The 144179-nt window shown below is 34.6% G+C and overlaps 10 protein-coding genes and 1 non-coding gene across 12 annotated transcripts; 4 read left to right on the forward strand and 7 right to left on the reverse strand.

The window, feature by feature from the left end:
* Positions 1 to 13797: 13797 nt before the first annotated feature.
* LOC127901528 (putative disease resistance protein At4g11170) lies at positions 13798 to 14469 on the reverse strand. The gene has a single exon (XM_052439065.1). It carries the CDS (start codon positions 14317 to 14319, stop codon positions 13825 to 13827), a length of 495 nt encoding a protein of 164 aa, XP_052295025.1. The 5' UTR covers positions 14320 to 14469; the 3' UTR covers positions 13798 to 13824.
* Positions 14470 to 17669: 3200 nt separating this feature from the next.
* Positions 17670 to 19718, reverse strand: LOC127900660 (disease resistance protein RLM3-like). Its single transcript, XM_052435846.1, has 3 exons — positions 19641 to 19718; positions 18838 to 18893; positions 17670 to 18018 (listed from the first exon to the last, which is right to left on the reverse strand). Exons 1-3 carry the CDS (start codon positions 19716 to 19718, stop codon positions 17670 to 17672), a joined length of 483 nt encoding a protein of 160 aa, XP_052291806.1.
* Positions 19719 to 29027: 9309 nt separating this feature from the next.
* LOC127900661 (disease resistance-like protein DSC1) lies at positions 29028 to 33393 on the reverse strand. The gene is made up of 5 exons (XM_052435847.1): positions 33100 to 33393; positions 32113 to 32985; positions 30945 to 31256; positions 29843 to 30832; positions 29028 to 29762 (listed from the first exon to the last, which is right to left on the reverse strand). The coding sequence occupies exons 1-5, from the start codon at positions 33391 to 33393 to the stop codon at positions 29136 to 29138; spliced, it is 3096 nt and encodes a 1031-aa protein (XP_052291807.1). The 3' UTR covers positions 29028 to 29135.
* On the reverse strand, positions 31122 to 39967 carry LOC102606688 (disease resistance protein RPV1-like). 2 transcript variants are annotated; one of them, XM_052439063.1, is made up of 3 exons: positions 39328 to 39967; positions 38118 to 39182; positions 31122 to 31256 (listed from the first exon to the last, which is right to left on the reverse strand). In XM_052439063.1, the coding sequence occupies exons 1-2, from the start codon at positions 39804 to 39806 to the stop codon at positions 38129 to 38131; spliced, it is 1533 nt and encodes a 510-aa protein (XP_052295023.1). In that variant the 5' UTR covers positions 39807 to 39967; the 3' UTR covers positions 31122 to 31256; positions 38118 to 38128. The 2 variants fall into 2 exon arrangements, with proteins under 2 accessions (XP_052295023.1, XP_052295022.1); XM_052439062.1 differs by lacking the exon at positions 31122 to 31256 and having other exon boundaries at positions 38085 to 39182.
* On the reverse strand, positions 36380 to 37921 carry LOC127900662 (uncharacterized). The gene has a single exon (XM_052435848.1). The coding sequence runs from the start codon at positions 37919 to 37921 to the stop codon at positions 36380 to 36382; it is 1542 nt and encodes a 513-aa protein (XP_052291808.1).
* Positions 39968 to 43854: 3887 nt separating the features above from the next.
* Positions 43855 to 47166, forward strand: LOC127900663 (uncharacterized). The gene is made up of 7 exons (XM_052435849.1): positions 43855 to 44548; positions 44959 to 45720; positions 45806 to 45958; positions 46047 to 46151; positions 46235 to 46432; positions 46521 to 46691; positions 46777 to 47166. The coding sequence occupies exons 3-7, from the start codon at positions 45896 to 45898 to the stop codon at positions 47164 to 47166; spliced, it is 927 nt and encodes a 308-aa protein (XP_052291809.1). The 5' UTR covers positions 43855 to 44548; positions 44959 to 45720; positions 45806 to 45895.
* On the forward strand, positions 46978 to 48157 carry LOC127901527 (uncharacterized). The gene is made up of 4 exons (XM_052439064.1): positions 46978 to 47208; positions 47294 to 47389; positions 47488 to 47616; positions 47734 to 48157. Exons 1-4 carry the CDS (start codon positions 47188 to 47190, stop codon positions 48130 to 48132), a joined length of 645 nt encoding a protein of 214 aa, XP_052295024.1. The 5' UTR covers positions 46978 to 47187; the 3' UTR covers positions 48133 to 48157.
* A 165-nt stretch (positions 48158 to 48322) lies between these two features.
* LOC127900664 (uncharacterized) lies at positions 48323 to 49717 on the reverse strand. The gene has a single exon (XM_052435850.1). It carries the CDS (start codon positions 49715 to 49717, stop codon positions 48323 to 48325), a length of 1395 nt encoding a protein of 464 aa, XP_052291810.1.
* Positions 49718 to 52414: 2697 nt separating this feature from the next.
* LOC102606987 (disease resistance-like protein DSC1) lies at positions 52415 to 58037 on the reverse strand. Its single transcript, XM_052439061.1, has 5 exons — positions 57474 to 58037; positions 55207 to 56302; positions 54735 to 55046; positions 53429 to 54661; positions 52415 to 53351 (listed from the first exon to the last, which is right to left on the reverse strand). The coding sequence occupies exons 1-5, from the start codon at positions 57932 to 57934 to the stop codon at positions 52746 to 52748; spliced, it is 3708 nt and encodes a 1235-aa protein (XP_052295021.1). The 5' UTR covers positions 57935 to 58037; the 3' UTR covers positions 52415 to 52745.
* A 39297-nt stretch (positions 58038 to 97334) lies between these two features.
* Positions 97335 to 99634, forward strand: LOC102607582 (nascent polypeptide-associated complex subunit beta). Its single transcript, XM_006466064.4, has 6 exons — positions 97335 to 97494; positions 97986 to 98053; positions 98517 to 98665; positions 98774 to 98830; positions 99022 to 99060; positions 99154 to 99634. The coding sequence occupies exons 2-6, from the start codon at positions 97986 to 97988 to the stop codon at positions 99336 to 99338; spliced, it is 498 nt and encodes a 165-aa protein (XP_006466127.1). The 5' UTR covers positions 97335 to 97494; the 3' UTR covers positions 99339 to 99634.
* Positions 99635 to 118405: 18771 nt separating this feature from the next.
* Positions 118406 to 118512, forward strand: LOC112496533 (small nucleolar RNA R71). The gene has a single exon (XR_003063093.2). It is a non-coding gene; the product is annotated as a small nucleolar RNA R71 (small nucleolar RNA).
* The last annotated feature ends 25667 nt before the right edge of the window (positions 118513 to 144179 follow it).

The following is a 144179-nucleotide window of genomic DNA, read 5'->3' on the forward strand; positions in this document are numbered from 1 at the left end:
TACAAACAAGGAATGGTTCCCACTTGCAGTGTGCTTAGGGGAAGGTTTGGGACCATGTTTTGAAGGGAACTCGGTGGGCCCTTGGTGATGGAAAAAGATTGAAATTCTGGTGGGATTTATGGATCAATGAGGTTGATAATTTACAATCATATGCCTTGAACCCGATCTCTGATCAGCTAATAAGTTTGTGTGTGCATGGCTGATTTTTTTAAATGACAATGGCAATTGGAATTGGCACTTTTTTTCTCATTTTCTCCCAATCACATAATTCTAAAGATTGCTGCAGTTAAAGCCCTTTGTGCTAATAGTGGCGAGGATCAATGTTACTGGGCTCACTTTAATGTAGGGCATTTCATAGCAGAATCGGCATATCTCTCCTTCCACCAGTCTAATACTATGGCCAATAACTCTTTGTGGAATTTGGCGTGGAAATGGAATGGACCCCAAAGTATCAGAACCTTGATTCGGCTCACTGTAAGCAATAGGATAAAAACCAAATTTGAGCTCTACTGAAGATACATTACCGCAAATGCTGCTTGCTGTAGATGTGGCCACAACCTTGAAGATACCATTCATGTGTTGAGGGATTGTGATACTGCTCGGCAGCTGTGGCTTAAATTGTTCCCTAATAATTTATGGAATAATTTTTTTTCATTTGGACTCGAAGAATTAGATCTACTATCATCTTAAGAACATGGGGTTGATTAAGAGCGATGAAAAACAACCCTGTATCTTTGGTGTTGCTTGGAGAAATCAATTCATTCACAATTCTGCTAACATTAGTGCTGCAAATATTGTGCTCATGCACCGTGCGACTGCAATTAAATCTTTTGTGGAGAATATTATTAGACCAGGACAAAATATTATAAATTATTTTGAAAATTAAAAAATTATTTTAATATTATTAATCTATCATATATGTTTTAATATTAATAAAATTTGTTTCACAAATTAATAATATTCAAATAATTTTTTATTTAACATTCATAATAAGATACAAAATTATGTTATATGTTTTATTTATATAAGTTTTAATATTTATATTAGCATAAATCTATTAATCTATCAAATCTGTTAGGACATATTGATATTAGCTTAATACTCAAAAATATTTGCATGACATATATGAAATTAAAAGAGCATCTGTAAATGTCTTTTTCCTTAATTACAATAGTAATATTATTGAGACAAGCATTGTGGACTGCTCAAATTTCAAGCCAAATAGGCTAACTAGACAAGTCTAAGTTGAGCTAGCTTGGCTTGACTCTAGAAAGTTTCATCTCTAGTACATTCTTTACTAGTACATAGTTGTGAAATCGCTAGATATTGCTAAAGCATTGTAGCATGCGGCTTGAATGTAGAATACTCTAAATTAGTCTAGGATGTTGTAAATAGGAGCTCTCTTTAAGGTATGAGAACTCTCTGGACAAAGAAGATTTTAGAACTAGACAAACCTCTCTATAAAAAGGTTTGTCACTTAACATTTTCGTCCAAGCAAGAAAACTTGTGAGCAACTCAAAGCAAGCTCTCAAGCTTTCTTGTACATACACTCTTATGAATACAAGTTCTCTTTAGCTCAATTACTCTCTCTTCTCTCTAACTTTTCCAGAAATATCTTTTGCTTAGATAGTCGATAAGCTCAAGGCTTACTTAACAACTTTCAAGTAGAAGTTATCTAATTAAGTACTGCGCGAGTGTGCTACACAGAATAATCATCGTGTGACACAAGGCCATCAAAACACACATCAATGGAAAATGTTGTCGATGAAAAGCCCCCAATCCTAAAGAATTAAGCCTTCTATCATTTTTATTATAAAATGTAAATGTCAAGAAATTTAAACCTATCATTATGTCACTGTTCTTCAATTAGCATAATATCTTCATGTAGCAAAATCTATTTCCTGTCAAAATTCTACCCCAAGATTTCTGTACGCCGTACTCCTTCACAACATGAACTCTAGGGCTTGGCTAGTTAGCTTCCAAATTTTCTATGCAAGAGAAGACAGCCTTCATGAACTAGAAGTAAACTTATAAACAACGTTTGTGAACTGTGATAATATCCTGGAAGTGGCAAGGTCTCTAATAAAAATCATGTTTTATTTTCTTTGCCAAGAATTCACTACTAGAGAAATAGTTTTTATTGACATTAGAATAGTGTCAGTAATTACTTTTAATGACATGTGTTAATTGTGTTAGTAATCTAGCGGTCAGAACACAATGACACTTATTTGTGGTGTCATGAATATGGTGTCAGTGATTACTATTACTACAATATCACCAAAATTATGACACTGCCGTATCAAAATGTTACGATGCTATATTAGTGTTTATGATTAATAATACATAAAAAATAAGTGCAATAAAAAAATGTGAGTACTAATTACACGCTAATGAGAAAATAAGTTTCAAATACTTGTTACATCAAATAAAACTAAATCAAATTAGTTTCAGGTTTCTAAAAGTTAAACCTCAAATTTGATGCTTGAGGTTGCAAAGTTATGATTAATTCAAATTGCAAATGGCCTCTGCATATAAAGGAAAAAAAGGGTGTATATTAGAGAATATCTTATGGTAGACACGTAATATGTGTTAAGTTCACAAGTCACAACATAATAATTATTTAGTCTAGTTACTTCTATCCAAATAAAAACATAAAATCTCAATGTATATATGACCTTAATAAAATATGATCTTAATAAACATATACATTTACTTCCGAAATAAATATAGTTATATATATTTACGTTACAAGAAATCAGCTCAACATAAAACTAATTTGCAAATCAGTTGGTTCCACAACTAAGAAACTTTCTTTGAGAATAAGAATGGTTATCTATTCATTATTTCTAGCCATGGATATTGGCCACCACTTCTGCACCATTTTTTATATTCTCCCTATAATTTGAAAAAAAAAATCTCAAAAACTAATTTGACATTAACCAATAGAGAAAAGAAAAAAAATACAAGAGTTATGATCAATAAAAATTAATTCAACTAAGCTAGGATTAGTAAAACTACTTAAATGGCATTTAGACATAGCAAGCAACTAACTTGGAACATAGATCAATTAGAAGCAAATCCATAAAAAAAGGCCAAAATTCAAAGAAAATGTGATGCAAATAATTAAATTAAAAAATTATTCAAAATCACATTTATCTAAAAGCACCAGCTTCGGTTAAAGATACAAGTCTGGTCACTAGGAAGGACCCATATTCCATAGTTGTTGGCCAATCATATATATGTAAATTGTATGTTTTGCATATGCAGATACCAAGACTTGTGACATGTTTTGATTGAAACTTTTTTTTGTTTTACTTTGTAAGAATTAGAGCACAAGGAATATTAGAGTCGAGGAGATTCGTAGAAAGAAAAACAAATTAATTGAATTATTGCATACTCAATTAAATTTATAATAAAAGCCTCTCAAAAGAATTTGCAATATCATAATCAAGATTACAATATTAGTTAACAAAGGAAGCTCAAATAATGAACCTGCAACCAAGTACCAGCAATAGCCAAAGAAGAGAGAAAGCCAGCAAAATGCCCTCCTAAAATACATGAGCAATAAGAATTCCCTTCTGCACTATACTTGTAAGATGGGTTCCCATCAATAATGCTCCCGTAAAATCCAGCCCAACTGTAGTCAAAATGGCTATTTTTGATATAGGAATAAGACATTGGCCAAAGCATAGTAAACCTCATCCATTTACCTTCAAATATAAAAGGCAAAATTTTATAGTAAACTAACAAAGGTCAAGAAAATATGCGAGTGCATATCTATAGATGAATAAAGCTACAAGTGTCATAGGAAAAAAGTACCTAGAAATTTGTTAAAACATGTACTAATGATTGACTAGAGCCAATATGTGAAAAAAAAGTTCACTCAACCAAAATAGAGGTTTTAAATAGCATTAAAGTTTTGAAATACAGTAACTCATTAAGCTATAAGATCACTAATCAAAAGCCACAGAATGCGAATTACCATAACAAAATTTAGCAAGAAATGGACCGGTCAGATAGTCCTACTTGTATTCTTTATTACTTTGAGAAAGAGTTGTCAAAATCCCTTGCACATAAAGTAAATGAAATGTGATTTATATGATATTCAATAGATTTTATAAAATCAATCAAAATCAACTTCTATTAGAGGATAATCAATATTCTATCATTGCACCACTTAAACAATACTGTATTGACTGTACAAGAAAGGGCATATACAATAAGAGAACATGTGCAAATTCATTAACGTAAAACTGAAATAAATAATACCAAAATAAATTTGAATAAGATAAGCTAGGGTTTATCAATCCAATTTGAATGAAATTATTTAAACATGAAGAACCTTTAGCCAGTGTTAGTACCTTTAGGAAACTTAAGAATCAATTACATTGATCAATTACATGTGCTGTGTGTCCTAGCCATTGTAACTCTGTTTGCCTGCATCCAAGTACAATAGACTACCACTCAAAAATTAAAAAATAAAACCACAAATTGAACTAGGAAATGGAGATCTGACCTTTAGTTTAGTTGAGTATGCAATAATTCAGTTAAGCAAATCCATAAAAATTAAACAATACAATTCAAAGCATTAATTTTCCAATTAGATAAACAAAATTAAAATCTCAATTGAGGTTAAAATAGTGATCTCAATTAGATAAAGAAAATTAATTGTCCTCAAAATTTAATGATTTTAATAATTCTAGTATTATTAAATTCGAGAACACCAAAATTTTTATCATTAATCAAAATTAAATTTGATTCTCAATGATTCAATGTGAAGAAGCTCTAATACCACTTGTTGGGGTAAAAAACCTTTTGGTGAAAATCATCACCTATAAATCCAAGAACATTCATGTTGTATCACCAAGAATCAATAACAAAATTATGCGGAAGCGTACCTGAATCCATAATACTTAATTCTTCTCTGGAGTAGTGTGGTTGGTCTTTCATATCTACACGTTCTCTTAAAGAGTCTTTTAGTTCTCTCTGTGCTCTCTCTCTAATGATGGGATGTCAGTAGAGAATGGAAAGATACGTGTGACCTGGGGACCATAACAACTTATATAGACAACCTTTTCCTGTTGTCATTGGGTGTTCCTAATTCTGCCCATCATATAATTAGAATACTATTGAGTCTCTACACATTAAAGACCCATACCCTATTAGATATATTAAAGCTCATAATACCGAAAACCTATATATATAACTTTTAATTGGGCTTAACCTTATATGACAGTCCTCAATACATATTTATTCACATATAAGGATCCAATAATATTAGATTAAAAATTCTAACAGTCTCCCACTTGGGCTATATGTGTAATCTTATAATTATGTTTTGCAAAAATAACTGTATGAGCTCAACCTTACTGTCATTACCAAAATGTATCTGTAATCAATCTGGTCTATCAACTATACCAACATAGGATTAAAGCAGCCTTCGTTACAACTATCGTAACTTGACCCATCTATAGTCACTATGCCAATACAATTGAATGACATGGATCATGATGTAGATGTGTAGCATGGAAATTTTATGCAATGTGGTCTTAACATGCCTATTTCCAACTGGTCCACCTAAAACCTTAGTGAGATCTAACCATACCAAAATCAGAGTGTGAATAAATCAAAACATTATTTTTGCAGAAAATAACCTGAAATATCTATAAACTAAAATAACTGAAAATGTCTATATTATAAGAGCATCTAAAATCACAAACTTCCACTAAAAATGAATATCCTTTAATGACACGACACCCATATGAGCAATGTGCTCATGAAACGTCTTGAGTGGCAATCCCTTAGTTAGCAGATCCGTAATCATGGAGTCTGTGCCGATGTACTCTATATACAACTGTCCACTCTGAACTCTTTCTTTAACAACCAGGAACTTGATGTCTATATACTTCGACTTCGTCGAGCTCCTGTTGTTATTGGAATATAGCATTACTGATTTATTGTCACAAAATAACTTGAGTGGTCTATCAATACCATCTACTAACACCATCTACTATGCGTAGCCGCGTGACAAAATTCTGCAGCCATATTCCGTGATTGGATGCCTCATAACATACTATGAACTCTACTGCTATCGTAGAAGAGGCTATAAGAGACTGTTTAGCACTCTTCCAAGAGACAATATCCATAGCTAGTAGATAGATGTAACCCGAAGTAGATTTCATACTATCTTGACATCCAGCACAATCGGAGTCAGTATACCTAACGATCTCAAGCTTATCCGACCTTTGATATGTGAGCATGTAGGTTTTTTGTTTCTGTAAATACCGCAAGACCTGTTTGGCTATTTTCTAATGGTCTACTCCTGGATTACTTAAATATCTGCCTAACATCCTAGTGACGTACTTAATATCTGGTCACGTACAAACCTGAGCATACATAAGACTTCCTACTGCTGACGCATAAGGTATCTTTTGCATTTCTTTTTCCTTAAAATCATTCTTAGGGCACTAATTGAGACTAAACTTGTCTCTTTTAACCACAAGGGTATCACCTGGTTTGCAATCTTTCATGTCATATCTCTTGAGAACCGTTTCGATATACCTCTTTTGTGATAATCTAACAATACCTTAGGAGCGATCCCGACGTATCTGTATGCCTAATACAAAAGAGGCGTCACCAAGATCTTTCATCTCAAATTGTTTTGCTAGAAATCTCTTGGTGTTGTGCAATAAGCCTATATCATTGCCGACAAGCAAAAGATCATCGACATATAAAACCAGAAAAATATATTTTGCTTTCACAAAATTGATGGTATATGCAATTATCAACCAAATTCATCTTGAAATCGAATGAGATGATTACTTGATGAACCTTAAAATGCCATTGTCGAAATGCCTTTTTGAGCCCACAGATGGATTTCTTAAGTTTGCATACCAGATTCTTTGGGTCTTCGGACATAAAGTTTTTTGGTTGCACCATATAGATTGTCTTATCAATGTCACCATTGAGAAACACCGTTTTTACATCTATATGATGTAACTCAAGATTGAAATGCGCCATCAATACCATTATAATCCTACAAGAGTCTTTCGAAGAAACTAGAGAGAAAGTCTCTTTATAGTCCATGTCGTCTTTCTATATAAAGCCCTTTGTGACAACATGCACTTTGTACCTTTCCACATTGCCTTTGGATTCCCTTTTGGTCTTAAACATCCATTTATAACCAATACGTTTCGCACCTTCTGGCAATGGGACAAGACCCCATACGTCATTTTCTTTCATGTACTTCATCTCCCAATTCAAGGCATTAATCCACTTCTGAGAGTTGGAACTTTCCATGGCTTGACGAAAATTGATTTGATCATCTTCCATCATTCCAATGTTTACTTCATGTTCTTAGAGAAATACAATGCAATCATCTAGCAATGCACTTCTCCTTTCTCTAATGAATCTCCTTAATGGCAAAGGTTTTGGGGTGGTAGAGTTTGTTCTTCTGGAACAACTTCTTGTATGGGGGGTTTTCCAACATTATCTTGATCTGTTGTGTCTTGAACAAAGTCAGGAATAAGACCCTGATCAATGCCAATAACACCTATGCAAATATTAACATATTCCTATTTAAAGACAAAGTCTCTAGTCGTATCTCCCCTCGCAAACTCGACAACTTCAAAGAACCGAGCATTTCCTGACTCCAAAATCGACTTAGTCGTGGGATCATAAAATTTGTATCCCTTGGATCGTTATGAGTATCCAATAAAATAGCAACTCACCGTCCTTGAGTCCAGTTTCTTTTCATTATGCCTATAAGGCCTTGCCTCAACTGGACATCCCCAAATGTACAAGTGCTTTAGACTAGACTTCTTACCTGTCCAAAGCTCGTAAGAGGTTTTGGCAGTTACTTTAGTTGTAACTCTATTAAGGATATATGTTGCAGTCTTAACTGCTTTCCCCCAAAGTGATTCTGGTAAGGTAGAATGACAAATCATTATCCTCACCATGTCCTTAAGTGTCCTGTTTAATCTTTCAGCAACACCATTCATAGTGGGCGAACCCAGCATAATGTACGTAGGACGATACCGCATTCATCTAGGAATTGAGCAAATGGTCTTGGACGTTGTTCACTTGAACTATCATATCTGCCATAGTATTCGCCACCACAGTCAGATTTAATGCTTTTGATTCTTTTGCTGAGTTGGTTTTCAACTTCAGCCTTAAAGATTTTGAACATATCCAAGGACTGTGACTTTTTATGGAGAAGATATATGTAGCCATATATAGAAAATTCGTCTATGAACATCATAAAATATTATTGATAATTTCAAGCTGCCGTAGGAAATGGCCCATAATTGTCTGTATGTGTGAGTTCTAAGACATCTGAAGTCGTGTTGGCTTCAAATATCCTTTTATTGGTTTGCTTCCCCTTGATACAATTAACAAATATATCAAACTCTGTAAAATCTAAGGGATCCAGAATTTTATCTGACACAAGTCTTTCTATTATCTGTCTGGAGATATGACCCAATCTCTTGTGCCATAATACAGCTAAATTCTCATTGGTTAATGTTCTCTTTAATCCTCGTGTACTTAATTGCAGGGATTCATTAAATGAAACAATTGTATCAAGCATATAAAGATTAGCATTACTTGACAAAGAACCGGAACCAACTAGTTTTGAATCATGAAATAAACTGAATTTTCTGTTTCCAAATGAAAAAGAATAACCATATTTGTCCAAAGCGAAAACAGAAATCAAATTCCGTCTAAAAGACGAAACAATAAATGTTTTATCAAGATCTAAATAAAATCCAGTCTTTAATAATAATCTAAAATTTCCAATTGCTTCAACTTCAACCTTCTTGCCATTACCCACATAGATGTATCTTTCACCATCATTGGGCTTTCGGTAATTCAAGCAACCTTGCATAGACACACTGATGTGAGTGGTTGCACCAGAATCTATCCATCACGTGTATCTAGGTATTGAAGTTAAATTAACATCAGAACAAACCAAACCATGCTCTTCAATTTCGTAAAAGAAACAACTAGTAGCTTCTCGATCATCCGATTTCTTTTATTGTTTCTTTTGAGGTATTGTATCTGCAACTTCCTTATCCTTGTTTTTTTTTTCTTGCCCTTATACTTTGCTAAAATTAAATTTGTCAAGAACGTACTCGTTCCTTCCCTTTCGTTCTTGACAAATCCCTTTTCAATTTCTGCAAGAAACTGTTTAGCCGTAGTTATCCTTGCAGACATAAAGCCCCCTGAATGGTTCCGGAATGACCTTCTTCATGATCATGATACATATGCGATTTGATCACTCCCACCTTTCCATACCCCTCTTGTCGTTAAGGGTACTTTCTTCTGTAAGAGGTGGGGGAGAATCAACCCTTAACGCAATGTCAAAATCCATGACTGCGAGAACTATTAAGAGGTTCTCTTGCCATGATTTGAAGTTAGATCAATTTAACATAGGAATAGATTGATGTTAGCAGTAATATTAGTAGGAGATATAACTGAATCAAAGAGCAACAAGTAAACAAAACAAGCTCCTGTAAGCCTTAAAAGAAATTAAATTCAAATAAAGGTAAATCTCATCTCAAGATACCGGACACTCCATTAATATTTCATATTTGGACAAAATATTAACTTTTAAGTGATATCTCGGTGTAGTAATCAGACACTGATAATAAGAACATGTCAAACAATTAATCTTCCTTTGGGCCGATTTATTGCTTACATGTAAAACTGAATAATCATCACATGTTTATTACCACAGGTGCACATATAATTCTATTAAATATGGATCTTCCTTTGGGCCGATCGATATTTACAAAAATTACATATAAAAAATCATTTATATTGCAAAATAAATTAATTTCCACAAGAGAGTTCACTTTAGCAACATGTTTCTTCAATTAATTTATCTCAAAATACATATAAACCTACCAATATTTGAATTTAAAATTGCAACAAAAATGTCACAAAAATAAAATTAAAAAAAATTAAGTCAAAGTTTGGTCTACGGTCAACGTTGACATTGAATGATCAACCGTTGACCGGGTCAGGGCTGGACCGATTCGGCTTGAGCACATGCAAGCCGTGCATGAGAAATGCAGTACGTGGAAGAGTTGCGTTTTAGTGAGGATACTGGAGCTGACTTCATCAAAGGCTTAAACGGTTGGTTTACCACGTCAAACTAGTCGTTACAGATTTGTTGGGGATTCTTTGTTTAGTTGTTGCGTTTAAGTTGTTATTTGGTTTCGATATTATAGCTGGGTAGCTTACTTGATATCAGCTGCTTTATTTTATTAGCTTTGTTTAAGCCTTCATTCACAGCTACAAAACGAAGTTGTTTGTTATGTTTGGAAATATAAATAAGCTCCAGTAATGAAGACAAATAATCGGGAAATTATTCAAAAAAAAAAACACTTGTGTCTGTGGTAGTTCTCACCCGAAGAAGACCAACTTAAACTCATTTTGTTATTTGCAGCTAGTTCTGACTGGGACCTAACAGATTTGGGATTTCTTTGTACTCTTTGGTGTAAGGATTCATGACAAAAAGGAATCATACTTTATTTTCCACAACTCTGATCATTACCCAAGCACACACTAGGCCATTACAAGATCCATAAATCTTAATTGGGTCTTTTCACAATTTTAATGAGAAAGAAATCTTCAGCAAGAAATGGTAACGAAAATTTGTTTTTGAAAAGAAATACGAGATACCCATAGTCTTATTGCTTTTATCAAAAGGTACAAACAGGGCAGGGACCTTATATATGATAGGAAGCAGATCATGAGTCATATCCCCTGGTCTTGGAAGAATGTCTTTGTCCACGGTTCATAATCAAAACAACAAACATTTTTCAAAAATTGAGAAAACCTGGAAGTTTGTCGTTGAGGCCCGTTGAATTGCTCTCGGCGAATTGATTCCAGTTCATACTCGTGAGATCCGCCAACAATTTGTCTTTGAGCATTATCCATATAATCAAAGTCTTCACTTCTGTCACCAAATTCGAGTGTAAAGGTGTTGGGATTTGCATAAACTGGACTTACGCCACAGCATTTGACCTTTTGAGGACCTTTTACGATTACCAACTGATAGCGGATGAAGAAGTCAAATGAGACTGCGGCCCCATCCGATAACCCAATATTCTAACAAGGATAAAATCCAAGTATGACATGATTTGAGTTTACGCACAAGTTGTTGACCAATTGGCAAAAGTGATCGGACCCGAACTTACATCCCACTCCGAAGAAAATGGCAGGAGAATAAGAATCTTCCTCAAACTCAAATTCAATAGCAACACATAGAGAAAACCCAATGAAGAATTTGTTACCACAACGATGTGGCAGTTGAATAGTTATTGAAGATCCTATAGATTGACTGCTGTACCAGTCTGGTACTTCACTTCCAGGTAAACAAAAGCTGATTCCATCAAATTCCTGTAAAATTAAAGCCATGATTTGATTTTGGATGTAATTCACGGGAGAGATAAAGAGAAATAGATCGAACTGCATACCTTTTCACAGAATAGTCTTCGCGATGCAATTATCATATGCCGAATTCTTTGTTGCAAATCTGCCCAAATACTTTCATTTAGTTTCAGGCAATTAGCAAATATCAGTTGCACTGGAGACGTGCTTGAATAGTCTTTCACCCGTGTGATTGGATAGTGCTTGCAATATGGATGCATCCAGTTCTTCTAGACATGATGTGAGTTCTGGCAAAAATTGGAGCCGCTTGCTATCACTTGCACCTAACATTACCAAAAGCAGTGGAAGCTCTGGTAACGACTGAAGCTTGACTCAATTGACCAAGTAAAGCCATCTAAGCCGTGAAAGTTGGCTGATACTCGTAGGGAAACTCTCAAAGTTATTTCCACTCAGATTTAAACTTTCCAATGATGATAGACAGCCAATATCTGGAGGGATTTCCACTATCTCACAGTCTCTTAGTTCTAGCTTTTTCAAAGAAGATAAACCCGATAACAGAGGAGACAATACCAAACCCCTGCATTCAAACAACGAAAGTGTTTCAACTTTGTTTAAATCAACAATGGAGATAGACAGCCAATATCTGGAGGGATTTCCACTATCTCACAGTCTCTGGCAAACTACCAAGTTTAGTGCAACCAGTCAACTTTAACTGCTTGAGCCCTTCTAGATTTTCTATTGAAGATGGCAGCTCTTTGATATTACTTGCCTCCTCTAAATTAATTTCTTCTAGTAGTTCCATTTTCTCCAAGATTTCTGGGAAACTCTCAAGGTTTATACAATAACTAAGATCAAGGCTGCTAAGATATTTCAATTTACAAATGCTAGTTGAAAGCCTTTTAAGACTATAGCAAAAACTCATTTCTAAGATTTCAAGATTAGGTAGGCACTCGATTGATAAGGGAACTTCTTCTATTGGGGTACACATTAGGTTTAGTTCTACTACATTGCCTGAAATCCTTGGAAACTCTTTGAGATTAACACACTTGTAGCAATCAATCTTAATGGAAGATATGAAATGAATGTTCTGCGGAAAGCACCTAAGACTTTCACAGCCAGCCATAATCATGTTACCAAGTTTGTTAAAATTCTGGACGTACGAGGGAATGTGAGCCAAGCCTGTGCAATTCCGAAGATTCATTCTCTCGAGATTTGGAGTTTCTGATGGCTCTGGGATTCTAGTGAGATTGGTTGAGTGATTGAGGTCAACATATTTTAACTTTGGAGCTTTCTACAGAAGGAAATGAAGAATATTACTAAGCATCAAAAGAAATATATTTAAGGAAGTATAAACAAATGTTTACCTTTTGTCCTTCCCAGATTTGCTCAACTTTCTTAAAGGAAAGTTGAGTTCGATAAGATTCTGAGGGACAAAATCCGATGGCAATGTTTTCAAAGGATATCCATGCCAGTAAAGATACCTTAATTCCTCATGAAGATATTCTAGACCTTGTTGAAGGTGCACTTTAGAGCTCATTTTAGAAACGTCAAAATGTCCCGAGATATAGAATTTAAGCAATCTAACATTAGACATATTTGTAAATGCTCTAGGGTCTAGATTTATTTCTTCAATTTTCGACAAATCCAAGAATATGCTTTTAATTGCATCAGTCCCCTGTTAAACAAATGAAAGAATGAGTTAGCATGAAATGCACAACAATGGTCATTAAGATTGTTTTCAACGGAAACAAAAATTTACATGGGTCGATTTTTCTTTGTCCAACATATATTTGTAACAATTAAAAGAAAAGCAAATTTATCAAGCTTTCAAGTACCTTGTTTTTCTCCAATACATGACAAACATCCTTGTAATCCCACAACCTGCTACGTTTTTCTGGCTTTTCTCTAAATTCTTGGCAAACTATTTCTCGACCCATTTCTTGCAATAGGTCATGCATTTGCAGCTTATTGTATGATATTTTTATGAGTGACTTATTAACGAGGACATTCATTGCATACTGAACTGAACAATAATCGTCACTGAGAATCCACATCACATGTTCTCTATCATCTCCATTGAAGAAACAAGCAATATCCAAGAACAAATTTTTCTCTTATCAGCTCAGTTCATCATAACCAATTTTCAGCACACCATAAATATCAGAGCCAGAAATTCGTTTTAAGTTGTTCAATGCATTTACCCAATCTGGTTTGCTCTTCCCGTAAAAAGAAGACCCTAATACTTGCAGAGCTAATGGATTGCCTTTGGCATAATGCACTGCTGTCTCTGAGTGCTTCAAAAGATCTTCAGGGCAATGATTTTCTTTGAAGGCACAACTGGAAAAGAGCCGAAGTACTTCATTGCAATTTAATCCCTCGACCTCATATATTCGTTGCGTTCCATATCTTTCAAGTATCGTTTTATCTCTAGTAGTTACAATGATTCTGACCATACTTGTTAACATCATCAAGAACTATAAAGACCTTCATTCTTTGAAGCCTGTCCCTGATATACTGCGGTATTTTCTGTGTTCCAATATCAAAATTTTCTCCTAATACCTTTGAAAGAACTTGGTTCCGTAGATGTACCAACACGCCACATTTTTCTGATTCTTCCCTGACATTTGCCATGAAATACTTCCCTTCAAACTTCTGAGAAAATTGGTTAAAAACTACTCCAATGGTTGTTTTACCAATACCGCCCATACCCCAAATTCCTACAAGTCGAACGTCTAGCAACCCAATGGCTAACAGTGATTTAACTTGCTCAACACGTGACTCTAATCCAACTAGGCGATCGGAATCACTTATTGCTGGTAACAATTTTTCTAATTTTTCCAAAATATCTGCAGTAATTTCCTTTACAAGTTTGGCGTCTGGCCTGGTAAGGTGACCAACAATGAGTAAAATAGGCAGACACATACACACAAAAACTTAAAAAAAAAAAAAGAGAGAAACATTTATTTCCTTTCTCAAGAGAGAAATAGAACGTTAAATGGTGATTAAGTGCTCTCTTCCTTTATAAAATCCACTTATACACACACATGCGCACACATATGTTAATTAAGACCATGTTCGATTTCCGGGTACTTTTAAACTATAATTACTACACTGTTAAGTGTTTGGTAAATCTAATAACTGTGCAATAAGTATATTAATATTTAATAAATTTAAATTTTAAAATTTGATTAGTTAATTATAATTATTTCAAAAACAATATAAAACAGCAAATAATTTCAGGAGTGACGATTGCTGTAACACCCCAAAATTATTACGTGCGGAACACGTGGTAATAGGAGGTTACTAACAAATTAAAAATCCTTACACAAATTCACGAACTGAAATACTTCAAATTTTATTAAATAGATTAACAATTACACAAATCAGATACTTGACATTTTCAAATTCATAATAATTTAGAATTTCAAAAGCATAATCACTTTCGAAAGCAAATCATATAACACACTCACAGGAAACAAAAAGTTAGCTCATGTCACATAATGTCACCTATAATCCCAGTGACGCGGTCAGAATCAGAATATCGTGTGCATACTCAAAACAGAAACTCAATACTGGTACAGAACATAAATATATCTATATCGTATAATACGATCATAATCAGAATCGGAATGACTACGGACAAAGAGCCAAAATATTTTTCAATTTGTAGTAAATTTCACGTGGCACTTTGCACTGTACGTGGAACTTCGCGGCACTTTAGCCCTAGAGATGTGGCCCCCATACAGTCTCAAGAAGTGGCCCCCGCATAATAATTCATAGATAATCATAATCAAATACGTGAATAAAACATTCATATTAGATTCATAAAAGATCATAACAAAGATTTAGGCTTGCCGAACGATTTCCATTCCAACATTTTATAGACAATTTCAAAGATATAATTATTTAGCAAGAATAAATTACACATTTAAAAGCAATTATAATATTTGTTAAAACCATAAAAATAATATAATTTTTCAGATTTGAAAACATTTACATAAAATAATTTGGTTACAAAGAACTAAGAAAAATATGTACTTGTAATAATATTAAAATATCAAAATTATTATACATATCTAGTACACTAGGAATAGAGTTACTTACACACCTCTAAGCTTTTAACAATCTTAAATATCTCCAACACCTTAAAAAGATACAAGACATAATTAATAACAACTTATTCCGAGCATTGATTTTCTAATTCATGCCGGTACAAGTCTGATTCTCTAGATTTGAACTCTTAATCTAATAATCAAAACAATATGATATCATGCATATCTGTTCTAGACATCCATAGGTATCTCCTATAAAATTTTCAGGAGGATCCGATACCAAAAACATTTTCAAAATTATTTGTTTTTTGATAGTCTCAACACTGTCTCACATTGCCTTAACAGAGCAGTATTGATTCCGAGATTTTTATGAAATTATGTACTAATCAGAAAATTATGAAATTAAAACTGGAAATATTAGACAAATATAATAACTTGTTTTAAAAAATGCAGAATTTTTAGAGTTCATTTTATGGTATAAATAATTTTGTGAATTTGGTCATTCAGCTGGAATAGCAGTTTTCCAGTGCAACAGTGTCAGATTCAAAAATCTATATAAAATCGAAAATAAAATCAAATCTTATGAAACAAAATTTTTTCAATAAGCCCTAGATGTCTAGTTTATAAAAGGGTAAGGTTGTTCTCAAAAATCATTTTCGATGGTCATGATTTAATACAAAATATACATGCTGTCCAAAGAATTCTATAACATGTTTCATACAACTAGATTTTTAAGTTAAACATGTATTCAAAACAATAAAAACATAAGCAAATAAAGACTCACCAAATCAAGAAGCTTCCAAATTATTTAAGATCTCTAACTCTATTGAAGATTTGGAGAAGGTTGCTATGAGAGATCTAGAATTTAGATTTTTGGAATTGAGAGAGAATGAAGATGAACAATTGAAAGAAGTTGAATAATTATGCTTCCTTCTCCAAGTCCACGTTTTCAAGATTCAACAAACTTAAAGTAAGCAATAATAAATGCAAGTATACATATAAAGTAAACTTTAACAAAACAATTTTATTAAAGAAAGAATAATAAATATAAAGCAAATTTTTAATAAGTATAATCAAAGCAAACTTTAATAAGTGTAATAATAAATTAAAATAAACTTTATTAAAGAAACTTTAATAAAATAATATTAAATATAAAATAAATCTTTAATAAGTGTAATCATATATATAAAGCAAACTTTAATAAATTTAAAGTAAACTTGAATAAAGAAACTTTAGGCAAGCAACAATAAATATATAAAAAGCTTAAATAAATGTAATTATGAATGTTTGCATCTTTAAATAAATATAGGCTTTTATGAAAAATATAAATAATAAATGCATAACAAATGCAAATAATAATATAGGTACACATGTCTTGTGTAATTAATAAATGTAATACTAGAAAATTCTAAATTATTCTAATTACTTAGAAAAGCCTAGAATCATTCTCTAAAATTTTTTAATAAACCAATCAAAAGAAACAACAAATTCTTATTATCTATCTAAGAACTATCATAATAATTAATAAAGAGAAAAAAAATATTAAAGGCGTTACAGTTGCTGCCAGAAGAAATGACTACAGCTTCTCTGCTGCTTCTTTGCCACCACTGGATGGATCGCAAGAAATGGAATTCAACGATGTCGCATGTATTATCAACAGACACTCCGACGAGCACCAGCCATTGATTTTCTACTTTTATAAATATTAAAATTAAAATTATATTTATTAAATATAAAAAAATACAAACAATTATAATTTATAAGGGCATAATTGTATTTCTTGTAAAGTAATAAAGGTAATACGGCCATTTCACTCTTTATAGTGGATTTGAAAATATTGGTTAGGCTGCCCAATCCCAGCTGTCATGGTGCCAGAAACCTTAGCAAGTACCTGGGCAACGGGGAATTGACAGCCAAGCTGCTACACATCAGGTCCTAATTGCGACCTCAATTAGGCAAATTTTGAAAAGAAGTTTCGCTTTTGTTGGCTAGTAAGTCCAATCAACTACATAAATTGTATGTATTGCATGCATGATGTTAGTTAAATTATCTTATTAGATGATTGTTGTGGAAATAATTAAAAATTGAAAAAAGGCAGTGGCTAAATGGAACATGAAGATATAAGAGTTAAGTATAATACTTGGTTGTGCTGGAATCCTATCCAGATAGAATGGATGCCTTTGTCAATACTGCCCTCCATTTCTGAACTTTTTCTGGCATCTACTTATTGAACTGCTTGTCATGCTTAACGAAGGCATCCTTAAAACTTCGCTTTTGATTTCGCACATCTGATGGATCTACATTGTAGAAAACCGGTATGACAACTTGGCCATTCTTTTTATGGCATTTAAGAATCTTGACAAGTTCATCCAAGCACCATTTCGAAGAAGCGTAGTTCTTTGAGAAAATTTTTACTGAAATCTTTGATTCTTCAATTGCTTTCAAAAAGGCAGGTGAAATCTCATCTCCTCTGGTAAGTTCTTCATCAACGAAGGTTTCAATATTTTTTCGATGAAGAGCCACAACTAGATGGCTTAGAAAGTTATCACAGATATCCTCCCCTCTGAAACTGAGGAAGACATCATATTTGCAAGAATCGGTGAAGGAAATGTTAGAGACAAATTTACTGGTAGAAGGAGATTTCTTGAGAGTGTGTATACATATATATATATATATATACACACACACACATATGGCTGAAAATATTTGAAGTGGCTATATCAAGCAAAATAATTTTTCTGTAATTCACTTGCTTTCGTTTGTTAAAATCTTATCAAGCACTTAGTAGTGGCTTGCAAAGATGACGCAAAAAGCAGTGGCTTGCAAATATGACGCAAAAAGCAGTAGCTTGCAAAGATAAATCATTGGGTAATGGCTTGCACAGGTTAACGAATTTCTAAAATAGTTAAAATCCTTGAGTTTTTAGTGGTTAGTTGTAATTTCCAGAGAGATTGAAAGTCAAGTCAAGAAACATAATGGTTAATAATGAGGACCAAATAAAAGAAAATGCTGCAAATCGGTTTCAATAAAAGACCAATTAACACCCTTCCATTTCTGAACCGTCTGTGCTTGGCATCTCCTTGAAGTGTTTTTCATCCCCAAAACTTCCAAGTTTGCTTCCCCACCACTGCTGGATCTATATTAGATATCTTATACATGTTTTTCCAGCCAATGTCAAGCTGTCGATCACGTTAAATCAACGTACCGAAACAACTATAAGAAAAAATTTGCAGCACTGACAAGCCAGACCCCAATAATTGACTAAACCATAAACTTCCGTTTTAATCAACCAGGTTTAGCATCCGCCTGGGTGGAAAAGTAATGCTGAGGGGAAGCGCCTCAAAGCAGCCGTGATTTACTCAACCTTGAGTCATGTTAAAACAATCACCTGTAATTAGCCCCAGCATCATCTTTAGTTTTCACAAAAATAACAGATATGTTTAACTATTGAAAAACTAACCGCAAGGCTAATGTTTTATTCTCAATATCATGGCTAGATTTATGATGCTCTTTTTTCAAGAGAGCTCTTGCTGATTGTTATCAAAATGCCTTTTTTTCTTTTCTCCTTTTTTTAATAACAATCATGAATATTATTTTAAGAAAAATAACAAAACATGATAAAAAAAACAATGTAAAATTTCAAGTCATCAAATGAAATAATAAAAATATAGCCTAGAATATTATGAACAAAAACAAAAAAGCTTTTTATTGGTAACACTCATGCTTCTTATGGAGACACAGCCCAGATTATCAAACACAGCTCGATATTTTATTTTTTATTTTTATTTTGTCCGCATAGAAATAGAAGACAGAAAACCTTAATCCCACAATTCTCTCTAAATCCCGAATCCAACCAAAAGCTTGTCCTCAAGTCAAGGTAAGAGCAAAGTTCAAAAGATAAACAAAAATTTCATTATATCGATGAGACATACAAATTTAAAAACTAATAATCATTCTTCTTCAAATGTTGTGCCCTTCTTAGTGACATATCCTATCAAGTAACTTTCTAATGTCCTTGTTCTTCAGATGGCATTTCTGATCGATTGAAGCAGTTGACCGAGACACAAGTTTAATGTGCAAGTATAAGAGTTGTTAGCTCTTTAAGTTCTCCAAGCTCTTCTGAATCTTCATTTCTTCCCCTGCTTTTTGATGAGTTATTTTAAGTTTTTGAATGCTTCTCTGAATACGTACTGAGGAAGACGCACTATCTTCAACATCATCCCTCACATCCTCAACATTCATATCCTGTCCTTTAGCTTCCTTGTTCATTTCTATCCTCTTAATTTCCATATTAAACAGAGAACCAAGACTTTTTTTTTTCTTTTAATTCAAACCAAAAAAACCATAACAAATAATTGTACACAACCTTCAAACGAGAGGAGCTTAATTAACAAAGCACTGAAAAGTTTTGAAACACAGGTTCACAGAATTTACAACCAAACAAGTAACAAACATAACGAAAAGTCAACTTATTCAAATAATGTTCACGATGCATGCTATACGAATAGCTACAAAAACTTCAAATATGGAATAGGATAACACACAAGTGGTGTAATATATTATGGAGCAAACACAACTCCGTTCCTAAAACTCCATATTCATTTCAAATCATACAAGAAACTGTAATTTAGCGTAATGTCACGGGATGAGTGTTTTGCGCAGCTAACCCGTGCGGCACTTAGACAACTTTGCCGAATGTTGCTAAGTAAGCCTAGAGATTCTCGAACAAGAGAAGAGAGCAATTGAGCCAAAGAAACTTGTATTGCACAAAGAGAGATTACAATGCTTGTTGGCTCTCTAGCCCGAAATTGTGGGCAATTGGGCTAGCGAATTGGGCGGTCCGCAACATCCTCCCCCACCTAAGCTCGCGGCGTCCTCGTCGCGCTCTCGTGCTTGAAGTGCTGGATGTGCTCAGCGAATTGCCACAAATCATCTTCCCGTTCCCAAGTGGCTTCGCTCTCGGGGAGGTTTTTCCACTTCACCAAGTACTCGCTATGTGCTGGCACACCCCTCCTCGAAACCGTTCGGTCCGCAATGATGTAGTCCACATCTTTGTCGAACGCGGTGACAACGGCAGTTGGCACGCGCCTCGATTCTCCGCGACTTGGTTCTCCCATGTCTTCATGATATGGCTTGAGAAGGCTCACATGGAAGACCGGATGGATCTTGAGTCTTGGCGGAAGTTGGAGTTGATACGAGACGTTGCCTACACGTCGAACAACTCGGAAGGGTCCCTCGTAGCGCCTCACTAACCCCTTGTGAACTTTCCGCAAAGTCTTGAATTGTTGGGGTAGGAGCTTGATCATGACTTGATCTCCTTCCTTGTACTCAACATGCCGTCTCCTTGTATCAGCCCATTTCTTCATTTTCCTCGCGGCTTTGTCGAGATAGGCTCGCGTGATGTCCGCTTCCTCATGCCATTCGCGGGCGAGCTTGTGTGCCGCGGGGCTTTTCCCTCCGTAAGTCGAGGCTATGGCATTGGGGGTCATGGGCTGGAATCCCATGATGATCTCGAACGGACTCTTGCCTGTAGCCTCGCTTCGCTGCAAGTTATAAGAAAATTGGGCGATGTCGAGTAGCTTCGCCCAATCCCGCTGGTGAGCGCTCACATAATGCCTCAGGTACATCTCGAGGAGGCCATTAATGCGCTCGGTCTGCCCATCCGTTTGTGGGTGGAAACTTGTCGAGAACTTGAGATCGGTCCCCAACATCTTAAAGAGCTCCGTCCAAAACCGCCCAGTAAACCGAGGGTCTCGGTCCCTCACAATGCTCTTCGGAACTCCCCAAAGCTTCACAATGTGCTTGACGAATAGGCGGGCTGCCTCGTCCGCTTTGCAATCGACGGGTGCGGCAATGAATGTAGCATACTTGCTGTATCGGTCGACAACGACCATGATGCTACCGCAACCTTCGGACTTGGGCAGCGATGTGATGAAGTCCATGGAGACACTCTCCCATGGCCTTGTTGCTAGTGGTAGCGGCTCTAACAGTCCCGCTGGAAGTTGATGATCCACCTTGTCTTGTTGGCACACAAGACAAGTTCGCACATATGCCTCGATGTCGTCCCTCATGTGCGGCCAAAAATACAAGGCTTGAACTAGTGCGGTGGTGCGCTCGATTCCTGGGTGACCAGCCCACTTAGAGTCGTGGCACTCCTTGATTACTTCCTTCCGCAAGTTTCCCCACCTTGGCACGAACAGCCGATCTCCCTTGGTGAGGAGGATGCCTTCCTCTTGCCAAAACCGCCTTGTCTTTCCTTCGAGCACCTTCTCCAGCAAATCCTTTGCTAGCGGATCTTGTTGGAGGCCTTCCTTGATGCGTGAGACAAGGTCGGACTTCGGTTGGCTCATGCTAAGTGTTGCCAATTCCGCCTTGCGGCTTAGAGCGTCCGCAACAACATTGGCTTTCCCCGGTTTGTACTCTAGCCGATAGTCGAATTCCGCAAGGAAATCTTGCCACCGTGCTTGCTTCGGACTCAACTTCTTTTGAGTTTGAAAGTAGCTTGTCGCCACGTTGTCCGTCATGATCGTGAAGTGTGAGCCAAGCAAGTAATGTCGCCACACTCTTAGACAATGGATGATGGCTGTCATCTCCTTTTCTTGCACCGTGTAGCGGCGTTCCGTGTCATTTAGCTTTCGACTCTCGAACGCTATTGGGTGGCCTTCTTGCATAAGGACTCCACCTATGGCGAAATCTGAGGCATCCGTTTGAACTTCGAAGGGCTTGGTGTGGTCCGGAAGAGCGAGGACTGGTTCCTCCGAAATTGCCTTCTTCAACTCCTCGAATGCACGTTGGCACTCTTCAGACCAATGCCACGTTCTGTTTTTCTTGAGCATATCTGTCAAGGGTGCCGCCTTGGCTGAATAGCCCTTAATGAAGCGGCGGTAGTAATTCACCAGCCCAAGGAATGAGCGAAGCTCGGGTACTTTCGAGGGAGGCTCCCAATCGAGGATGGCCTTTACTTTGTCATTCTCCATCATGATCTTCCCGCCCGCAATCTTGTGGCCAAGGAACTCCACCTCTTGTTGGGCAAATGAGCACTTCTCTAGTTTGAGGAAGAGCTCATTGTCTCGAAGTACTTGGAGGACTTGTTGCAAGTGTTGGGCATGATCCTCGAGTGTGGTGCTATACACCACAATGTCGTCCAAGTACACGACCACGAAGCGGTCGAGGAATGGTTGGAGTACCTTGTTCATGAGTGTGCAAAATGTGGCGGGTGCATTAGTAAGGCCAAAAGGCATCACAAGGAATTCGAAAGACCCGTACCTTGTTGTGCACGCTGTCTTCAGTTCGTCTCCCTTGGCGATGCGCACTTGATAATACCCGGAGCGCAAGTCAAGTTTGGTGAAGTACCGTGCTTTGCCAAGCTGGTCGAACAAGTCCGCAATCAAGGGAATCGGATACTTGTTCTTGATAGTGATCTTGTTGAGCGCTCTATAGTCGATGCACATCCGCAGCGATCCATCCTTTTTCTTTTGGAAGAGGACCGGTGCACCGAATGGGGCCTTTGAGGGGCGAATGTAGCCTGCATCCAGCAAGTCTTTGAGTTGTCTCCGCAACTCCTCTAATTCAGGTGGCGCCATGCGGTAGGGTGCCAAGGCTGGTGGCTTTGCGCCTTGTTCCAGTTCAATCGCATGATCTACCTCTCGCGGAGGTGGGAGCTTCTTCGGAAGTTCTGGAGGCATCACATCCTTGTAATATTCGAGGACGGCTTGAATTCGTGGAGGGACTTGGTTTGGCGACGTTCCGCTATTTCCTTCCTCATTTAGTTCCCGAATGGAGACCAAGAAGCTTGGGTCCTTCTTGAAAGCCCTTTTGAATTGCATGGCGGAGAGTGTCTTCTCCTCGGACTTGCCTCGCTCCGTGGGTACCATGCATGCTTTACTCCCGTCGAGGATGCTTAGGGAGTTTGTAGCGGGCAGTGGGAAGGCATGGACTTGGTCGAAGAATTCCATGCCGAGGACCATCTTGAAGTCGTCCATGGGCACGATGGAGAAGTCAAGCTTTCCGCTCCACGTACCAAGTGTGATGTGCACGCCTTGTGCGATTCCCGCAATTGGCTTGGCGGGTGAGTTCACAGCCTTCATTGTGCCTCCTTCCTTAGTGGCCTTGAGGCCTAAGCGCTTGGCCTCATCTACGAACACGAAATTGTGTGTTGCTCCCGTGTCTAGCAGCGCGCGAACGGACTGACCGTTTACCTTTGCGCTTACGTACATGAGCCATTTCTTGACGAGTGCGGGCTGTTGGCGATTGAGTGCGCCGAGGCGTTGGAGAGAACCCATGCTGAGTTGGGGTTCCTCCGTGGACATTGCGGGGTTGCTCTTGAGTTGGGCAGCAAGAGCATTAAGCGACCTCTTCTCCGGACAGTCACGTACCCAATGAGGACCATTGCATATGAAGCATGGGCTTCGCGGCTTTGGCGCCTCCTTCTTGCCCTCCGTTTTTCCTTGCCAACTCTTGTTGCTAGGCGGCTTTTTCTGCCCCCAATCTTTGCGGTTGTTGCCCTTGTCCTTGCGACTCTCTCCCCCACCTTTGCCTTGGTTGGCCTTTTTGTCCTTGGATTGGGTAGAGTATTCGGTGAGCGACTCCGCAACGGCAATGGCGTCGTCAAGTGTTTGAACACCACGCCTATCAAGCTCGGTCTTGGCCCAATCCTTGAGGCCATCTTGGAAGTAGAAGAGTGAATCCTTGTTGGACATGTTGCTTATCTCCAACATGAGGGTAGTGAACTCGTTGATGTAGTTCCGAATGCTACCCGATTGCTTGAGGCGACGTAAGCGCACTCGCGCTTCCTTCTCCGCATTGCTTGGGGCGAACTGCTTTCGGAGTTCTTGCTTGAAGTCTGCCCAAGTGTCGATGGCGCAAATGCCCTTGCCCATCTCGCCATGCTTGCGACGCCACCATAGTTGTGCAGCGCCTCTAAGATAGGTGGGTGCAGTGCCCACTTTCGATGCCTCATCTCGGACACCCATGGCATCGAAGTATTGATCCAGCCCAAAGAGGAAATTGTCCACGATGGTGGCATTGCGTGTGCCATCGTAGGTGTCAGGCTTTGGCACGTCAATGCGGCGTGCATCACTCGAGTTTGCGGAAGCTGGACTTGTGGAGAGTGTGCGCTTGTGCCATGCCCAATCCGAGCGGACTTCATCCACTTCCGCACGGACAGTACGTAGTTCGTCCTGAACAAAACTACGAAGTTTGAACAACTCATCATGGAAAGAACGAAACTCACCTCGGAGAATGTTCGCTTGCTCATGGATGAGAGCTTTTGTGGCCACCGTGAACTCGGCGTATTCTCCCTCGAGACCATCCACTCTTTCCTCCAATCCCACGAGGCTATCTTGAGCGGCGGACAATGCTATTTCGAGAGTGCCTATACGAGGCTCCAACGCATCCACGGATAGGGCCTTGGACTTGCCGCGAGTCTTGCCTTGGGCGCGTTCTCCCTCTCGGCCACAGCTTGGTTCCGGTGGAACATCCACACCAACAACACCCTCTTGTGCTAAGTTCGAAGGGTTGGCCATTGCTTTGTGAGCTAATTTGCGTGCGTGCAAACCTTAGCTCTGATACCACTTGTCACGGGATGAGTGTTTTGCGCAGCTAACCCGTGCGGCACTTAGACAACTTTGCCGAATGTTGCTAAGTAAGCCTAGAGATTCTCGAACAAGAGAAGAGAGCAATTGAGCCAAAGAAACTTGTATTGCACAAAGAGAGATTACAATGCTTGTTGGCTCTCTAGCCCGAAATTGTGGGCAATTGGGCTAGCGAATTGGGCGGTCCGCAACAGTAAGCACTAGAAGGTTCAAAAGTAGGGGACATTTTACCTCTTGCTTCTTGTAAATAGGATCAGAGATGCATGCTCTGTCATCCCAGTCTTCAGGCTGCCATCATACCATAGAAGTCAGGATCTCAACTTAAGAAAACAAAATAAAACGTGAGGTATGTAAGGAGGGAAATTGCTTTCTTGCATCAGGATCCTTGATTGTCTTTGGAGGGAGAAGATAATTGCATGATTTGAGGGGAAAAGTGAAATAAATGCATTTTAAATGTATAAATCCACCTAACGCGTGGGTGATCTTTGTGTACCCCATTATCTATACACCAAGGCCCTGTAAGTTGCATCCTCATTTGATGCTTAAAAAATGCATCTATAGAATTCATTTTCTCATTGATATTGCTTCGCCTTAGTACATTTTCGAGGTCATCTAACAAGCAACTACTAGAAAACAAGCAAAAAACATGAACAGAAAAATCATCATAATGCCATCCTTCCTGGACCAATATTTGACTAACGTATAATGCAAATTTAGAACAGTGATTTCTGCTAGACTCTGTAGAGACCAAATCACTACTAAAAAGCATAGCAAGCCAAATTTGTAAGTGATGAATCAGAGTTCATATATCAGTTTAGAATCATCATTTAACAATAGGCAATTATGAAAAGAGTTTCATGATTTATGAGATGTAAATAAAACTAAGCAAATTTTCAAGATTGCTAACATCTATGGGACTTTAATTATTCACGAGCACCTGTCGTACATATTGCCAACTTTGAAAGCTCTCAAACCCACCCACAAGATAAACAAGTAAAAGAAAATGCTCTAACTGATAAAGAACAAAAAGATGCAATGCAATAAAAGAATAGAACGTTAAAAAATAGTTTCATCATTACGATTGTCATTCCATTTAAGTTATCGATAGGCATGACATACAATTATAATCAAGATTACATAGTATCTTAGTGGAAGCAATGATGAGAAGTGGAATTATATATTAACAATATAGAATTTTTACAACCGCCACTTGATAAGTTTTCGGTACTTGATCATAGAATTCTCTGGCCAGAGTTTGTTAATAAAATTAGTATGTTGAAAATAATCAATGGAGAAAACCAATGGGTTAAGGAAAAAGATGTAATTAAATTGATTAGATAGTCTAGATATCGGTTTAATTAATGATGTGGTACAAATGATTATTTAGTAAAGTAATCAATATGGCATAGGTCAAATGATTATTTTAGAACATTATCCGCAATATCATACAATTATGGAGGTCAATTCCAATCTTTTAGTGGAGTAAATTTGGAATTAAATAACTGAGCTAGTTTAACTATAGGCCTAACTATCGTAGCCACTATTGTATGTATCCAAATAATCCCTGAGACAGTGTTGGGAAATATGTCTAATTTTGCAATATAGATTCCTAGGATATTTTTCCTTTTTGTAGGATTTCTATTTAAAGAATAAGTAATTTCCTTTTTGAGACTTGACTTATTCAAGGAGGAATATTACTAGTATAAGAAAATGATTACTTCTCCTATAAGAAATAATCATTATATATAAGGAGGTTGAGTTCACTTATTTATATAATATAACAATCAGTTCTCTGCAAGTAGACATTGTCTAGTGCAAGAGAAACAGTCTACTGAGAGATTGGGTGTTATTGGAGTTCACTTATTTGTATAATATAACAATCAATTCTTGTATTGTGTGATTGGTTTTATTCTTCATCTATTTTTCTATTTGTTATTTATTTGATATATTTTTTATTGCAAGATCTTAGTGAGATTGAAACCCCTTACTAAGTGGTATCAAAGCTAAAGCTTGTTCTGCTAAGCAATTATGTATACAAACAAATTTTCAAATCTTGTGAGAATTGACGTTGAAAACTTTGATGGGAGAATTAATTTTGGCTTGTGGCAAATTCAAGTCAATGTATTGATTTAATCTAGGCTACACAAAGGTTTGAAGGGTGCTACTTCTGGCAGTGACTCTAGGGAATCTATTATGAGCGATGAAGATTGTGAAGAATTAGACGAAAGAGCTGCAAGTACGATACGATTATGTCTAGCAAAGAATGTTCTTGCGAATGTAGGAAAATTTCCTTCGGCAAAACAACTTTGGAAGAGGCTAGAAAATTTGTATCAGACAAAGAGCATCTCCAATCATTTGTACCTTCAGGAGCGATTTCATACATTAAGAATGATTGAAGGTACAAAACTTTCTGATCATTTTAGTGTTCTCAATGGCATTGTGACAGAACTAAAAGCAATTAGAGTTAAAATTGAAGATAAGGACAAGGCGCTTAGGCTATTGTGGTCTCTTCCAACTTCCTACAAGCATTTGTTGCCTACTTTAATATATGGGAAGGAGACTGTGGATTTTGAAGAAGTTACTAGTACTCTACTGTCAGAAGAAAGAAGGCTAAGTGGTGGAAGTAATGAAGCTGTTGATGATTGGGCATTGATAGTAGGTAATTGGAAGAAAAATAACTCCAAGAAGAAAATAGTCTACTGGGTGTGTGGACAATCAGGCCACCTTAAAAAGGACTGTCAGAAAGCAAATTGAGCAAGTTTGACAAGTGGCTCTAAGTTAAATATGAAGATACTGATAGTATCGCTAGTAAAAAGTCTCTCATCATTATGGGAGACGATGATCCCCTATAATAGATGACAAAGACATCCTAATGGCATGCTGCTAGTGCCATAGAAAAGGATGTATCACTACAAACGGGTCCACAAGATTTTCACACAAGGCATGGGTTGGCATTTATGTAAGATGTGTGGTGGAAATTTTATGTTGATGGTTGGACACTCTCAAGGAAGCCAAATATGATAGTAGCTATTTTCAGCAAGGTAATCGACGTGTGCCGAATATGTATACTCTAGATAAGGTGGAGTATAATGATTCTTGGTGTAGAGAATTATGGTTGCTGCATAGAGACAAGAATTTACCCATGGTGGTGTGATTCTCATAAGCCCTATGTGAGTATAGTTTTTGTGGAGTAAAGAAGGTAGAGACGACATGGTTGTGTGGATACACGGGGGATCATATTTTGTCGCCTGATTGAAAAACTCATCAAGGTGGAGATTGTTAGGAAATATGTCTTATTTTTCAATAAGGATTTCCTTATTATTTTCCTTTTTTTTGTAGGATTCCTATTTAAAGAATAAATAATTTCCCTTTTGAGACTTCACTTATTCAAGGAGGAATATTACTAGTATAAGAAATGGATTACTTCTCCTACAAGAAATTATCACTCTAAATAAGCAGGTTGAGTTTACTTATTTGTATAACACAACAATCAGTTTTCTGCAAGTAGACAGTTTCTGGTGTAAGAGAAACAGTAGGTCTATTGAGAGATTGTGTATTATTGGGGTTTTAGGTGTGAGGAAAAATACTAGAGTGATTCTAATAATTTTTCACATAGTGAATTTTTCTCTCATGGTCTTTGGCGCTATAGTTTTTCTCCATTATAGGAGTTTTTCATGTAAATTCTTATGTTGTGTGATTGGTTTTATTCTTCATCTATTTTTCTATTTTACAAAAATTCTGTATATTGTATAAGAATTGCGATCCAATATTTTTTCCATTGTGCAAAACGTAATTAAGTTCAACATAAGCAAGAAATGGTAAGGTAAAAAGAAAATTTAATACAAGTTGGAATTGACACACATTAAATGATCAGGGAGGTCCATTAAAGCAGGGGCGTGAAATTCTCTAAACAGTATCAAAAATTCATTTTTATTACGAAATTTGAGTGAACAAAGAGAAGAAATACAAATGTGCGTAACACAGTTTTCAGCAATTGCAATATTTTCTTTGTTTTTTTCCCCTTTAAAAAATTAGAAAGATATCAATAGATATTATTAAGAATAAACGCAATATAAAGATAAAGAAACACAAATTAATTGGGGCATTGGACATACCTAGGGAAATGAAGCATGCTGCAAATCCTCGGTTCTAGTTCCTCCTCGTCAGAAGTTCCACTTGGGCTCGCTGCCTTATCATCCAATTTCCCAATTCTTGTAGCAAATTTGAGAGTAAAAGTGTTTGGTTTGGTCTCGCTGGGATTTGCATATACTGGACACACCCCACAACTTTTCACCTTGTAACTGTCGCAGATGAACTCAAAAGAGATAGCTGTGTGGTGTTTATGGATATCGAAGAACTTAAGAAATATTCTATGATCGTCACCATCCCCAACATTCCAGCAGGGATTAAATCCAAGCACGACATGATCTGAATCAATCAACTCGTGAGTCGATGCTAATATCAGGCAATTTTCATAAACATGTTCGATTCCAGAGAGAGCATTCACTTCAAATCTGTATTCACAGAATACGGACGAAAAACCAGAAGGAATTCGTTCATTATAATCAAGAACAGCACAAAGAGCAAAGCCGATTAAGTTTCTACAACAATTCTGCGGCGGTTTTACAGTTATTGAAGATCCTGAACTTTGATTGCTGAACCACTCCGGAATTTCACTCCCAGGTAAAATTATGCTGGGACCCTTGATGTGACTGTATTTCTGTAAAATGAAAATCATGATTTCAGATATAATGAAGAGGAAGAGAGGAAAGAGAGAGCGAAAAAGGGAGAACTGAGTACATTTTCATCAAATAATCTGAATGTTGCAATTGCCATATGCTGAATCCATCGTTGTGAATCTGCCAAAATCTCGTTGTTTGCTTTTTCATTCAGTTTCAAGCAATTACTAAACACGAACTTAACGCAAGCAGAATTTAATGTGAATGCCGAATTCAGAAACGTTGCCTTTTCGAGTACGGATGCATCTACTTCTTCTAGACCTGACAGAATCTCTGGGATAAATTGGAGCTGCTTGCAATTCTCTGCATCTAACAACTCCAAACTTTGCGGAAGCTCTGGTAATGACGAAAGCATACTGCAGTCCTTCAAGTGAAGACTTCTCAACTGTGAAAGTTGCGTGATACTTGCAGGTAAACTCTCGGAGTCATTTCTACTTAGATTTAACTGTCTCAATGAGGAACCGCCTATGTATAAATCTTTAAGCCCTTCTAGATTTGCAAATGAAGATGGTAGCTCTGTAATTGCCGTCCTTTCTAAAGAGATGCATTTTACGGATTCCATTTTCTCCAAGATTTCTGGGAACCTCTCAAGTTTTGAGCAGTCGTCAAGAACAAGCACATGAAGAGATTTCAATTTACAAATGCTAGTTGATAACCTCTTCAGCCTCATACACCTATTAATATACAACTTTTCAAGATTAGTTAGGCACTCTATTGATGAAGGAACTTCTTGTATTGCAGTCTCACTCAAGATCAGGTCTGTTATATTCCCAGAAATCTGTGGAAACTCTGTGAGATTAAAACAAGAGGAGAAATCTATCTTAATGGGAGACATAAAATGTAGGTTGGACGGAAAGGACCGAAGACTTTTGCATCCCTCGAAACACAACATACTGAGATGGTTGAAATTCTGGACCGACGATGGAACACAAGTCAAATTTATGCAATTCTTAAGATTTGTTCTCTCAAGATTTGGGGTTTCTGATAGGTCCGGCATCCTAATGAGATATTGGGAATTGTGGATGTCAACATATTTTAACTTGAAAGCTCTCTGTAACAAAAGATAAACAAAGACTATATTAAATTAGTACCATTCAATTTAACTATAAATTATATAGAATTTAAAGAAAGAAAAATTAATGTTTGGTATAAGTACACCATACCTTTTTTCCTTCCCAAATTTGCACGACTTTACTGTAAGGCAAATTGAGCTTGACGAGATTCTCTGGTTCAAAATCAAATGGCAGTGCTTTCGAAGGATATTCGTGCCAGTGGAGATATCTCAATTCGTTAGGAAGATATTCTAAACCTTGGTCAAGATGCACTTTAGAGATCATAATTGGAACTCCATTATGCTCGGGCATATAGAATTTAAGGAATCTTAGATTGGGCATATTGGCAAAGGCTTGAGGACTTAGATGTATGCTGGTTATTTTGGACAAATCAAGGAACATGCCTTCAACTTTGTCGGTCCCCTTAAAAACAAAAGCAAAGAATAAGTGCATAAAATCTATTAAAAAAATTTGAAACATTGGTTACGGCTTCCTAATTGAAGCTAATTAACAAGCTTTTAGATTATGTCAATAGTTAGGCTAATTTTCGATGATCTCTCATTTGAAAGTGTATGCAGGAGCCAAAATGTTGAATTGCCTAAAAAACTAGCTAGCCTAGGCTTCATAGCTTGAAAGGTATTTTTTTTAATATTTCTAAATAATTTGAGAAGCTCTTATGCTTTCAATGAAACGATGTCATGCTGGATATGTATAAAAAATAATTGAGAAAATGCATAAGTTGTTTTGTGATAAGAAGCCACGTAAGTTAAAGAGGACACCTAAGCCTAACAACAAATATGAAAGAGTATGCTTGAGCATGAAAGCCATGCATGAAACATGCATCACGTGGAAATAGCATGAGAGCAAGTTCTGGAGCAAGTTTCGGTTGGTTTACTACGTCAACTAATCGTGGCAGAGTTGGTAGGGACTCGGGATCATATCTTTAGTTGTTGCATTTGAGTTGTATACTGTTTCGAGTTTATAGCTAGGTTGTTTAATAAATATTTGCTACTTCTTATCGTTAGCTTTGTTTATGCCGTCATTCACGGTTGCAAAACAAAGTTGTTTGTTACACTTAGAACTATTAATAAGCTCCAGTGAGGAATAAAGAATTAGGCAGAAAATTATTCAAACTCTTTATCTTGTGGTTGTTGTTCTCAACCGAAGAAGAACATTTTTTTTTTTGATTAGATGGGGCTCAAACTAGCGAGCTAAACAGGAATAAGACGGGGTTGAGTAACCCATACAAGTCTTGTACAATAATTGAATAAATACCCACAGGCGGGCTAGAAAATAAGTGCAATCCATGGGGGTATGAGTGAGCCATGTTTGCCATAAAATCCGCCGCCGAATTGGCTTCCCGATAAATATGGGTGATGGAAACTTGCCAGTTTCTACTAATAATCTCCTGGATAGCAACGACCAAAGCATAGAACTCATTAGGCACAACCACTTGCTTCGAGACCAATTGAGTAACACAAAGGCTATCCACTTCAACCAAAAGACGTTTTATTCCAGCCTCCCAAGCTAGATGTAATCCTTGGTACAGACCCCAAAGTTCCGCCATTAACACCGAACTCTCTCCAATATTCATACAAAATCCAGCTAGCCAGTGTCCGACCGAGTCTCGAATAATACCACCAGCACCTGCACCCTCATCTTTTCTACAAGATCCATCCGTATTCAATTGGCACCAAGGCCATGGAGGTGGCAGCCATCTAATAAAGATCTCCTTCCTCTGCGGCTGTTGACTTATATGAGAGTTGTTTAATCTATAGATTTCGTTAGCTCTGGCCATAACATCTACACAGACTGTTGAGCTATCCGCCAGCTTCCCCTCCACCATAAAAAGATTCCTCCAATACCATAATCTCCACACCGCTACGCCGAAAATACACTCCCAAGCTAATGGAGAGGGAATGTTCCACTTGTTTTGTAGATTCGCAATTATCCAATCTCGTAAAGACGACTGAAAGAAAGAGGATTGATGCCTAGCTGGAACAAGCCGAAACCAAACCCGCTTGATGCAATGACAATCTCTCAAGATGTGAATAATATCCTCAAGAGGAGCCCCACAACGATCACAACTTGGAGAGACCGGAATATGCCGCCTAGATAGTTCACTCTTGGTTTTTAATTTCGCATGTAAAGCCTGCCAAAGGAAAATACGAGTTGTTTGCGGCCCCTTCTAGGACCATGCATGCTTCCATGCATTATCAGTAGCAGTGAGTTCCAGCTGACCGAGGGACTCATATGCCGAGCGAACCGTAAAGTTGCCACTTGGCTCATAACGCCAATAAATTTTGTCAACACCAAAAAGAGAGCTAGGAGGCATTATCGAGGCAATTTGCATCAGGATAGAATTGGGTAGCAAATGTTCAAAAGCTGACCAGTTCCAGCCCCCATGCACGTTCAGAAAGTCACTCACCGTAGCATTAACCAATTCATGAGGCACTGGATGAACAGTGAGATTGATCAAAGGGCCTTGTTTTGTTGCCCAGCAGTCCAGCCAAAAGCGAGTTCGAGAACCATCACAAACAGCCCAGCGAGCTCCCTGCATGGTGGCTGACCACGTGTGCTTTATGGCTTTCTAGATTCCAGAACCTTGTTTCTCAGGGAGGGACAACGGCAAGTGTCTAGGATCCAATCCGTACTTTGAGCAGATAACCTTAACCCACAGTTTGTCTGAATTCGAAACTATTTGCCAACTCAGCTTCATCAATAACGCTTGATTCATCACACCCAACTTCTTAAACCCCAGGCCACCTTTAGTTTTCAGCATGCAAATTTTATTCCAGCCCACCATACTCATCTTATGGCTCTTCGACTTCCCATCCCAAATAAAACGACGGCAAGACTGCTCAAGCTTCCCACGCACCGGAGCTGGTAATAAAGTTGTCTGCATTGCGTAAATTGGCATTGCTTGGAGCACCGAATGAGCTAAAGTAATTCGGCCAGCAAATGATAAGTGAGCTGCATTCCAACCCGTGAGCTGCTTTTCCACCTTATCAAGGATCGATTGGTAGGTAGCTCTATTTATTCTCGAATGGATGAGAGGCATTCCAAGATAGCACCCCAAGTCATTTGTAGCCGAATACCCCAACACATTACTGAGGAGCTGAGCATCTCTTGAACCAACATTCTTAGAGAAATAAATTTTAGTTTTCGACTTGTTGACCTTCGCTTCAGAGCTCCGGCAGTAATTGTCTAAAACTCCATCAATGGTGTACGCCTGATCAATTGACGCCTTTGCAAAAAGGAGCAAATCATCTGCAAAAAATAAATGCGTTAGAGGAGTTCCATGCTTGGCCAACCGAATAGGCTTCTAGCTGCCCTCCCTCACAGCATGTGATATTCCATGGCTCAACCGTTCAATACACAAGACAAAAATATAAGGAGACAGCGGATCCCCTTGACGGATTCCTCTCCCCGGGACAAATTCTGCTGTAGCCTCACCATTCCATAAAATACTCATCCAAGCCGAAGTTACACATTCCATGACTAATAGAGATAACTGAATCGGGATACCAGTTTGCTGTAGAGTATCGAAAATAAATGACCAATTAATTCAATCGTACGCTTTTTCTAAATCCACCTTGATGGCCATAAACCCTTTTTTCCCCGTTTTCATTCGCATGGAGTGAACTACTTCTTGAGCAACAACAATATTATCAATAATATGGCGTCCGGGCACAAAGCTAGTCTGGTGGGGGCCTATGAGATCTGGCAACAAGGCTTGCAAGCGGTTAGCAATTATTTTAGTCACTGTTTTATAAGCGACCGTGCACAAACTAATAGGCCTAAACATACTTAGGCTAGTGGGGTGCTCCACTTTGGGAATCAAAACCAACAGAGTAGTATTGATTTCTTTGGGGATCTTGCCCGAACTAAAAATGTCACTTATAAGCTTGCAGAAGGAAAGCCCCATAACCGGCCATTGAGACTGGTAAAAGATTGCATGCAGACCGTCAGTACCTAGAGCTTTGAGGGGTTTTATACTAAAAATCACCCTTTTAATTTCGTCATCTAAAACTGTGACGACAGTACTCTCCAAATCATAAGCATTTAAGACTGGGAATAAATTCGGTACCTGATAACTTTGAGGGGTTGCAACTTCACTTTTGTATAAGGACGAAAAATAATCAATAGCATAATTTCGAATCTCTCCCTCACTATAAAGCCAGTTCCCCGAAGTATCTTGAATAGCTTCAATTCTATTTCTCCGTTGTCTTGCAATGGTCTTTTGATGAAAAAACTTCGTGTTCCTATCCCCGTGCAGAAGCTCGTCTTTCCTTGACTTCTGCCACCACAAGATTTCCTCTTGCCCCATCACCGTCTCCAACTCATTCCGAAGCCTAGCCTCTAACCGCACAAGCCCTCGGGAGTTATACCTTTCTAAGGCTACTTGAATCCCATTTATATGAGCCATTAACCGTCTTTTCCGCTGAAAAATATTTCCAAACACCTCTCTATTCCACTTTTGAACCGCCTGGACAAAATGGGACGCCGCATCTCTATAATGGGCTTGAGGATCCCAAACTTTCTTAACAAAAGAATTGAAGTGTTCATGAGTCAGCCAGGGTGCCAAAAACCGGAAAGGCCTAGTCCCCCGGTGTCTGTACTCAGCTCCCGCAAAACGAACCAGAACCGGCCTATGATCTGAAGCAACCTTCGGAAGGTGAAGAACAGAACTGTCCGCAAATTTTATTAACCAATCATTATTACAGAGAGCTCTGTCAAGTCGTTTAAACAGAAGTCCACGAGACCAAGTAAACCGAGGGCCTTTAAATTTTAGATCAAAAATTCGGTGCCCATCAAACCACTGCCGGAAATTACTGCAAACTCCTGAATTCCGTGTAACACCCCCCTGCTTCTCAGAAGCATACAATATAGAATTAAAGTCCCCACCAATTAGCCAAGGCCCTTGAATTGACATAGCAATGCTATCCATATGCTTCCACAGCTGTCTCCGCAACATCGGGTTTGGGCTAGCATAAACCGCCGTTACCCAAGACATAAAAGTATTATTCCTACATATTTTAAAGTGGATAAACTGCCTATGGTTCAGCATCACCTCCACCTCAATGTAACTCTGCCAAAGAATCCAAATTCCACCCGCAAAGCCCACTGCTTCCACTCGATGGGACTGGTCGAAACCACTCTTCTTAATGAAATCATCCGCTTTGACCCCACTAATGCGAGGTTCCATCAAAACCACCAAGGAAGGGTTGTAGTTTTTAACAATTGTCCTGAATGAGCGCCGAAAAACAGCCGAGGCTGCCACTTGGACATTCCAATACATAATGCTAATCATCATGAGATAAATAAAAGCAAAAAAAGGAAACATAGACACCTTATTAATGTTGTCCATTCCCGTCATGCATCAACGCCAAAGGCGTTTCCTCGATCATCGAGTCTTCCTCATCGGACATCTCCTCCCTTTCATTCTCCCCTATAGACACAGCCGGATGCACATGAGCATTTACGTTGTTTCTACAATCAGCATGTTGATCGTCTGGAGGGTCAGACACGTGCTCATACTCCCGTTACAGCCGACTGCTCTGATCACTGCCCACCTCCCTTACCTCTCCAAGAGATCGGTTTTGGTTATTACAGAATATCACCGTATGCTTTTTTGGGTCCAAGGTTGTAACTAGAGGGGACATTTGTTGTTGGCTGGGGTTGAGTTGAGGGTTAAGACATGATTCGGTCCTAGGGTTTGCATGGGGCAAATAGTTTGTATTTTCTGTTCTTAAAGTGAAAGTGGTCTGCTGAAAAGGGTTACGGATTGGGTTCAAGGAGGAAGCTGGTGTCTTCTTTTGGGGTTTGGCAGTAACGGCTGTGGTGTGCTGCTTACGTCTAGCCGGAGTTTTAGTTCTATCCTCGTGATTGGCAGTAAATATCTGGTAAGGGTTGGTCGTGTTTGGTTGGTGAGAAGTGGATGGATTGTCTATCACAGCGGCATGTGTGGGGTGTTCACGGTCATTCGTGACCTGCTCAAGAATTTGGAATCTGGAAACACCAGCCCCTATATTTTCTCGGTTCTTAGTCAAGCCATTGTTAATGTCCTTGCCACTATTAAATTTTCTGCCCTTTCTCGTGGCTATCATCCAAGATCCAAAGGACTCGGCATTACTATCAATATTACCGTGATCATCTGGTTGGACAGTGTTCCCCTGGGGCTGCATATTAGGTTGGGGTTGAACCCCTTCTCTAGAATTGGTTGCTGAATTCAATCCCTTGCAACTGCTACTACTATGGCCGTATCTTCCACATGTGAAGCAAATCACTGGTAATCCCTCATACTCTACCTTTTGAACCTTCCCATCCAACACAAACTGAGAAACCAGAGGCTTGGCCAGGGAAAGACGAACTGCAATTCGTGCAAATCTTCCAGGCGCTGAGGATGTTGTGTTCGAATCAATTCTCATCACTGTACCCACCAATTCTCCAAGTTTCTGGAGTACTTTCCGGTTGTATAGGTGAACAGCGAGTCGGGGAAGACAGATCCATACATTAACTTGCTCTATATCCGTTGTATTGGCATCAAAAGACGGCGTCCATGGCTGCACCGTGAGATAGTGCCCCATAATAATCCACGGACCTTTTGTTAGGGCATCGACCGCATCAGTCGCCGAACGAAAGCGAACCAGGAAATAATTGTTTTCTAGGTCAATCACTGAGTAAGTCATTGTTGTCTTCCACATGGCATTCAGTCTCGTACAGAGAGTTCTATAACCGATCGTGCGACCCAGCAGCTTCACTATAACCGAGTTCTGCCATGGTTCACATAACTTCTCGTGAACCCTATCCGAGAAGGTTATGGAGGGCATAGGTCCATCTTTATTTTTCGTCACGTCCCCTTCCTCAAACTCCCAGTCCCCTGCGCCGCCATCGTAACCCGTCTCCATTGCTCGCGACGAGTTTACAAGGGTTTCCTTATACGAAACATGTACAGGGGTATCATCTGCAACCTCCTCATCACGAAACCTTGCCTTCTTAGTTGTTCTACTTTCCCTGAACGGTGGAGGGAAAATTCCTCCAGCGCTAGGGTTTTTTCCACGTCCGGATTTTTCGGAGCTCTCCATTGATTTTGTTTTTCTGAAGAAGAACATTTTAATTTTATTGATCCATTGTAGCTAGCTACTGGGACCGCATCATTTTGTTCGAAAAAGAACCATTCACTTTTGGTAATAACAAAAATATACTGAAAACATGTGCGTGAGGAGGAAAAATAGTGGTGCATATCGCGTTACATATAAAACAAAATAAATAGATTCTTACCTTATTATTCTTTAATACATTATAGACGTCCCCATGATTCCACAACCTGCTACGTTTGTTGATAGATTTTTGGCGAACAATCGTTTGACCCATTTCCTGCAGTAAATCATGCATTGCACCTCATCATATGATTTTGTAATGAGTGACTTATCAATGAGAGTGTCCACTAATGTAGGATCATCTTGTATCTTTCTCACAAAGTTTATATCTTCTCCTTTGAAGAAACATGCAATGTCAAGAAATGTTTTCTTCTCTTCCAAATTTAGCTCATCATAGCTGATTTTCAACACATTATAAATATTAGGTTCAGAAATCAGTTTCAAGTTTTGCAATTTAACATTCCATTGTTGTTTGCTCTTTTGATAAAGGGAAGAACCCAAAACTTCAAGAGCTAATGGATTGCCATGGGCGTAACGTACTACTTCCTCTGAGAGCTCCATAAGATCATAAGAGCGATTGTTTTCTCTAAAGGCTTTTCTACGAAGGAGCTCAAGAGCTTCATCATGTTTCAATCCCTTAGCCTCATATATATTATTCACTCCACATTTCTCAAGAACACCTTTATCTCTGGAGGTTATAATGATTCTGCTTCCATGGCTAAATTGTAGCCCTCTAGCTAAGCTTTCAAGTTCTGTGAATTCGTTATGAACATCATCAAGAACGATCAACACTTTCATCAGTTGGAGCCTTTTCTGGATTCTTGGGGGTATAATAGAAGTTCCTATTTTGAGATTTTCTTCTAACACCTCACAAATAACCTCATCTCGAACATGTACTACTCCCTTTTGGTTTGATTCGTCTCTAACGTTTCTCATGAAGCACTTGCCTTGAAAGTCTCCAGAAATCTGGTGGAAGACAACACTAGCAATTGTTGTTTTACCGATACCGCCCATGCCCCAAATTCCTATAACTCGACCGTCATGCAATTCGAAACGTAACAATGATTTAAGATCCTCAATTCGTGAGTTTAATCCAACAAAGCCATCTAAATCAGTTAAGTCTGACGCATCTTCCAATTTCTTAGAAATATCTGCAGCAATCTTTTCCACAAGTTCCGCCTCATTCCTAGCAAGTGTTATTAAGACGTAAAACAATGATGAATCAAGACGAACCAAGCTAGCTTATAAAGCCCTAATGTTCTTTCATTGATAAAAACAGAGGAACAATTAATAATAGCGGAAACGAGGAAGCTGGAGTTAAGAAGAATCACCTGGATTCCGTGGAATCATAACCAGATAAATTTGACGCTTCAGTCACTGCATCCCTCCATTTTTTAACTTTACCTGGAAAGTTGTTTTCGAGGTGAATAAAAGCTTCTCCAAAACTCCCCTTCTGTTTCCGCACATCAGATGGATCTACTTGGTAGAATACCGGTATCACTATTTGGCCGTTCATTTTCTTGCTATCAAGAATCTTGACAAGTTCATTGAGGCACCATTTGGAAGAAGCATAGTCTTTTGAGAAGATAACTATCGAAATATCTGAATTTTGGATTGCATTCGAAAAGGCAGGCGAAATCTCATCTCCTTTCCTAAGTTCTTCATCATCAATGAAGAATTGTATTTGTTTCCGATGTAAAGCCGCAGCCAGATGGCTGGTAAAGCCGTTACGAGTATCCTTCCCTCGAAAATTGAGGAAGACCTCGTATTTGCTATGAGCAATAAGGCTAGTAGAAGAAAATGAAGCCATGGATGAAGGAAATTTTGTGACTGAAACAAAGTGTTTAGAGTTGAGAAATGTAAATGAGAGATGTGAAGTTAAATATATGATGACTTTCCTGCTTTGAGCTTTCTTCCCTGTTTGCTTTCGTGGGAATTAATTGGAGCTTTCCTTTAGCATATTTGCAAATCTTAAAAAGAAAAGAAAAGTTGTAGTTTCATGATGCATGATGTGTCCATATGTTTGTCTTTATAAGAAAATAAAGACCCAAAATTTTGGTGCAATCAATAAAGGACAAGCAAAAGTAAGAAAAATCTTATTGATTGTATTAATTAGTTACTTTACTGAGAATTATCAATTAAAAATTTGTTGACGGTACTTAGTCGAGATGGTAAAATTTTGTGATAGAAATAAGAGGTTTGGATTTGAACCTCCGCTGTGGATGGAGAATTAAATTACTATTCGACGATACAATAAAAAAAATTATCAAGTTAAAATTTTTGTAGGCAAAATAACAGAGTTATTTTCAGCGTTTTTCCAAAAATGTCTAAAGTAAGCTCAAGCCTAGTCACGCACAAGCATAAGGCTAGAGGATAAGATAGAACAATGATGTGAGGAAAAAGCGCTTGATAAAAGTGGACAACCGAACATGCTCGTGGCGGGTCCTTTCCTTGAAAGAAAAAGCAAATGCGCAAAGACTGATATACGTTTATACCCTTACTAAAGCGAAGAATAGAGATGGTTAATCGACCGGGCCGGTAAAGCAAGACCCATCCCGCGCCATGCGCACTATGTGTTTCATGACATGTCATGTCATGCCTAATTTTTTTGTTTAAGCCCGGTCTGACATACGTGCCGTGCCCACTCGTGCCATGTCGTGTGTTGTGCCGTGCGGCCGTGCCGTACCGTGTTTAAGAAAAAAAGTTCAATAAGATTTTTTTTTTAATTTTTTAAAAGCGCGTGTTAATTTATTGACATAATTTTTTTAAGTCTATATGTCTTTATTCAAATTTAATAAAATCAAAAATTTAAATTTTAAGTTCATGTTCAATAATAATAAACTAATAATAGTAAGAGAATGCAATATTAATTATTAAGTTTGACCTTATAGTATTAGATTTTTTTTTAATACTTAACAACAATAATAATAAATTTTTTTAGGGGTTAACTTAATTGTTATTGGATTTACTTAGAGTCATAGATCATAGTTCACAATTTACATATTTATAAAATCATGGTATTTATAATTTTAATCATTAAAATCATGATATCAATTGTTTATTTAATAATTATAAATATAAATCAATTATAGTATTTTTTTAAACCAAGAATTAAATGAATTTACAAGATTCAATTTCAAGTTTTGAAATTGTTTTGAAATTTCGTTTCTCTTCTAATAAAGTTTCTGCCTTTTCGATAAAATAAAATATCTGCACTTAATTATAACAAAAAGAAGAAAGGACTGGACATGTTAGGACAATCATAAATAAATGGAGCTGGAACCACAAGTGCTCTGTTATTCTCTGTTTTAGCATCTGTTTTATGTCTTAACCTATATTTTGCTTCATTTTTAACATAAAATAACAAAAAAATAATAAAATGCCCGCCTGGCCTAGACCCAAACAATGCGAGCTCAAATGAGGCTGAACCGAACTTAATCGAGCTTCGCTTGATAAGGTCGAGATCCAGCTCAAAACCCAAATGCATGTGTAAAGACTTAGCATCTTTTTTAGCTAATAAAAAGTTTACATGTTATTTTTTCCTTTTGTAAACAGAAGCAAAATTTTAGTTTTAAGTCTCACATGTTGTGACTTAAGCAACAGACAACCAGTTTACCTGGTAGGCTAATTACCTTTGGGAATTATATGGTCAAAAGAAAATTCATATATAAAACAAATGTGATTAGGAACAGTCAGTACATGATGAACTTACATGATGGAATTCTCCTACAATTTCAGGATTAACAAATATGAATCATATGAAAAATTATAATAATGGAGGAAAATAAGATATGGAATTATGGGAATATGATTTTGTCAGTATAGCAAAGGCCACCGATAACTTCTCAAGTTACAATAAACTAGGAGAAATTAGATTTGGGCCAGTGTCCAAGGTAATATTGTGGCATTCTGCTGAAATTAGATCATATTTGCTTTTTATACTAACTAATAGGCAGATCTATGGCAACATAAATTGCAGTTAAAAGGCTGTCAAAAAGTTCCAAACAAGGAATGGAAGAGTTCAAAAATGAAGTTACATTGATTTTTGTTAGTAATTATAGGTTTTTGTTACACGTGTGAAATTCTTCATTATTCTTGATTATTGAACTGTGTGATGGCACCTTATGAATTTGATTAACTATAAGTGGCCGATAAGTTAATTTGCATTTTTTTGGTACTCATCTTAATGTAATTTGCTTTTCAGGTGATGTTGGTGGCTTTTGGGAATTTACCATCAATGTTTTTTTTTATGGATTAATTATTTTTCTAGGATGGGTTAGTAATTGGATATTTTAGGTGATTAAATATTGTAAACGATTTATGAGATATTATTGTGGATTTGATTCACCATGTATTTTGATGATGCTATTTGTTGGAAGTTTCCAGTGATTGAATATATGATGCCCAAAAAGCTAAGTGGTAGTGAATTTTGTATGTTGGTATTATTCCAGATGATAGTGAATCTTGATAAAGTCTAAGTGGTAGTGAAATTTGTATGCTGATATTGTTTGATAAAGTCTTAAGTAGTAGTGAATCTTGATCAACCTGTTAGTGTTTCAGATGATATATAGTGTTGTGATGTTTTTGTATGCTGGTAATGATCCAGATGGTAGTGTTGGGATGTAGATTTGTGATAATTGAATAGATGATGTTTTGACAATGTTATGGTTATTTCAAGTGATGATTTAGTGATGTTTTGATAATATTGTTGAAATAATTTGGATGTATTGATTTAATACATATTTTGATTTTTAAATTTCAATGGAATTTATAAAATTATAAAATAATAATATTATTTAATAATATTATTATTTAAAATATTAAAAATTATTTTCTAATTTAAAAATATTAAAAATGATTTAAAATATTATTATTATTTAAAATATTAAAAAGTTTTGATTTTAAAAAAATTAAAAATTCTTTTAATAATATTATTATTTAAAAAAAATTCTCATCACGACACCATATTAGCATCATAAAGCTGCGACACATAATTACACGCCATAATTTAAAATTAAATTCATAATACCCGCCAAATGTTTTTTCACAATAAAACAAATTTACCACTAAAATATTAAAACAATGTTGCTTTTGTTGTGACACATTTGTGATAGTTATAAGCTGTCACATACACCTGTGATAGATAAATTACTGTCACGGATTTATGAGAGGGGTTACAATGACAGATAGAAACTCTGTCATAAACAAGGTCGGATGACAGATATTCTCTATCATGGTAGCCCATTTTTCTAGTAGTGCTAGGACTTGGCTAGCTGGCTTCAAGATTTTATATGTAAGAGAAGCCTTCATGAACTACAAGTAAACTTATAAACAACGCCTGTGAACTGTGATAACATCCTGAAAGTGCCAAAGTCTCTAATTAAAATGTTATGAAAATGAATATTTCAGTGAACAATTTTCAGTCAAATGACAAACAATAAAATTTGAAAGTCGAACCATTCCAACTTTACCTATATCATAAACAATATCTCTTCCATTCATGAAATTCAATTATGAATACAAGAATTTGCAGTATCAAATTGTCAAGTGACAATCAATCAAATTTGAAGCCAATATATACATAACACTCAAACAATGAATTTGTTACATTTTGATAAAAAGAAAAATGTACAATGAAAACCATTTGAATGAAAAATGATAGACGAAGAGAAATTTGAACTTCTTTGCCAAAAAAAAATTCTCTTGAACTCATGTCCGCTGTACAAGTAAAAACCAAATTGTTATATTAATGAATGATAATAAGATTAAACTAAACATCTAAATTGTATGTGTGCGCTACCCAATAATTTCAATATCAAAGTAAGTAAACTGAACGCATTCCTTTGACTCAGATAATCAAACAGTTGGTATACTACCATATGCCATATAACCAAAACATGTTAATGCCACCGTATTCCCAAAACACAATCCCATAACAATAAAAGCCGCCATCAATCAAATAAACTTTAATATATACCTCAAAGGAAAATTTAAATTCTAAACTAATAGAAAATCAATGGGTTCAGAGAATTTGTACTATAGAAAAGAATAAAAAAAATAATTAGATAACTGAGCCAGAAGAATAGTCCAAAATATAGTTAAGAAAAAAAAATAAAAAATCAGAAACTCACAACATTGATTGATTCGAGAAAAGGACCAGAATAACCAATCAATGTTGAACACGTGGCTAAAAGTTGAACATGTGGCTGGTCAATATGTTTCCAGCATATGGTCCAACATTTTCAAGACTGCCATGTTTTGCCAGCTGACAGTAGTTGTGGCAATTTCTCAAGGGAAATTTACACTAATAACCAAAAAAATTTTGCTTTTTTTCATCTTAATCCCCTAAAAATATTTCTATCAACATTAGCCATTAAACAACATTTGAGTCCAAAATACCCCTCCCTCATCTCTTCCCCAACACTCCCTTTCTCTCATCTCTCCCAAACCGATCCAACTCCCATCATCGGCGGCGACATCAACCCTCGTCGGCGGCGGCTCCATCTCTCACCGGCATCCGATCTACGATCCACAACCTTCAACAAAACCTAGGTTAGTCATTTTTCTTATTTTCATTAATTTAAAATGAGATTTTAGAATAATAATAGTTATAGCTTGAGATTGATAATGGTGGTGATGATGTTTGTGGTGGTTGGTGGTGTTTGGGAGTACTGTTTTTGATTTTGGAGTGATTGCGCTTAATTTTGGGGGTGGTAAGGGAGGGGGGCAGGGCGCGCGCCGGCGCCCATCGCTGGGCAGCAGCGCGCGCCCATGCGCGGCCTGCGGTCGCACCAAATCTGGTGCGACAGGCCCTGTCGCACCAATTTTTTGGTGCAAGAGGGCCTGTCGCACCAGATTTAGTGCGACAGGCGCCTGTCGCACCAGAAAATTAGAGTTTTTTTTTTAACGAGTTAATTTTTCATTTCTGTAAATATAATGTAATAATTTTATAAATATTACAGATACATGGCGAAATCAGAATCACCGGATATTGAAGTAGGCAAGATGTATTTTCGTTATGCTGATCACTTTCCTGGTCGAATTTCGAGCATGTGTATGTTATCTTCGGTCGTAAAAGCTATCGAGGAAAAATTAACAAAGCGGCAGTTGAGTATGTTCAAAAAGGATATATTTGGACATTTCTTGGAGTGTCGAAGTTTTCCATTTAGTGGGGTAATTTTGCATAATCTTTTACTGCGTCAAGTGGCCCATGAAGAAGATAGCCGTGAGGATCAGTTATGGTTTCAAATTGGTAAGCATTTGATTCGCTTGTCAATTGTCGAATGGTGCTTGGTTACTGGACTTTCATTTGGTGTTGATACCAATGAAAAAAATGATGAAATGGAGTAGAGGCTACGGAATACGTATTTTGGTGGTGTGCATCGTAAGATTAATGTGAAGCAATTTGATGCCGTATTTAAGGAGTTGAATTTCGAGGAAATAGACGATATGGACGCATTAAAGATTGCGTTGTTTTATTTTGCGGACAGAGTACTAAATGCAAGAAAAAATCACTGTCAAATTAATTTCGATTGGCTTGACCAAGTTGATGATATTCAGTACTTCCGAAAGCGTCCATGGGGTCTATTGTCGTGGGAAATGATTTACGAGAGTCTTGACAATGCACTGTTCGAAAAGACGAGAAATTTAAGAAGACTCGGTTGAAAAATCCAGATCATAATATTGAAAAATACAATCTTTACGGATTTACGTCTGGGGTGCAGGTGCTTTTTTTTGTTTATTAATAAGTTTTATAGTATTAAATATTTGATAGTTGTTTTATTTGATTTTTCACTTTGGTTGTTGTAGGCTTGGATTTATGAAGCAATCGGAGGGTTACCATCAACATGGGTCGTCAAAACGAAGAGTAAGATTCCCCGCATTCTGCAATGGAAGCCTATGGCGTCTTCGAGAATCAACTTTGCGGAGGTTTATTCGTTCTTCAACGACGAATCTCGTCTTGTAAGTAATATGTATTACTTATTTTTTTAACTTTACTAAATTTAAGTTGGGTATACTTACTTAAATTTTTCAATTAAATTTATGGCAGACGGACGTTTTACAAACTCTTGAGCCAAATTCAAAGGAGAGTAGCAGAAAATATTGGCTCTCTGTGAAGGATTACTTGCCAAGCATTCCAGACTGGGTTCATAAGGTCGGTATACTGTAAGTACAAAATTTTTTTTTATCGAAATTTTTGACTTTTCATTTAGTAATTTTAAATGATACTTTATATAGCACCAACCCTCAATCAACGCGATGCCATCGGTTACAAGACAATCGGACGAGCATGACGATCATGACGACATACCAAACCCAATACCAGAGCAGCGTCATGACACTTTTGAGCAGCGTCATGACACTTTTGAGGATGAGGTGGCTGTTGATGACCACCCGCAGCAAACAGACAACTCTGATGACGCACGGGATTCTGAGGTTATAAATAATATACGATATTTTTCACTTTGGTTGTTATTATTTTTTTATTGTTATTCTAAAGTTTTATTTTTTTCTTTTGTATTAGTCGAGGACAAAGCAGTTTAATGATTACGTACGACGACGGCTGGATAAGATTGATCGTAACGTGTATGAAATAAAGTCAGAATTAAATGATTTTAAAGAAACCGTTGTTGGCTTCATCGACACATTTTCTAAACGTCCAAATAAGGATTCTCCCACTGCACGCTCGTATGCGGTAAGCTAATTTAAATTAAATAATTATGTTCGTTTAACTTTTAATTTGATAATTATTTAATATGTTCTTTTTGGCGATTGTACAGGCCCCGGATGACTATGGAGTGTATACTGACGTGGGCAATGAAAATTTGTCTACGCCCACGTCATTGGTTAGTTTCTACGGGGATGTTAGTGGGGAGAGCGTGCAGTTGTTCACAGAGGTGCCTCCGGGCGTTAGTAAGTTCGGCCGCGGGTACATACCGTCGTATGTTTATAACAGTCCTTACATGATTCCTCCGGTCAGGCGAGGACAAAACGTCCGGAGGTTACCTCGACCCCAAATCATGGAGCATGCGATTGACATGAGTACGAGTGTGGATGTAAATCCACTGAGAGGATTGGAGGACTCTAGTTTGTTTGCTGAGTTTGATCGATGGTTCACTGGTGATATCAGAGTCCGCCGGAACGTCCAGCACCCGCGGTCATTCTTTTAAATAATTTTGGGGACAGCTTCGATGGGATGGCTAGGCGATGAGGTATTTATATTTTCCTCGTGGTGTATACTGTTGTGGATTTGTGTATAATTTTTTTTAAAATCGTAATATTTCTGTTTCTCTACAGCATATTCACGAGTATCTCCGCTTGATTAGCGAGAAACAACGGCAGTATCCAAATGCCTTACTCCAACGTGTCACACATACGGACACATTTTTTTGGGTAACGTGCCGACAAAACTTATAAATACTATTTAATTTCTTTAATTATTGCCTTTAAGTTTTATTAATTTATGCATTTCTTGGTTATCTATGTACTAGGTGTTCTTGAATCAGTTATGGAATAACGGGAATTGTGCAGTCGATTCAATGGTATTCGACGACCGCTTGAATAGTTATCTTTGTGGGCGACAGCACACAATGTCAAAATCAATGACGGATGTCGATATGGTATGTATTTTATTACATTTCACATGTTCTATACTGAAAATATTCGAGGAGTTGTTTTTTCTTTGTTGTATTTCAATTTCATATATAACGAATATGTTTTTTAATTTTTATATGCAGTTACTCATCCCTGTTAACTTGGACGGCGCGCATTGGGTACTAGCACGAGTTGACTTTCGGAAAAATAAAGTCTGGATTTATGACTCATTACTCACATTTCGCGACGACAAAAGGTACAAGTTGAAATTCAAGCCACTTGAAGTTATATTCCCTCGATGGTTGGAATATGTTGGCTTCTACAATATACGACCTGAGTTGCGGAGTGAAGACCCGTGGAAAGTTATCGCAGTTAAGAGCGCGCCGCAACAAGAAAGAGGCACTGGCGATTGCGGTGTTTTTGTATTGATGGTTACGATGTATTTAATGTTCGGGCTTAGGTTGGAGTTTAACGCTAGTCATGTCGAGTACTTTAGAAAGAAGATTGCGGTTGATATATTTAATGACGATATTATATTGTAGACCTATGTAGTAATTTCAATGTTGAAATTTATATAATTTTAATGCCTCACATTTTGAACTTTAAAATAAAATAAAGTTTTATGAATAATAACAATTTTAACCAACGAAATACAAAAAACAATAACAGTTTTAACCAACGTAACACAAAAACAATAATAGTTTTAACCAACGAATAACACACAAAATACAACTAACTTCGAGTCGACGCAATAGGATTCTTACATCGCTTACGATTATGGCCAAGTTCATGACACCGGCCGCATCTTACAGTTCGCCGGTCAACGTCCTCGCCAGCCGAGGGTATTCTGCGCTCTTTACGACGTCCAGGTGGCGGTGCCTCAACTGGTGGGTATTCCTGCAGCTCCTGAATTTCATCTGGAACTTCCCAATCAGCCACATCACCAACTGGCTCCACTGGTTGTGCATAAGCCATCGCCAACGATTCTGTAGTGTAAAAGTCCGAGCAAAGGTTAATAAAATCCACCCGGTGTGTTAGACACGCCGCAATTGCATGAGCACACACAAGCTGATCAAGATGAAACACTCTGCAGGAGCAAGTTCTCTTTTGCAAGTCAACCAACCCTTCCTTAAGCCCACCGCCTATAACTTGAAAGCGATGCGGAGACACCGGCCGAACTATCATTCTATCAGCTATAGTTCTCCTCTCAGTGACTATTTCATCCGCCCATGTTGTTAGCCGAGTAGTCATTGATTCAGCCACAATTTTTCTATCATAAAACCATTGCTGTAATATTTTCCTGAAGTGATCAACAAGATGAGTAACAGGAAATTTTCGAGGTTCCCTCATGAAAGCATTAACACTCTCCGCGATGTTGGTGGTAAGAATGTTGTACCTCCTACCTTGAAACTGAGACCTTGCCCAATTACACATACCGACATTATTTTCTAGGTAATCAGCCGCACCCGAGTGGATCATCCACAACCCTTCAAGTTGTCTCTTAAATTCCTCGTGGCCATATGCTTTTGCTGCATTAATAAAGGTAGGTTCAAATTCATCCCAAAGAGCTTTGGACATTCTAAATTGTGACTTAATGTTACCTTTGACATGGTAAAAACAAACGCCATGAGTTGCATTGTGAAATACTTTAAGAACGGCTCTCCTTATGGCAGTGCATCGATCAGAGATAATTACCAACTCAGGTCTATCACCAATCACTCCATGTAACTTCATCATAAACCATTCCCAAGCATCATTATTTTCTGAATCCATGATCCCAATGGCTAACGGATACAATTGATTGTTACCATCAAGACATGTTGCCACGAACATGCTTCCACGATATAATCCCTTCAGATGAGTACCATCTACAGCAATGACAGGCCGAATGTACTGCATAAACCCCTTGATGGAAGATCCGAGTGCTACAAAATAGTACAAGAAATTACCATCTCCATCCTGCTCGAGGTGAGTGACTGTACCCTCATTCGCTGTAGTTAGTACGTGAGAGTATTTAGGGAGCAAGTTGTATGACTCTGCAGGGTTGCCGCGTACTATTTCAAGACCAACTTCTCTCGCCCTATATGCCTGCTGGTATGTTAACTGAACACCGTATTCCTGTTGCATATCTGCTCTTATGTCATTGGGAGTATAAATCCTCTTATCTTGAATATATTTTTCTGCGATAATATGACCGACAACCCGGCTCCTTACTTGATAACGTCCATCAACCAATACCTCATTATGACAAGTGTGTACATTATCAATTCTCTTCACTACCCAAGGAACATGTTGCTCGTTCGATCTTCTAGTTGCTCGTTCGAACTTCTAGTTGCTCGAATACGCCATTTACATGATTCTAAACAACAGTGAGCCTCGAAACGTGTCGTAGTAGACCGTGCAATCTTGAAATCAAACTTATCTCTAAAGGCCACCTTGCGTAGTTGTAATATAAGCTCATTCTTCTCAGCAAATAGCTTACCCACGCTGATATCATCTGAGTCACAACTGCTAACAAAGCTTGGAGCAACCATGTTCGAAGGTAAAGTTGGAGCAAGACTTGTAAGGGGGTCAATTCTCCTTCTCGATCGAACCATAGAAGGAATAGGTCTATTGCCTCTGTTATTCACAGGAGTATTGTCTTCACACTCATCCTCATCCTGAAACGACGGAACATTCGAAGGACCGGCTCCTCCATCATCACCATCATTATTGAAACGAGTGCCCCGCCTTGTATTATTAGAAGGTTCTGCATAAATATTATCCCCCTCTGTCTCATTATGAAAATCATCATTGTCCCGAAAATCATTGTTGTGATACGGAGAATATTGTTGCTCCAACGACGTTGTTATTGGAAATACCGTTGCTCCAACATCCTGTAACGTAACGCCATTATCATCAATGTTGTCATAATTGTCGTGGATTGGAGAGTAATATTGCTGCAGCGATATTGTCCTTGGCAACACCTCTTCATCATTATCAGGGCCAGACATATTTGCTCTAAACGAAGTTTCTGTATCGACATGTGGCTCAATACCTTCACTCGGAACTCGAGGTGATGTGGTCACGAATATAGGAATGCATCCAAAATTAGCTACGTTAGATGCCATATGCAACACAACCCTCACCATTTCATCATCACATATATCCATGGGCATTGCACATATACGATATAATGTGTTACTAGACCTCAAAGTTGTCTTCATTGTGATACTATAGTCATTAGGATTTATTTTTAACACCTCGTATACTCTTGCCAATAACTGATCAAACAGGTAATTTTTTCCAACCAAAAAAGCTCGATTTTTACCATTCACGTACTCCATACAGCCATTCTCTAATGTCTCCCACCAACCATCGTAACACAATTCAAGTACAACTGAATCCATTAAGCCTGAAATTAAAAAAAAAAATTATTTCAGTCATAATTAAAATAATACAATTTTAATAAATCTCCAAGAGTGGGTGCGACAGGCTGCCTGTCGCAGCAAAACTTGGTGCGACAGGCTGCCTGTCGCACCAAGTTTGGTGCGACAGGTGCCTGTCGCACCAAGTTTTGCTGCGACAGGCTGCCTGTCGCCATATTCAGATTCAGATTCACCCGACTGAGTTCAGTAAGTTCAAAAAATAATTCATACCAGTAAGTGATGTCGATTTGTGTTGAATCTGGATAGATTATGATCGGATATCACTTTTACAGTTGTCTTTTGCGGTCGCCGTTGGCTGATGATTCAAAAATGAAAAGCTGCTTTTAGTTTGGCGAGATGGGAGAAACAATGTTGGTTTTGTTCTGTAAAGAAGGGTAATTTGGGAAGAAAGGCTTGTGTTTGGCTAATGTTGATAGAAAAAAATTGAGAGGGTTAATTACGAAAATAATAAAATATTAATGGTTATTTTTGTAAATTTCCCATTTCTCAACCCTTCATCTTCGATGGAAAGATGAAATAAAAGAAAAATGTTGAAATGATTTTGGTCCGTGGGGCTGTAATAAAAAAGAAAAACTTATACTACACTATCACTACTGAGTATAGAGGCTTCAGAAATATCAAAATCAATAACAAAACACTTTAATGACGTGAAGTTTAATTCTAAATTTCCGCTCTTAATTTTTATGAGCATGTGATGTTATACCTGCGTTCGGAAATCATACTTAAATTTTCTAACAATCAAAGCACCAATAGACCCAAGAACCCAGTAAATTTGATTTAACAGTTTATATTAAACGAAAAGGAAATTGAGTTTGGCCGTTTGTTTATTTTTCATATCCAGGGAGGGTTTGTGAATAAAGAAGACAGTTTTGTGCGGTTTGTAAAATTACGGATTTATTTGAATTTAAAGTCATCTTAAGTTTATCATCCATGGCAATTATATGATGCTGTATAAATACCTTGTTTTACAACAATTAAAAATATGACGCCGTTGAAAATAAATTATATACTTTGTTAACAGCATGTAATAAACACTTGCTGTTGTATCACATGTTATGGAAATAAATAACGGCAAATATATCTCACATGCCATCATTTCCAATTTTTAACGGCAATTATTAAAATCTGCCACAAAATTTCTGTATACTACTCCTTCACAATCCAAAACTCTAGGGCTTGGCTAGTTGGCTTCCAAATTTTCTATGTAAGAAAGGACAGCCTTCATGAACTAGAAGTATACTTATAAACAACGTCTGTGAACTGTGATGATATCCTGGAAGTGGCAAGGTCTCTAATAAAAATCATGCTAGTATTTTTTTTTTTTCTCCAAGAATTGCTTTTCATAGAGAAAACATGTCATCAATAGACTCAGCATAACTAAAGCCAGACAGTATGTTACAGGAAAATTTGGTATTTCTTTGTACTCTTTGGCGTAAGGATTCATGACCAAAAAGGAGTCATACTTTATTTTTCAAAACTCTGATCATTACCCAAGCACACACGCTAGGCCATTACAAGATCCATAAATCTTAACTGGGTCTTTTCAAGTTTAATGTGAAAGAAATCTTAAGCAAGAAAAGGTAAAGGAAATTTGTTTTTGAAAAGAAATACGAGATACCCATAGTCTCATTGCTTTTCTCAAAAGGCACAAAACAGGGCTGGGACCTTATATCTGATAGGAAGCAGATCATAAGTCATATCCCCTGGTCTTAGAAGAATTTCTTTGTTCACGGTTCATAATCAAAACAACAAACATTTTTCAAAAATTGAGAAAACATGGAAGTTTGTCGTTGAGGACCGTTGAATTGCTCTCGGCGAATTAATTGCACTTCATACTCGTGAGATCCGCCAACACTTTGAGCATTATCTATATCATGAAAGTCTTCACTGCTGCCACCAAATTCGAGTGTAAAGGTGTTGAGATTTGCATAAACTGGACTTACGCCACAGCATTTGACCTTTTGAGGACCTTTGCCGATAACCAACTGATAGCGGATGAAGAAGTCAAATGAGACTGCTGCCCCATCCGATAACCCAATATTCCAACAAGGATAAAATCCAAGTATGACATGATTTGAGTTTACGCACACGTTGTTGACCAATTGGCAAAAGTGATCGGACCCGAACTTACATCCCACTCCGAAGAAAATGGCAGGAGAATAAGAATCTTCCTCAAACTCAAATTCAATAGCAACACATAGAGCAAACCCAATGAAGATTTTGCTACCACAACGATGTGGCAGTTGAATAGTTATTAAAGATCCTATAGATTGACTGCTGTACCAGTCTGGTACTTCACTTCCAGGTAAACAAAAGCTGATTCCATCAAATTCCTGTAAAATTAAAATCATGATTTGATTTTGGATGTAATTCAGGGGAGAGATAAAGGGAAATAGATCGAATTGCATACCTTCTCATAGAATAGTCTTAGCGATGCAATTATCATATGCCGAATTCTTTTTTGCAAATCTGCCCAAGTACTTTCATTTAGTTTCAGGCAATTAGCAAATATCAGTTGCACTGGAGACATGTGCTTGGATAGTCTTTCACCGGTGCGATTGGATAGTGCTTGCAATATGGATACATCCAGTTCTTCTAGACATGCTGTGAGTTCTGGCAAAAATTGGAGCCGCTTGCAATCACTTGCACCTAACATTACCAAAAGCAGTGGAAGCTCTGGTAACGACTGAAGCTTGACGCAATTGACCAAGCAAAGCCATCTAAGCCGTGAAAGTTGGCTGATACTCGTAGGTAAACTCTCAATGTTATTTCCACTCAGATTTAAACTTTCCAATGATGATAGACAGCCAATATCGGGAGGGATTTCCATTATCTCACAGTCTCCTAGTTCTAGCTTTTTCAAAGAAGATAAACCCGATAATAGTGGAGGCAATACCAAACCCCTGCATTCAAACAACGAAAGGGTTTCAAGTTTGTTTAAATCAACAATGGAGGATGGTGCCTGAGGAATTGCCAATAACCCTGCATGAAGACGTTCCAAAGATTTTAAATTGCCCAAGCTCTCTGGCAAACTGCCAAGTTTAGTGCAACCAGTCAACTTTAACTGCTTAAGCCCTTCTAGATTTTCGATTGAAGATGGCAGCTCTTTGATATTACTTGCCTCCTCTAAATTAATTTCTTCTAGTAGTTCCATTTTCTCCAAGATTTCTGGGAAACTCTCAAGGTTTATACAATAACTAAGATCAAGGCTGCGAAGAGATTTCAATTTACAAATGCTAGTTGAAAGCCTTTTAAGACTATTGCAAAAACTCATTTCTAAGGTTTCAAGATTAGGTAGGCACTCGATTGACAAGGGAACTTCTTCTATTGGAGTACACATTAGGTTTAGTTCTACTACATTGCCTGAAATCCTTGGAAACTCTCTGAGATTAACACACTTGTAGCAATCAATCTTAATGGAAGATATGAAATGAATGTTCTGCGGAAAGCACCTAAGACTTTCACAGCCAGCCATAATCATGTTACCAAGTTTGTTAAAATTCTGGACGTACGAGGGAATGTGAGCCAAGCCTGTGCAATTCCAAAAATTTATTCTCTCGAGATTTGGAGTTTCTGATGGCTCTGGGATTCTAGTGAGATTGGTTGAGTGATTGAGGTCAACATATTTTAACTTTGGAGCTTTCTACAAAAGGAAATGAAGAATATTACCAAGCATCAAAAGAAATATATTTAAGGAAGTATAAACAAATGTTCACCTTTTTTCCTTCCCAGATTTGCTCAACTTTACTATAAGGAAAGTTGAGTTCGATAAGATTCTGAGGGACAAAATCCAATGGCAAAGTTTTCAAAGGATATCCATGCCAGTAAAGATATCTTAATTCCTCAGGAAGATTTTCTAAACCTTGTTGAAGGTGCACTTTAGAACTCATTTTCGAAATGTCAAAGTGTCCCGAGATATAGAATTTAAGCAATCTAAGATTAGACATATTTGAAAATACTCTAGGGTCTAGATTTATTTCTTCGATTTTCGACAAATCCAAGAATATGCTTTTAATTGCATCAGTCCCCTGGTAAACAAAAGAAAGAATGAGTTAGCATGAAATGCACAAAAACGGTCATTAAGATTGTTTTCAACGGAAACAAAAATTTGAATGGGTCGATTTTTCTTTATCCAACATATATTTGTAACAATTAAAAGAAAAGCAAATTTATCAAGCTTTCAAGTACCTTGTTTTTCTCCAATACATGACAAACATCCTTGTAATCCCACAACCTGCTACGTTTTTCTGGCTTTTCTCTAAATTCTTGGCAAACTATTTCTCGACCCATTTCTTGCAATAGGTCATGCATTTGCAGCTTATTGTATGATATTTTTATGAGTGACTTATTAATGAGGACATTCATTCCATACTGAACTGAATAGTAGTCGTCACTGAGAATCCACATCACATGTTCTCTATCATCTCCATTGAAGAAACATGCAATATCCAAGAACAAATTTTTCTCTTCCCAGCTCAGTTCATCATAACTAATTTTCAGCACACCATAAATATCAGAGCCAGAAATTCGTTTTAAGTTGTTCAATGTATTTACCCAATCTGGTTTGCTCTTCCCGTGAAAAGAAGACCCTAATACTTTTAGAGCTAATGGATTGCCTTTAGCATAATGCACTGCTGTCTCTGAGTGCTTCAAAAGATCTTCAGGGCAATGATTTTCTTTAAAGGCACAACTGCAAAAGAGCTGAAATGCTTCATTGCAATTTAATCCCTCAACCTCATATATTCGGTGCGTTCCATATCTTTCAAGTATCGTTTTATCTCTAGTAGTTACAATGATTCTGCTTCCTGGACCGAATCTATCGAGTCCCCCAGCAAAATATTCTAACTGACCATACTTGCTAACATCATCAAGAACGATAAAGACCTTCATTCTTTGAAGCCTGTCCCTGATATACTGGGGTATTTTGGGTGTTCCAATATCAAAATTTTCTCCTAATACCTTTGAAAGAACTTGGTTCCGTAGATGTACCAACCCACCACATTTTTCTGATTCTTCCCTGACATTTGCCATGAAATACTTCCCTTCAAACTTCTGAGAAAATTGGTTAAAAACTACTCCTGCAATGGTTGTTTTACCAATACCGCCCATACCCCAAATTCCTACAAGTCGAACGTCTGGCAACCCAATGGCTAATAGTGATTTAACTTGCTCAACACGTGACTCTAGTCCAATTAGGCCATCGGAATCACTTATTGCTGCTGACAATTTTTCTAATTTCTCCAAAATATCAGCAGTAATTTCCTTTACAAGTTTGGCATCTGGCCTGGTAAGGTGACCAACAATGAGTAAAAATAGGCAGACACAAACACAGATAAAAAAGAAAAAAAGAGAAACATTTGTTTCCTTTCTCAAGAGAGAACTAGAACGTTAAATGATGATTAACTGCTCTCTTCCTTTATAAAATCCACTTATACACACACATGCGCACACACATATGCTAATTAAGACCGTATTTAGTTTTGAGGTACTTTTAAACTATAATTACTATCCTGTTAAGTGTTTGGTTTGGTAAATATAATAGCTGTGGAATACCTATATTTATATTTAATATATTTAAATTTCAAAATTTAATTAATTAATTGCAAGGATTTGAAAAACAATATAAAAAACAAATAATTTCAGGAGCGACGGTTGCTGCCAGAAGAAATAAAAAATATCATTTGCCAACACATCCAACGTCATTAGATTCCATTTCTCACAATCTTTTCAATCATAGCATCATCAATGGGAAAAGCAGCAGCAGAGAAGTCACAATCATTGGCTAAACTTGCTGATCGTCATCGCATTGGAAGCCACATAAATTGCTGCCGTCTAATGGCAATGTTATGAAGCAACTGTGTGTTTGACTAAACCATTTCTGCCGTCTAATGACTACAGCTTCTCTGCTGCTTCTTTGCCACCACTGGATAGATCGCAAGAAATGGAATTCAACGATGTCGGATGTATTATCAACAGACACTCCGACGAGCGCCTGCCATTGATTTTCTACTTTTATAAAAATTAAAATTAAAATTATATTTATTAAATTTAAAAAAATACAAACAATTACAATTTATAAGGACATAATTATATTTCTTGTAAAGTAATAAAGATAATGCGGCCATTTCACTCTTTATAGTGGATCTGAAATATTGGTTAGACTGCCAAATCTCAGCTGTCGAGATGCCCGACACCTTGGCAAGTACCTGGCCAACGGGGAATTGGCAGCCAAGCTGCTACACATCAGTCCTAATTGCGACCTAAATTAGGCAAATTTTGAAAAGAAGTTTCGCTTTTGTTGGCTAGTAAGTCCAATCAACTACATAAATTGTATGTATTGCATGCATGATGTAAGTTAAATTCTCTTATTAGATGATTGTTGTGGAAATAATTAAAAATTGAAAAAAGGCAGTGGCTAAATGGAACATGAAGATATAAAAGTTGAAGTATAATACTTGGTTGTGCCGGAATCCCATCCAGATAGATTGGATGCCTCTGTCAATACTGCCCTCCATTTCTGAACTTTTTCTGGCATCTTCTTATTGAACTGCTTGTCATGCTTAACAAAGGCATCCTTGAAACTTCCCGTTTGATTTCGCACATCTGATGGATCGACATTGTAGAAAACCGGTATGACAAGTTGGCCATTCTTTTTATGGCATTGAAGAATCTTGACAAGTTCATCCAAGCACCATTTCGAAGAAGCGTAATTCTTTGAGAAAATTATTACTGAAATCTTTGATTCTTCAATTGCTTTCAAAAGGGCTGGTGAAATCTCATCTCCTCTGGTAAGTTCTTCATCAACGAAGGTTTTAATTTTTTTTTGTTGAAAAACCACAACTAGATGGCTTAGAAAGTTATCACGGGTATCCTCCCCTTTGAAACTGAGGAAGACATCATATTTGCAAGAAGCCATGAAGGAAATTTGAGAGACAAATATACTGATAGAAGGAGATTTTTTGAGAGTCGATATATAATGACTGAAAACGTGTGAACCGGCTATATCCAGCAAAATAATTTTTCTGTGATTCTCACAGAAAAATTATGATTAGGGAAGGGCCCAGCCCATTATGATTAGGGAAGGCTCCTTTTTTGTTTGCACACTTGGTCTCATTTGTTAAATTCTTATCAACCACTGAGCGGTGGCTTGCATCGGCGCACCCAACTTTAGCTGGGTCATTAATTAAATGTACTCTAATTTTTTTTAAAGAGTTAAATAAAAAAAATTTTGACACATTTTTTATATAACAAAAGACTCGTGGTTCAATAATAAGAGTATTATTCAATGATTTTAAAGTCTTGATTTAAATTGCAATGGCCACATTATTTTATTTTCTTAAATATTTAAAAACACCCTAAATTAAATAAAAATTTTTTGAACAAAACCTCTCCTAATTTAAGTTTCTGGGACTGCCACTGGTGTCTTGCAAAGATAAAGCATAGACAAAGCACTGAATAGTGACTTGCACAGATGAACTAATTTCTAAAATAGTTAAAATACTTAAGTTTTTAGCACTTAGTTGTAATTTCTATGGAGAGTGAAAGTCAAGGCAAGAAACATAATGGTTAATAATGAGGAGGACGAAATTAAAGAAAATGCTGCAAATCGATTTCAATAAAAGACAATTAACACAGCCCTCCATTTCTGAACCTTTTAATTGTGGCATCTCCTTGAATTCTTTTTCATCCCAAAAACTTCAAGTCCGCTTTCCCACCACCGATGGAGCTATTAGATATTTTATACATTTTGTTCAAGCCAATGTTATGTCTTCGAGCAGGTTAAATCAACGTTTACCAAACCAAATGTTGGAGAAAAATCAGTTTTTTTTTTAAATTTTTTATAAAACCTTTTAAGATTGCTCTCATATAATATATAAGAATTTGTAATCTAGAAATCGTACCTTGAAAATTCGATTTGGCTTTTTCTACTTAAGTAATTTATGCTCCCAGATCACGATTTGTCATCCCACGCCTGTTAGATCACGATCCGTCACCAGCACGCTTGTTAAATCACGATCCATCACCACCACACTTGTTAGATCACGAACTGTCACCACCACGCTTGTTAGATCATGAACTGTCACCAATGATCTTCCAAGTTATGACTCAGGTTTGATCTGCACTTAATGTGTGAGCGCATTTATCACTACCAAAGCAACTAGCACGAGAAAATTTTTCTCTCAACAATAGAGAGAAAAATCTTTTTCTCATATGTATAAAATGACTGCTCTCTATCTTTTGGGAGAAAATAAGTCATTTTATATTTCTCTCTAGTGAAAACCCTCGGCTCCATTTTTTATATTATTTTATTCTATTAAATCAAGTTTGATTTAAATTAAAAATAATAAACCAAAAGTAACGTTACTTCTTTCTTGTCATAGGGGTCCACCTTATAAAATAACACAAGGCCTCTTAGACACAAGTACATTACATGGAGCCTCCCACTAAATAATATATTTAGGGTTTTAACCCAAATTGCTAGTTATCTTGTTTATTAATCCAGTAGTGGCGCAGTCAATTAAATGAGCTAACCCGGGGATCATTTGGAAACAAACAATAGTGGCTACAATAATTAGCCATGTAATTAAACTAACCAAATTATTTAATTCCAAATCTACTCCACTAAAAGATTGGAACTGGCCTCCATAATAGTATGCTCAAATAATAATTCGTCCCAAGCCACATTAATTTCTTTACTGCACAATCCTTTGTACCACATCATTAATTAAATCGATATCTCAATTGTCCAATCAATTTAATTACATCTTGTTCCTTGATTCTTACTGGTTTTCTCTAATGATCATTTTCAACATTCTAAATATGTTGCCACACTCTGGCCAGAGAATTATATAATCAAGTGCTGAAAACCCATAAAGAGATGTGTTGTACAAATTCTATATTGTCAATCTATAACTTCAATATTCATAATTGCTCCCACCAAGATACCAGGTAATCTTGACTGCAAGTATGTGTCGTGCTCATTGGTAACTCAAATGGAATAACAATTACAATCATGAAATCATAATTAACTCAAGATTAAGATTACAGTAAAATCAATGCCTATGAGATTTAATAAGTCTGACAGTCATTTCAAGGTTAATTAAATCTCATATGTGATCCAGCTCAATGTAGTCAAACTACATCAGTAAATTCATACATGATTAAGACAAATCATTCAATGAATTTACTACAGTCTAAACATAAATAGAGCGTCTAACTCTATTTATCAACTGCGAACTTAATTTATTTAATCATAAGATAACTTATATTTATGTCTTCTTTGAATCCATATGATGATCACATAAATACATATAATATGATTAAACGGACCTTATTCAAAATATTTATGCAATTAAAAATATCTCAAATATTTTATAAATCAAAAAATAAATTAATATGCTTTAAAAGAGCATATAATCCCAACAACAAATATAAAAAAAAAAAAAATTTGCAGCCCTGAGACACAGGCCCCCCATAATTGACTAAATTTATTTGTAATCGACTAGTTTTACCATTGAGTCATATTAAAACAATCACTTGTAATCAGCCACGTACCAGTATCATCTTTAGTTTTCACAAAAATCAGAATGACGACTTGGCTTACACATCAACTTCATATCAAGCGGTCTTGGAACAATGTCTCTCTTAATTGGCGGTCATGCACAAATGTCGCCAATTCCAACAACTCCAACAACCAGTTTCGCTATTAGAAAAGAGGCCAGTATTTACATACATATGTACCGTTTTCTTGTTCAACATATAACATATAAAAGTATCACAAATTATATATGATGGTGTATATGGACCATTTCATATTTAACATACAAGGATCACAAAATAAGATGGCGCTTGTAAGTTAGATATCAAATATTCTCATGGACCATTTGCCTTATTTAAGTATAACAAATATTCCTGACATTAAGGTATCAGTAAGTAATTCTAATATTGTTCCAAATTGAACTCGAATACCGGACCTCCAGTAGTCAACTTTTAAATTTAAAGAAAAGAGTAAGTAAAAGATCATTGGAATTTAATTTTTTTTTTAGTAACACTAACGTATCAGTAAAAAAAATAATTCTAATCTTGTTCGACATAGAATCCAAACTCAAGACCACCAAAACCCAAGCTTTTGAGTTAAAAAAAAAAACTATTTTCATTCTTTGTTAGTTACACTAATATATTAGTTAAAAAAAAGTTTTTGATCTAATTTTTAAAATATATTTAATGGGGTTGAGTGAAAATTTTAATGGGTATTGATTGAATTTTTTTCAAGTTAATTTATTAGTTTCCATTAGAAACATTGTTATTTCACTCTAAAAAAAAAAGATAAATTAGATGCACCATTTTATCGTATCCCTAAGACAAATATTGAAGCCAATTTTTTTCAATTTTTTTCTAAGTCATTTAGTCATTCTTCACTTCTCGATTCTTCTTCTTTGTCAAAGCTAAATAAGCAAACCCTAAAATCCTATCCCCAATCCCCTAGAATCCTATCCTCTATTGTTGATATTGCACATTCTAATCAAACCCGGCCGTCAATCACAACCAAACCCGAAGCAAAATAATTCCTTTCTATCATAATCTGATTCTCTCTCCACCCTCCCATCAATTCCTTTCTAAAGGTACTATATTTTTCTTTTTAATTATTAATTTTCTACTTTATAGTTTATATATTGCTCATGCATGTTGTTTGGTTGCGCTTTGACTATATATTAGGTGTTAAAATTCTTATTTTTTCTGTAAACTTGGTAGTTTGACATTTGGAGCTTCAGAAAAGCTATACATAAAATGATAAATAATCTGATCATCTTTTCCATTATTGGCTCCATTTTTGTTTTTATTTACGTGCCTCTTTTTTTTTTTTTTCCTGCCGCAGCTGCTGCTGTGGTTCAGTACTGGTTCTAATGGTACAAATTTTTCTCTTATAAAAGCACCCAATTAAATAATATTATTAGCTCTTTGCAATTGCCACCATCCATAAATTGGCTAAATGTGAATAAAGAGTGTGATTATATATCTTATTGTGGAAAATTGGGTCAGAATTTGAGAAAATGAAATTGAATGGAGGCGGCTCAATTCAACAACATAAAGCCAATAATAGCGCTTTAGCATAGTGAACGAACAGCCTGATTATACTTCTATATTATAATTATAATTTGTAGCTAGCTCTGAGCCAGTTGTTTTAATTTAATTTATTTGCTTATTTGTTTGCATTCATTTCGCTATTAACGGTCTTCACAATTAATGTAACTTGCACGATTTTATCAAATTTGAACGTTTTGACAAAACTATAATGTTAATTATGTAACATTATAATATTTAGCTCATGCATGCTAATGTTGATGTTGCTATCCATTTGATAAAATATTGGACGAAAGACATTCAATATTAGTCAACCTTTATTATTAAAAAATCTGATTTTTCTAACTGAAAGAAAGATGATGTTAATTTGTTAATGCAATTAGCTCAATTTTGTTTTATATCATTTATGGATTATTGATTTGTTTCGTTCTATCATTTTCTTGCAAGGCAAAGATAGGAGTACTTTGAAGCGGCCTGCGAGAGCAAATGTGTTGGAATATTATTTGATTGATTAAATAGCTGAAGTTTTTGAAAGGTTCGTCAGTTATGTTGCTTACCTTATTTTGTTTGCGCTTTTTGTCATTTTGTCAATTTGAATCAATTTCTTAATACTCAATATATAAATTAAGAGGCGCTGTAAATTTGTTATATATGAATTGCATTATTTTGGGAAGTTGCAACTTTTTGCATAGCACTTTTACAGTCATGATTTCAAGATCCTTTTGCCATGAAAGGAGAGGTTTCATTTTATATTTTGTCTTCACTATTACCAGTACTTGTCTGTTCAATACAATTAATGTACATGCCAAAATTGTTAAAGAAGAAAAGTATTTATTCTCAAAAACTTAAATATTTCCTCAGAATATATGTAAATGTTTTATAAGTGGTGCTTTCTCCAAATTTTAAAGTATTCTGTTTGATCCATTTCTTGAACCACTCTGCACGCTTTACTGAATTTAAAAGTCGTGGAGACTATTGACAATTTTTTTTAGTTGATTTGTGAAATTAATTTAGAATTATCTTAAACTTATTGGACTTTTTTATTGACTATGACAGACAGCTTATTTGTTTTCTCATATGTTATTCTTTTACGTGATCTTTATATTAATAACTTTTGGAAACAAAACTTTTGTTTATTGTATAGGAAACTTTAGTATACTTTTTAATTTTGCATTCTTGATTTTCAACAAGAATATTTAAGGTTCATTTGGGATTGAGGTGCTGTAACTTTTAAGCTACAGCTGCTATAGAAAAAAAAAACTATAACTATCAAATAAAAGTTAATAATATGTAGTAAATATAAATTTAAAATAATAATTTTGATAAAATTATTAAAGATATAATAGATTTTTCATTATATAAGTGAAAAATTATATTAATATAGCTTACAAAGTACAGCAGATAATGTTTACCAAACACTTTAGTACTGTAACTTTTAAACTACAGCCACCCAATCTCAATCCCAAACGCACAATTAGTTTGTTATTACTTTTTGTAATAACTTGCATGTTTATTTCAATTGAGTAGTTCTAATCACTTGAATCAATGTGTTTAGTTTTGTCTCTGGCTGCTAAAGAATCACAAAAGTATTGGCAGTAACAATTGTCTTCATTTGGTAAGTCTTACAAATCACTCACTTTTTTATAAGTTTCTAATATTATTGTGTTCTAAGTTTTATTTGTATTAACATTTTTTTATTATTTACAAGCATGATTTTAGTTTCATTTTTGTTGCTTAGATTATTATCCATTGTTTATTTATTTGACATGCATATACATTTGTTTATTTTAATATGAAAGTGAAGCTCTGAAAAATGTGCATGCCATATTTTGTTGGCTTGCTAAATATGTGCATGTATTTAAGTGACTGTAAACAAATGGAACTTGGCTTTGTTTTGCAATTTGTACTTTTAATTTAAACCTGAAAAGTGTGAAGTTATTTGTGCAATTTAATCAAACTTTTTAGGCTAACAACATCTAATAAATCAACAGGTAAAAATACATGATATGAACAAAACTTGGATATTTTATGATAGATTGTCTGATAAGTATTATGATAAAGTTGATGATTTCTTAGAGGTTGACATTCTTGGTTCTGAAAATAGAATGTCGATTAGATGTCCTTATATCCCTTGTTGTAATATGGAGCTTTTGACGCCTAAAAAGTGAGCTACATCTTTTTTTTAAAAAAAAAAATTATAAGATTTTTTAGTTTGGAATTGGCAAGGTGAAGTGGACCCTAGACCTACCTGTACAAAGTTCCAAGACCAACCACAAAATCAATGGTTTAAATATTAGCATTACAGTAATTTATGTGACATGGTTCATGATGCCTTTGAGCATTGTGACAAAGATCCTGTTTTTTTAAAGATATACTTGCAAATGCTCAAAAGCCCTTATATCTAGGTTCAAAGCATTTGAAACTATCAGGTTTAATGAAATTGTACAATTAAAGGACATGGCTAGTCTGATAGTGGGTTATCAACTTTACTAGAAGTCCTCAATGAGATATTGCCAAATGATAATAATATGCCTAAGTCAATATATAAGGCCAAAAATACAATGAAGGTATTAGGCTTAAATTATGAGAAAATACATGCATGTCCAAATGATTGCATTCTTTATAGAAATGAGTTCAAAAATCTTTATGATTGCCCAAGTTGTAGAGCATCTATGTGGAAAATAAGAGAAATAGAACTAAAAAACTTAGAAAAACGGTGCCTAAAAAGGTGTGATAGTATTTTCTAATAATTATAAAAGAATGTTTCAATCACCAGAAACTACTGAGAACTCAAAACGTGAAAAATAAAAGAATTAGAGATGGCAAGTTGGCCACCCAAAAAATTCACTAGCTTGGCAACTAATTTACAATAAATGGCCTAATTTTACCTAAGAGCCGAGAAATCTTTGTTTGGTTTTATCATCTGATGAGATTAACCCACATAACACACTTAGTATGACTTATAGTTGCTAGCCTATTACATTGATAACATATAATCTTCCTCCATGGTTGTGTATCAAGAGGAAGTTTATGATGTTGTCTCTACTAATATCTATCTCTAAACAACCTGGAAATTATATAAATATATACCTAGCACCTTTGATCGAACACTTGAAAACCTTATGGGATGTAAGTGCTTATATGTTTAATGCATATAGGAAACAAACTTTTAATCTACGAGCTGTGCTGATGTGGACAATTAATGACTTCACATTATACAGAAAATTATCTAGGTGTACTATTAAGGGATACTATGGTTATCCAGTTTGTAGGATAAACACTTGTGCATGTTGGCTGCGACATAGTGGGAAAACGTTGTATATGGGCTATAATCAGTTTCCTGAAACCCTCTTAAACCTTTATCTAGTGTGGAGATCTTAATCTTGATGACTTACATTGACACCAAGTTTGGGTAAAAAGATTAAAAAAAGCGAAAATGTGGTAAGTGTAAGGGTGAGACTAACGGGGATGTAGTTTAGATTTTGTACAAAAAGAAATCAATCTTCTTTAGCTTAGAATATTGGAAACCTTTGTTAGTTTGCTATCAACTAGATGTGATACACATTGAAAAGATATGTGTAAGATCAACTATGGCACATTACTTAATCAATCAGGGAAGATGAAGGATAAAATTAATGCTAGAAAAGATCTCACACATCACAGCTTAGAGAGAAACTAAACAAAGTATTTATTTCATTAGCTCTTGATGAACCAAAAAAAAAAAAAAAAATCCTACCCCTTATCATATACACTTTAACTAAGAAAGAAAAAAATATTATGTGAAACCTAGCAAAGTGGCAAAGTTTTGGATGGTTATTGTTCTAACTTTATAAATCTTGTTTCAATGGATGATTGTTGTCATCATAGGCTTAAGCCTCACGATTCTCATACCTTGGTACGACAACTACTACCATTGACAATTCAAAATTGTTTGCCACAAAATGTTAGATATGTTATAATTAGATTGTGTTTCTTTTTTAATTCTTTGTGTTCTAAAGTAGTAGAACATAATTCTCTTGATTAATTACAAAAAGATCTTAAAATCATTTTTTAAAATTTATAATAATACTTCCTACTTGCCTTCTTTGATATAATGATTTATTTTACAACCAATCTAGTGGAAGAAGTTAGGTTATGTGGCCCGGTTTACCTTCTATATACGCATACATTTGAAAAAGAAATAAAACCTGTAAAGGGCTATGTTCGCAACTGAAACCATTTTGAAGATTGCATTGCAGACTGCTATATTGCTGAGTAAGCACTTGAATCTTGTGTTAGGTACCTTTTAAATTGTGAATAAATTAGACTACATACTGGCCAATTGATTTTACAGTCAAAAGGCCACTAAGAGGTGCAAATATTAAGGTGGTCAATGCCTTTACATTGGTGTCAGCACACCAATGTTTTCTGCAGAACACTCCTGAGATTCAATCATAAATAGAGTATGTGACTTAAAATTTTCTTAATTTCTGTTTACTTTTGTTAAATTTTGCTAATTCTGTTGGCCTTATTGCAATCAAAGTACCTCCATCAATTAAAAAATCCTTTATGGTTGCCAATCGAGCACTCTTGTATGTTTGTTGATTGGCTGAAAGAAAAGGTTAGATTAGCTTCAATGTGTCTAATAAAAGTATTTAAGTAAATGTAAACAAACTTTTCTTATTTAACTAACTACTATGGTTTTATGATTTGAAATAATAGACAACAACTGGTAAAGCAAATAATATAGCAGTTAACAAAATAGTATGGTAGCTGGCAAAAAAACGATGTTCAAGTGTGGTGACGCATGAGGGCTATTGTATTAATGGTTTTAATTTTCCTACGAGAGATCAAGACAGGAACCGAAAAAAACATAAAAAAGTGGTGTTCATGTTGCTAAGGCTTTACAGATTTCAAGCTCAAAAGACAAAAAATATCATCATGGGTTATGCATTTTTATGAGGTTGTCGGTGAAATTTGGCATCTTGATTATCTAGGGGTTAAGAAAATCCTTTTCACGTGTGATTGGGTGGATGATGGGGGTTTAACATTAATGCATTAGGGTTCATCATAATTAATTTAGATTGGATAGGTTATAAATCTAATTGCTTTATTCTAGCTAGTCATGGAAAGCAAGTGTTTTATGTTAAAGACTAGGTAAATAATAAGAAATCAATTGTTTGTTCAATGAGTGAAGAGGGTAATTATTCAAATAGGGTTGGATGTGATAACGTGGATGTTTGTGCACCATATCCAACAATCTTCCAGAATGTAAGTTAACTGTAGGTGATGAGGAATTTATCTAAAATCAGATGGTATTGCTATTCATATAAATATTGAGGCAGAAAATGAATAACGCAATTATCTTAACTTGTTAGTACTACTTCCCATAAGTTTGCAATTGGTCTATTTTTTAATTTTATTATTTTATTGGGATATTACATTGATAACTGATGCACTTATCTATTTTATGCATTTGCAAGCTTGTTAGAGACATGGTAAAAATAAATGAGCTGGCATATAATCCAAATCTCGAAGAAAGACCAAGACAAAACCTTACAAAGAAAAAAGACTTACAGAAAAGAGTTAGTGATGAGAATAAGATCACGTACAATTCCTATGGAGTTCTAGTTAGAAAGAAAAGAAATGAGCTAAGGAGTTACATAAGCAGGATTGTAAGAGAAAGAGTTCCAATCATATATGATGAATAGAGGAAAGTGCCACTAGACATTAAAGAGAAGTTGTGGACTCATTTTCAAGAAAAGTACAAGTTGAGTCTCAAGCCAAAACCCAAGTGTTCAAATGGATGGGAGTTGCATTAAGGGCCTTTAGATGTAAGCAAATGAGTATATTTTGCCTAACACAAACAACTTGAATTCACTGAAAAAGACTCTTATTGATTATAAGGGCATTAGAAAGGCAAACTAGAAGAGCTTTGTTGATAAATTTTATCCGAAAACGTTTAGGTATATTTAAAATTTTATTAATTTAATATTATTATTATGTACTTATAATCATTTTAGTCAATATCCACTTTGTTGAGAAAAAAGTAAGATAGCAAAGGATAAAAAAGAAAGAATGTTTATAATAATCTTTTTGAACAGCATAGGATATGTTGGGCTATTGCATAAAAGAGTAAGTACAATAACCACTATAATACAAACTTAGAATATTTTTAATACAAATAATAAGGTGCTTCGAATTGAGAGATTTCTAAGTGAGAGATTTACCACAAGAAGCTTAGTTATTGGCTCACAAGAAAAAAAGATGGAAGTTATGCCCCTGAAGTGTAGTAGGTGGCTGAAAAAATGGTAAATTCTTATCCATGTTAGTTCTTTATTTCTCTTTCTCAATATTTGGTTAACTTTACAATTTCATATTTTGGCTAAGTTTTTTTTTTTGGTTGTCGATTAATGTCAATGAATTATAATTCAAGTGCATCTAAATTAACAAATTATGAAATTAAGTTACTTTATTTCTTTTGATAGATGTTTGTAATGAGATGTATGTTTGAGTTATGGATTTTATCAAGTTATATGAAATTATTAGTTGGTGCATGTTTAACCTGCAATATATAAATCTTTGAGATTTATGTAAAGAAAAATGAATATTTTTTAAATAAAAATTTGAATATAATGACATGAAAATTGTCGTATACTTGTGTCTAGGTTATGTGATTGAGTTTGAGTAAAAACTAAAGAATGTTATGGGAAAAATAACTGTAAGGTGCTAAATAGTTCACTTTTTGTAGGCATGATGTTATCTGTTGTGTCATTATTGCTATATATTAAACCATGCCAGATTGTAGAAATTCTATAGGCCTGAGATTCTCTTGTAATCGGACAAACACATATATATACACACACAAAGACACATATTTTTAGTTTACTGTAATAGATTGATATTTTGAAATTTTCCCCACTCTTTGTCGAACATTTCTTCATGTGTGCGATGTAGCTAATTTTCCTAGTTATTGAAGTTATCTATATCTAAAATTAGATTAGCTCAGATGGAAAAAAAAAGTATTCTAAAGCCTATAAAATAATCTTAGGTGCTCTTAACTACACCAAACATGTCATCATGCAACCTTTTTCCCCTGATTTTAATCAAATCTTTTTTTATTTATTTTGTAGAGTGAGATAAAAAGCTAGATTGAGTTGGGAACATTCCAATCCCAGGAACTAAATGATATCTTAGACAAAGCCCTTCAGAAAAAACCTAATGGAAAGAAGGTGTAAGGATTGGTTTAATTCATCACCCTATCAATGTATTTTAATATTCCTAATCCCACTAAGTTGGCGCGAAAAAAGAAGAATGCATCAGGAGACCTTTTAGTTTACGCAGGCTCAATTAGATCAAATGAAAGCAAGGATAATTGGCTGCAATAACACTAGAGTTGGCAGTTCCAACTTTCTTAACTCTAAGGGTGGTTACAATGCTATGATGGAGATGGAGATAGATCGTCAATCCCTTACCAAAGTTACTCCAAATTCAAAGACCAATAAACTCAAAGTTACTCAAAATTTAGCGATCGATCGAAAGTTAGTCTACAGTCTAAGAAAAAGATCAATAGATTTTCCCTGCCATCTCCTGCATAGAATCCACCCCAAGTAGATTATAAAGCCACTTAAAAAATTACCCAAGAAGATCTTCAAGATTGACTCCTTCAAAGTTGGAAAGATAATAGCTCAACCATCAATGAAAGAAGTTGATGGTCAAAGGTCTCCTGCAAGTGGTGTGGTATACTTGTATGAAGAGAAAAGAATAACAAAAAAACTTGTTATTGTAAAACAAACAACGGTAAAGAACTTATTAAAAAAAAAAAGCTCGTGGAGTTGTGAAAGCAAGAAAGGAATACAAGAGTGCATAAATGAACATTTTTCTTGATGATTAAGAGCTCCATGCCATAGTTGATATATTGGGAAAATATGTGTTTATTTAATTGTAATAAACAATTTTTCTGATTAATAAAATGAATGAGGTATTTTATTCAAGTATCTTAATTGCATTAATATTTTGAGTAAAGTCCATTTAATCATATTATATGTATTTATGTGATTACCACGTGGATTCACAGAAGACATAAATACAAATTATCTTATGATTAAATAAATTAAGTTTGCAGTTAATAAATAAAGTTGGATACTTTATTTAGGTATAGACTGAAATAAATTCATTGAATGATTTGTCTTAATCACGTATGAATTTATTGATGTAGTACGACTACATTGAGTATGATCACATATGAGATTTAATTAACTTGGTAATAACTGTCAGACTTATTAAATTTCATAGGCATTGATTTTACTGTAATCTTAATCTTGATTTAGTTATGATTTTATGATTGTAATTGTTATTCCATTTGAGTTACCAATGGGCACGACACACACTTTTAGTCAAGATTACCCAGTATCTTGGTGGGACCAATTATGAGTATTGGAGTTATAGATTAACAATATAGAATTTGTACAACACATTTCTTGATGGGTTTTCGGCACTTGATAATAGAATTCTCTGGCCAGATAGTGTCAACATATTTAGTATGTTGAAAATGATCATTAGAGAAAATCAGCAAGTATCAAGGAATAGGATGCAATTAAATTGACTGGACAGTTGAGATATCAATTTAATTAATGATGTGGTACAAAGGATTATGCAGTAAAGAAATCAATGGGGCATGCGTCGAATTATTATTCGAAAACACTATCCTAGATAGCATACAATTATGGAGGTCAATTCCAATCTTTTAGTGGAGTAGATTTGGAATTAAATAATTGGGCTAGTTTAATTACAGGCCTAATTATTGTAGCCACTATTGTATGTACCCATAGGATCCCCAGGTTAGCTCATTTAATGGATTGCACCGCTACTGGATTAATAAGTAAGATAACTAGTTATTTGGGTTAAAAACCTAAATATATTATTTAGTGGGAGGCTCCATTTAATATACTTGTGTGTAAGGGGCCTTGTGTTATTTTACAAGGTGGGCCCATATAACACAGGAACAAGTAACGCCACTTTTGATTTTATTATTTTTTTAAATTAAATCAAATGTGATTTAATATAATTAAAAAAATAAATAAATATGCAGCTTAGGGTTTCCACCAAATAAAGATATAAAAGGGCTTATTTTCTCTAAAAGAAAATAAATGTCACATTATATAGATCAGAGGAAAATTTTTTTTGTCTATAATATTGAGAGAAGTATTTTCTCTTGCTAGTTGCTTTTAGTGGTGATAAAGGCGCCCACACATCAGGTGCAGATCAAACATGAGTAATAACCTGGAAGATCATTGGTGACAGATCATAATCCAACAAGATTGGTGGTGAAGAATCGTGATCTAATAAGAGTGGTGGTACAGATTATGATTTGGGAGTCTAAATTAATTCAGGGAAAAAGCAAAATCGGATTGTCAAGCTATGGTTTTCTAGATTACTAATTCCTATGTATTGTATGCGATCGGTCCTAAAAGTTTTTATAAAAAATAAAAAACGTGATTTTTCTCCATCAATTGGTATCAAAGCCATCTCATAGTAATATATAAGAATTTCGTATGAAATCGATCTTGATATTTATGTATTAGAGTGGCACGATTTATTTAGATATATATTATTTGATTAATATATGAATAAAGCATGTTTTTGGTTTGTCTTAATTCATGGTAAAATTCTCCGCTGTATTTTTTCTTTAGATGTATAACAAGAGCGGTAGTTTTTTATCACCATATTTCTCTCTTGATTTATTTTGCTGTTATAGAAATTTTGTAAGCCAAAATTGGCCTAGGAAATTTGTGAATCACTGGAGAATAATCACGGATGTGAGATAAGAGGAAACGAAGGTCTGAAATTTTGACAGCGGCAACCAACCAGCGCACGCTGTAGCAGCGCGTACGGCCTGGGCAGCCAACTGCGCGCGCTACCAACAGCTGCAGCAACAAGTAACGTGGCTAGCAAACGCGAGCGAGGGATGGTTGCATGCGGAAGCTACTAGCGGAAGGGGTCGTGAGTCGTTTGGGAGCTTTTCGGTGAGGCGGCGGCGGTCAATTCAGCGTCAGAGATGCGTGAACAGCTGCTGGGCTTTGTGGTGGTGGCAGCTGGGGAAGAAAGGAAAGAAAAATATGGATTTTAGGGTTTCAATGGTTTTTATCATTAAGGTCCCTATAGGGCCATAGTTTTTCCCTTGGGTGGACAAGTTTCAATTTTATACATTTAAGTCCAAAATAGTTTTGGGCTAGTGAATCCTAATTTCAGGCCCAATTGAAATTGGGCTTAATGGATTAAAATGCATAGATAAAATTGAACACATTAAATTTATTTTTGGTCTAAAAGTTTTAATTTTTTTTAAAAATTATTATTATTTATGTCCTTCAAAATTAAAATTGGACCAATAATAAATTTAAAAGCCTAATTTTTCCTAGTCAATTAACAAAGACAAGCCTATGGAAGATGGACATTGACAAGAAGCCCAATAAAGATTAGGCTTAGGGTTAATGTATTTTTCATTTTAGGAAATCCATGAATTAAGATTATTTAATTATTTTTCTATATGCTATGTTTGGATGACAACATGCCATGATAACATGTCATATAGAGTAGGTAGTGTGACTCTATGCATAATTATACATGTCATTCATATATTATGAATCTTGTTATATTGTTTGTAATTTGGAAATGCTTTATAATATTGGATATCATCTAGATAATATTGTAGGAAGTGTGCAATTAACAATATAATCAATGTATGTTTTAAAAAGGAAAAATCAATTTTAAAATATTGAGTGGGAGAGGGAAAATTCAAGATAATTTTTCCAATGGGCTCCATTTTTAGTTCAATAATAAAATTATATATATACATCGACTTCATGATACGGTGATGCTTTCTTCGAAGGGTATATATATTAAATATTTAATTTGATGAACTTCTTCAAAGATAAAATTGAAATATTTTTCAATCAATTGATCACCCCTGCGATGACTATTGATAGGAAAAGTACTAGATTGAAATAATGGTTATACACTCAACCAAAATTTGTTATTAACCTTCCCAACGAAGCTCTGTTAACAAATTTAGGCTCAAAAGGATAACGATAATTATTTATCATGTCTCTACATGAAAGTAAATAATCCAATGGATAATTGGGTCTAGTAAATGTAGATATGACTTCCCCAATGGATACCCAACGGATAGCTTGTCAAAGCGGTACTAGATTATCGTTACAATAAATTAAAATGCATTTATGGTTTTTTGCATTTTTATTATTTATGCATGGATGTTTTATTTTTCAGAAAATGTCTTCACTGAGCCCACTTACTATTATTCTGAGTCAAAACAAACTCACTGGTGAGAGCTATATAGATTGGAAAAGAAATCTATTTATTGTCCTGACTGTTGAAAATTATAAATATGTTTTAACGCAGCCATGCCTCCAGTTCCAACAGAAGATGCTCATAGAAATCAGAGGAGACTTTACGAGAAATGGCAAAAGACCAATGAAATGGTAAAATACTACATTTTAGCCTCAATTTCTAATATTCTGCAGACCAAACATTAGAACTTAGAGACTGCCACTGAAATAATGGATAGTCTCCAAAAGATGTTCTAGACATTAAGAGGAATTTAATTTCAGTAGCTTGTTTGTCAAAGCAAGGGTACACTGTAAATTTTGGATCCCCTGTTTCTATTTGTTATAATAAGAGACTTATTTGTTCTGGTACATTTGAAGATAATTTATATCATTTACGTCCGATGATCCATTCTATGCATGACACAGTGATCAATAATGATGAGCATACACATTTATCTAAGAAAAGAAATATTTCTTCCAACCAATGTTACCTCTGGTAGAGCTAACAAAACGGGTCATCGGGTCGTGTTCGTGTCGTGTCAGCTTCGTGTCGTGTTAAATTTAGGTTGACCCAAACCCAACCCATTTAATAATTGTGTCAAAATATTGAGACCCAAACCCGACACGGAAAAATAATTGGGTTACCCAATAACCTGTTTAATATCTATATATTGAACAAAAGTTACATCAAATATTTACACACTATCATACATACGTATGTACATACATACATACATACATAATTTTTCGATATTATAAAATATATATATCTACCAATATATTACACATTTACACTACTGAGGTTTTAATTATATATATATATATTATATCAACATTATAAAATATATATGTCTATCAATTTTTACACATTTACACTATTGAAGCTCTAAATGTATTTAAAATTTTATAAATAAAACATTGTGTTTATATTCACCCTTTTAAAGAATAAAAAAAAAGAAAATCATCTCTAATATTTGAGTTTTAATGATAAGAATATGTAAATTATTTTAAAATAGAAAATATAATCGGGTCATTGATCGGGTAAATGGGTCAAGAATTTTAACCCTAACCCAACACAGAAAAAAATCATGTTGACTCGGACCCGACCCATTAAATAATTGTGTTAAATTTGACGATCCATACCCATTTATTTATGTCGCGTTCGTGTCGGGTAATCGGGTTGTGTCAAATTTTGCCAGCTCTAACCTCTGGCATTTACGCTTGGGTCATATAAACCAAAATAGGATACAAAGAATGATCAAAGATGGGCTCTTAGGTCCATTAGGAAATGAATCATTGCCACTCTATGAATCATATTTAGAAGGGAAAATGACTAAAAGGCCATTCTTGGCCAAAGGAGTGCGTGCAACAATACCAATCGAATTGGTACATACAGATGTATGTGGACCAATCAATGTACAAGCTCGAGGAGGTTATGAGTATTTCATAACTTTCATTGATGATTACTCGAGATACGGTTATGTTTATCTGATGCGACATAAGTTTCAAGCTCTTGAGAAATTCAAAGAGTATAGGGCTGAGACAGAAAAGCAATTAGATAAGAACATAAAGAAACTTCAATCTGATCGAGGTGGTGAATTTCTCTCAGAAGATTTCAAAGAGTATCTGGTTGAAAATGAGATTATATCTCAGTTAACTGCCCAATGACACCACAACAAAATGGGGTAGCTGAAAGGAGAAATAGAACTCTTTTGGATATGGTGGGATCTATGCTTAGTTATTTATCATTACCAATCTCTTTTTGGGGACTAGCACTGGAAACTGCAGTTTACCTCTTGAACTTAGTTCCATCTAAGTCAGTGTCTAAACCCCCAATAGAATTATGGTCAAGTCGCAAACCAAGTTTACGACATGTTCCGTATTTGGGGATCACCAACACATGTGCTGAAACCAAAGGCAGACAAAATGGATTCACAATCTAAGGTTTGTATGCTTGTAGGGTATCCCAAAAGAATAAGGGGAGGTTTATTTTATAGTCCTCAAGATAGAAAAGTGATCGTGGGCACACATTTCACTTCCCTCGGGGAAGACTATATGAATAACTTCAAATTTAAGAGTAAGGTAATACTTGAAGAACTGTTAGGTGATCAGGTTGATGCTCAACTTTCAACTCCTGTTATAGAACAAGAAGAACATCATCAACCAGCTGATCAACACAGGATTATCCCTGAACAACCATCACTTTTCAAATCTCATCTTAGTGGGAGGGTAACTAGGTTATCTACGAGATACATGTTATTGAGAGAAACTTATACAAATATCTTAGATGAACATACACAAGATCCCACTAGCTATAACGAAGCTCTAATAGATAGAGATGTTGAATTTTGGAAAAAGGTCATGAATCAAGAAATGGAATTTATGTATTCCAATAAAGTCTGGGAACTTGTAGAGGCACCAAATGGGGTAAAACCTATAGGGTGCAAGTAGATCTATAAGAGAAAAAGAGGAGTTGACGAAAGGGTGGAAACATTTAAAGTAAGATTAGTAGCCAAAGAGTTTACTCAGAAAGAGGGAATCGATTATGAGGAAATTTATTATCCGGTTGCTATGCTTAAATCCATCAGGATTTTGCTCTCCATTGCTGCAGTGCTAGATTATGAAATTTGGCAAATGAATGTCAAGACTTCCTTTCTTAACGAGTATCTTGAAGAAGACATCTACATGCAGCAACTAAATGGATTCATACAAAAAGGTCAAGAACACATGGTATGTAAGTTGCAAAGATCCATTTATGGATTGAAGCAAGCATCCCGGTCATGGAACATCAAATTTGATCACGTGATTAAATCATTTGGATTCATTCAGAACATTGATGAACCATGTGTGTACAAGAAAATTCACAGAAAATCTGTAGCATTCCTAGTTCTTTATGTAGATAATATTCTCCTAGTTGGAAACGATATAGGAGTATTGACTACAATAAAGAGTTGGTTTGCAAAATAATTTGATAACCTGGGAGAGGCAAGTTATATTCTTGATATCAAGTTACTACGAGACCGGAAGAATAAAACTTTAGCCTTGTCAAGCGGTCTATGTCTGTTTTGCGGTAGGGATGGTTAGTAGATATCAATCTAATCCTGGACCTGAACACTGGACTGTAATCAAGCATATAATGAAGTGGAGCTAGGTGTAATCATTCCAGTGGGTTATACTGATTCTAACTTTATGTCAGATAAGAATTCCAGAAAATCAACTTCCCGATATGTATTTACATTAGGAAGTGGAGCTATTAGTTGGAGGAGTGTGAAACAATCTTGTATCACAGACTCCACAACTGAAGCTGAATATGTGGCTGCATCTGAAGCCGCTAAAGAAGCTGTATGGCTCCGCAAGTTCCTACAAGATCTTAAAGTGGTACCTGCTGTAACTGTACCCATTAAACTATTTTGTGGTAATAGTGGTGCGGTAGCTCAATTTAAAATCCAAGGAACCACAAGAAACAAAAACATATTGAGATGAAGTATCATCTTATAAGGGATATAATGCATAGAGGTCATGTGTAGGTTAGTTAGATTGCGTCACAGCAAAACTTGGCAGATCCCTTTACTAAGGCCATACTTGGGAAACCTTTTAACTTGCACTTAGAATCCATGGGCATATGTGAGATGCCAAATATGCTTTGAGAGCTAGTGGGAGATTGTTGGGAAAATACGCTCTTTAAAAGCATATGTGTTTATTTAATTGTAATAAACAAATTTTATGATTAATAAAATAAATAAGGTATTTTATTCAAGTATCTTAATTGCATTAATATTTTGAGTAAAGTCCATTTAATAATATTATATGTATTTATGTGATCACCATGTGGATTCTTAGAAGACATAAATATAAGTTATCTTATGATTAAATAAATTAAGTTTGCAGTTGATAAATAAAGTTGGACACTTTATTTAGGTATAGACTGTAATAAATTTATTGACTGATTTGTCTTAATCATGTATTGATTTATTGATGTAGTACGACTACATTGAACAAGATCACATATGAAATTTAATTAATTTTGTAATAAATGTCAGACTTATTAAATCTCATAGGCATTGATTTTACTGTAATCTTAATCTTGAGTTAGTTATGATTTCATGATTGTAATTGTTATTCCATTTGAGTTACCAATGGGCACGACACACACTTATAGTCAAGATTACCAGGTATCTTGGTGGTAGCAATTATGAGTATTGGAGTTATAGATTAACAATATAGAATTTGTACAACACATCTCTTGATGGGTTTTCGGCACTTGATCATAGAATTTTCTGGCCAGAGTGTGTCAACATATTTAGTATGTTGAAAATGATCATTAGAGAAAACCAATGAGTATCAAGAAACAAGATGTAATTAAATTGATTAGACAGTTTAGATATCGATTTAATTAACGATGTGGTACAAAGGATTATGCAGTAAAGAAATCAATGTGGCATGGGTCGCATTATTATTCGAAAACACTATCCTAGATAGCATACAATTATGGAAGTCAATTCCAATCTTTTAGTGGAGTAGATTTGGAATTAAATAATTGAGCTAGTTTAATTACAGACTTAATTATTGTAGCCACTATTGTATGTACCCATATGATCACCGGGTTAGCTCATTTAATTGACTGCACCGCTACTGGATTAATAAGCAAGAGAACAACTATTTGAGCTAAAAGCTTAAATATATTATTTAGTGGGAGGCTCCATTTAATATACTTGTGTGTAAGGGACCTTGTGTTATTTTACAAGGTGATCCCCTATAACACAAGAACAAGTAACGCCAGTTTTGGTTTTATTATTTTTTAATTTAAATCAAATGTGATTTAATAGAATAAAAATAAATAAATAAATATGGATTCTTGGGTGTCCACCAAATAAAGATATAAAAGAGCTTATTTTCTCTAAAAGAAAATAGGGGCCACATTATACAGATCAGAGGAAAAAATTTTTTGTCTATAATATTGAGAGAAGTATTTTCTCTTGCTAGTTGCTTTTAGTAGTGATAAAGGCGCTCAAACGTCAAGTACAAATCGAACCTAAGTCAAAACCTAGAAGATCATTGGTGATGGATCATGATCTAACAAGATCGGTGGTGACGGATCGTGATCTAACAGGAGTGGTGGTACGAATCGTGATCTGGGAGCCTATATTAATTCAGTGAAAAAGAAAAATCGAATTGTCAAAGTATGATTTTCTAGATTACGAATTCCTATGTATTGTATGAGATCGGTCCTAAAAGTTTTTATAAAAATTAAAAAAAAAATAGATTTTTCTCCAACACGATCTTCGTTCCATATGATTTGAAAACTTTTGGTATCTATTGGAGAGTAGATTGGACAAAGTTACACAGATCTCAAACTCTGTCATTAAGATATGGATCGAGTAAAAAGAAACATAGTTTTTGTTTTTATTCTATTTTTTGATTTTAGAGTTGTAGTAATTTATCTTTTATTCAAATGTAAGTTTTTTTTTTCCTAGACACTTGTATGAGGAGAGGGATAATGGTGGGGATGTCATTATAATTCAATTTGGATATATAGCCAAGTTGCACTCAACTCAAGCAAGCTATTGAAATAGGTGTTCCTATATTTCAAACCTATTGGACAAGATATAGATAACCCATATCATTTTATTATCATATAACTTGGGTTATATTTTATTTATTTTCTATTTATATTCTTTGTTTACATGAATGATTTAAATTTATCTTATAATCTATTTGTTGCTTTTTTAATTGTTTGTTTAGTGGCCATTGGGTACTACAAGTAGTTGATATGGTGAGCCTTAAAATATATTATGTCAATCCATTCGGTGATAATCCTGATGATGAGTTTAGGCAGATGGTGAATGAGCAAATTCGATTAGTTTACTTATTATTATTTTTTATTTTGTGGATTAATTTATTGACATTTGTCATATATTACTTGTAATGGGATAATAATGCATCAAGTGAAGTTTAACATAAAGAAGGCAGTGTAATTGGTCTCTATCAAGGTATTAACAAAACAAACAAATAACATTCATTGTTACTTCAGTAGTTTATTTTAAACTAATTTTTATTTTCATATTGTTCAAAACAACCTAACATCTTTGAATATGGTTATTATGTGATTAAATACATTTGAGATTGTTGATTTTTTAAAATGAATAATGTAATTTTATTTTATCAACCAAAGTCATACGTTGTTGGTTGATGCGAAAATGAATCATCACGAATCTACAGGAATAAAGAATAGATTCTCTCCAATTTTCCAAGAATGGATTGTCAGGAACTTTCATGAAGACATCGAGACTAATAAGAAATGACTTCTAGGAACCTTCCTAAATATATCATAACGAGCTTATGTTACTGATGGTCAGAGGACAATCATGGAGTTGGAAAATCCCCTTAATTCAGGAAGCAAGTTTATTTGAATTACATCGGTACAATCATATTTAATCCCTCAACAAAAAATTATATTTGATATTGTGCACTCTATGTATTCATTATTGTATTCGTCTCTAAGTGGATTATATAACTAGTCGACCGGTGAATGCATAAGTCAAATTGTTGAGTACTGGAGAATGCATATTTATACTGGGTAAAATTGTCATTTTATACTCCAAATCTCACTAACATTTTCACTTTTATGTGTTTAAATTCTCTAAGCTTTTATTGTGTGTGTTTTATTATAATTTAAGTATTTTATGTATTTTAGAAATATTTTGGTCATTTTACGACTAATGAGAAGTCGGATAGCAAAACAGATGGTAATTTTTAACTCAGAACGGTCAAAAACCTTAGGAAGAGTATAAATGGGTATTCAGTACTGTTTACGAATACGATGTTATTCACAAGTATGGCATTGTTCAGATTAAAGGTATAATGACATGTCATTAACTAATGGCGTGGCAGCATCTTATTGGACTAATGATGTGACATTGACTGATTATGTGAAATTGACTGATGATGTAGCGTTGACCGATGATATGATAGGATGCTATTGGAACAACATACTCATATAGCGATGACCGATGACATGGCAACATCTTATTGGATCGAAATGTTGATATGGTGTTAATTGATGATGTGTTCCAGCCAATTAAAACTTGCCTCGTGGTGCAATCCTTAGCGTCTAAATTGTTTTCATCCGATGACAATGATTTACTCATTATATCTATAAATAGACGGCTCCCCCCAATTTGAGACACTTGAATCCATTTTTTAGCTCTATTTTCTGTAATTCTCTCTCCATCTTGTATTTTCTACGTATTTTAATAAAATTACCATTTTACCCCAAGTTCAATTATGAGTGGCTAATTTAGTTTCAAACTTGGGTTGAAGGTGAAGCCTCAACATCATCCATGAACTTAATTAGGTAAGTTTATTTTCTTTTTCTCTTTGATTTATGTGGTTATTTTGACTCATTGTCGACAAACAATGTATCATGTCTAGATTTTGCATGGGATATGGACTCTCTAATGAAGGATCGTTACTGTCTGGTACAATGAGCACTTAGCACCATATTTATTAGAGAGAAATTCCTCTCTAGTCTTTTGTGGGTCGTCTTGACTCAATGTTGTCAGTGCATCTAAGGTATTTTGTGGACGGTCTTGCCACATTGTTGACAGAAGGATTATTATCGTCTGTTAGACTGAGCGCTTGATACCATATTTATTAGAGGGAGGATTATGAGGAGTGGAAATATCCTTCTCATGAATTCATTGGAACTAAAAAAGAAATATTAAGCTCATGGTGAAATGTTGAGTGTGAATCGAGTGACTCAAGCGTTTCATCTTCAATTCATTTTTGCCATTTTATTATAAAATTTAAAAGCACTTACAATCAACTCACATACACACTTAGAAAATTAACTTTACGTATAATTAAATCTACCACAAATCTATACGACAGTAAATTCATGCACTTACGATTACAATAAAATTTGCACAACACAAATGTAAGGAGAATACATCTTTCTATCATACTTATATCTTTTAGTTCCAGGCTGGCTGCTTTTTTTTGTCATGTTTTATAGACCGCATAACCTCATAATCATAGAAAAACATGCTAAAGTAGCCAACACCAATCTTTCCCTTCAAGATATAGTCAATGGTGACTAAGGATAAATGTTGAGGTCTTTCTTATACCTCGAAAGAATTTTCACAATAAGGATGCAGAGATTCATTCACTCATTTTCTTTTTTAGTTACAAAAGCACACATGGTATAAATCACGCGTTACAATGAATTCTCTTGGTGTAAGAGCATAAGTCTAACAATTCACTGCACTGATATTCAAGCGCCTAATTCGAGTCTCAATAAGCTCGCCTTCATACGACACCAAATGAACTCGTATTTGGCATAATAAGGTTTTCATCTTGACCTAGTCAAGGCGATGTTTTCAAGATATAAGCTCCATAAGAATGTACCCAATACTTTCTTCTAATCTTGTCTTTCATCCCAACTTGCTTTTCTTAGCAACTGAGGTGACCACTTATATAAGAAAGTCGGTCAAAACCTAAAAACATATCTTTTAATAATTATACATGTGTGTAGTCATGCTAATATCACTAAGAAATGGATAAAAAAATTTACTAAAAATTATCCTTAAACTAATGAATAAAATCTCTTCAAATACAGTTTTATAATCTACGTAATCTTAACGATTTATAAGTGCGAGATAAACATTTTGTTTCATGGCTTTAGTAAAATGGTCTAGCAACCATGAAATGTGTAGATATGTGTTGTATTAATACTTGTTTGTTTGCCACAATATCTCTCATAAAGTTGTACTTGGTCTCTATATGTTTAGACCTGCTATGATAATTTGCATCTTAGTAAAGGACATGGTTGCTTGGCTATCACAATATATAGTCCTTGGCCGAGGGGGGGCATGTAACGATCTCGAGATCATCTGGGAAAGGCCTAAGCTGAATAGCCTCTTATACTGTGATTGAACATACCACATATTCTGCTTCTATAGTCGATAGAACTGTACATGTTTCCTTCTTACTACTCGATGAGATCGCATCACGGCTAAGTAGGAATATTTATCTTGAGGTTGATTTACGCTCATCAAGATTGCCTCCCCAATTGATATATGTGTATCCAATTAAACATAAATCACCTCTTTGATAACAAAAAGAATAGTCGGCAATGGCTTTTATGTTAAAATCCTTTTGACTACATTCCAATGTTTGCGTCCAAGATTTGATTGGTATCTGCTTGCCAACCCCACATCATAGCAAATATATGGCCTTGTACACATCATAGCGTACATAAGACTTCTAATAGCATTAGAGTACTAAACCAATGCCATTTCACTATGTTTTTTTTGAAGTCTTTAGACATATTTCAAGGCTACGAGTTTGTCCTTTGGAGATAGAAGTATCCATGGGCTTACATTTATCCATTTTAATTTTTGCAAGAATTCTTCTAATATAAGACTCTTGTGACAAAGCTAGAAGTTTTATTGAACAATCTTTATAGATTTTAAGTTCCAAGATATAAGATGCTTCACTTATATCTTTCATTTCAAAGTTTAATAATAATTGTTCCTTGATAATTTGAACAAACTCTATATTATTTCCAGCTAACAATATGTCGTCCATGTATAATGATGAGATAACAAAGTTATCTTTAGACATTTTAACGTAAATATAATGGTCTTCTTCGGTCATCATAAATCCATAAGTCATTATAATTCATGAAACCTAAGGTACTATTTTCTAAAGAATCGTTTTAGCCTATATATAGACCTTTTGAGCCTGCCAACTCTGTACATACAAATTTCTTCCTCTAGCTCTCCATTGAGAAATGATATTTTAACATCCATTTGATGTAATTCAAGGTCTATATGTGCAATGGTGGCTATAATTAATCTTATAGAGGTAAACCTTACTACTGGAGAAAACATTTCGTCATAGTTTATACCCTCTTGTTGGATATATCCTTTTGTTACCAAGCGTGCCTTGTATCTTTCAGTTGTTTCGTCTGTCTTTTGTTTAAAACGTAAAACCATTTGTTTCTAGTGGCCTTACGGTCAAGCCCCGATGCAGTTTGATCTCATAGACTATATTTCTTCATCTATTACTTTTATCCATAATTCTTTAGCTGATGATGTGATAGTCTCATTATAAGTTCTTAGTTCATCGCCATTATGTAAAGTAATCATAAATACCTACCCCTCAATCTCAAAACAACGACGTGGGATGGGTGTATGATTACTTTTACAAATTGAGTTGTCCTGTGGAGTAAGCTCATCTTGTGGTTTACTCCCAATAGGATTAGAATTCACATTGGAAGATGCATTTATCGAAAAACAACTATTATTTGAATCATAATAATTAGTATCCAATATATAATCAATAGGAACTAGAGTTGAATTAAGAGCAATTTTTAAACTAACGTCATAAAATTGTAATTGATATCTCATCCTAAGAAGACAGTAACAGAGACTAAGTTTCATTGTTGGATGTCCGGAGTATAAAAAACATCGTGGAGATAAAGTATTTGACCACCATGCAACTCTAACTTGCAAGTGCGAATTCCTTTAACTTCAACCCTTGAGTTGTTTCCCAAGTATATCCATTTTGTTCCTTGACTAATTCAACGATACTCCATAAATGTTCCACGATCTCTAGCTATGTGGTTTATTGCCCTTAAGTCTATAGTCCACAAAGGATGAGATTCGGTTAGAAAAACAGAACATGTCACATAGATACAACTAAAATGTATGGAGATGAATTGTACCTTTTTTGGCAAGGTGCATTCGCGAGCGAAATGGCCCAGTGTGCCATAATTGTAATAATTTATTTTAGTCCTATCTTTCTTCTGACCAATACGCTTTCCTCTTATGTGCTTTCTATTATTAGGCTTCCCTCTAGCTGGCATAGTTTTCTTTTCCTTTTGGAAAGTATTGCTTCCTCTTTTACGCTTAAAGCCTGAAGCTTTCTGCCACTTAGCATTAACCATATGAAGTTGATTAAAAGTTTTGTCAGCCTCTAGGCAATCATCTTTTAATTCTAAATGACGTTGATATCAAACATTTTAATGTTATCATTATGGGTTTGTTAATTCTCATATGTTCTCAATTATCAAGAAGAGATCGTATGATTGCTTGAACCTGTTACTCATCATTCAATGCATGTCCAACATTTTTCAACTTAAATATCATGTTCGATATTTCCCTTAAATGCTGCCTTATAGTCTTTTCTGGGTGCTTTTAGAAGGAGTCAAATTTGATATTGAGCCCTTTTAGTTTAGTTGTTGAAGTACCCCTAAACTTTTCTTTCAAGGCAAGCCACATTTCATGAGTTGTATGGTACTTTTCGAACTCACACATAAGGTCATTTTGCATACAACTCAACAGTGTAATGTGGCACTACCGTTCTTCCTTTGATAGGATAGATAAGCCTCAAGATCTTTATTGTATTGTTCAGTAGGGCCATTCTCAAGCTCTACCGACTCAATTATGGTGTTATTAAAAGTCTCAAGAGTCTCTTGATCCTCGAGAAGATATTGAACCTTTCGATTCTAAAATTGCCACTGTTAAATTTTTCTACTTTGTTCAATTCAACCAAAATATTCTTTGAAGATGCCATTTCTTTTAGCCACAATAAAACATAGAGAGAAAATGTTAATTAGCATGATTCTTTATTAATACATTTATGATTTTTTTGCAAACACAAGAACCAAACATGGTTATTTAATATAAGGATTAGAACTGAAAAGTCATCCAAGCTTCTAATCATCATGTTTTCCAAATAATTAAATTATTATCATTTAGTCTTTTTGCGCAAAAATATTAGTTCTATTATTATCTAATCTATTTAGAATTTTAATGATAGAACTCTCATTTTAGTTTTAAGGGATAAAAAAGCCTCCATGCATCTCTTCATGTGAATAAGCATTAGGAAAATTCCCAGGTAAGAGAAGGAGACTAGATGGTCCCACTTAAATACCTTGTTTTCTTATCCTCTTTTTGACTGAATTTTTCTAGACATGCATAAATTTATATTACTATGATAGACTTTAGTAACCCGTATTATATTTTAAGCATTTTATTTTACCTTCCCACTAGAGTGCAACATTCTCACATGTACGATACATATTATCTCAATAAAAATATATTTATTTCTAATTTGTAACATTTTAGAAGAATTAAATTAAACAAAAAAATTAAAATAAAGGCATAAAATTAATTTTAAAATACAGATCAAGAGGAAATTAAAATTTGGTTCAGCTGTTGCAAACAGCACCGCAATTGGAGTTCAGGAAGGAACACGTGCTCTGTCCCACGTTGCGGCCATGCTTGATGCACTGACACACACCGAGCGCGTTGTTGGTGCGCGGTTAAGTTCAACCTGCTTAAGCCAAGTCATTCTTTGCTACTGAACCGATTGCAAACGACTTGTGTGGGCATGGTTGTGCACGCTTCAACTTCTGGCCATTTTCCATTCTCATGAAATTTTCTTCCAACCTTATTTAACACTCTGAACTCAAATCTAGATTTGGATTTTCGCTTTTAGGAATGAGTAAAGCACATGCGTCATCCTGAGAGTGGGATTAAACATAGAACATTGTTCATCTTCTTCAAAAGCAATAATTTTTTCAGACAGCGAACCAGAACTTCAAACGCTTCGTCTCCCAATTTACATGTCAAAATAAGGCATATGATATAATGTTGTGAAAATAATTAAAATATATTTCTTATGACACCAAATTTGCTGAAAGCGAGTCAACATATTAGAAGTTATGAGTAAAATATGCATTCAGGTCCATAACTTAGGGTTTTAATTACTCATAATATAAGAACGTATTAGATCATATAAACTTCCAGATATACCCCACGTATAGTTATGTGATTATGGTCTGAATTTCATACTTTAACAAAAAGTGTTTTATTACATTCCATTTGTGTGTTCTAAGAGCGAGAAACAAATGGTCATGCAAGAACATGGCATATTAGCATACATAATGCACTCAAGATAGGACAAATACTACACAAGCTCTGATACCAATGTTTTTTTTTTCTTAAATCAATCATGCGATTTTATTTTGTCAACCAAAGTCATACGTTGTCGGTTGATGCAGAAACGAATTGTCACAAATCTGCAGGAATAAAGAATAGATTACCTCTAATATTTCAAGAATGGATTGTTAGGAACTCTCATAAACAGATCACAACTAACAGGAATTGATTGCCAGGAACTTTCACAAACGGATCATAATGAGCTTATTGTGACTGATGGCAAGAGGACAATAAGGAGTTGGAAAATCTTCTCAATTCACGAAGCAAGAACCCACTACCTTATTTTTCCCTTTCTCTCTTACTCTTTTTATGATGTTACTCTGACTCTCATTGTATAGTGATTTGTATCCAAGAGTCAATTCGAAATTGGTAAAACAGTACTCATTATGGAATTGAGGAGGCACCCCTTCTCCCGAAGTTATGGGGCTATTTTGTCGAGTTCTTTAGAGAGAGTTGTGTTCTCGAATGAGCAATCGAAAAGTTTTGGAGCATCTTCCGGGTTAGGTACTGTTTCTCCAATAATTGTAGTACCAAGTAATTCTTGGCGCACTCTAATACTCTAATATGATCAGATTTATAAGTAAGCATCTCTTGTAAAATATGAGCAACACCAAAGCCCTCTAGAGCCCAAACCTCTAAAAAATTCCCCACTGCTGCCTCTCGTAGGAGTCTGAGCCGTGCAGAGGCCAATGATAGACAATAACTCCCCTCCGAATACAGTTGGGATCCATGCTTATTTTCAACTCCCCGAAGTATTTCGTCACTTACTAAGCCCTTTTTCTCTCCATTCGGACCAATCTGCCCACCCGGCTTCAAAGATAATATTGGGTTACAATGTTATAAAGAACTTCAGGACATTATAGTTATCCTTGGGTTAGACGAACTATCTGATCGCCACTCCCTTTGGCAACATTCACTAATTCAGAAATTAAGTGCGTAAGACGACTTGTATAAAAAAAATCCATTTCATTTTTTTCTGATTTCTAATTTTTTTATTAACTTGCTTAATTGATTCAGAACCGCTGTTCCCCGAGAGTGTCGATAGGTCAACCTTTTGAACTGCTACTAAATCCATGGGCAGGCGAGAGACATCCTGGCGAACTAAAACAATCAGTTCCTAGTAATTGAGTGGTTCAATCCTCCGGGGCCCAAATAACTCAATTTTCTCCCATGAACTATTTGTGTTAATGGATTAGTTCAATCCAAATAAAACTCTCTCACTCTTCTTATGATGTTACTTTGACTCTCATTGTACATCTTTTCACCCACCCATGTAGTGCTTATACAGAACAATTAAGTATAGTTTAATTCAAAGAAACTTCCTATAGTTATTTGAATAAGCCACACCTAATGTCATCAGGATCTAAATAAAACTCTAAGTTTATCAAATAAAAATTCTAGATAAGTTATACAATATTAAACTTATTTCTCATGTTAGATAAAGTCAGTCTATCATTGGCGCCTAAATGTAACAGAGATGTTGTTTGAGATTTGCACATTCTTGAAAATAATGTAAGTTCCTCTATAAGTTTTTTAATATTTTGTTGAATGCATTGTAGGATGAATTTTCTTAAGAATTGTGTTTAATCGATCATATGCCACTGTTTATGAAAAAATTACTTGTAAATTATGTGAATTGTGAAGATGTTTAAAGGGTGAATTGTTTGCTACTTGATGCCTGAAATTTGCAATATCAGTATATATAGTAGCTAGGGATGAGAAGAAGTACTATACATGTACATAATAATCATATGTACTTTATTTAACATATTTATTAGGTAAAAGCTACAACACATATCCAGATTTTATCCTATTGTAGTTTAAAATGGAGTGGACATATTCATTATTTCAACATATATGATTATTGCAGAGATATCTTTTTTTATTGATTTTAACTTTTCTTTTAGGATAAATTTTGTTAAAAATTGTGTTTAATCAATCAATATTTTTTTTGAATGCATTCAAAATGTTATTTGCTAAAATTAGTGCGTTCTGCTATGCTTCTAAAGTAATATTGAGTGAATAAAAATGATTATTATAAATTATTAGCTTGTTAGGCAGCTTTGGTAATTATTGTTTAATGTGGTAATATTATTTATTTACATTTTTTTTTACTTTTGATGTTAATCAAAACATATTTAAAAATATATGTATATAATTTGTTGTTTTATTTTAGAACCAATTTTAAAATACATGTATATATCTTGTTGTTTTATTTTTGAAGTTCAAGAGTTGTTATCACAACTTCGAGATGAGTGGGCCAACGTACGGAAAGTTAATTATAGCATACAATAATTAGGTAAATTATAAGCATATTTTTACTTGTAAATGTCCAGGACTTGACAAACTTGTTTTGATTTTAGTCAAATAGAATAGTCAATCATGTTTCTTTCAAACTACATTTGAGATGTATTGCATTTGTGTTTCATTTGATACTTATTTAAATTTTATTGGGAATGTTATATTTGATATAAGATTCTTGAGAATGTTATGTTCAATTTAGTTTAATTGTTCAGTTTAATTTTCAGTTTGATTTACTTGTTCAGTTTAATTCAATTTAATTTTAATATTTTCATTGAATAACATCATTTGATGGCAAAATAAAAACAGTAATGAAAATAGTAGGCTAACAACAAAAATCCCAAAATACAAACTTAGCTAAAATAGTCATTGACACTATAAAAATGTACCAACAGGTACTAATTCCATTATATTATAATATTAGTGATACTATAGTAATAACTAATTATTAACACTAAAGTATTAGTAGCTGCTAATTTTGTAATGTCATATTCATGGTATGTAAAACAAACTATTGACATGTGATGAGTATTAGAAAACACTATCACTACAGTGTCAAAATATTCATGATACCACAGTGAAATAAACCATTGACATGTAATAATTATTAATAACTACTAACACCATAGTGTAATAAAGATCGTAATATTATAGTAACAGTAATAACTAACACCATATTCATGACACCCACATATTAAATGTTATTGTATTCTCACTATCAAATTACTGATATAATTAACAATTATCACTTTCAAATGTCAGTAAAAAAACCTTTTTTTAGTAGTGTTTTTTGGTCGTATGAGAAAGAGTGGTCTACCCAAAAGCCAGGCCATCTTAATTGCAAAAGTCAATGCTCATGTGGCATAGGTTAATTTCAAATCAGATATTTACATGTTTCGTCCCAATTACAATAGTGTATGCATATATATGTATGTGAGTATGTCGTAGCTTACGGGTAAATCAAAAACCAAGACTATTGGAATTTGGGAGATGGAGAATGTTAAAGCTTTTGGATGTTTCTTATGGTTTGTTTAGACTATGTAGCAAACGCGCTTGCATGTTTATACTGTTAGTGCTACCCACTTAATCTTATCATTTATTTCTAGTAAGTGCTACCCACTTAATCCATCTAATTATACTATTCTTCTTTCTGCAGAGAATCACCAACATTAATTTTTATGTTCCAAGATAAAATAAAGAACACATAAATGCCAAATAAGAAAGGATCAGATTTTACGGATTAGATAATCATCTTACACATGATATATGTTATAGTAGACAATTATAGACATAGATTGGTTATAACTTAGTGGTTTGTCTGTCAAATTTTATTGTGAAACGTTTTGATTTCAAAACTTTTTGAATATTTTGAAAAAAAAAATTTGTATGCAAAAATAAAGAACCGCCAACTCGTGTCACAGCCTGTGGGCCTAAATCTCTTGCCCGATATGGCTCATCAATGAAAGATCAAGCCAGACAGTATGGACATAAGCTGAGTCCACGATTTTAACCGTTGTCCGTTCCATTGACCATCTCTAGTCTCCAAAGTAAAAGACAGGGAGGATTAAAAATTAAAAAATTTAACGATTTTCAATTTATTTCATCAACTCTTAATAATTATTTTTATATTAATTTTTATTTTATTCTTATATAAAATTCTAAATATTTTGTTTAAAAATTTATGAACTACTATTTCAACGATCTAAATAATAAAAATTGTAATAGGTTCAGCAAGTGCTGAATATCATCCCTTTTTAAAATCTTTGAGAAAATGAAAAAAAAAAAAAATTCGTTCTTTTTCCATGCTGATGCCGTGTGAGCCAACCTCTAAAGACCCACGCAAGTGCCTCAACGGATCAATCAAGATGCTTATGACGGTAGTAAATTCTGAACTGTATAAAGAAACTTTATTTTATTTTTTTAACATATCATACCAATTAATACTTAAGTGAATGCATCCTAGTGTTCGGGTCATGTTCTTATTGTGTTGTGTTAAAGTATATATATATATATGCAATCATTATAAACTTATTTAGTCAAAAATATAAATTTGAATCCATTCATAATACTTATTGTGTTATCTAAGCCAATCCAGTTAATTCGCTCTTTTTGATAAATTTAAATAATTATTGCATATTTTTAATTTAAAAACATGTAACAATTCACAAAACAATCTTTTTTAAAATATAATATCAAACAAAAAAAATCTTAATATTCTTCTTATTTAACGATCTTGTAGTATAGTTAACATATAATCAATAATTTAGTTCTAGGCACCAATAATAGTGATTGATTATCTTGAGAGGAAAAAAATCATTGGGAAAAATTTGTGCTATTAAAAAAAATCATACAAGGAATTAATGAGGGAAAGTTTTAAAATAAATACCTAAGAATTTTAAGGTTTGTGATAACTTTATATAAGTAGTCAATTTATTTTTTTATATATGATATTTTAAAAAGAATCAATTTTACATGTCTTTAAAAATTATAATTAAGTTATTAAATTTATAATACTATTAATATTAATTGTTAATGGGTTGGGTGAGATGGGTTTTAATGTTTAAACTCAAATTCGACTCTTTATGGAGTGGGTTTTAATGGGTTGACCTATTATCGACCGGCCCGATAAATGTCCACCCCACAATTTTTTTTAGAGTGTGGGTTCATATCATGTTAGTGATTGTATGAAATATTACTATGCTTTTTTGCCTAATGCATATAATGGAAAATATATAGAGAAAAAGTCATTTAGACTTCCAAAGTTTGCTTAAATGGTAATATGGACTTTCTTTATTTCAGAAATGATCATACATACCCTTTTTTTTAACTATTATACCATTTGATTATACTCAAAACTTTTATAATAAATATAAATACAATACTAAGATAAAAATAATAAATAAAATAGCATATAAATACAAATAAACAGTTAAAATAAAATATAACTAATACGATAACACACACACACACAATGCAAGTTATTTTTAATATTAAACTATTAATATGTCCTGACAGATTTGATTAGTACTTCAATTCATTAATCCGAATTTTAACTTTAAAATTTATACAAATACAGACATAACATAAAAAGTAATAAAAAATATTATAAATAAAATATATATAACATCGATTGCATACATTATTTTTAATGTTAAAAGCAGTTTTATATGTTACTAATAAGTGAAATAGATTTTATTAATATTAAAAAGTATGATAGATTGGTAATATATGACAGATTAATAATACTAAATTAACTTTTGCTATTAATAAATTTATAAAATTCATATATTTTAAATTATTTTAATACAATATTTTGTATTTATTATAAATTTTATTTAAATCAATTTTTGGGTTGTTATAACCGAAGTGTATAATTATCAAAAAATGATTTGTGTCACCATTTAAACTTGAGGGTATTGGTGTTTTTTTCCCAAATATATATAGGGTGGGACTATTTCCACTATAAAAATTATTTTGAATGCTCTAATTACTCTTTACACTCATACATTAATTTAAAAAAAAGTTTTATTTTGTAAACTCTTTGAAATTTCAAAAAAAAATCCTTACTTAAATTATTTAAATTAATTAACTTTATTTTCTTAAAAACCCAATAAAACTATTCAATCCATCGATTTAAGAAATTTAACACATACACTTACAATAAAATTAGAGTGTAGTTGTGTAATAATTTTTTGTACAAGAATTAGAGTGTTTATAATAATTTTTAGAGTCCGAATAACCCTATCCATAATTATAGTACTCAAAATGGGGATTAAATAACTATTTACAATGTTCAATCTTTCATTGAATGTTATGGCTTAAAATGATGGAACTATGTTTTTTTCTTCCAACTATCCTTTTAAACTGAATCAAACTTAGGGCCAGTTTACTAATGTTGTAGTTTAAAAAATAATTGTTGTTATTATTAGCTGTGCTGTAAAAATAATTAGTTGTGAAGAGAATCAGTTAAATATTTGGTAATATTTGTTTTTAAAAGCAGTCATATGTGTGGTAAATCTTATTATTAAATACTGTAAGAATGTAAATGATTGAATTGGATAAAATTTATTTATACATATATAAAAATATGTATATACAATATTTTAATTGTTTATATATAATAATTGATAACTAAAATAAATATTTTATTATTATTATTATTATTTATTTCAATATAATTGGCAATAATAATAATCTCTTTAAATTTAATGGTTTTATTTCCAATTAATAAGGATAATTTTAGATGTTTATTATATATATGATGAGATGTATGTGTTGGAGAAAAATAAGTTTTTTAAATATTTATAAAAACTTTTAGCATTGACCTCATACAATACATAAGAATTTGTAATTTAGAATATCATACCTTGACAATCCGAGAAGATGAACAATTGAAATTAATCTAGGCTTCCCAGATCACGATCCGTCACCACCACGCAGGTTAGATCACGATCCGTCACCACTACGCAGGTTAGATCACGATCCGTCACCAATGATCTTTCAGGTTATGATTTAGGTTTGATCTGCACTTGACGTGTGGACACTTTTACCACCACTAAAAGCAACTAGCAGGAGAAAATTTTAGATGTTTATTATATATATGATGAGATGTATGTGTTGGAGAAAAATAAGTTTTTTAAATATTTATAAAAACTTTTAGCACTAACCTCATACAATACATAAGAATTTGTAATTTAGAATATCATACCTTGACAATTCGAGAAGATGAACAATTGAAATTAATCTAGGCTTCCCAGATCACAATTCGTCACCACCACGCAGGTTAGATCATGATCCGTCACCACTACGCAGGTTAGATCACGATCCGTCACCAATGATCTTTCAGGTTATGATTCAGGTTTGATCTGCACTTGACGTGTGTGCGCTTTTACCACCACTAAAAGCAACTAGCAGGAGAAAAATTTTCTCTCAAAATTAGTGAGAAAAAATCTTTTTTTTTTTATCTATATAATGTGGCCTCACTTTTTTTGGGAGAAAATAAGCTCTTTTATATCTCTATTTAGTGGAAACCATAGGCTCTATTTTTTTTATATTTTTTAATTCTATTAAATTAAATTTGATTTAAATTAAAAATAATAAAAACAAAAATAACGTTACTTCTTCTTGTCATAGGGACTCACCTTATAAAACAACACAAGTCCCCTTAGACACAAGCACATTATATGAGGCCTCCCACTAAATAAAATATTTAGGCTTTTAACCCAAATAACTAGTTATCTTTGTTAACATAAATATTTCTTTATTATTGATTTTGATGATAACAAACTTGATTAAGATTGATTAATTTTTTAAAAGCTCAAAATAATTTTCATATACTTTTTAAATCATCATTCTCACTTTTATTCTATGAAAATATTTTTTGGTTATTTTCATGTAAATAGTTTTCAATTGAAAAAGCTTTGAGAATTTTGATAATAACAAATATTGTTTCAAATCCTGTAAATGGATCTATTTTGACAAGTTTTATAAAGTGTTTTTATAAAGTTTTGGGAACAAACTGTTATTTTACAAAATAGTTCACTACAACAGTTACTGTGGAAAACGGCGATCCGACAAGCTTGATAAACGGCTCGCCGATATCGAACAGAATTGAAGATTAGCCTCTGGACCTAAACGGCGATCCGACAATTTTGATAAACGGCTCGCTGATATCGAACAGAACTGAACATTAGCCTCTGGACCTAAATGGTAATCCGACATCTAGTTAACGGCAATCCGACAGTGTGCAGAAAGTCAATAATGGCTAGTTTTCAGCTCCATCTATAAATAAGCTCATTCAAATTCAAACAAGAGTTGATCACAACACGACCATTGAGCTTATATTTGAGAATACAATCTTCATAGAGCTTTAAAACACATTCTTGCTTCATCTATTCACACATTGGGCATTGATTTGTAATCTTAAATATTGTGTGAGAGAAAAATAATTTTTAATCTTCTACTTTGAGTGATTGTAAGTGTTGGGATACACTTGGTTAAGAGATTGGGGATAATCTCTTATTGTAAAGGTTCATTGACACCTTGTAAGTCAAGTGTAAGCATTTGAAGCCTTGGAGGCTTGCTTAGTGAAATCCTCAAGCCCGGAAAGCTTGGAGGCGTGGACGTAGGCGAGGTTGGCCGAACCACGTAAAAATCTTCATGTTTGAATCTCTCTTCCCTTATCTTTTTATATTGTAATTGATTTAATTGTTATTCCATTAAATTCATTTTAAATTTGCATGATAATTTGCTTTAGAATCTAATAATTTTTAGAATCTCAATTCACCCCCCCTCTTGGGTTGCATACTTGTATTTTAATCTTGTTTATTAATCCAGTAGCGGCACAGTCAATTAAATGAGCTCACCCGGGGATCATATGGGTACATACAATAGTGGCTACAATAATTAGGCCTGTAATTAAACTAGCCCAATTATTTAATTCTAAATTTACTCCACTAAAAGATTGGAACTGACCTCCATAATTGTATGATATCCAGGATAGTGTTCTTGAATAATAATTCGACACATGCCACATTGATTTCTTTTCTGCACAATCATTTGTACCACATCGTTAATTAAATTGATATCTCAATTGTTTAATCAATTTAATTACATCTTATTCCTTGATACTTACTGGTTTTCCCTAATGATTATTTTCAATATACTAAATATGTTGACACACTCTGCCTAGAGAATTCTATGATCAAGTGCCGAAACCCATCCAGAGATGTGTTGTACAAATTCTATATTGTTAATCTATAACTCCAATACTCATAATTGCTCCCACCAAGATACCGGGTAATCTTGACTACAAGTGTGTGTCATGCCCATTGGTAACTCAAATGGAATATCAGTTACAATCATGAAATCATAATTAACTCAAGATTAAGATTACAGTAAAATCAATGCCTATGAGATTTAATATGTCTGACAGTTATTACAAAGTTAATTAAATATTATATGTGATCTTGTTCAATGTAGTCATACTACATTAATAAATTCATACATGATTAAGACAAGTCATTCAATGAATTTATTACAGTCTAAACATAAATAGAGCGCCCAACTCTATTTATCAACTACGAACTTAATTTATTTAATCATAAGATAACTTGTATTTATGTCTTCAGTGAATTCATATGATGATCAAATAAATACATATAATATGATTAAACAGACCTTATTCAAAATATTTATGCAATTGAAAATATTTCAAATATTTTATTAATTAGAAAATAAATAAATTAATATACTTTAAAGAGCATATAATCCCAACAGTATGAAATTGTATTAAATATAAAATTAATTTTTAAAATGAAAATGTTGAAAAAGTACTTTTTCCTTTTCAAAATTTCTTGTAAGATAAGATCATTTTACCAAAAGTGATATATGAAAAAAATTATTAAATATTAAAATTAACTTTAAACTTTTTAAAATTATTTTTGAGTCTCTTCAAAGTAATTCTGAATAGGCCCTTAATTGATTGACTTGATAAGATAATTATTATTAATTTTTTAGTATTTATTCTATATTTTATTTTGCTAGTAAACAACTTCTTATACCTAGTACATATTTGAGAGAGGTTATCTATTTATCATATATATTTCAAAACAACAATAAAAATTATTAAAAACATGACAACCACACTCTTGATATAGAACTATTTTGACTTATATTTTTCAACTTACAGTTCAATTCCTACAGTACCGATATTCATGTCTCTGATGAGGACCATAGTATTGACGAGAATTGAGATATTTAGCATACCATGGGCTCATTCTGATGAGGTCATTAACTCTAATGACATCCCGATGGCTGATGGACACTTTTCTACACCCGAGGAGCCTGATCCCGAGCACAATTTTAGTGTTTTTGGGTCGCAACAAAAGAAAGGCTTCACTCTTATCACTTGCCGCAAGCTTCGCAAGGGGCAGTTACATTAACTCTTGTTTATCTCCTTATAATTAGGTTTTGCCTTATTATATTTTACTTTTATTTCAGATGTATTTGTTCATTTATCTTGGAGGTTTTGGTTTATGTCCCCCTCTATTTGTACCTTATCTTTTACTGTTCTATATAACAGGTAGGGATCCATGCCTAACCCCCCACTTTACTGGTGGTTTAAATATTAAAAAAACAACTTAAATTTAAATACAAATTTTGAGCTATTCATTTGATGTAATAATCTATAAATGAAAGCTATTTTAAACTTTAAATATCTATTATTGAATATCAATAGCTCAAATTTTATACAAAGTATATTTTCAAATAAAGATTAAAGTAAAAATGTTCAACAATTAAAATAATATTTTATCTAACTCGTTGATAATAATCTTTTGGAACAGTTATATTATTCTACTTTAATTGCCATTTTTTCTATTTTAAAATTTATTAATCCTTTTGTCTTAAAACTGCGGGTAAAATTTGACGGCCCTGATGAATTTTTACCCAAACTAAACTAAATCGGACGGCAGGCAATGACAATAACAGACCGCTCCTACACCATCCCGACCCAACAAAAAGGCCTATATACAGCAATATCGCACACAAACTCATTGATATTGCGACACGTGTCAAAAGTATCAGTAATTCCTGGCCGTCGGATCATAACCCACTGAACAATGATCCTCAAGCGCTTTTAAGTCGAAGCGAAGGGCAGAGCTTAAAACCTTAGCGCCGCCTGAAGAACAAAAACTAAAGGGCTCTTATCTTCTTCTTCACCAAATTCTTTGTCCCCACACAAAAACCCTAGCTCCAAGGTAACATCGCTTAAACCCTTTTATCTCTCCTTTTGATTTCTCGGTTTCCTTTATTTTTCTAATTTATTTTTTTCTCTCTGTTAGAAAATGTGAGTTTTTGTTTTTTTATTTTTTGTTTTAGGGTTTTGTTTTGTTTATTTGGGGATTCAGCGATGTTTAAGATCCATGTTGTAAATTCTCATCTGCTTTTTGCTTGATTGAACTGGTTTTATGTTTTCCCTTTAGTTGGTTGATTATTAGGGTTTGTGTTTAGGTTAAAGTTTTGATTCTGTCCATTTAATTTGTTTAATTTATTTGGGTATTATTTATTTGTATCTCTTCGGGAGTAGTCCATTTTAGGAATCTGTCGAATTGTAAAAATTATTTTAATTATGTGGAGTCTGTGTTTGATTGTTTACAGCTGATTTCTTGGAATTTGTTTTTGGACTAGTTCAGTACAAGCTAGCTCTGAAGTGATTGCTTTTCTGATTATTTTCATTACTGTTATGCAGATGAATGTGGAGAAGCTAATGAAGATGGCCGGTGCAGTTCGCACCGGTGGTAAGGGTAGTGTGAGAAGGTGTGTGGAATTTAGTCTAATATCCAAATATTATCTCGGAAATAGCATAAAATTGCTATAAAAGTTTTTGCTTGTTTGTGTCATGACTTAATTATTTATATTGTTGGCTGTTTTCTCTGAGACTTAGAGTTTTTCTTGTGTATATCTCTTCTTTACAACTTTTTGTCATCTGGGACTGGTAGTAAACTAAAACAAGAGAGTAAGAGTGAGAGGAATAGATACTTGAGCTTATTTTAGATACTAGCCCATTCTGTGTTCTGTATTTTAATTTGTTGCTGTCTATGTGAATGGTGTAAGAGATGTAGATACTTCAGCTTTGTGCATTATTTCCTTTGTTAATTGAAGTTTATTTTGTAGGTTGGCATTTCAATAAAATTTTCCTTTCCATTATGAACTATATTTGAATTTTAGGTTGTGTCTATCATATGGTAAATTCTTTTTTGACACTTGCTTTAAATCACAGAAAGAAGAAGGCTGTTCATAAGACAACAACCACCGATGACAAGAGGCTTCAGAGCACCTTGAAGAGAATAGGAGTGAATGCTATTCCTGCAATTGAGGAAGTTAACATTTTCAAGGATGACGTCGTTATTCAGTTCTTAAATCCCAAAGGTAAAGCCAAGGGAACATGATATGAAGTCTATAATTTTTCTTTCACACTGACTTTCTCTCAGTGAGCTTGATAGTTATTTAATAGATTCTTGATTTTTGTTTTTTCAGTACAAGCTTCAATTGCTGCCAACACATGGGTAGTTAGTGGTGCCCCACAAACCAAGAGTAAGTCTCTGTATTATATATTTTGATTTGGTAACAAATGTTCAATTTTTTGATTCAATCTTATGTATGACTTGTCTTAACTTAGTGTTAACATTTTGTTTATTTGATTGGCCTGAACTTTTCCCTATTTTCTTTTTATTTTCAGCATTATGAGATTAACGTGATTTTTTTTCTTTTTTTTAAATGCACAGAGTTGCAGGATATTCTCCCTGGAATTATCAATCAATTGGGTAGGCATTTTGTGTATTTTTCTACATTTCAAAAGGTTATTCAAGTGACTTGTCACTAGTGGCTGAACAACATTTCAATCGAATCCTTTTCAGGGCCAGATAATTTGGACAACCTGAGGAAGTTGGCGGAGCAGTTTCAGAAGCAAGCACCTAATGCAGGAACTGGTGCACCCACGACTCAAGAGGACGACGACGATGAGGTCCCAGAGCTTGTGGCAGGCGAGACGTTTGAAGCTGCCGCAGAGGAGAAAACAGAGAAACCTGACGCTGCTTCTTAGAGAGTTTTATCTAGAGGGACTTTGTGTTATTCTATATATTTTCTATGTTTTTTGAGTTTTTATTTTACTTTTCCGAGTCAACTTTCTCTTGTTTTATCTGATTCTCCCTGTGACACTAGATATTGTTACTTTTTAATTCAATGTTTTGCTCCAGTGAAACCAGTGAAAACCCTTTTACTCTTTCAGAATCCAGAGGCACTGTTGCAATGGCTTTCTATTGTGCATTTTGTTGTAAGTCTGATGTTGTCGGATCGGTTGCTCTTCAATGAAACAGGCGGCTAAATATTTTGCCTGTATTTCAGTCTTTGTTTTTGGCTTGGTTTGACGAGTTTCTGTTTTACAGTTATGTTGTGTCATCGATTTGTTGAGGTTTTCATTTTAAGGTTTTTGAGCCATTATGATGGGTAAGAGTTATAAAATAGTAGTGTCGAATTTTTTTAACTGGCATGTTTTTTTCTTAGAACATTAACAGTCTGATTTCGGTTGTACTGATTTAAGGATTTGTGAAAATGTTTGACTGCTGATAATAAAATTAAATGATTTAATACCAACAAAAATTTGAATAGAGCTTGCCTATTGGTTGTGCGCTGACTCGTCTTTGGTGTAATTGAGAATGATACAATATGGGACTAAATCGTATATATAATTTTCACTTTCAACTAATTAAAAATAAATGAATTTTACTAAATTTTAGATGTTAATTTAAATTTAATTGTAAAGTATATCATAATAAATTTAGATTTGTAAATTTCATATCATATTATGTAGTGCGAAAACAAAACTATGATATAATACTTATACTATTTCTAATTTAAAATTTGAAAGAATAATTAATTACGTTGTAAAGAATATTAAATAAAAAGTACTGCTCACATGTACAGTACTATTCACATGTACGGTACTGTTCACGTTACTGTATTGAGTCATGAACGAGCTCAATCCTTTAAAGAAAATGAGAGTAATCTAAGTTATTATCGTCTGAAAAATTCTCATATTTAAAAGTTTGACAAACATGAAAATCATTCAAATGATTATATAAGTCTTCATTTTCTAGGCCATAGAATGTTGAGAGATAATTTAGCACACTAGGTTTTAACTCAAAACTTCTAACAGCTACATTTTAGTATCTTATACATGATGTGCTTAAATTAGCTAAAAGACTGAAGTATTGCTTAAATGGCCTCTCCTATGGTGGTTGTTGTTGTTGTTGCAAATTCATTTCAATTTTATTTTTAATTTCAATGTGTTTATGTGTGCGAAGTGTTTTTCAAGTTCAAGGTCAATGAGCTCAAGATTAGATAATAATGCCTTCGACCATGCATGAAAAAAACACAAAAAATAAAAAATAAAAAATGGGAACAAAACAAATAAAAATAAAGAAGAAGAAATTACGATACTAACATTATCACGTTGTTACAACCTTACTATAACACACTAAAAAAAAATTTGTGAAATAAATTAACTAAAATTAAAATAAATTAATAAGATAAACAAAAAAAATTATAATGAAAAATAACTTGAAAATTAAACTACAGAATTTTAAAAAACAGAAAAAGAAAAGAAATTCTTACCTCAAACTGCAGATTCGCTTTTCTTTTTTTTTAACAAGAAAAAAATTACAAGAAAACAATTAAAAAAAATTATTTACAAAAATTAATTTTACGAATTAAAATAACTTACCTCCACAGCAACGGTGCCAAAAACTTATTGTGTAAATTTTAAAGAATATCAAATAAAAGGCACTGTTCACACAACAGAGGAGCATAAAAGGAAAAATTGCACTTTCACATGTATAGTACTATTCACATGTACGGTACTGTCCACGTTACTATTCATGACACGTTTACATATACGGAACGATGACGTGACATTGACCGATGATGTGGCATTGACTGATGAAGTGTCAAGATTCCATTGGATTAAAATTCTTATGCACTGTTAGTAGACCAAAAATCGCGCGTACGATACATGCATATACACGAGATTATTTACAACCAAACCGCGTCACTATTCAAGCTGCTTCACTGTTCAAACTGCGTCACTATTCAAAACACGTGGTCAAACCACGTACTGTTGACCGATGACATGGCACAATCCTGAGCGTCCAAATTGTTTTTAATCCGATGAACATAACTAGAGAATCGCTCCTTGTACTTATCCACTGGGATGCGTTTCGAGAGATAAAAGAATATCATCCAATGACTCCTTATTCAAGCCATCCTTAATGAATTGAATCTTATCTTCCCTGTTATCAGACACCATTCCTAAAGAAAATGATTTTTTATCGCATCTCATTCTGACACACTTATGACAAGTAACATAAATTCTTCGAGCTCTTCGCTTTCTTGCATAATTTCTTTTACCACAACTAAGCATGTATGCAATAAATTTTGGAGGCTACTCACCTGCCAATCGTACTTTGGCCTCAATTAACTAGCAGATGTCAGCAGGTATGTTATTCGTCATAAGCAATTGCATGCGTTCGGACCAAACTTTATAGATTGGAAGGAGGGCATTCTGAGGAAGTGAAGGGAATCGATTGTGAAGCTTTGCTAGAATCTCGTTTCTGTCCATACCTTCGCCTCAGAATATCAGTTATTATGGGAAACTGAAGCAACCGACTTGATTGTCACGGAGTACCGTTATCCGCCACTTAACTAGGATAACAAACTAAAGGACACAAACAAAGTAATAAACTAAAACACACAAAGAAAATTACAATCGTCCTCTTATTGAATTTACCTCAAGCTCCAACTGAATGTCGAAGATACCTCCCTCAATGTCTCTGAGTTGGCTTTCTAAATCCTTAACATGGGATACTAGCTCTGGTGGTTGTAGATCTCAAATATGATGTGTTCTACAAAATCAAATCTGCCTTCTGAGATGAGATTTTACACGTTGAAGTCATCTAAGAAGGTTCAAGAGGATCTGTTTTGCTGAGGAACTCATGATTAACACTGATGAAAGAAAACTTAATGGTTAAACAAACACACTTATGCAAAAAAATAATTTCAATTAGCAAAAAAAATAATAAAAAGAAAAAAAATCAAATCACCGAAAAGAAAGAAAAATCTCAATTCAAATCTGGTGGGTCACTCAAATTTATTTCGATGTCTTCTCCATGTGGTTGGTATTTTAGATATGGCTTTAATCTTTGACCATTAACTTTAAAAGTGACACCGTTCTTTGGGTCCTTAATTTCAATTACCCCATGTGGAAAAACAATGTGAACAATAAAGGGGCCAGACCATCGAGAGGGTAACTTATCTGGGAATAGGTGCAAGCGAGAATTGAATAAAAGCAATTTCTGACCTGGAGTGAAAGATTTTCTCATAATTTACTTGTCATGAAAGACTTTCATTCATTGCTTGTAAATCTTGGCATTTTTGTATGCATCATTGCAAATTTCTTCAAGTTTTGCCAGCTGTAAATTTCTTTCTGAGCTAGCTTGCTGTATGTCAAAGTTGAATTTCTTGATGGCCTAGTATGCACGATGCTTGAGTTCCACAGGTAGGTGGCAAGCTTTTCCATACACTAGCCTGTAGGGTGACATCTCAATCGGGGTCTTGAAAGCCGTTTTATATGCCCATAATGCATCATCGAGTCTTAATGACCAATCTTTTCTGTCTGGCCTCCCCGTCTTTTCTAATATGTGCTTTATTTCTCGATTGAAGATCTCAACTTGACCACTGGTTTGTGGATGATATGGGGTCGCCACTTTGTGAGTGATTGAATACTTTGTCAAAAGAGTTTTGAATGATTTGTTGCAAAAGTTGGTACCACCATCACTGATTATTTCTCGAGGGAATCAAAAGCGTGAAACAATGTTGCTTTTCAAAAATCCTATCACCACCTTGTGATCATTAGTTCTACATGGAATTGCTTCTACCAATTTCGATATGTAGTCAACAGCAACCAATATGTATTGATTGCCAAAAGAAGAGGGAAAAGGTCCCATGAAGTCGATACCCCATACATAAAAAATCTCAACCACTAAAATTGGATTTAGTGGCATCATATTCCTTCGTATAATGCTCCCCATTCGTTGACACCTATCACATGAAGAGCAAAAGGTTTAAGCATCTCGAAATACAATTGGTCAATAAAAACCACATTGTAAAACTTTAGTTGCTGTTTTCTTAGCGCTGAATGGCCTCCACAAGCTTGTTCATGGCAGAATGAAAGAATATTTTGAATTTCACTTTCTGGGACACATTGTCTAACAATTTGATCTGCACAATACTTGAACAGATAAGGGTCATCCCAAAAGAAATTCTTTATTTCTGCAAAAAAATTGGCATTGTCTTGCTTAATCCAATGCTCTGGAAGTTGACTTGTAACAAGATAATTAACGATATCAGCATACTATGGTAATACTTCCACAATCATCAATTGTTCATCAGGAAATGACTCATTCAATGGTAATGGTTCCATAATTGTGTCAAAATGGAGACGAGAGAGATGGTCAGCCACAACATTTTATGTGTCTTTCTTATCTTTAAATTATAAGTCGAATTCTTGCAAAAGTAACACCCAACAAATTAGCCTAGCTTTTGTATATTTCTTTGTGAGAAGATATTTAAGAGCAACATGATCCGTGAATACAATTATTTACAACCAATGAGATAAGATCAAAATTTCTCTAATGCAAACACTACTGCTAGCATTTCTTTTTCAATAGTTGAATAGTTCAACTGTGCATCATTCAATGTCATACTAGTATAGTAAATAACATGGAGAATTTGATAAACTCTTTGTTCTAATACTGCTCCTACTGCATAATCAGATGCATCACACATAAGCTCAAATGGTAAGCTCCAGTTTGGGGGCTAAATGATGGGTGATGATGTCAACAATTGCTTTAGTTTTTCAAATGCCACAAGACATGAGTCATCAAAGATAAAAGGTATATCCTTAGCAAGTAGATTGCATAAGGGTCTAGAAACTTTGTTAAAATCTTTAATGAAATATCTATAAAAACCAGCATGCCCAAGGAAAGATCTTACTTCTCTGACTATTTTAGGTGGAGGAAGATTGAAAATGCGATCCACCTTGGCTTTATCAACCTTAATACCTTTGCTCGAAATGATGTGACCGAGAACAATACATTGTTTTACCATAAAATGACATTTCTCCCAATTTAAGACTAAGTTCTTCTCGATACATCTGTGCATAACTAGTGTTAAATGATGTAAATATTGATCAAATGAGTCACCAAAAATAGAAAAGTCAGCCATAAAGACTTCAAGAAATCGTTCAACCATATCAGAAAAAATACTTAACATGCATCGTTGAAATGTTGCAGGTGCATTATAAAATCCAAATGTCATCCTCCTATATGCAAAAGTGCTAAAAGGGCAAGTGAAAGTGATCTTCTCTTGATCTTTTGGTGCTATGGGAATCTGATTATATCCTGAGTAGCCATCTAGAAAGCAATAAAATTCATGGCATGCTAATCTATCAAGCATTTGATCGATAAATTGTAAAGGAAAATGGTCTTTACGTGTGACAGAATTCAACTTTCTATAATCAATGCATACACGCCACCCTGTATTCACTCTAGTTGGTATCAATTCATTATCAGCATTGGTAACTACTGTGACTCCTGTCTTTTTGGGGACAACTTGCACAAGACTGACCCATGAACTATCAGAAATTGGGTAATTGATACCTACATCTAATAGCTTAAGGACTTCAGTTCTAACAACTTCTTTCATGTTAGAATTTAACCGACGTTGCATTTCCCTAGTAGGTTTAGCATTTTCATTAAGGTGAATGTAATACATGCAGTCTATTGGGTTTATACCTTTTATGTCGGCTATGGTCTATCATAATGCTCCTTTGTGCTCTTTTAAAACATCCAACAACTTACCTTTTTGTTCGTCATTTAGGGATGATGAGATGATTATTGGCAGAGTGCTTTCTTCTCCCAAAAACGCATATTCCAAAGTGTTTGGTAATGGTTTGAGCTCGAGTTTCGGTGGTGATTCTGATGATGAGATAAGTTTCTTCTATGATGGTGCTAGTTGTTCAACTTTTGACTTTCATTTATTAGTGTCCATGGATGGTGCTGAGTCAAGTAGAGCATTTACCTCATTGACTGATCTGTCAATATCAAAATCGAAACCAAAGTGAGTTAAACATGTTTGTAAATGATCATCACTAAGGTTTTAAAGAAGAGTATTATCAACTAATGCTTCTATTAAATCCACATCAACAATTCCATCATCTGCATTGTGAGGTTGTTTGGCAATGTTGAAGATGTTTAGCTCCATAGTCATGTTGCCAAAGGACAACTGAATATTTTCAGTCCTGCATTGAATGTGAGCATCGGCAGTTGCCAAGAAAGGTCGGCATAGGATAATGGGGATGTGCTTCATTGAATCATGGATTGGTTGAGTGTCAATTACAATGAAATCAACAGGAAAATAAAACTTGTCTACCTGGATAAGCACGTCCTCTATAATATAACGAGGTATTTTCGTGGACCAATCTGCAAGCTGTAACACCACTGGAGTTGGGTGTAATTCTCCTAATCCAAGTTTCACAAATACTGAGTAGGGTAACAGATTTACACTAGCTCCTAAATCCAACAAAGCATTCTCAATTGTGTGATTCCCTATACTACATGAGATAGTAGGGGAGTCCAGGTCTTTGTATTTTAGAGGAATTTTGTGTTGGAGTATAGAACTAACGTTTTCTGTTAAAAATACCTTATTTTGAACGTGAATGTTTCTCTTTTTAGTACAAAGGTCTTTAAGAAACTTGGCATAAGATGACACTTGTTTTATAGCATCAAGCAAAAGGATGTTAACACTTACCTGTTTGAAGATTTCAAGAATCTCGTTTGTGGATTTTTCCTTCTTTCCTTTAGTTAACTTATGAGGAAATGGAGCTTTATGAACGTATTCTCGTAGGTTGGTTTCTTCTTAAATTTCAAAGAAAAATAAATTGAAAATTAAATTACAGAATTTTAAAGAAGAGAAAAAGAAAAGAAATACTAACCTTCAAATGTAGATTCACTTTTTTTTTTAATAAAAAAAATACAAGAAAACAAATGAAAGAAATTATTCACAAAAATTAATTCTATGAATCAAAATTACTCCTCTTAAGGTTTTCGACCCTCCTGAGTTCAAAAGTGATGTCCGTTCTGCCATTTGATCTCTCGTTTATTGTGAAATGACTATAATGCCCCTAAAATACATAAAATACTTAATTAAAATAAAGCACACATAATTAAATTACAAGAAGCTAAAACACATAAAAGTAAAGGTTGTTAGTAAGACTTGAAATATAAAATGACGGTTTTCTCCTTTATAAATATGTATTTTCTAACACTCAACAGCTGAGAGGCTTGAGGAACTTGGGGAATTGGTTGCATTGGTGGAGCTGGAGTTGTTGGTCTATTCTGTTGGAATCCTTGAGACCATGAAAAATTAGGGTGGTCTCTCCATCAAGGGTTATATGTGTTGGAGTATGGGTTGTAATTTGATGGTTTTCTCATTACACCTATGGCATTGGCTTGATCTGGGTATGAGTCATGGTCATGTGGTTCTGTTGATTTAGCAGTCGTTAACGATGCTATTTGTCGAGAAAGACCTTCAATTATCGCTTTGATTTCTTTAATTTTTGAACTTGACTCGCCAATGTGAACCTTATTTACTCCCTTAATTCTTCTAGTATTCCTAAGTGATCGACTCCATTATTGGGAATTATCCGCTTGTCGCTGTTGGTGATAAATACTAATGCTATTGGTGTCAATGTGCAAGTGTACACAACAAGTAATAAAGTGATGAATATTCAAGATCGTCTCCACATGGATTGATATTACTTGAAATGCTATAGCAATCACAATAGTGCAAACTAACTTAAGTCCGAAGTTAACAAACATAAAGTGGGTTATATCGTAATTGATGATTGTGAGAGAATAAAATAAAACAAGACCATAATAAAATAAACTAAATTAAATGTGTCTAAGATTCAATTGAGACTATGGTAGTTGAATGATCAAACTCTCCTTATGGGCTGACTGTTTTTCATCAAGTTAACACCAGTTTTACGGCAAGTGCTGCAGCACTGGGCAGAATTAATCTGTTTCCTCAGCTGTCACGTATTGGAACTCTTATACCCTTAAATATATTAGCAATGACCAGTTGCTAATCTACTTATGATATGGCCTTATGACCCTTTACTCTCTCCACCCTACAAGGTGAGCACCTAAGATCAAGTAATACTCTAATAACATCGGCTAAGACATGCCCTTTTGCGGCTCTATCTTAACTTGAACTATTAAATGGGTGGTCAACCGAAATAACAGTTATATTAATAATAACTACTAGAGTAAAATGCTACAGCAATGACATAACAACACATAAGAACAGTCAAGAACCTATTAGATTGTTTGTCACTCAACTACAAGCAAATTTAGTTCATATTCTGAATGAGAAAAACAAATAGCAACTTATTGGTCACGAAATATATCGGTTCAATCAAAGAGTAAAGAAAAGAACAAGTAAAGAACGATGAAGATTAAATCCAAATAACTTTGCTGGATTCTTCACTGATGCAGACTTGGTTCTCTTGAATTATGATTGTTTTCTTCTTTTCCTCTCGATTTCTCCAATGTTAATTCCTTGCCGCCGTTTTATGTGGTGCGCGCCCTCATTTTATACTGCAAACTAGGGTAAATAAAAGTCCGTGGATGTGCATGAGTTAAATTAGGAAACATGCAGATCGCAAATCTGCAGCTGACCGCGCTTAAGCTTTCTCCCTCCGTGCTCCCAGATTGCTACAACACTGGTTGCTCTAACAACAGTTACAACACTGCACTATTCCCGATTGTACTTTACTTCTTTTGCGGCCATCTTCTTTTCTCCTCTTGCTACTGTAATGTCTCAGCATCCCTTCATGAATTAAGAATTTCTGAAAACCTACAATTATGCACCTGTTTTGAGCACAAATTACTTTGATTTAAGCAAAATTTATTAAGACTCAACTAAAATGAATGTTTATGCAAAATATAACCAAAATGTAATAAAAACACCTTATTTGCTCTCTAAGTGATCTTGATTTAAGTTTAGAATTGATGTAATAACTCTCATTTCATAGAGTTATCACACCCCCAAACTTAAACATTTACTTGTCCTCAAGTAATGACAACATGCTAACACTTCACGTAAACAATCATGCAATACAACTTTAGCTCTTTTATCAAATTTGCAAGGATTCTTCCACCTCCATATCACAATCCCAATCATGCAAAGTAACCATAGTAAATCAGTTCCAGACTTAAGCTTCCTTCTGTCCACAATGTGTGTGTGCTACTTTGATTGAATTCCAGAGATGCTATAACATCACCAAGAGATTGCATGTAATTCAGCAGTAACAAAATTGCATTTATATATGGGGTAGCATAAATTTCCCATGCTCAAACTATGCTGATTTTAAGATTGAAAACTTGAGAGTATTCAACCTCCTCACTGCAATATTTATTTTTCATGTGAATGTCAATCAATTGTAATGATGACACCTAATTACTCAAACCATGCACAGATCAGAGTTGCTGTAGCAATATCTGTAATATAATCTTATCTAGAGATATCTTTTACTCAAGGCTGAACATGGGGCTCATGAATAGACCTGGCTACTCAATGCCTTAGACAGAGGACTTTCTTGTATTATTGTCTTACTTTTCTCTCTCTTTTTTTTTCACTCATAAAATGCTACAACATTGCTCATAACTCTTGTTACCTTTGAACACAACTTTACATATGGGGTACATACTCAGATCTGGTTACTCAGCAACTGGATCCATTGGAACCCAATTTATTTCATAGATATCACAGTCAATCAAACTTGCTTTCCCCCCCTAAACTTAAGATCTTTTCTATTCTTTTGGCTCTGCTATAACAATCTCATACAACTCAACCAAAGTCTAAGTGTCGGGACAGGATTTCAACCTCCATATATAACTGTCTCTACTTGGCATTCTTATAAATATTGAATAACACTCAATTTATCTTCATTAGGTTTTCAAATCCATACACAAATATTAGATAACAGAGCTTCACACAACACACAACACAAACATAAACACATGCACTCAGAAACACAACCCCCCCAAACTTGAGAAGTGGTGTGTCCTCACAAGCATACACAACGAAGTCACACAATTTGACAAGGACATAGACGACATTAGAAAATACCATACAAATGGAAAAACATAAGGAAAGAAAAGTTTTTTTTTAAACTGAAATAAATTGACTAGCAAGAAGAGGATACTTCCTTGTGGTTGGGATTGCTGCAACATGACAGGATGACATCAACGCTTCTTAGATGCACTGCGCAGCTTACCCTTTGGTGAAACTTGTGGGGAAGTAGCTGACAACGTCTTTGTCTTTTTCTTCACTGCTGGTGAGAGGAGTTGCGGCTGGGGTAGCTTGCGTAGCTGCCGCCGATTTGGTCCATTTTGGTTGTGGCGAGGCTGTTGTAGCAGTGCCTCTAGATGTACTGCCCTTTCTTTTGCTGGATTGTCACAGACTGGTACGAACATGTTGGCCAGGCGTGTGCTGTAGAGGAGTTGGGGTTGATACATCAGCTACTTGTCCCTCAGCTGTGATGGCGGCAACGATATCTAGTAGTTGCTTGGCTTCTGCGGGTGTATTTGTAACTTTGGCTGCTGAAGTAGCCAGCTCTGTATCGACTCGCTCAATTTCATCTTTCGAGGCTGGAGGGGTTGCTATTTTTTTCTTGCCCTTGCCCGAAATGACTGGAATAAGGGGCTCCTTTTCAGGGTTCTCCTCTTCATCTTCTTGGATAATGTGCCTTTTCCTAGTTTTGGAAGGGGTCTTGATGGAGGGTTCTTCGCGTTCTTTCTCAGACTCGTCCTTTGCCTCTGTGGGTGAGCCGTCAGTTGCAGACTCGTCACCTTCTTCCTCAGGTTGGTCAGATGGTTCGGCTTCTTCTGATTCTACCTCGACTTATGGTTCAGCTGCAGCTTCTTTTTTTGGTTCATCTGTGGCAGTGGCTTCTTCACTGGCTTCTGCTGGAGCACCTGTGGTGTTAGTGTCAAAATTGTACTGCTGGAGCAATGAATCAGGGAAGTTCTGGTGAGTGCTTTTCATGTAAAGAGTAAATTAGTGTAGTTGGTTGTCCAGGTGTTGTAGATAGCTCCAAAACCGATTGTTTTCCCTCTGCTGAGCCTTAACACATTGAGTTATACTGGTGCTTAGTGCCTGGATTGTCTGTTTTAAACCAATAGCTCGTCTTGTTCCTGTTACAGCAGCTGGTTTCGTTGTCATTCCAGCACTCTCACCAGCAATTCTCTCAATGGTACGTGCAGTAAAGCCACCATCATTCTTGACATGTTCAACTTTCGCGTCAAGACGAACATCGGATACTACACAGATGCTGGTGATGAGTGAGGGGAATAGTAGGGCAGCAGCTTTGTGATTCTTTACGGCACAATCTGTGATTTCTTTTTCGATAATGTTGCCCACATCTATGGGAAGCCCTCGAACAATGGCATATAACAACACCAACCTTTCTTGTCAAATCGTAGTAGTGTGAGTGGTTGGCATAAGCCTCGATTTCATAAATTTGACCCACACCTTAGTAGTAGGTTTCAAATCTATCCTATTAACTACACGCCCTTCCTCATTAGCCCATGATGCCCCTTCTATTGTAAGAGTTGTGAAGATGGTGTTCCATTTTTTCGGGGTCAATTTATCAAGCAACTTGCCATACTCATAATTAATTTCAGCAGGTAAATTATAAAAAGCATTTATTACTCGGGAGTCTAATGGAACAAGTGTGTTTCTTACCCAAATGTTGTGCTGATCAGGGCTTACCAAATTGGCTTAAAATTCCTTGACTACTGGTAGCACAGGATCTCGAGGGTGGTTGCAAAACTCTAACCATCCACGCTTTGCTGCAGCATTATGTATTGTTTGCACAATTCCGATGAATTGTTCTGGAAATTGAAACCCTTTTTCTTCAAGAATCTTACGCGACTCAATGAATTCTTCATATTTTTCTTTGGCATGGTAACTCTGGAAGCGTGAAGGATCTTTGAGGTGGCTGGCTGTTTTCTTATACCTTGGCATTGCTGTAGCAGTAACAAATTGAAGATGATGTCCCTGAGAGTAAAATGAGAGATGAGTGTAAGAATTGTTAGAGTTGTGCTTGCGAAGGAAAGAAGGAATAATGTCGTAGGTCACTACGCACAATGATTCCCTTTTATAATTGCATTTAAATGAAGATAAATCTGGTAAATAAAGATAAATTAGGGAAGTAAATATTTTGAATATAATGAGTATATCCCAAAAATATAGGCCAACGAAATTAATGCATTAATTTTAGAGATTTTCTTTTCAATTGCTATCTAAATCCATGCATCCATCTGTCATGATTTATCTTCAACGGTAAGTGAGACGCTCCAATTTTTAATTTACTGTAATGGTAATATTGGTTGCTGCAACACCCATTTGCTTGCTCTAGCAACGGTTACATACTCCACTCCAATACCCTCTGACACGTGGCTTGCCTCTGCACTCTGTCACCATACAACCTCACTTGTCAAAATGGAATTCAGTTGCCACACATACTTCCCAAAAAAACTAAAACCAATTCTAAAAATAATTAAAAACAAAGAGATCAAATGATAGCAAAAATAACGAGGTCAATAATATGAAAGGATAAAACTAAATAGCTAGAATTGAAGAACAAAATTAAATAAAATGGAAGAGAGGGAGAGTCGTCAACAAAACTAAAGAGGATTAAGCTTGGTTTGAGGTGGCTGTTTCCACAATGGGTTGCCTCCCATTGAGCGCTTGATTTAAGGTCCTTCAGCCTGACCTTCTTTCACTGCTCAGTAGCTGGGTTCATTAAGGAGTAAAACCTCCTTGGAACAATCTGCCGCTGGGTGTATGTAATGCTTAACCCTGTGTCTATTAACTTTAAATTCTTGACCTGTTTGTTCATCTAGAAGATCAACAGCCCTATGAGGATAAAATTTTAACAGCTTAAAAGGTCCAGACCATCGTGATTTTAGCTTTCCCAAAAATAATCGTAGTCTTGTGATGTGGAGCAGCACTAATTGACCAGGGCTGAATTGCCTATTTTGAATATGCTTGTCGTGCCAGTGTTTTGTCCTCTCTTTATAGATTCTTGCATTTTCATATGAAAATAGTCATAATTCATCAAGCTCACAAAGTTTAAGCTTCCTTTGCTCTGTTGCAGTATGAATATCCCAATTTAATTACTTCAGTGCCCAGTGTGCTTTATGCTCTAGCTCTAGTGGCAAGTGACAAGCCTTCCCATAAATAATTCAGTAAGGAGACATGCCAAGTAGAGTTTTGTATGCTGTTTTGTAGGCCCATAGGGAGTCATGTAACTGCAAAGACCAATCCTTCCTTGTTGGGTTCACCACTTTTTCTAAGATCTTTTTAATTTTTCTGTTGGACACTTCAGCTTTACCATTGGATTGGGGTGATATGTTATTGCTACCTTGTGTTTGACTCCATATTTTACCATAGCTGCAACAAAGATTTCGTTGTAAAAATGAGAACCCTCATCACTAATAATTGCTCTAGGAGTGCGAAACCTGAAAAAATGTTTTTCTTCAGAAAAGCCACCACTGTTTTAGCATCATTGGTAGGTAATGCTGCAGCTTCTACCCACTTGGAGACATAATCCACAGTAACAAGGATATATAAGTTCCCAAAGGATGGTGGAAAAGGTCCTATGAAATCTCTTCCCTAGACATCAAAGACTTCCACTTCCAGAATGTTGGTCAATGGCATTTCATGTCTTTTAGTTATGTTCCCTGTCCTTTGACACCTGTCACAACACTTAACAAATTCATAAGCATCTTTAAAAATAGTAGGCCAGTAATAACCTGATTACAGAACTTTAGCAGCTGTTCTGTGACCACCAAAATGTGCTCTATATGCTGCAGTATGGCATGACTCCAGTATGTGGGGAATTTCTCCTTCTGAAGCACATCTTCGTATTACTTGATCTGAGCATAACTTATATAAATGTGGGTCATCCCACTGATAACTTCTAACATCATGAAGAAATTTCTGTTTCTCCTGAAACTTCAGCTCAGGTGGTAGCAACCCACTTACTAAGTAGTTAGTAAAATCTGTATACCATGGAGATCCTGACTGCTGCAGCACTGTGCTTGCTGTACTACCAACAGTTGTTCATCAGGCAAAGTTTCAGTGATGTCCCTCCTTGTCAATGTACTTATGTCTGCTTCCAGCCGTGACAAGTGGTCTGCTACTTGATTTTCAGTCCCTTTTCTATCTTTAATTTCCAGATCAAATTCCTGAAGCAATAAGATTCATCTGATTAATCTTGGTTTGACATCCTTATTTGAAATTAAGTATTTGATGGCTGCATGGTCTATGTATACAATCACTCTAGTACCCACCAAGTAAGCTCTGAATTTATCAAAAGTAAATACTACTACTAGCAACTCTTTCTTTGTAGTGGTGTAATTGATTTGAGTTTGAGTAAGAGTTTTGCTTGCATAGTATATGGAGTGAAAAATCTTATCCTTTCTTTACCCTAATATTGCTCCCACAGAATGATCACTAGCATCACACATTAGTTCAAATGGTAGAGTCCAGTTTGGAGATATAACTACTTGTGCAGTGATCAGAGCTTTCTTTAATTCTTCCAATGCTTGGAGACAATCTTTGTCAAAGTGAAAAGGCTTGTCATGTTCCAGCAATAAGCATAATGGTTTAGCTACCTTGGAAAAATCCTTAATGAATCTTCTGTAAAATCCAGCATGACCCAAAAAACTCCTAATACCCTTTATTGAAGTAGGGGGTGGCAGTTTATCTATTACCTCTATCTTGGCTTTGTCTACCTCAATGCCTTTCTTGAACACCTTATGACCCAACATTATTCCTTCTTGCACTATGAAATGACACTTTTCCCAATTGAGTACTAAGTTAGTCATCAAACATCTTTTAAGAACTTCTTCCAATTTGTGTAAACAATCGTTGTATGCCTCCCCAAAAACTGAGAAGTCATCCATGAAAACTTCTAAAGTTTGCTCTACCATATCAGAAAAAATAGACATAATGCATCTCTGAAAAGTTGCTGGAGCATTGCACAAACCAAAGGGCATTCTTCTGAAGGCAAATGTTCCATAAGGACAGGTAAATGTAGTCTTCTCCTGATCCTCTAGAGCTATAGCAATTTGGTTGTAGCCTGAATACCCATCTAGGAAACAATAGTATTGTTTTCCAGAAAGTCTGTCCAATATCTGATCTATGAATGGAAGTGGGAAATGATCTTTCCTTGTGGCTTTGTTGAGCTTCCTGTAATCCATAAATACTCTCCATCCAGTCACTGTCCTTGTAGGAATAAGTTCATCACTCTCATTAGCTATCACTGTTATCCCTCCCTTCTTTGGAACACATTGAACTGGGCTTATCCATGAACTGTCTGATATTAGATATATGGTTCCAACATCCAACCATTTGATGATTTCCTTTTTCACCATTTCTTTTATAATAGGGTTTAACCTTCTCTGATGCTCCACCGAATTGCTGTGGCAATCTTCTAACAGGATTTTATGCATGCATATTGATGGGCTTATCCCTTTGATGTCTGCCATGGTCCATCCAATTGCTCTTCTGTATCTTCCAAGCAAATCTACTAGACTCTATTCTTGACCTGCATTCAAGGTAGAGGAAATGATTACAGGGAGTGTGTTGTTTTGACCAAGATAAACATATTTCAAATGTGAAGGTAACAATTTTAATTCAAGACTAGGAGGTGATTCAATAGATGGTAAAGTTGTTTTTACTTCCCTGTATGAAAGATTCAGATGCTCAATAAACTTGTTATGCCTATTAGATTGATTTTCTTCCGTCCAATCTATCTGGTTTGCTGCAACATCTTCCTCTTCTAAATCTTTAAAGGTGGTGACTTTGTTGATCTCATTACATCAGCATCTATCGATTCTGTCTACTACAACAAAATCCACAACACTTAGGAAATTACAATCTTCTACTTCATCAGGGTTCTTCATAGCCTCTAGTACATTAAATGTGACTTGCTGATCATTCAATCTCATGGTGAGCTTTCCTTTATGCACATCTATCAGAGTCTTCCCAGTTGCTAGGAAAGGTCTTCCAAGTATAATGGGTACCTCTTTATCAACTTCGAAGTCTAGTACAATTAGGTCTTTTGGGAAGATAAATTTGTCAACCTTCACCAGTACATCCTCAATTTTTCCTTCAGGATATGCATGAGATTTGTCAGTTAATTGGAGAGTGACTGTTGTTGGTCTGCATTCCCCTACTCCCAGCTACTTAAATACAGACAATGGCATCAGATTAATACTGGCTCCCAAGTTACAAAGTGCGCTGCCAATATACTTAGTTTCTATAGAGCAGGGTGTTGAGTGTTAGAAAATGCATATTTATAAAGGAGAAAACCGTCATTTTACATTTCAAGTCTTACTAACAACCCTTACTTTTATGTATTTAACCTTCTTGTGATTTAATTACATGTGTTTTATTTTAATTAAGTATTTTATGTATTTTAGGGGCATCATAGTCATTCCACAATAAACGAGAGATCAGATGGCAAAACAGACATCACTTTTGAACTCAGGACGGTCGAAAACCTTAGGAGGAGCATAAAAGGAAAAATAGCACTATTCACATGTACGGTACTATTCACGCGTACGGTACTGTCTACGTTACTGCTCACGACACTGTTCACATAGACAGACCGATGATGTGGCATTGACTGATGAGGTGTCACGATCCTGTTGGACTAAAATTCTTATATACTGTTGATGGTGACGTGGCAGCATATCAGTGGACGAAAAATCTCGCATACGGTGCATGCATCACACAGGATTATTTTCAACCAAACCGCGTTACTGTTCATCCGGGTCAAACCGCGTTACTGTTTAAAGTCGGGTCAAACCGTGTTACTGTTGACTGATGACGTGGTGTAATCCTGAGCGTCCAAACTGTTTTTAATCCGATGGCCATGATTTACTCCATGTATCTATAGAAAGGGGGCCTCTCCCCCCTAATTTGATATCTCTGAATCCATTTTTGGGATCCATTTTCTATAATTCCTTCTCCATCTTGTATTTTCTTCGTATTTTAATAAATTTCCATTTTGCCCCTAGTTCAATTATGAGTGACTAATTTTCTTTCAAGCTTGGGTTGAAGGTGAAGTCTCAACATGTGTCATGGGCTTAATTTGGTAAATTTATTTTCTCTTCCCCTCTAGTTTTTGTGGATGTTTTGACTTCTCGTCGACAAATAATAATATTCTTGTCTAGTACCGCCTTGGTTTCACCGGCCCTCTAGTACAAGGTTATTATTATTTGGCACGATAAGCCTTTAGCACCATATTGATTAGAGTGTGGTTCATGAGGTGTGGATTCCCCCCTCATGATTTAATTGGCATTAATACGGATTATTTAGCCCATGATGCATGTTGATACGGATCCAGATACCCAAGTACGTCATTTCAATAGATTTCGCTTCAATTTATTCTCGCCATTGCAATTCCAATTTTATAATTTATTATTGCCATTTCAATTACAATTTTAGGATAATTTAAATCACTTCCATCACAATTCCAACCACCCATTTACAAAATTAATTCTACATATAATTAAAATCCACCTCCTCGTGGGATCGACACTCGTCACCATTAGTCTATACTACAATAGATTCGTGCGCTTGCGAGTTCAACAAAATTTGCACAACACAGGGTATTGTAAAACTTCCTGGATCCTTCACTTTTGTATGAATCTTACTTTGGAGCATATGACTGCTTTCCTGTGTTAAAGCAACAGTTTCAAATTCTCCCAGCCTTCTCTTTCGTGCCAAGATGTCTTTTAGAAATTTCACATAATTTGGCATTTGCTCCAAAGCTTCCACAAAAGGTATGTTGATGTGTAATTGCTTCAGCACTTCCAGGAATTTATTGAACTGCTTGTCTTGTTTTTGCTTCTGGAATCTCTGTGGGAAAGGTGGTGGATGTCTAAACTGCTGGGTAGCTTCAGTAGGTACCAAACTCTGCTTGTTTGGTTTGTTGTAAGTCGTGGCTACTGGTGTTGCAACTTCTTTTTCAGCATGTACTGGTTGAGTTCCTTCTGAAGTTGCTGTAGCTTGGCCCCTGTAACTAGTGTCTTGATGGTCGGATTGTTGTAACATGCTTCCATCTGGAGGTGGTTTTTGTGAGGAATTAAATTCCATCCCCTTTTTAGTCACATCAACTGGGATATCAACATTCTTTCCAGATCTCAAATTAATTACTTTGCAGTGTTCTTTGCCCTCTCTCCTAAGGTCTTCTGTGTTGCTAGGTAAGCTTTCTTGAGTCCTACTACTCATTGCTTTGGCAAGTTGTCCCATTTGGTTTTCCAGGTTTCTCAAGAATATAGCTTGACTCTGCCAAATTGGTTCATTCTTTGCAATGTATTCCTTAATCAGTGCTTCCAGTGAAGTGATTGGATCCTGACTAATATGTTTTTGCCATTGACTCTACTGATGAAAACCAGGTGGTTGAGTGTTCCTATTTTGTCGATTTAATGCTAGAGCATTTTGATTCTGACTGCTCCATGAAAAATTTGAGTGTTGTTTCTAGCCAGGGTTGTAAGTATTTGAATATAGGTTGTTCTGATGTTGTCGATTGAAATTACCCATATAGTTTACTGAAGTTGGATTTCCAAGACAATTACCAAAGTCATGTTCTTCACTACAATACACACAAGAAAGTTCAGCAACTTGCTTCACTACTGCTGGAGCAGATGTCATGGCCTTTACCATGTTAGTCAATGAGGTTACTTGCGGTGATAAGGCTGTAATTGCATCTATATTATGTACCCTTGCTGTTCCTCTTGCTACTGGTTGCCTGTTGATGGCCACTAATAATTATTATCGGCAATTCTCTCTAGAATTTCATAAGCTTCGGTGTAAGATTTGGATAATAGAGCTCCATTTGCTGAAGCATCCACCATTAATCTTGTACTCGGATTCAACTAGAAAGTTTCCAATTGAATGCAACAAGGAATGCCATGATGAGGACACCTTCTGAGCAATTCTTTGAATCTTTCCCAAGCCTCATACAAACTCTCATCTTCAAGTTGATAGAAAGAAGTAATCTCATTCCGCAATTTTGCATTTTTTGTCGGTGGGAAATATTTCATTAGGAATTTATCAGCCAACTCATTCCATGTAGTGATGGAATCAGATGGTAACAAATTTAACCATGCTCTTGCTCGATCTCTTAAGGAATAAGGAAAAAACCTCAGTCTTAAGGCATATTATGTTGCTCCAGTAATCTTGAAAGCATCACTCACTTCCAAGAACAACTTAAAATGGAGATGAGGATCTTCATTTGGCAATCCATTGAATTGACCAGCTGTTTACAACATTTGAAACATCACTAGCTTCAATTCAAAGTTCGCGGCTTCTACTTCAGGTCTGATTATCCCAGGGTGTACAACTTGAGGAGTTAACACAACATAATCTCTAATAGCTCTATCTCTGTCATCAGCCATGTAAATAATATTGTTATCGCATGGCTGTCTCTAATTAGCATGTTCATTCTGCTCTTCTTGAACGTTGACTGGTTATAAGGGCTCGTGGGGGTCCAAATTTCCCACATCCTATAAATTATTCATACCTGACACAGTTTTTGAATTCCTTTGTTCTCTTCGCAGTCTCTTAACATTCCTTTCAATCTCATGATCGAATTGGAATACCACAGATCCGTCTTTGCGCATGCAAGTACTGATATGCCAATAAATAGAATGAATCAAATCAAATTGGCGCTATCAAGATTTACTTCACACTGCAAAAATAAACAATCAATCCCTAACAACAGCGCCAAAAACTTATTGGTGATAAATACTAATGTTATTGGTGTCAATGTGCAAGTGTACACAACAACTAATAAAGTGATGAATATTCAAGATCGTCTCCACAGGGATTTATGTTACTTGAAATGCTATAGCAATCACAATAGTGCAAACTAACTTAAGTCCGAAGTTAACAAACATAAAGTGGGTTCTATCATTATTAATGATTGTGAGAGAATAAAGTAAAACAAGACCGTAATGAAATCAACTAAATTAAATGTGTCTAAGATTCAATTGAGACTATAGTAGTTGAATGATCAAACTCTCCTTATGGGCTGACTGGTTTTCATCAAGTTAACACCAGTTGTTACGGCAAGTACTACAACACTGGGCATAATTAATTTGTTTCCTTAGCTGTTGCGTATTGGAACTCTCATACGCTTAATCTACTTATGATATGGCCTTATGACTTTTTAGTCTCTCCACCCTACAAGGTGAGCACCTATGTCTAGTATGTCACAAATCTTAACTTTAAGTATAGCCCTTATGGGATTCAAAATAACTTAATCCAGAAAACTTAAATTAAGATAAAGTAATACTCTAATAATATCGGCTAAGACATGCCCTTTTGCGGCTCTATCTTAACTTGAACTAGTAAATGGGTGGTCAACCGAAATAACAATTATATTAATAATAACTACTAGAGTAAAATGCTACAGCAATGACATAACAACACATAAAAATAGTCAAGAACCCATTAGATTGTTTGTCACTCAACTACAAGCAAATCTAGTTCATATTCTGAATGAGAAAAACAAATAGCAACATATTGGTCACGAAATACATTGGTTCAATCAAAGCGTAAAGAAAAGAACAAGTAAAGAATGATGAAGATTGAATCAAAATAACACTGTTGGATTCTTCACTGATGCAGACTTGGTTCTCTTGAATTCTGATTGTTTTCTTCTTTTCCTCTCGATTTCTCCAATGTTAATTCCTTGCCGCCATTTTATGTGGTGCGCGCCCTCCTTTTATACTGTAAACCAGGGTAAATAAAAGTCTGTGGACGTGCATGAGTTAAATTAGGAAACATGCAGATCGCAAATCTGCAGCTGACCCGTGCTTAAGTTTTCTCCCTCCGTGCTCCCAGATTGCTACAGCACTGGTTGCTCTAACAATAGTTACAACACTGCACTGTTCCTGATTGTACTTTACTTCTTTTGCGACCATCTTCTTTCCTCCTCTTGCTAGTCTAATGTCTCAGCATCCCTTCATGAATTAAGAATTTCTGACAACCTACAATTATGCACCTGTTTTGAGCACAAATTACTTTAATTTAAGCAAAACTTATTAACACTCAACTAAAATGAATGTTTATGCAAAATATAACCAAAATGTAATAAAAACACCTTATTTGCTCTCTAAGTGATATTGATTTAAGTCTAGAATTGATGTAATAACTCTAATTTCATAGAGTTATCAGTCACTGGAAGAATTCCCAAATCTCTGATGCACTTTTGGACATTAACTCTCCTCCACTTGGTGCCATTAGCCATTCTTGCACATATGGTAATAATCCCTCCAAAAAGTATTGGCATTGGTGCCATTTCTTGTACCCATGATGTGGACACTTTAAAAGTAGCCCATTGAATAGCTCACATGTTTCGAAAAACTGCTCATCTTCTCTCTGGGTAAACTCTGAAAGTTTCCTACGAATAGCATTGGTTTTATGCACTGGGAAATATTTATTTAAAAAATTTGTTACCATTTGTTCCCATGATGTGATGCTATTGGCAAGCAATGTATTAATCTATGAATGAGCTCTATCCTTTAAAGAAAATGGGAATAGTCTAAGTTTAACATCATCATCTGAAAAATTCTCATATTTAAATATTTGACAAACAACATGAAAATCATTCAAATAATTATATAGGTCCTCATTTTCTAGGCCATAGAATGTTGGGAGACAATTTACCACACTAGGTTTTAATTCAAAACTCCTAGCAGCTACATTTGGGTATCTTATGCATGATATGCTCAAATTAGCTAAGGGACTAAAGTAGTCCTTAAATGGCCTCTCCTGTGGTGGTTGTTGTTGCAAATCCATTTCAATTTTATTTTTAATGTGTTTGTGTATGCGCAGTATTTTTTCTAGTTCAAGGTCTATAGGCTCAAGATTAGGTAATAATGACCTTCGACCATGCATACAAAGAACATAAAAATAAATGGGAACAAAATAAATAAAAATAAAGAAGAAGGAGAAATTATGGTATTAACTTTATCGCGTTGTTACAACCTTACTATAAAAACACATTAAAAAAATACGTGAAATAAATTTACTAAAAATTAAAATTAATACGATAAAAAAATTACAAAGAAAAATAACTTGAAAATTAAATTACAGAACTTTAAAGAAGAGAAAAAAAATTCTTACCTCAAAATGTAAATTCACTTTTTTTTCTCTTTTTGTTTAAACTAAAAAAAATTACAAGAAAAATAACTAAAAGAAATTTTTTACAAAAATTAATTCTTCAAATTAAAATAACTTACCTCCCCGGCAACGACACCAAAAACTTGTTGTGAAAATTTTATTGAACTCGCAAGTGCATGAATCTATTATAGAATAGATCAATGGTGACGAGTGTCGATCCCATGAGGAGGTAGATTTTAATTGTGTGTATAATTAATTTTCTAAGTGGGTGGTTGGATTTTTGGTGAAAGTAACTTAGATTATCCTAAAATTTGAATTAAAATGGCGAGAATAAATTGAAGCGAATTCTATTGAAATGCGGCACTTGGGTATCTAGATTTGTATCAACATGCACCATGGGCTAAATATTCCTTATTAGTGCTAATTAAATCATGAGGGGGGTATCCATACCTCATGAACCACACTCTAATCAATATAGTGCTAAGGGCTTATCGTGCCAAATAATAATAACCTTGTACTAGGGAGTCGGTGAAACCAGGGCGGTATCTAGACAATGTTATTATTATTTGTCTACGAAATTTCAAAACAACCACAAAAATTAGAGGGGAAGAGAAAATAAATTTACCAAATAAAGCCCATGACACATGTTGAGACTTCACCTTCAACCTAAGCTTGAAAGAAAATTAGCTACTCATAATTGAACTAGGGGTAAAATGGAAATTTATTAAAATACGTAGAAAATACAAGATGGAGAAAGAATTACAGAAAATGGAGCCTAAAAATAGATTCAGGGATATCAAATTAGGGGGGGAGGCCCCCTTTTTATAGATACATTGAGTAAATCATGGCCATCAGATTAAAAACAGTTTGGACGCTCAAGATTGCGCCATGTCATCAGTCAACAGTACGCGGTTTGACCACGCGGTTTGAACAGTGACACGGTTTCCACGTGGTATGAACAGTCAACCGGCTTGAACAGTGACGCAGTTTGGTTGAAAATAATCCTGTGTATATACATGTACCGTACGCGCGATTTTTGGTCCACTAACATGTTGCCACGTCACCGATCAACAATGTATATAAATTTTGTCCAATAGAATCGTGACACCTCATCAGTCAATGCCACATCATCGTTTCGTATGTGTGAATAGTGTCATGAACAGCAACATGGACAGTATCACACATGTGAATAGTGTCGTATATGTGAACAATGACATTTTTCCTTTTATTCTCCTCCTAAGGTTTTCGATTGTCCTGAGTTCAAAAGTGATGTCCATTTTGCCGTTTGATTTTTCGTTCATTGTGAAATGACCATGATGCCCTTAAAATATATAAAATACTTAATTAAAATAAAGCACACATAATTAAATCACAAGAAGCTTAAATACATAAAAGTAAGGGTATTAGTAAAACTTGAAGTGTAAAATAATGATTTTCTCCTTTATAAATATACATTTTCTAACACTCAACACTTGCTCCTACAGACTTGCTCCAAAAGATGAAGATACGAAGGAAGGAAGATGATGAAATACAGGGGAACCAGCTAGCTGGATTAAATGAAGCGGTTACTCGATTGGGTTTTGCATTGGAAGAGGCTAGTCGATTACCACTTAAAAGGAAGAAACCAAGTGGTTAGCCAATATATTCAATCTGACTAGCCAATTCTCCTGTCTTTCCTCATCATTTTTTAACATTTCCAGGTAATCACTGTTGTATTTTGCTTTTTGTGTTATTATTGATTAAATCAACACTACATTTATTTATTGTCTATTGTAAGATTTGAATAATATAATCCAGTTATAATATGGATGCTACAAATGATATAAGTGCAGGACTCGGTCAAAGAGCATGGATAAACTTTTTGTATGTATAAATTATTTAACTTCAAATGTGTGTCAAAAATCAGTTTTGTTTGTGTTCTTGACGTAATACTAAATGTTGTGTATAGTAAATATAAAGCAAATAGGGCGAGGAAACAAGGTCCTGGAAAGGTTTGTAGGGGGACAATTGTTGAAAAATGGAAAAAAATTAACAAAGGAGGAGAAGTGTCAATTTGGGACGATGCCTGAGGACCCTACTATAGATGTTGGTGAAAGCAGCATTGTAAAAATGGATGAAGAAAAAAGATTGTGGATTAGTATGACTAATATATTTTATTTTATTGTTATGTGAGCAAATTTACTAAAGTTATTTCCAAATTTTCACCTAAGCAAAAAGTTGTAATTATAGAAATTGGCTTCGGGAGCTCGCAAGATTGACGATGTGGTCGTAGAGATAAGAGTTTTGTGAAACACTTGTCTAACAATGTGACACAAAGAGGCTTTTTATAGTTTTGCATGGCGGAGAGTGTTGTTTAAACGCCACTAGCTTCAATATTATAATGGGGATTAAATATGGCAGTTAACCGGTAGACATATAGGAAACTGAATTGTGTACCAAGTATAGAACTGGTCAAAGAGGAATCAAAATAGCCACTGTTAGTGATAGACTGATAGGTAGTGAGAGTTATGATGATAATTTTAAGTTCCTTTTTTCTTTGCTTCTTCTAGGAACTGTATTATGTTTAACAAGTTCCACTTACATCAATGCAATGTACCTCCATGTCCTGAAAGATGTACAAGCAATCAGAAAAAAGAATTAGGCTATATAGTGATTTAACCTTTTGTGGGATAGTATAGCAAAGTATAAAGAACACGAAGTGAAATCAATTAGTGGTTGTCCTATATTCTTAGAAACATGTTTAACAAATATTGAACATCATAATAATTTTGCCAAATAGTGACATATTGCTATGAAAAATAATTTGACACAATAATTGTTTTTGTTATGAACATTTGTTCTACTTCACTGCTGTTCTGTATGATCATCGTTTTATCAGGAGAACAATATGCCTTGTTAGTGTATGGACCAAGGAAGAGATTTGCCGATTCTTGAATTGACAATAAAAATTTGGGGACATCATAAGTTGTGCGGTTTGTATTATTCTTTATCTTGTTCATGCATGTATACAACTTAAGGAACCAAATTGCATGTGTTTCTATTATTAATTTGTATGATTGCTGATATTATTTTTTTAGGTTCCAATGCATAAAGCAAATTTTATACAACTGCAAAGTCATTTGCCTTATTATCAACACATTGAAGATGTTAAGCTGAGTGTGGTCAATATGGAGGCGGCTTTAAAGGTGTTTACAGAATCAGTCAAAGATTATTGAATAGAAAATGTATTCATTCACTGTGAGAATGGAAATGGTTGAGAAGTCTATAGAGGAATTAAAATCAAAGTGCCCCGCTGATGCACCATAAAAACAACCTTGTGATCTATCGCAATCTAATCCATCGCTACTGTCCTTGACCTGTAAAAGTCCAGAGCCTACATGTCTAGTTGCAAAACTGAGCTAATCATTGATGGGAAAAACAAAATGATTATGTTCAATGATGAGGACTTTGTGGATCACTTATTGAACCTAGATAAACTAATGGCCATCATTAGGACAAGTGAAGCAGTAGATGGAATTTGTAAATATCCTGCCCACTATGTTGTGGTAGAGCTTTTAAATCTTATTTTGTAAATTTTAATTCCTTGATAATTCATTGAGGAATGAATTTACATATAAATTGATTTTATGTATGATATGGACAAACCGGTTGACCTTAGGCAAGAACGCCAAACATCTAATAGTGTCAGTGCACTACCAACACGACTAATTAGGAATCGTAGGCTAGGCTAGTATCAACGTTCACCCTACGATCAAGTATCGCGGAGAGCAAATCCAAGTACAAAACTAGTTTGTTTCAAGTTAATAATCCTATTACTATAGATCAATTGAATCTTGTTCAATATGCTTTTGATAGAGATGCTTAGGGAAAGCAAGTGTGGAATTATGTAATAATTTATGTGTAACTAGATTTTATGAAGTATCACTGAAAATTATTACATAGTGCTTTTAGTGAAATCATTGTCTCTAGCTACGACGAACTTGTAAATCGACATTCATTATTGAGTCTTTTGCCTAGGACATATCTATATGGAGGGATATTAGGTTTCAAAATTTAGCCATGTCACAGTATATATTTGTCTTGTATTATATCTTTCAATCAATTTGATCACGTTTAGGTGATTTCCTTGAAAGCGTATCACGTGGCCCTTATTGAGCAGGGGATTAAGAAAATTGTGTCAATCAGCTGGTGTTTACTAATAAGATATTCTATAAGTATCTCTGGTACATTTTTCATTTCGTTTTAGTCTTTTTGGTGATAATTTGCTCATGTTTATGTCTTCATACATGTAGCAATCAATTTTAACAGTTGGACCTGAATTGGATTGTTTCACAAGGGCAGCTAGAATTAGAAAGATTTATATGCAACAGTTGCATAAGTGTTAAAAAGTTACTTTTTCAATCCTTTACTTATTACATTTTTTAATGGTGTGATCAGTCTATGAAATTCTTAACTTTAATGATAGATTTGCATTATAATAAATGATGAATCATCTTATTGGTGTTAACTATTGTACAAGTTTTATTGAACTCGCAAGAGCACGAATCTATTATAGAATAGATCAACGGTGACGAGTGTCGATCCCACGAGGAAGTGGATTTTAATTGCGTGTAGAGTTAATTTTCTAAGTGGGTGGTTGGGTTTGTTGTGAAAGTGATTCAGATTATCATAAAAGTTAAATTAGAATGGCGGGAATAAATTAAAGTGAAAACTATTAAAATGAAGCGCTTGGGTCTCTGGATCTGCACTCAACATGCACCATAGGCTTAATATTCCTTATTAGTGCCAATTAAATCATGAGGGGAGTTTCCACTTTTCATGAATTTCACTCCAATAAATATGGTGCTAAGTGCTAATGGTGCTAAATAGTAATAACTTTGCACTAGGGAGACAGTTATACCAGTGCAATATCTAGAAAAGATTATTACTATCTGTCAACGAAAAGTGAAAAAATCCACAAAAATTAGAGGGGAAGAGAAAGTAAATTTACTAAATTAAGCCCATGGAACATGTTGAGACTTCACTTTCAACTCAAGTTTCAAAGAAAATTAGCTACTCATAATTGAACTAAGGGTAAAATACAAATTTATTAAAATACGTAGAAAATACAATATAGAGAAGGAATTACAGAAAATAAAGCTCAAAATGAATTTAAGGGTGTCAAATTAGGGGGGAGCCCCCTACTTATAGATACAATGAGTAAATCATGATTCATGACCATCATACTAAAATAATTTGGACGCTCATGATTGCGACACGTGGCAAGTTTTGATTGGATAGAACACATCATCAAGGTTGTCATTCCGTGTATATGCATGTATCGTATGCATATTTTTTTGGTCCACTAACATACTGCCAAGTCACTGGTCAACGCCACAAAAACATTTTAGTCCAATAGGATTGTGATACATCATCGGTCAACGCCATATCATCAGTCAATGCCACATCATTCGTCCAATCGAATGCTGCCACGTCATTGTACCATAGATGTGAACAGTGTCGTGAACAGCACCATAAACAGTACCGTACATGTGAACAATATCGTTTATCCTTTTATACTCCTCCTAAGATTTTCAACTGTCCTAAGTTCAAAATCGCTGTCCGTTTTGCTATCTGATCTCTCGTTTATTGTGAAATGAGCATGATGCCTCTTAAAATACATAAAATACGTAATTGTAATAAAACACACATAATTAAATCACAAGGGACTTAGATACATAAAAATATGGATGTTAGTGAGACTGGGGGTGTAAAATGACGATTTTCTCCTTTATAAATACACATTTTCTAATACTCAACACACCCCCCAACCAGCTTGTTGCTAGTCCCTAACAAATTAAGCGAAAACAAAATTCAAACCCAAAATGATTTTTTTTTAAACAGTCGTGTTTATTCAATCAAACTAATGATAACAATTAAATAAAAGTATTAGCATTATCTCCCGCCTAAAGAAATATCACCCCCACATCAACCATCCACATGAATCAGTCCAGTAAACTTTGTCACCGCTACAATAATCAAGCCACTTTCAAGAATGACATGTCAAACCCCAAAATCTCACTGGTAGTAGTGACACTCTCAAAAAGAAATTAAATCCAACAAAACTAGTCACTCCAATGAATAGTAAATTGAGAGAAAATAATATAGACGTAATATCACACATTCTCATTAAGATAAAAGAAATATGCCTATAACTTAGAAATAATACGATCTTAAGTCGAACAAAATGCTAGTCAAACCAATGTATTTATTTTTTTTTATGCGCCACTACATCTTTTTAGCCCATATAACTAGCTTCTACTTCATACTATAGTTCCCTAAAATCAAGAAGGATTTTTATTAGGACGTAACGTAGGCTAAGGACATGACTAACAAAGAAGGAGAAATAGGAAAAACAAAATATATGTTTGAGAAAAAGTAGAAACCTTTTCGAAATTACAAGGTACATTTCATTTATTTATTTATTATTATTATTATTTTCTTTTTTTCTCTTTTTTTGAACTAAATTTATTTATTTTTTGTATGGCACAACTTTACTGAACAAAATAATCATTTACATTTTTCTCAAATATAAAAAGGTGATGAAACTTGTAAGACATCGGGTAATATTCCAAATTAGAGTGGGTCAAGTATATTTATTTATTTTATATAAAAGGCTCAAACGGTTTAACCCTGGCTGTTTCATAAATGGAATGGCTAGAAAGGCTGAAACGATTCAAATATGACCTTTCCATTGTTTGTTAAGACTCTAAATAATCTTTCATATCTACCAGTTATAAAATAATAAACTGTTAAGCTGTATAATGAATGGACAAATAGGGTTACCCTCCAAGAAAAATGACAGGCTCAAAAACTCACTTGGAATTTATTATGACATGTGCATTTCTTCAAGCAACTCATATTTGTCTCCGACATCAACATGTAGAGTAGCAATCAAGTGTAACATAGCTCAAGACCAAAGATAATACAAATACTAAATTTTGAAAGTCATCATGTCATCCAATGTTAAAAGATCACACAAAATAATTTTTTTTAAATGACATTCTACCCCCAAACCTATTCTAAACATGAAAAATCAGCATGCAAAAAGGTGAAAATGATGTAGAAAAACTAATTGGTAAAAGAAGAAGTTAGAAAGATCATACTTAAAATGATTGTCGAAGCTTTATAAGAAGATAACAAAGAAAAAGAAAATGTCCGGAAAGTAATTTTTTTTAACTTCCAAACTAAGAAGATGCGTTTCTAAAGTCACTACACTCCATATTTAGCCATCTTCGACTAAACAATTTAGCCACAGTGAGTCTCTACAACAAAAATCAGTAAAAACTTCACCATGATCGAGACATTTCACAATTGTCAACTATTCCCTCACCCAAACTAGAATGAAACATTGTCCTCAATGTTTTAAAGGAAATAAGTAGAGTTTAGAAGGCATCACCTGCGTGTTGCAACACAGAAGAAAATATTTACAAGCGGAGAGTTAAATCTAATTTGCACTTTTTACTGCTGCTACTATTAGCATCATTAGCTGGCCACTCCATCACAAAGGTCTTAGGATCTGGCTCTGGTCTATAAGTTTGTAACAGATCAAGTAGCTCATTAGCAGTATGAGAACAAATAAAAAAAAAATTTGTTGTAGAAGGAATGAAATAATTTTTTATTGCATGGTTAAGAAATGCGATAAAGCCATCATAAAAGTTATTGACATTTAACAAACCGATGGGTTTCTGATGAATGTTTAGATAGGCCCAAGACGCTAATGTGATTAGTGCCTCTATAGTTGTAAGATCTCCTGGTAGGAAAATAAAAGCATCAGCATGATTTAGCATTTCAGTTATTCTCTTTTGCATACCTGAGACGACTAACTCTTCTCCAGTTGGTGAGTCAGAAAAATAGCCCAAAGATTTTAAGGTTCTTGGGATGATGCCTAACACTTGGCTCCTTCTAATATAAGCAGCTTCTGAGACCAATTTTGATAACCCTTAGCCACCTCCTCCATATACCAAGTGTAATTTTCTTGCTACTATACTTCGACTAAGATCCATAGCTGCCTCAACGAACTTTTTATATTTTCTATAGTTGAGCGCAGAGAGCACACAAATATTCTTGAATTGTTTATTGGGAGTAGCTGCCATTAGGATTCTTCTCAAAAATAATTTGTGAGTGCTAAAAAATAATCATATTTAAGGATCTTGGTGACAATGGTTCACAACTATGTATGAGGTAGCATGCTTGTATCAATTAACGCGTAAAACACATGGCTCAAGAGTAAAAAAAGAAATAGTAAAAAGAGAAAGCAAACAATGATAAGATAAAATTATTAAAGACAAGAATGCAAATGATAAAACAACACTGAAATAAAATAACAGTGAAATAAAAGGATATTTACAGGTAGTTGTGACTGTGGCTCACATATTCCTCTGGTTTTATATCCAGAAACGGCTTGAACACCCTCTATGGGTCGAAGATAGGCTTCCCGTCCAGTTTTCTTATAAACTGGCAAACATGGTCGTTTATAGTCAGATTCCTGAGACTATATCGTGCATGTTCTTTCTGGAATAATGGCCATAACTGGAGAATTGCTCTTTGTACTTATCCACTGGGATGCGTTTCAAAAGACAAAAGGATATCATCCAATGACTCTTTATTCAAGCCATCCCTAATAAATTGAATCTTGTCTTCCTTGTTATCAGACACCATTCCTAAAGAACATGAATTTTTATCGCATCTCATTCTAGCACACTTATGACAAGCAATAAGAAATTTTCACGCTCTTCGTTTTCTTGAGTAATTTCCTTTATTACAACCAGGCATGTATGCAATAAATTTGGGAGGCAACTCACCTGTCAATCGTACTTTGGCCTCAATTAACCAACAGATGTTAGCAGAGATATTATTCCTCATAAGCAATCGTATGCGTTTGGACCGAGCTTTATAGATCGTAAAGAGGGCATTCTTAGGAAGTGAAGGAAATTGATTGTGAAGCTTTACTAAAATTGCGTTTTTGTCCATACCTTTATCTTAGAATATTTGTTATTATGGGAAACTGAAGTAACCAAATTTGATCATCACGGAGTACCGTTATCCGCCACTTAACCGTGGTAACAAACTAAATCACACAAAGAAAATTAATTTCGCAATCGTCCTCTTATTGAACTTACCTCAAGTTCCAATTGGATGTCGTAGATACCTCCCTCAATATCTTTGAGTTGTCTTTCTAAAGCCTTAATATGAAATATTAACTCTAGTTGTCGTAGATCCCAAATATGATGTGTTTTACAAAATCGTATCTGGCCTCTGAGATGAGATTGTACACTTTGAAGTCGTCTAAGAAAGTTCAAGAGGATCTGTCTAGTTGAGGCACACATGATTAAAAGTGATAAAAGAAAAAAAACACACTTATACAAAAATAATTTCAATCAGCAAAAGAATAGTAAAAAGAAAAGAAAAAATTAAATCACTGAAAAGAAAAAAAATCTCAGTTCAAATTTGGTGGGTCACTCAGATCCTTTTCGGTGTTCTCTCCATATGGTTGATACTCTAGATATGGCTTTAATCTTTGACCATTAACTTTAAAAGTGACACCGTTCTTTGGATCCTTAATTTCAGTTGCTCAATGTGGAAAAACAATAGAACAATAAAGGGACCAGACCATCAAGAGTTTAACTTACCTGGGAATAAGTGCAAGCAAGAATTGAATAAAAGCACTTTCAGACCTAGGGTGAAAGATTTTCTCATAATTTGCTCGTCATGAAAGACTTTCATTCACTGCTTGTAGATCTTGGCATTTTTGTATGCATCATTCCAAATTTCTTCAAGTTCTGCCAGCTGTAATCTTTTTTCTGAGCTAGCTTGCTGCATGTCAAAGTTGAATTTCTTGATGGCCACTACTAGAAAAATGAGTTTTACTGACACTAATTTAGAGTCAGTAATTACTTTTATTGACACTTGTTAATTGTGTCAATGTTGCTCAAGCCATAACACACTAACACTAATTTTTTGTGTCAGTGATTTTTGTGTCAGTAATTTATTTCACTATAGTATCACTAAAATAATGACACGATGATGTTGGTATTTAATGATACTATTTACATGTCAGTGATTTATGTGCCTATAGTATCAGAAACTGACTCGATAATATAAAAAATTCTTATTGTTATTTTAAATATGTAGTGTCAGTATTTAATAATGTTATGTTGCTTTTGGTTAATAGTATATTTTTATTTTTATTATATTTTTTGTGTTTGTTGTACAACCAAAAGAAAACTCGAAATATATTTATTATTAAATATCTTGCAACACAATTCATATAATAAACATCTCAAATACATCACTTAAATTCAAACAATTCAACTACATCACTATATGTAAAAGACTTAACATAAGTATCAAATTAAATTTTAAACAATCTCTAAACAACAAGTGCTAACTACTACTCAATTAAGTTTCCAACCCAAAAGAAAAAAAAAGCACAAGGTCACTCAATATCCATCCACGGCTTGATTTTTTTCCCACCTACAAGTGCATAAAATCAATTAGTATACTGTGAAAAATAAATCTTAGTTATTTTGAAGCAAAAATACTCATAAATTACTTCAACATGGAAGAGTAGGATTAAAAGAAGCAAGTTAAGGAATTAGAAAAAGAAATTGTAGAATCTACACGTTCCCAAGTTAATTACAGCCTGCAATCATGATACCACAAATTGCTTCACCAAAAGTATTCTATCAAGTATTAAAGAGAACACTTAATAAGTACATCAATATTCAGTAATGATGACATGAAAAATGGTGTCTAGAACTTGACAAGCATAAGTTTTTTTTTTGTAATCTATTTCATTGTCTAAATTTAAAGTAAACAATACTATAATATATGATCAAATACATTAAGTTAACAAGCACTATAACATTTATAGTGCCCACATTCAACGATGATTAATTGGACCGAAAGCCATCAATTAAAAAAAAAAGATATTTAATGAGCTTAAAAAGGAAAAATAAAAATTAATAAAATTTAAACGACTAGTGAAGAAATTAACCAAGCCGAGATGAAAAATAGAAATAGAAGGCCACTATAAGCCAAACATTACAAATCAGGTTGCTTTTTAAGACATGAACCCAGTTTCCAATTACAGTACTTTGAAATTCTTTTAAAAAAAAGGTTTAGGTTTGAAGTGGATTGATAATTAAATTGACGAAAGAAAGGAAAATGGGGCAAAAATTAGATTCAAGTATGGGTCAAGTAAAAAAGTAAAAGATAAAAATCAAATTCAGTTCAAACCTGGGTTTCAAATGATTGGCAAAGGAACAACTTCTTCTTTCTTCAATCTAATATTCTTCTTCGAACATGGAATACTAACAAAATACAATTAGTAATTCATAAACATATAGTAAAATGAGATGGGTGTTTTTTGAGACGAGATTGAGAAATACATATTTGATTGAAGAAAGAAAACACAAAAAAAAATGGACCAGGTTTCCTAAAAGAAAAGCAAAATGGGAAAATTGGGGAATAGTCTATACAAAAACCAACCCACCGCCCTTGGAGAACCATCATTCTTCTGAGCAAAAATCTATACAAGATCAACCCAAACCTCCAATATAGTAAAATGGGTTCGATGGACTATTTCTAATCTTTCATTTGCAAAGTAAAGCTAAAATTAGAATTGTCTACTAACAACCTTCCTATAGTTTGCCCATTATATTATTACTATATTATTGGATGTTCTCAATTAAACATGTGAATAATATATATATATATATATATATATATATATATATAAGGTAATTAATAGAGAAACTTCTCTGTAGTATTTTTATACCTGTGCCAAAACAGAAAAGAGAAAGAAATGGTGTCTGACCTCGGTGGTAAAGGAACCGCTATGGTAAAGGAACGACCATGGTAGAAAAATAAACTTGTGCAAACGGAGCCACTAGCATTTTGCAAGAATTAAAGATTTTGGGTGAAATCCTCTCTTATAAACACTTATTTGTATTAGGAGCATGCATACTTCCGAGTATGATATAATTCTATAAAATTTAGACTCCCGATAGATAGATAACATGTATTAGCATTAATTAAATGGAAGCATCAACAATAATCAATAAATCATTATGGAAAAAAAATTAAAAATGAAAGGAGCTGAGGCACACCATTGTGATGCAACATTGACAATCAAAAGAACCTTTCCCTTGTAGATGCTAAGATCAACATCCTGTCCCTTAGCATCCTGCAAATAAGATAAATTTTTATAAAAATTAAAAAATATATCTGTCAAATCCCAAATTGAATTAAAAATCGAGAAAAGGGAAAGAAAATGACAGGAACACAAATAATAAAAATAAAGCTGAATTTAACAATGAAATCTTGAACAGAAGTTTTCAATTGGCTTGTCATTGTATGATCCGATTTCAAAGTGAAAAAACAAGGCCTTGAAACCAAAGAAATTGGCTTAGTTTCTTATGATCTCAAAAGGGTTTGCTTATAATTCCAAGTGAAATGTTTTGTCAAAAAGGCTGAAGCTTGACGTGACGGTAGAGGAGCGGCAGCAGTGACCAAGACGAGCAGTAGTGACGTACACGAATGGCAACAACAACGTACAGAAAGGTAATTAACAGATTAACTCCTCTGTAATATTTTCATACCTGTGCCAAAAGAGAGAAGAGAAAGAAATGGTTCTTGATCTCGACGGTAAAAGAACGGTGGCTGGCTGGGCTAAAGTTGATATGATGGCATAAAAGCGATAGCAGCGACGTACTGAAAGGTGGCTAGCTAGTCGTCGGTGGCTGAAGCTTGACAACAGCATAGCAAATGTAGCAGTGACATCAAGGAACGAAAGCCGACAATAGTGAAAGTCCAGGAGCAGCGGCCGATAGCAGTGAAAGTCGAAGAGCAGGGGAGCGGCGGCAGCAACTTAAGAAGTGGTGTGTTTGATTAGGTTAGATTTAGGGTTTCTTATTTTTCATTTTCTACTTTGAAAAATTATATAGTGTAATTGTTCGCATTGTAATTTAATAAAACAACAAACTATAAGTTGACACGTGGTCAAGTAAAATTATTATTATTAACAATGAATTACAAGTTGACATGTGGCTAAATAAAAAATATTATTCTCAAAACTATTATTATTATTATTGTCAACAAAGTAATTTGTAAAATTTAATTACATAAAAAAATTAATCAAATTCAAAATTTAAAAACACATGCATCAATGGTTTGCACTCCAAACTTACAAATTTTAAGTTTAGAGATCTTGCGTTCGAATTCAAATTAAAACAAAATTAATATTATTTTTTTTATCACTGATGCTTTAGTATCAATAATCATTGAGTTTTAAGCTACTGACACCTTAGTATCAATGATTTATGATACATACTTGTTAAAGACGGAAAATGGTCCAAACGTACACCATTTCTGACACTTTTTACTAAGTGTCAAGAACAAAGTGTCAGTAAATGTCATTTTTGTAGAAGTGGGCTCAATACGCACGATGCTCGAGTTCCACAGGTAGGTGGCAAGGTTTTCCATACACTAGCCTATAGGGTGACATCCCAATCGGGGTCTTAAAAGCCGTTCTATATGCCCATAATGCATCATCGAGTCTAAATGACCAATCTTTTTTGTCTGGTCTCATCGTCTTTTCTAATATGTGCTTTATTTCTCGATTGAAGATCTCAGCTTGGCCACTGGTTTGCGGATGATATAGGGTCTCCACTTTGTGAGTGCTGAAATACTTTGTCAAAAGAGCGTTGAATGATTTGTTGCAAAAGTGGGTACCACCATCATTGATTATTACTTGAGGGAATCCAAAGCGTGAAACAATGTTACTTTTCAAAAATCCTATCACCACCTTATGATCATTGGTTCTACATGGAATTGCTTCTACCCATTTCGATACGTAGTCAACAGCAACCAATATGTATTGATGGCCAAAAGAAGGGGGAAAGAGTCCCATGAAGTTGATACTCCATACATAAAAAATTCCAACCACTAAAATTGGGTTTAGTAGCATCATATTCCTTCGTGTAACGCTCCCCATTCGATGACAGCTATCACATGAAGAGAAAAAAGTGTAAGCATCTCAAAATACAGTTTGCCAATAGAAACCACATTGTAAAACTTTAGTATCTATTTTCTTAGCGCTGAAATGGCCTCCACAAACTTGTTCATGGCAGAATGAAAGGATATTTTGAAATTCACTTTCTAGGACACATCGTCTGACAATTTGATCTGCACAATACTTGAATAGATAAGGGTCATCCCAAAAGAAATTCTTTATTTCCGTAAACAAATTGGCTTTGTCCTGCTTAGTCCAATGCTTTGGAAGTTGACCTGTAACAAGATAGTTAACTATATCAGCATCCCATGATAATACTTCCACACTCATTAATTGTTCATTTAGAATTGATTCATTAAATGGTAATGGTTTTGTAATTGTGTCAAAATTGAGATGAGAGAGATGGTCTGCCACAACATTTTCTGTGCCTTTCTTATCTTTGATTTCAAACTCAAATTCTTGTAAAAGTAACACCCAATGAATTAGTTTAGATTTTGTATCTTTCTTTGTGAGAAGATATTTAAGAGCAGCATGATCTGTGAACACAATTATTTTACAACCAATGAGATAAGATCAAAATTTTTATAATGCAAATACTACTGCTAGCATTTCTTTTTCAGTGGTTGAATAGTTCAATTGTACATCATTCAATGTCATACTAGCATAGTAAATGACATGGAGAATACGATCAACTCTTTGTCCTAATACTGCCCCTACTGCATAATCAGATGCATTACACATGAGTTCAAATGTTAAGTTCTACTTTGGGGGCTGAATGATGGGTGACGATGTCAACAACTGCTTTAGTTTTTCAAATAGCACAAGACATGAATCATTAAAGACAAAAGGTACATCTTTAGCAAGTAGATTGCATAAGGGTCTAGAAATTTTGATAAAATCTTTAATGAAACATTTATAAAAACCAGCATGCCCAAGGAAAGATCTTACTTTTCTGACTGTTTTAGGTGGAGGAAGATTGGAAATGAGATCCACCTTGACTTTATCAACTTTAATACCTTTGCTCGAAATGATGTGACCGAGAACAATACTTTGTTTTACTATAAAATGACACTTCTCTTAGTTTAAGACCAAATTCTTCTCTATACATTTCTGCAAAACTAGTGTTAGATGTAAACATTGATTGAATCAATCACCAAAGATAGAAAAGTCATCCATGCTCTTGCTCGATCTCTCAAAGAAAATGGGAAAATTATGAGTCTCAATGCTTCCCGCGATGCTCCAGCAATCTTGAAAGCATCACTTACTTCCAAAAATAACTTAAGGTGTAGATGAGGATCTTCGGATGACAAACTATTAAATTGCCCCATTGTTTGAAGCATCTGAAACATCACGGGTTTGAGTTCAAAATTGTCAGCTTGAACGTCGGGTCTAACTATTCTCGGATGTATGGCTTGAGGAGTCAATACTGCGTAGTCTCGAATGACTCTATCTCTATCGTTTGCCATGTGAATAATGTTGTTGTTCCCTGGTTGCCTTTGAACACATTGTCCATTTAGACCTTCATGTAAATTGACTGGTTGTATCTCCTCTCTAGGGTTCAAGTTTCTCAAATCTTGCCAATCATCCATTGCTACAGCAGCTTGTAATTCCAGATGCTCTTTTCTCAATCTCCTTGCAGTTCTTTCAATTTCTGGATCAAATTGGAATTCAACACATTTATATTTGCGCAGGGTTGCTAGATCACCTACGTCAACAAAATAAACAAAATAAAATAAAATAAAATAAATTAGCACCGTTAAAACTAATTTCACAAATCACAATGAACAATCAATCCCTGCAACGGCGCCAAAAACTTGTTGGGTATAAAACAACAATTGCACTGTTCCAGATTTGTTTCAATTCTTTTATAGCCATGTTCTTTCCTTATTTTTGCAAGCCTATTGCATCAGCGTTCATTCCTTGAAATACTAACTTTCGGACACCTATAATTATGCACACAATCTAAGCACGAATTATTCTAAATCAAACAAAATTCATTAAGACTAAACTAAAATGAATGTTTATGCAAAATGTAACAAAAATGCAATAGAACCACATCAATTACTCTCTAAGTAGTATTGATTTAAGTCTAAAAGTGCCATGATAACTCTCATTTCATAGAGTTATCAATTTGCTTAGGATTTTAAAACCCAATTCATCCCCTCTTGGGTTGCATAACTAATATTTCACTAAGTACAAGAAGCATATAATTATACAATACTTGTAAACTTCTTTTGAATATGTCATAAAATATCAATAGCACTTCAAAATAGGCCAAGACACTTCAAACACTTCAAAATACATGTTACCTATCTTCTCCCCCTTTATCATCACAATTACTTCCCCCTATGCCAATCCATCAAAAACACTTTCACAATTACTAAGAAAGAAACCAACAATGTATAACAAATAATTAAGACACCCAAAACAAGCATAAGTATAAAACATTAATTGATAAATATTATCCAATCAAAGTCAGAATAAAAGTATCACATGCGTATGATAATGTTGGTGTATAAAAACAGGAGACCAAGTAAAAATAAAACAAAAGATAGAAGTCACTAGTTAAGAGGATGGTATGATAAGGATGGTGGTAGAATCCCAAGAGCAGTAAAAAGTCACTGCTGACAGTCAAGAAGCTGTTGTTGTTGATTGAAGAGGCACTACTGCTCAGTAATAATATGATCTTAGAAATACTACAAACCGTGACCGAAGTTGGTTCTGCTGCTTGAATATGGAACACACTTCACTCAATAGTTGCTATATCATATCCTCATGAGCTTCTGAAGAGGGGTGAGCAAGAGCTTCTAAAGTGGGATGAGGAGGATGTGGTTGTTGTAAGACATTGATGAGGAGGATTGTGAGCTTTTTTAATAACAAACATTAAAGCCATGAAGTACCACACATAGTACAAAGTGTGATGTGCGGGAACGAAGTACAACACATAGTACAAATTGTGATGTGCGGGTTTCTATTTTGATTGTGCACACAATATTCTGGTTCTGATTCTGTTTCTAGCTGGGTCATCTGGAGTATAGGTCACACTATATGACATAAGAAAAGGGCTTGCAATATTTTTAATGCCTGATAACTATAGTGAGTGGCAATGGTTTTACTTACAAAGTTGACAGCACACTCCTCGTCATTACTTTTTGGAGATTGAGTAACTTGTTGAGAGGTGTGCTTATCTTTGGAGCTAGAAATTTATTTATTTTCGTTAGTAGAATAAGAGGAGAATGAACTTTTGTTTCCTTTAAGTTTGGTTATCTTCCAAACTTACAATTGGAGAGTTTTGAGAATGAAAATGCTTAGTATTAGGCTAGTGGATTTGTTTGAATAAACTTTGACGCATTTCTATTTGAGGCTTTTTCGAAGCATGTTGTTTGTGCAGTTTTCATTAGTAACTTATCAATACTAGACTTAAATAAATCATTGCTGAACTTAGAAAACAGTAAATGAGGCTATAAATAAGGTTAAAATTCTCAAATTTGAAATTAGTTCCTATGACTTGAACAATGAACAAATTAGGCACAAATTTGTTTCAATTATCCAAGATAGTTTTAAAAAATTTTTAAGTTCAACAAAACCTTGACCCAAATGTTTAAGAAACTTAATGGTAATTTCCTAACCGTACATTTTATCAAGCTAATGTATTTTCCTTTGATACACAAGCAATAGTGCATGATTGTTCATGGAATACATAGCCTATTAATAGTTTATATAGAGGTGGCAAAATGGGTTATTGGATTGTGTTTCTATCGTATCAAAATTTAAGCCTACTCAAACACGGTTTATTTAATAATTGCATCAAACAATAAAAATCCTAATTAACCTGAGATGACTATTAACTGGATTTACATCAGCACGATCAATTTAATAATTAAATAAAATTTAATCGGCCAAGCTCATTTAATTGTGTAGAGTATATGAGTAAGAAAGTAAACAGGATAAGATCACCGGGGGAAAAAAATCTTTGAATGAAGTAGCTACGGTAAGGTTGTCAAGGCGTTTATTTGAAAGAGAGAGAAATAAATAGTAATTAAGCCGAAAATATAGGTTCAATCAACATTTTTCCTTGTTCCAATAGAAAAATTCAGTCAATAATGATTAATTAATATAGTTTATGATTGCCCAGCCCTTATATTTTATGAAATGTTAAAATGATTAGCCGGCTATAAGGTAATAAGAATAGAGTTAGCAAATGTTTTATTATTATTTCTTTTTTAATGGGAAAATTGGACATTTAAAGGCATATAATTACGAAAAATAGTGTAATAAAAAAAATCAAAGTTTCCAATAAATAAAACAAATTTATAAGTTTAAGAATTGAAATTAAGGGAAAAGGTTTCGTGGAGCAAATGATTTTAAGATCGTTCTCCATTTTTTTAAAAAAATACTTTTAGAGAGCAACGATGGTTCTAACTTCTAACTATCTTTTGTTACCAACTATTTTTAGTGACACTTGTATGAAAGTTGGTATCTTCTTTTCCAAAAAAATGTCTTTTAATTAGGGAAGTTATAAAATTTGTCCTTAATTTAGTTTGTTGTCCATTCTATATAAGACATAATTGAAGGAATATATATATTAAACATTATTTCAACAAGAGAGAAGAGAAAAAGAGTAATCAAAATCATGAAGAAGTTCATTGTTCTCATTATTTTCTTCACTCTTTTCTATATCTTGTGAATCTTTCTCAAGGTAAATTTAGTATCCCAAAAATTTATTTTAAAATTTGTCTTAATATGAGATACTCACATTTTAACGATTTTTATGTTTCTTTGCATGAAAAGGACAATTGAAATTCTGTACTAAACACATGACAATTCCCGGCGTTTGTCCCAAGGATCCTAAAGAAGCAGAATTCGTATGCCTTAAAGCCTTCTTCGATAAATATGGAGCAACAAAGAGCCTAGATAATTGTCTATGCAAACCATCAACTGGCAGCCAGCACATATGTCAGTGTGACATTATTTGAGATCCACCACTACCTAAATGAACTTAATTGTGGTGTCCAATAGTATGAAGAATGAAGATCACTAAATCCACGATATATATTAACATACTGTTAAATCATAGATAGACAATGATACACTAGTTTATAATAATGAATCATTAATCAATTGCTACGGTTGAGAAACATTTGTGTATGAAACAATGGGTAATTTCATTACAATGTTGGATTGCTAAAAAGAAAAATTACTTTTATACTATTGAATATACATAAATCCAATCGAATAATTTTTCTTTTAATCCTAATAACCATGTTAAAAAAAACCAAATATTTCTAATTAAGATATAATACTTTATGTGTGTGCCTTTTTTTTTTCCTTAAACAACTAATAAGTTAAGGCTAAAGTTTAAGTGACAGGCCTCAATGCCCAACATTGTGCCAATATTTATTTGTAGCCGTTGGATTCAAGTAAAATGAGTCCAACGGTTGAGATTAAATTAAAAATAGAAAGTGACAGGTTACTTGTTAAACGATTGCTAAAATCCATTCCATTTTCCCTCCGTTAAATCCCTAACATCTCTTTCACATCTCTTACTATATCGCTCTGAAAGATTGATTTGTCTCTTGGATTGTTTACTAATCACATAAAATAGAAGCTACCATGTCCCACACAATGAACAACAAGTTGAATGCATCAACCGGTTGGTGTCATCTTGAGATGTTCTCTTTCATTTTTGAGTTAAAGACAAGGTAAAGATGAAACAATTAGGGTTTTATGTGTCATCTTGAGCTGTTCTCTTTCATTTTTGAAACTTAACAATCATTATTAACAATTGAAAAGCATATTTGTTATCATCAAAATCATTATTATAAAAACAAAAGAGTTAACAAGGTGGTCTTAGAAAAATCACAAGGATAAACACCTTGTGGTCTATAATCCCTGAATAAATGATCGAACATCATGTTTTCCTTGTTTTGAGCAAGAACAAGCACAACCACTGATACTCGGATCACTCTAAACAATAGGTTCATTAGTAGAGGTAAGAGACTAGTGCTATGGTACAAGAGATAGTCCACAAGGGCTACATGACTAGGATTTTTACCTCTATATGCGTCCCATTTCTTATTTTCCTTAAGTTCATGCCATCGATGTGAATACCTATACAATCTGAAACATGGTTTTTCTAGTGTGTTTCATATTCCCACAGTGTGTACAACCTTTTATTTCTCCATATAGCTTTGTTTTTGCCATCATATTAAGATTTCTATTTGCTAGTGTCTGAAATAAAAGCTAGTGTTGTGGTCTATGTCCTCCCTTAAAAGCGTAGCACCACTAGATATAGTATCTCCATTTGTCATCATCACTGATTGCTCTATATCCTCTCTTTGAACTTGTGAATAAGCCTATTCTACTGTTGTGAATGGCTTTGTATGAAGTACATCCCCTCGAATCTTGTTAAGTCGATCATCAAGTCCATTTAAGAAGGTATAAACTCTATCTTCACCACTACATTCTCGATTCTCTATTTCCTTAAAGCAAGATCTATTTATTGTGGTTATGGAAGATCCTCATTTATGTATCCTCTTGTCTTTCCTTGAGATATACATCTCAACAATCTAAGACCATACTGCATAGTTGGTGCCATCCATCTTGATTCCAATATGTGTAATTGACTCATGAATTGGATGTGGTTTTGTACTTGATTTTGGTTCAGCACTTGTTCCATTTTAGATGTTAAATTTGAAAGAATCAAGTTCTCTCCATCATATTGTTCTAATAGAGTGCTCGGTGTCCCCACTCTTTCTTAATCCCTCTTATTTTTCCTTTCCTTTTTCTCTGCTATTTTTTTGCAGAAATTCTATATGTCATAGAATCTCTGCTCTAATACCATGTCAAAAAGAATAGTATTTTCATTTCCTTTCAAATACATTAGAGAAAAGCTATATAGTATGTACAAGAAACTATGTTAAAAAGAAAGAAGCTAATTATTTTCCAAATTAGAATCTTGAATGATCAACAATTACTGAACAAATAAAACTACATTTGATAACTAGAATATCAATTTTTCCTTGAAATCACTCCAAGTGCTTCTTTGCAACAACTCACGTCAACACCTCTTACTCTTGTCATTATCTTGTTGAATCTATCTTAGTTGATCTTGCTTAGCGAGCACCACTTATCTTCAATTGTGTTTGCTGCTTCTTTAAGATCCCTTGAGTACAACAAATAATCTTTTCATCATAAAAAGACCAAAGTAATCATAAAGAATGTCTAGCGAAATACATGATATGCAGAAAACTGAAAAGACTAAAACCTCATAGAGATATAAACCATCATATGCAGCAAAGATAGGTTTTCTTTTTCAATGCATGAAATACTTTCCTTTGTATAAGTGTAGTATTTCACCTAAATCCTAGTAGAGGATACAAGGATATGCTTCCTTAATATTAAGTCTGATATTCCACAAATACTTAATATACTTACCAATATACGTAGTAATCACCTTTGTTTAGAACTCTTTGATATGTAATCCTTATGTACACAACAATAGTGCTATAAAACCTACCAATATACGTAGTAATCTGTAAGTACCTATGACTAGAAAAATCCCTAATGCAAGTCCCTAATTGCTTTTTGGAGATTGAGTAACATGTTGAGAGGCACGCTTATCTTTGGAGCTAGAAATTTATTTATTTTTGTTAGTAGAATAAGAGAAGAATGAACTTTTGTTTCCTTTAAGTTTGTTTATTGTCCAAACTTGCAATTGGAGAGTTTTGAGACTTTCTTATATTTTTGCCTTTGGAAAAAGGAAAATGCTTAGTATTAGGCTAGTGGATTTGTTTGAATAAACTTTGACACATTTCTATTTGAGGCTTTTGTGAAGGATTATGATTTATAAGTAACCTCCTTTACCACATGCTCAACACATGTTGGATTTAAGGTATTAAAATTTGCTTCAAGTGAGGATGTTGTTTGTGTAGTTTTCATTGCTAACTTATCAATACTAGACTTAGATAAATCATCGATGAACTTATAAAATAGTAAAAGAGGATATAAATAAGGTTAAAATTCACAAATTTGAAATTAGTTCCTATGACTTGAAAATTGAACAAATTAGCCATAAATTTGTTTCAATTATCCAAGATAGGTTTAATCAAATTTTAAGTTCAACAAAACCTTGACCCAAATGTTTAAGAAACTTAATGGTAATTTCCTAACTGTACATTTTATCAAGCTAATGTATTTTCCTTTCATACACGAGCAATAGTGCATGATTGTTCATGGAATACATAGCCTATTAATAGTTTATATATAGAGGTGGCAAAATGGGTTAATGGATTGTGTTTATGTCGTATCAAAATTTAAGCCTACTCAAACACGGTCTATTTAATAATTGCATGAAACAATCAAAATCCTAGTTAACTTGAAATGACTATTAACTGGATTTACATCAGCACGATCAATTTAATAATTAAATCAAATTTTAATTATGTAGAGTAAATGAGTGAGAAAATAAACAAGATAAAATTATAGGGGGAAAAA

The sequence above is a fragment of the Citrus sinensis genome, chromosome 3 (assembly GCF_022201045.2).
Source record: "Citrus sinensis cultivar Valencia sweet orange chromosome 3, DVS_A1.0, whole genome shotgun sequence".
Lineage (NCBI taxonomy): Eukaryota > Viridiplantae > Streptophyta > Magnoliopsida > Sapindales > Rutaceae > Citrus > Citrus sinensis.

Coding starts and splice junctions, on each gene's coding strand:
- LOC102606688 (XM_052439063.1), bottom strand. CDS start 39,806: ATGGCTTCATTTTCTTCTACTAGCCTTATTGCTCATAGCAAATACGAG. Junction 39,183..39,327: donor TATGATTCCACGGAATCCAG/GTGATTCTTCTT, acceptor AACACTTGCTAG/GAATGAGGCGGAACTTGTGG.
- LOC127900663 (XM_052435849.1), top strand. CDS start 45,896: ATGGCGTCTTCGAGAATCAACTTTGCGGAGGTTTATTCGTTCTTCAAC. Junction 45,959..46,046: donor TCAACGACGAATCTCGTCTT/GTAAGTAATATG, acceptor AATTTATGGCAG/ACGGACGTTTTACAAACTCT. Junction 46,433..46,520: donor ATGACGCACGGGATTCTGAG/GTTATAAATAAT, acceptor CTTTTGTATTAG/TCGAGGACAAAGCAGTTTAA.
- LOC127900661 (XM_052435847.1), bottom strand. CDS start 33,393: ATGCAGGGAGCTCGCTGGGCTGTTTGTGATGGTTCTCGAACTCGCTTT. Junction 31,257..32,112: donor ACTTATTTTCTAGCCCGCCT/GTGGGTATTTAT, acceptor TTTGTTTTTAAG/GGGACCGACAAAGTTGAAGG. Junction 30,833..30,944: donor AAATTTGGGAAGGAAAAAAG/GTATGGTGTACT, acceptor CTTTTGTTACAG/AGAGCTTTCAAGTTAAAATA.
- LOC102607582 (XM_006466064.4), top strand. CDS start 97,986: ATGAATGTGGAGAAGCTAATGAAGATGGCCGGTGCAGTTCGCACCGGT. Junction 98,666..98,773: donor TCAGTTCTTAAATCCCAAAG/GTAAAGCCAAGG, acceptor TTGTTTTTTCAG/TACAAGCTTCAATTGCTGCC. Junction 98,831..99,021: donor TGGTGCCCCACAAACCAAGA/GTAAGTCTCTGT, acceptor TTAAATGCACAG/AGTTGCAGGATATTCTCCCT.
- LOC127900664 (XM_052435850.1), bottom strand. CDS start 49,717: ATGCAACAGGAATACGGTGTTCAGTTAACATACCAGCAGGCATATAGG.
- LOC127901527 (XM_052439064.1), top strand. CDS start 47,188: ATGGGATGGCTAGGCGATGAG. Junction 47,209..47,293: donor TGGGATGGCTAGGCGATGAG/GTATTTATATTT, acceptor GTTTCTCTACAG/CATATTCACGAGTATCTCCG. Junction 47,617..47,733: donor CAATGACGGATGTCGATATG/GTATGTATTTTA, acceptor TTTTATATGCAG/TTACTCATCCCTGTTAACTT.
- LOC102606987 (XM_052439061.1), bottom strand. CDS start 57,934: ATGGCTTCTTGCAAATATGATGTCTTCCTCAGTTTCAAAGGGGAGGAT. Junction 54,662..54,734: donor AAATCTGGGAAGGAAAAAAG/GTGAACATTTGT, acceptor TTCCTTTTGTAG/AAAGCTCCAAAGTTAAAATA. Junction 53,352..53,428: donor TAAGACTATTCTATGAGAAG/GTATGCAATTCG, acceptor TTAATTTTACAG/GAATTTGATGGAATCAGCTT.
- LOC127900662 (XM_052435848.1), bottom strand. CDS start 37,921: ATGGAGAGCTCCGAAAAATCCGGACGTGGAAAAAACCCTAGCGCTGGA.
- LOC127901528 (XM_052439065.1), bottom strand. CDS start 14,319: ATGTGTCTGCCTATTTTACTCATTGTTGGTCACCTTACCAGGCCAGAC.
- LOC127900660 (XM_052435846.1), bottom strand. CDS start 19,718: ATGAACAAGGAAGCTAAAGGACAGGATATGAATGTTGAGGATGTGAGG. Junction 18,894..19,640: donor AAGATAGTGCGTCTTCCTCA/GTACGTATTCAG, acceptor GTTTTTCAATAG/TTAAACATATCTGTTATTTT. Junction 18,019..18,837: donor GATGCTGGGGCTAATTACAG/GTGATTGTTTTA, acceptor TGTCTTCCTCAG/TTTCAGAGGGGAGGATATCT.